This window comes from Mesoplodon bidens (genome assembly GCF_964165515.1).
Source record: "Mesoplodon bidens genome assembly, chromosome: 11".
Taxonomy (NCBI): Eukaryota; Metazoa; Chordata; class Mammalia; order Artiodactyla; family Ziphiidae; genus Mesoplodon; species Mesoplodon bidens.
This window is the reverse complement of record NC_138167.1, coordinates 76,375,690-76,519,868: the sequence shown is the minus strand read 5'-3', so window position 1 is coordinate 76,519,868 and position 144,179 is coordinate 76,375,690. Positions and strand designations below refer to the sequence as shown.

At 43.6% G+C, this 144,179-nt stretch overlaps 2 protein-coding genes and 1 long non-coding RNA gene across 3 annotated transcripts in view; 1 reads left to right on the top strand and 2 right to left on the bottom strand.

Annotated features, from left to right (window-relative positions):
* Window positions 1-28,863: 28,863 nt before the first annotated feature.
* Window positions 28,864-46,640, bottom strand: LOC308625376. The gene is made up of 3 exons (XR_014017089.1): window positions 46,556-46,640; window positions 30,565-30,697; window positions 28,864-29,294 (listed from the first exon to the last, which is right to left on the bottom strand). It is a non-coding gene; the product is annotated as an uncharacterized lncRNA (long non-coding RNA).
* Window positions 46,641-54,239: 7,599 nt separating this feature from the next.
* PAH (phenylalanine hydroxylase) lies at window positions 54,240-124,238 on the bottom strand. Its single transcript, XM_081249745.1, has 13 exons — window positions 124,112-124,238; window positions 116,548-116,655; window positions 105,298-105,481; window positions 89,611-89,699; window positions 77,692-77,759; window positions 70,366-70,562; window positions 68,107-68,242; window positions 66,973-67,042; window positions 63,382-63,438; window positions 60,929-61,024; window positions 60,309-60,442; window positions 57,221-57,336; window positions 54,240-55,163 (listed from the first exon to the last, which is right to left on the bottom strand). Exons 1-13 carry the CDS (start codon window positions 124,169-124,171, stop codon window positions 55,120-55,122), a joined length of 1,359 nt encoding a protein of 452 aa, XP_081105871.1. The 5' UTR covers window positions 124,172-124,238; the 3' UTR covers window positions 54,240-55,119.
* A 19,408-nt stretch (window positions 124,239-143,646) lies between these two features.
* Window positions 143,647-144,179, top strand: part of ASCL1 (achaete-scute family bHLH transcription factor 1) — a gene marked incomplete at both ends in the record, with an annotated part of 675 nt that continues 142 nt past the window's right edge. The window contains one exon of the mRNA XM_081248773.1: window positions 143,647-144,179. This exon is cut by the window's right edge and continues 142 nt beyond it. Within this exon, the coding sequence (XP_081104899.1) occupies window positions 143,647-144,179 (533 nt within the window).

The following is a 144,179-nucleotide window of genomic DNA, read 5'->3' as shown; positions in this document are numbered from 1 at the left end:
GACCCACCTCCTAGAGAAATGGAAATAAAAACAAAGATAAACAAATGGGACCTAATGAAACTTCAAAGCTTTTGCACAGCAAAGGAAACCATAAACAAGACCAAAAGACAACCCTCAGAATGGGAGAAAATATTTGCAAATGAAGCAACTGACAAAGGATTAATCTCCAAAATTTATAAACAGCTCATGCAGCTCAATAGCAAAAAAACAAACAACCCAATCCAAAAATGGGCAGAAGACTTAAATAGGCATTTCTCCAAAGAAGATATACAGACTGCCAACAAACACATGAAAGAATGCTCAACATCATTAATCATTAGAGAAATGCAAATCAAAACTACAATGAGATATCATCTCACACCAGTCAGAATGGCCATCATCAAGAAATCTAGAAACAATAAATGCTGGAGAGGGTGTGGAAAAAAGGGAACACTCTTACACTGCTGGTGGGAATGTGAATTGGTACAGCCACTATGGAGAACAGTATGGAGGTTCCTTAAAAAACTAAAAATAGAACTACCATATGACCCAGCAATCCCACTACTAGGCATATACCCTGAGAAAACCATAATTCCAAAAGAGACATGTACCAAAATGTTCATTGCAGCTCTATTCACAATAGCCCGGAGCTGGAAACAACCTAAGTGTCCATCATCGGACGAATGGATAAAGAAGATGTGGCACATATATACAATGGAATATTACTCAGCCATAAAAAGAAACGAAACTGAGCTATTTGTAATGAGGTGGATAGACCTAGAGTCTGTCATACAGAGTGAAGTAAGTCAGAAAGAGAAAGACAAATACCGTATGCTAACACATATATACGGAATTAAAAAAAAAAAAAGTCATGAAGGACCTAGGGGCAAAACGGGAATAAAGACACAGACCTACTTGAGAATGGACTTGAGGATATGGGGAAGGGGAAGGGTAAGCTGTGACAAAGTGAAAGAGAGGCATGGACATATATACACTACCAAACGTAAGGTAGATAGATAGTGGGAAGCAGCCACAGAGCACAGGGAGATCAGCTCGGTGCTTTGTGACCGCCTGGAGGGGTGGGATGGGGAGGGTGGGAGGGAGGGAGATGCATGAGGGAAGGGATGTGGGAACAGATGTATATGTATGACTGATTCACTTTGTTATAAAGCAGAAACTAATTAAAAAATTAAAAAAAAATAATAATAAAATAAAAAAAAAAAAAAGAAAAATGGAGCTGGAGGAATCAGGCTCCCTGACTTCAGATTATACTACAAATCTATAGTAATCAAGACAGTATGGTACTGGCACAAAAACAGAAAGATAGATCAATGGAACAGGATAGAAAGCCCAGAGATAAACCCACGCACATATGGTCACCTTATCTTTGATAAAGGAGGCAAGAATGTACAGTGGAGAAAGGACAGCCTCTTCAAAAGTGGATCTGGGAAAACTGGACAGGTACATGTAAAAGTATGAGATTAGATCACTCCCTAACACCATACACAAAAATAGACTCAAAATGGATTAAAGACCTGAATGTAAGGCCAGACACTATCAAACTCTTGGATGAAAACATAGGCAGAACACTCTATGATATAAATCACAGCAAGATCCTTTTTGACCCACCTCCTAGAGAAATGGAAATAAAAACAAAAATAAACAAATGAGACCTAATGAAACTTCAAAGCTTTTGCACAGCAAAGGAGACCATAAACAAGACCAAAAGACAACCCTCAGAATGGGAGAAAATATTTGCAAATGAAGCAACTGACAAAGGATTAATCTCCAAAATTTACAAGCAGCTCATGCAGCTCAATAACAAAAAAACAAACAACCCAACCTAAAAATGGGCAGAAGACCTAAATAGACATTTCTCCAAAGAAGATATACATACTGCCTACAAACACATGAAAGAATGCTCAACATTATTAATCATTAAAGAAATGCAAATCAAAACTACAATGAGATATCATTTCACACTGGTCAGAATGGCCATCATCAAAAAATCTAGAAACAATAAGTGCTGGAAAGGGTGTGGAGAAAAGGGAACACTCTTGCACTGCTGGTGGGAATGTGAATTGGTACAGCCACTATGGAGAACAGTATGGAGGTTCCTTAAAAAACTACAAATAGAACTAACATATGACCCAGCAATCCCACTACTGGGCATATACCCTAAGAAAACCATAATTCAAGAAGAGTCATGTACCAAAATGTTCATTGCAGCTCTATTTACAATAGCCCGGAGACGGAAACAACCTAGTGTCCATCATCGGATGAATGGATGAAGAAGATGTGGCACGTATTTACAGTAAAATATTACTCAGCCATAAAAAGAAATGAAATTGAGCTATTTGTAATGAGGTGGATGGACCTAGAGTCTGTCATACAGAGTGAAGTAAGTCAGAAAGAGAAAGACAAATACCGTATGCTAACACATATATATGGAATTTAAGAAAAAAATGTCATGAAGAACCTAGGGGTAAGACAGGAATAAAGACGCAGACCTACTAGCGAATAGACTTGAGGATATGGGGAGGGGGAAGGGTAAGCTGTGAGAAAGCGAGAGAGTAGCATGGACATATATACACTACCAAACATAAAATAGATAGCTAGTGGGAAGCAGCCGCGTAGCACAGGGATATCAGCTCAGTGCTATGTGACCACCTAGACGGGTGGGATAGGGAGGGAGACGCTAGAGGGAAGAGATGTGGGAACATATGTATATGTATAACTGATTCACTTTGTTATAAAGCAGAAACTAACACACCATAGTAAAGCAATTATACTCCAATAAAGATGTTAAAAAAAAAGCTATGAGAAGGCTAAAATATGCAGAAAACAACTATTAGAATCAGAAAATCATTTAAATAAAAATATTTTTACTACTAAAGAATCTAGTGGCTAGAAGTGCTATAGCCATATCATGATTATTCAAAGTTATAACATTATTTTGATTCATGTCACTTCTAACTCTCTGTAACAAAGAATCAGAGTTAAATAACAATATATTTTTTGTAATAGATGAAAAAAAAAAGCTGCATCAAGGTGCCCCCAAATTATACATATGTGAATAAAAATTATATTTCTACCCTCAGGTTTCAGCTTCCCGTCAAAATTTAACATTAACATTTTGCCCTTTAAATATCTATATTGAATAAACACAGCATCTCTAGAAGAACTTTTATGGTAAAAAAAATAAATTATTATTTGCACAGCACATATCAGATCTGAAAAATCCTCCAGTTCTTCTGTTAACTTTTATTTATTGAAACCGTATGTGATTCAACATGTCTTTCTGCTTTATCCTAAAGGGGAAAATAATCACATATCCTTGGTGTACAATTTTCTTGTGAAAGAAGAGATTGGTTCTTTTTTTTTAAGCCATAGCTATTTAAATAAGATAATCTGAGCTAAACATTGCCCCAGAGGTAAGGATGCTGATAATGATATACACAAGAGAGTATTGCTTTAAATCTGCTTGTTTTTTTTAGGGATTTCATGGTGTGTCTCCCTACTTGCACATACTATGCTAGTTTAGAAATTTAGATTCTCTAATGATATACCACTCTTTCTATGCGTATATGTAATATCTTCTTTGTTTTTCCAAAACTTGCCTTTGATTCATTCTGAAAGGCAAGCAAATCTTTCACAATTATGTGCTTTTTCCTTCCTATTTTTACGGTTACAGTCTTTTCAAAATGTTGACATTTTAAATCTCTCCATGCTCTAAATTAAAATTAAAAATTTTGCCCCCAAAAAAAAAAAAAAAAAAAAAGAAACTAGAATTGACTAGGCTTTGATCTGAATAAAATTTGTTTTTACAATTCCCATCTTGAAATAAAATTTAAACTTCTGCTTGGTGTGTTGAGAGGAGCCAAATAATAAACTGAAAATGAAATTGTTGTCCCTCCGCACAGTCCAGCAACCACATAGGAGTGTGATTTGCCTGGACCAAGAGGTGATGATGGGCCTGACAGTGTGATGGGCTGAATATTGGATCATGCTCAGCCTAGTATGTTTCTCTAGAAATTACTTCCTGGAAATAGAATTACCTCACTGTACTAAACTCTTGAATTTGCCTTTGTTTGAACATCTATAACATAAGGGTGGGTAGATATGTGGATGAACTAGATGACAGGTGAACTTTGAGATTCATTGAAGCCCTATAATCATTATATTCAATTTTAACCAAAGTGACTCAAAGTCAGCTTTTCAGAATTCTAGTTATTAGGAGAAAAATCTATGCTTTCTTTCACTGTACATTGTCTTATGCCTCATACAATATTCCATACTTAGGGATCACAATGTATTACCTTATTAAAGGCCCCAAGAAGTTTTGCAGTAAGTAAACTGCTTAAACAGCTGCTGCCCAAACTTATTTATCATGGAATCTTTTCTTTTCCTGTAAGAAATCCCTAGCCTAGTTTTACCAAATTTATTAGCAAGACAATAAAGAATGAAAAGAATAATTACCGGTGAGAACTGGGCAAATTTCTTATCTACTAACATGAGAATATGATCCAGTAATTCATGACAACAGTCCCTAGAGGAGAAAAACAAGAGGTGATAAATATGATTTTTAATCAACTAGAAAAGGCTATATATAGGGGTATCTATGGAAAAAAAACTAAACATGATTTACATTTTGACATTCAGGAATGATTCTAGAGCAGTTCACCTGCTGGCTTGTTAAAATAATGTTATCTCAGAAAGTCCAGCTATTCAGAAGATAAATTCCTACATGACACAACTATTGCAAGTAGGTTCAAATATCGTAAAGGATTCATGGCAGAAACACTAAAGTCACATAAATTCCCTGTAACATCAACAACCCCCATTTGCATAATCACGTTGTCAATAAAATCCTTTCTTATACATTATCCTATTTGAGTCACTCCATTATTCTGGTTTTTATCTCCAGTTTATAGATAAGGACACGAAAACTCAGAGAAGCTAAGTGTAGTGGATGTTGCAGTGTGCCACCCAGATTCCCCTTAGCACCAAGACACCCCCTTCCTCCTGCCAAAATGCAGGCTGCTGATGGGTCAACACTGAGTCCCTCCCCAGGAAAGGGAGTTGTCTTGCACAAAGGCAGATCTGCCTCCCAGGATAGCCCACATCTACTGACTTGTCAAGAAAAGGGTACAAAGCTTCATCCCCTTGCCTTGATTCGGGACATCCCTGAAGGGCTAGCCCAGATTCACAGTTTCTGAACCTACTGTAACAACTTCATCACAGTTCCTGAGCCTCTGTTGCCTCTTCCCAGTTCTCCTTCTCTCATTTCTCTTAGGTGTGGATCCCCAGGGCCTCCCCAGTTAACATCCTGCATGCAAATCTCCACCTCAGAGCCTGGTTCCTGGGATACCCAACCTAACGACTCTAACTTGACTAAGGTCACCCTACTAGCAAATAACAGAACCATAACATGAATGCAAATTCCATGCTCTGTCAGCACACCAATATGCCACTTGGCAGGTGGGCCTATGAATGGATGTGACCTCTACACTCACATCCCCTGCCATTAGGCACCGCATTTGCTAGCTTCAGTCACACTGGCCTCCTTTGCCTTCCTTGAACCCACCAAACCCAATCCCATCAGAGCTTTGTGCTACCTCTTCCCTCTGTCTGGAAATTTCTTCCCCCAGATCATTATATGACTGGCTCTTTCTTGTCTTTCAGGGCTCAGCTACAGGGTCATCCCCTCAAAGGTGCCTACCCTGACCATCCAATATAAGGTAATCCTTTTGTTCTAGTCTTTCTTCTCTAGCACACTGTTCTGCTATATGTCCATATTAGCACTTAATTCTCTGACATTAGCTTATGCATTTACTTGTGTATTATCTTCTCCCTCAAGGCTTGGCCTCCAGAAAAATGTAATTCCCATGATAGCAGGAACTTTATGAATATTCTCAGTACTTTGAACAGTAGTTCTCAAAGCGTGGTCCATGAACCACCAATGAAACTGTTTTCATAATGATACTTAGACATTACATGTCTTTTTCATTATGTCAACATTTTGCAATGATTATATGAAAACAGTGGTGGGTAAAGCTGCTGACTCCCTAGCATGAATCAAGCAGTGGCATCAAGCTGTACAACTACTCATTGTGTTCCTCACTTTAATGTCCTTAGAGGGGGGAAAAAAGCCAGTTTCATTAAAGAACGTCCTTGATGAAGCAATAAAAATTATTGTTTCAAAATTGTGACCCTTGAGTACACATCCTTTTAATATTTTATGTGATGGAAAGAAAGCAACCATGAAGTATTCCCCTTGAGTGACAAAGAAACTTTGTGTTGAAGAAAAGCATTTGTGTGCTTGTTTGGTATGAGCTATACTAGCTGCAGTTTTCATGAAACACCATTGTTACTTGAAAGAACGACCAACAGTCAAACTATGGTTATTTATATCTGGGTATCCGACAGACATTTTCTCAAAAATGAATTAAAATGCCACTGCAAGGAAAACAGCTGACAGTATAGTTGCCCATGATAAAATTCAAAATTTCAAGTGAAAATTAGAATTTTGGAAAACTTGCATCTGTCATCATCATTTTGGCAGCTTCCCACTACTTAAAGATTTTTTTCTGATGAAATTGGTGATATTAACAAATATGTGATTTTAAAAAATATAGCATATATAGTGTGATGCAATGTATCAACTTTTAGACTACCTGAATAACTCAGGAAACTATCATTTTCATAGTGAACAATGCATGAAGTTACAAAATTACGCATGGTAAGAGGAACCATTCTGAGTGCAAGATAGACCAATGGATTTTAACGTAATAGAGTATGAAAAATTAATTGATATGGTTTCAAAATCCTCATTGCTGCTAACTTTTAAGAACTCACTACTAATTAAATTTTATTTTAGCATCAAAGATTATCCACAGTTATCCAAAAAGGCTATCAAATCACTTTCCCTTTTCTAGTTAAGTAAGTATATGAGAAACAGATTTTTTTTTTTTGCGGTGCACGGGACTCTCACTGCTGTGGCCTCTCCCGTTGCGGAGCACAGGCTCCAGACGCGCAGGCTCAGCAGTCATGGTTCACGGGCCCAGCCGCTCCGTGGCATGCGGGATCTTCCCGGACCGCGGCACAAACCCGTGTCCTCTGCATCAGCAAGCGGACTCCCAACCACTGCGCCACCAGGGAAGCCCGAGAAACAGATTTTTTAAATATACTTTAACCAAAACACATATCACAACAGATTGAATGCAGAGTGCAAAGACAGAACTGTCAGACAAAGGCAGATACTAAAGAAATTCACAAAAATGTGAACCAATGTCACTTGTTTTTTCTCCATTCTTTTTTTTTCTTTTTTTATTGGGGTATAGTTGTTTTGCAATGTTGTGCTAGTTTCTACTGTACAGCAAAGTGAGTCAGCTATATGTATACATATATCCCCTCTTTTGTGGATTTCCTTCCCATTTAAGTCACCACAGAGCACAGAGTAGAGTTCCCTGTACTATACAGCAGGTTCTCATTAGTTATCTATGTTATACATATTGGTGTATATATGTCAATCCCAATCTCCCAATTCATCCCACTCCCCCTATCCCCCCTTGGTGTCCATACGTTTGTTCTCTGCATCTGGGTCTCTATTTCTGCCTTGAAAACAAGTTCATCTGTACCATTTTTCTAGATTCCGCATATATGTGTTAATATATGATATTTGTCTTTTTCTTTCTGACATGCTTCACTCTGTATGACAGTCTCTAGGTCCATCCACATCTGTACAAATGACCCAGTTTTGTTCCTTTCTACGGCTGCATAATATTCCATTGTATATATGTACCACATCTTCTTTATGCATTCATCTGTTGATGGGCATTTAGGTTGCATCCATGTCTTGGCTATTGTAAATAGTGCTGCTGTGAACATAGGGGTGCACGTATCTTTTTGAATTATGGTTTTCTCCAGATATATGCCTAGTAGTGGGATTGCTGGGGCATATGGTAGTTCTCTTTTTAGTTTTTTAAGGAACCTCCGTAGTGTTCTCCATAGTGGCTGTATCAATTTACATTCCCACCAAAGGAGCAAGAGGGTTCCCTTTGAAACAGTTTCACTTTTCTCACTAGTTTTTTTTTATTGTTTTGAAAAATGGAGCTCTTTTATAAAATTTATCAGTTATTTTTATTAATATGTAATGCAATTATTGACTTAAAATCAATCAATCAATTTTTTAAATGTCTTAGTCTTAATTTAGAAATTGATAAATATTGATAGATACTACCCACATAAACAAAATCTCTTTGGGGTCTTCAAAATTTTTTAAGAGTGTAAGGGGATCCTGAGACCAAAATGTTTGAGAACTTTTGGTCTAGAATTAGTGCTTTCATAGATTCGGCATTCAAAAACTATTTATTGAATGTTCCAATATTTATAAAAGGAAACAGGTAATTTAAAAAAATACACTTTCAGTTGGGTTATAGATCATGTCTCTGCACAATGCAAAAATAGAATATTGTATCCACCTGAGTGAGCAAGTACACTTTCCCCGTGGCTCAAAGTACGTAGCTGTCAAGAAAGAGAATATCCATCCCAAGTTTGATGGTCTTGAAAGGAAATCTCCATTTCCTACAGACTGCCAAAATCAAAGGTTTTTTAGGACGCCGGAAGTCTGTCGGCTTAAAATTAGTTCTCATAGACCTTGCCTTGCTTAGTAGTGTTCTTTACCTGTAGCCAAGGAACATTTATGAAAGAGAAGAATCCAGCACAGTCCCAGACAGTTAATGAGTTCATCTATGCTCTACCCATCAGGCTGTCTAAAGACATGGCAGCCAATGCTGTTTGAACAGGAAATCTGCTTTGGAAGCCCTGACACTTAAAGTTTCTCTTTAATGGATATGGATCAAATCAAGTTCATAGTCAGGAGCACCAAGCTGCCCCTCTTCCTCAAGCTCCCCTCTCAAGCCAGGGCATTATAACCAAAGAGAAGCAAAAAATACTAGGATTATCAACTGAGATGGGAACCCTTTGGTAGTGCCAATGTTATGAAAGCTAAAATTAAGAGGCACTGAAGTGAGCGTTCTCAATATTGAAACTCAAAGATGACAATGGGATTCTCTGCCCAACATTTTCTGGAGCTGACCCCGGGATTTTCAACAGTTTTAAAGAAGGCTCATTCTATGGCTTGCCAGATTTTGAGCAGTAGTCCTGACCGGCCTTCATCAGGAAAGTAGAGGAGGTTCACCTCAAATTTTGGAAAAAGAAGATTGCTTATATCTGAATTACAACAACTTCCTGATTAAGTAGAACCAAAGCAACAAGACCTTTCCATTAGACAGACACTTTTTGTCCTACTTTAAAAAAAAGTGAAGTGATAAGACAAGCAAGTGACATAAATAATTTCATAAGGAGAAAGGACTACTTACAAAGAGTATCTGGGGTCCAACATCCTTTCGGCTCAGTCTTTACTGTACTTTCAGTGTTCAGTGCAGTTGATATGATTAATAACGACTATGGTTCAAAACGATGATTCAGAGGCATCAGAAATTCAGGCACTCACCAACTCTTCATGAATCTTAGAAAGTTAATAGACACAATTTATTACTGAAACCTTTGCATCATGTCTTGAGATAACTGGGAAGGCTATGAATAGTTTGTACTACTACTCACAGGCTACAAATTACTGTGACACATTTCCCGGGACTGATACGGTCACATCATAGGCACTACCAGTTAATAGTTTGTTACTAAATAGTAGCTGAAATATTGAAGGTGGATACAAGATCATCTTTATCATAATAAAACAGCCATCCCTGGACAGGCTGAACATCAGTTCCCCTCCCTGTTCTTGCTTCACTCTCTTCAGTTACTGTATTATCAGTACAAGTGGTTCATGTTTATTGTTTGTCTCTCTCCATGAGAAAGGAAACTCCAGGCATGGAGGGTCCTGGTCTCATTCCCTGTGGTTTCCCTGCACCTAGAACAGAGCCTGCTGCATTGTTAGGGCTAATAACTGGTGCTGAATAAATGAGTCTTGAACATTCCTCAAGTGCTTGCATGTTCAATCATAGGTGACAAGTTCCAGTCTCTCTCTGCCTCTCTCTGTCTGTATCTGTCTTTCTTTTTCTCCCTCTCCTTCTCTTTCTCTCTATTTCTATTCTCACTCTCTTCTCCTTGTATTCTGCTGTTTGTTCAGAGCCTAATCAGGTACCTGGCACATAATAGGAGTGTCTCAGATATTGAATTGTCTTTGTTTGTTCAGGCTGCTATAACAGAATACCATAGACTCAGTGACCTATAAACAACAGAAATTTATTTCTTACAGTTCTAGAGGCTGGGAAGTTCAAGATCAAGATGCTGGCTGATTCTGTGTCTGAGGAAGCCCTGCTTTCTGGTTCATCGGTGGCACCTTCTCATCTTCTCATGTGTCCTCACATGGTAGGAGGAACTTCTTTTATAAGGACAGTAATCCTATTCTTGAGGATGCTGCCTTCATGACCTAATCACCTCCCAAAGGGCCCATCCTCTAAAACCATCAACTTGAGGGTTTGGATTTCAACACATGAATTTTGGGGGAACACAAACATTCAGACAATAGCAATGATGAAGGAATAAATGAATAAATTGTAGGAATCTTTTCTAATTGCAGTAAAGGTTTTGTCTGGTTTTAAGCATTAGCAAGTGGATGGAGAAAGGAGCTTTTCTGTCATCCTTGGAAAAGTTTCCCAGAGAGTACCCCTTGCTTTGCCCATGCTTGGGGCCAGGGATGATATTCAAAATATTTAACAACTGCTCTGGTGGCATCCACCCATTAGTTTTGACATCAGTGGTAGACCGGATCGGGTTACTGGGCCAGGTATTAACTCTCCAGTGGCTGGCTTCCAGAATGTTCTGGGGCACCAGGAGAGTGGTTGGATCATAAGGGATCATGTAGGAAGCTTATAGCAGCGGTTCAGACTATTTAAATATTTTATCAACCACTCCATCTCCACCCTGGCTCTATCCTGAATCACAGCCCTGCCTGGTGCCCCTGTAAGGTGGTGGCCCTTCCTAGGAGTGTTCATAGAACAGGCTTGAGGGCTCAGCCCTGGAGGGATGCACATCACACAGCAGGCAGGGGCCAGAGTGAGCATGCTTGGCACTTATGGTTCAGAGAGTGTACTGAGAACTAGGGGTGTCTGATGACCGAACTGTGAGGCTGGCAAGGAAGCCCTGACCTGACAGCAGTCCTCAGTGGGCTGCAGCTAAAAGTCTGTTTTGTCTGTACGTAGAGAAGAGAATGAGCTGCACCTCTGACACGAATCCCAGGCCACTGGGACACGCCCAGATTCACCGGGACAGCCCGTCTGTAAGGGTGGATTTGGAGGCCCGGGGAGGAGAAAGTGTTTACCCAGCTACTGAGTGACAGAGCTCTGTCTAGAATCCAGGTTCCAGATCTAATTCAGGGGCCCTTTCTCCTGTCCACCCAGAGCATGGAGATAGGAACATGGGCTTGGCAACCAGCTAGCCCTTAGTCAGCATTCTGATTGTACTGTGTGGTAACCATGTGTCACTCTGTATGCCATTTTTTCTCTCTGAGCCTCAGTTTCTCTCTGGAAAATGGGAGCAGTTGCATCTGCTTCACATAATGCTTGGAAAGCACTCAGCACAGTTCCTGGCACGTTGTAAGGACTCAGCAGATGTTCATCATCACTTACATGACTGCTCTTATTATCTCCTTCCTGACTCTGGAATATTTTGGTTGGCTTACTCCAAATTTGCGTACTGAATGCTGAATTTATTGGGTGAGAGCTCAGACCCAAATCTTTGCCTCTCAATCCTCTGTGCACTCTTTCTATCCCAGCCACATGTAGCTCTGCCACTGAATTTCTGAAAGGACAGCTGACCTGCCCAGGGTTACCCACCGTTAACCCTGGGTTAACAGTCTCCAAACCCTGAACCTAGTGCTTGGAGAAAGGGCTGCTCCTTTTAGCAGTCTTCTGATGAGCTAGGACGTTCACCAGAGACGCCCTCTCTGCCAGTCTTACAGATGATCCTATTAGGAGTCTGAGGGTCCCCCCCTTGCTTTGTTGACACACAGGATGGAAAATGCCATTGAATTGTGATGATTCTGAGCCTGCAGTGCCAAAGAGGGTTACTCTGAACTTAAACTATAACCATTCTACCCAACTGTTGCCAAGTTGGGTGTGTAGACGGGATCCCAGATGCAGTGATGCTAGGAGGGTAGCTGCAAACACTGCTTATCAAGCCCTGCCACCAGCTGCTTCCTTATCCTTATTTCTTTAGCCTCAAAGTAAAGAAAAAAAGAAAAAGAAAAAAAAGGTGTCTAGTTAGCTAAGGGCATTTGCTCACTGGGTTTTAGTTAACTAAGAGGCTTACCATCATTCACACTAGGCAAACCACCCCTTTGTCTCCTTTATTTAAATCAGTCTGAAAGAAGGAAAAAGAGTCTACTTTTTCCACTTGATTTTCCCTATGTGTGTTGACTTGACTTTCGATGGTCTGTGAACCCCACCCACTGTATCTGTACCCAAGGCTCCAGGTGAGAGATTCTTGAGTTAATCTAAAACATTGGCATTTTTGGACACCAGCTAACAAGAAGGTGAACGTTCCCATTGTTGAGTTATGCAATTTTCCATATTGCTGGCACAGGCTGGTCCCACTTGTCAGAGAGGATCTATGTGGACTGATAGTTTATGAAAGAGGCTAGGAGGAGAGAGGGACGAGGCCAAGTGGCAAGAGGGTCAGCAGGAGGGCAAGGAAGGCTTAAGAATATAGCTCACAGACAGGACCGACAAAAGCCCTTGGCTGGGGATGGCAGCTATGTGAGCACAGAGTTCACCCTTGGCCTAAGTAAACCTTCACAAGGGCCTAAATACAACTTTTTCACTTAAAACACTTCAGCAGTAATGACTTCCAGCTGTGTGACAGAGCAAAGCCCCAAGTCTGAATAGTTTCCCTAGAAAGAAACAATTGTGTCTGCTCCTGCCTCTTTAACTCTTTCATCCCCACCCGGAGGGAGACACACCCCAAGTCTGTTCTCTGGTCCCTCGCAGGTCGACTGGGCTGGGCAGCTTTGGTGGCCTTTGCGTGGTGGGCTTGGAGCAGGGTTCTGGGTCTCCCCTATCCCAATCACATCCCTACAGCCATCCTCTCCGTCGTGCTGTAAACTGGAGTCCTGCCTGTTGCCTGTTTTAGTAAATAGAGTCTTACTGGGACACAGCCACGTCTATTCACTTATGTACTGTCTACGTTTGCTTTCTTGAAGCATTAGAGTTGAGTAGTTGTGACACAGATACTATGGCCCTCTAAGTTAGGTTCCTGGATCCAATCCTAACGTGTGTGTGTGTGTGTGTGTGTGTGTGTGTGCAAGGGTAGGCTTCCCCACACCAACAAGCAGTTGTCAGACACCAGCAGGGCGTCTGAGAATTCAACTCAGGTCCGACAGTGTCCACCTGGATGTAGAATCAGATTCCACAGGTAAAGGGTTCAGTCCCACAAGACTGCCCTCCACTTTAGACACCAAACATAAGCCCAGGTTACAAGTTGGAGGTTCCAACAACCCCCTCCAACTCAGGAGGCCACTTGCAAGTCCACGTTATTACCTGTACTTTTGACCGAAGGCTATAGATCCGAGGTTCCCATGACACCCTCCTTGGTTCGATTAATTTGCTAGAATGGCTCACAGAACTCAGGAAACCTCTTTATTCACTAGATTACCAACTTATTATGAAGGATATTAAAAGATATGAATCAACAGCCAGATGCAGAGATACATAGGGCAACATCCCGAACAAAGGGACTTCTGTCCTCGTGGAGCTTAGGGCCCCGTGTGGTGGAACATGGAAGTTCTCCAAGCCCCCTCCTTTTTGGGTTTTTATGGAGGCCTCATTAAGTAGGCATGATTGATTAATTCATTTGCCTTAAGTCCAACCTCCAGTTCCTCTTCTCCCCCCAGAAATCAGGGGGTTGGACTGAAAATTCCAACCCTTTATTCAAGTTGGTTCCCTTGGCAACCAGCCTCCATCTTCAGGTACTTGGCCAAAGTCATCTTCATTAACATAAACCCAGCAGTGGTGGAAAGGGGCTAGTTATGAATAACAAGACGCCTGTGTTACCTTTATGGCTCTGAAGCATTTTCAGGAGCTGAGGACAGGAGACCAAACATCATAACAAAAGATGCTCCCATTATTCTTATAGCTTAGGAAATTCCAACGGTTTTGTGACGTGTGAGCCAATAACTGTGGATGAAGACCAAATATATATATATTTCTTACAAATCACAATATTGCATCTGCAAAGCCTAAAATATTTATCACCTGGTCCTTTACAAAAAAAGTTTGTGGAGCCCTGATTAAATATAATGTAAGGTTACTTGAGGCTTGCCTATCTGTATCAATATCAAAGCTTTGGTCTTGTTTCCCCATTGAAACAAGAGATCATAGAGTTCAATCCATTTTAGATAAGAAACTGATGTTCCCAAAGTAAAGGGACTCTTCAGGGTTGGGTAATGGTAGAATTGGGTTTAGTATTGAGTTCTCCTCCCCACTCCCCTGACTCCCAGGCTGGTACCCTTTTCACCACATGGGCTGCTAACCCAAACAGCAAATGGACCAAAGGGATAGCTCTTTGCTTTCCATGATCAACAGCAAAATACCCACTCTGGACTGGTTTTCAGAGGGACAATTTCTTAAGATCTTTTTGCTACGTTTTGCATGGGAATACTCTAGTGTTTGGTAAAATATGTTTTGTTGCTCATTGTACCTGTGCAATGATCTGGTGTTTTAATATTTGAGTATTTGTATCTGATGGTCGAACAATTGTTGAACCCGGGATAGAGCCAAAAAAATGTGCTCTCTGTTCGTTTGATCAAAGCCTATGAACACTGGCAAGAACCTGCATAGTGATTTTAATGGACTATTATAACAGGTACAGAGTAAGTTGTTTTTCAGCTAAATTTTAATTTGATTTTTCTCTAATAATCTCTCAAGGATAAATTTTGACTCTGACCAAATAAACCAAAAGTTCTGAGAGCAAGTAACAGATTTTTTGAAATTTATGCATTCCTTCCAGCTTTTTTGGAACTTAAATAACAAAATAACCCAATAGAGTAAACTCACAATCAACTGGACTCAATCTAAACCAGAGCCCTCAAATAACTGAAATTTAGTTTTTGGGTCACCTTTTTCCATCACTCAACATTTAGGGAAAAAGAGCTTCATAGCAACAAAACAAGAGATGGAAATTTAGTTTAAAATTTGACAAAGCACCTTCTGGGAAATGTCTCTGGAGTCAGTACAGACATAGAATGGGAAGATGAGTAATTTCCTGGGGTCCTCACAGTTTGTTAGGTATATGCCCCTTGGGAGACTGGGCTGTGGATTCTGGAAAGCAGCCACAAGAAAAGGGGAAGTCACCAGCTGGAGCTAAAGAAAAGATAAGGCTCATGTTCTTACAACCAGTCCTGAGTCAGACCACCCGAGTCATGAAGGGTCCCCTTAACTCATATCCACGGACTTCTGCAGCCTCGTGTCTCACCACCTTCAACCCCAGCACTGAACAATTGCCAAACTGGGTTCTCCTAAAACCCCCATGGTGTCTCTCTCAAGTGTGAGCTCTGTAGCGGAATTCTCTGGGTTCAAATGCTAGGTCTGTTCTTTATCAGCTGTGTAACCTGGAGCAAGTTACTTAATCCCTCTGTGCCTTCCTTTCCTTATTTGTTAAAAGAGAATAATAATAGTGCTTGCCTGCTACGGTTGTTCTGAGGTTATATGAGCTAATACGTGTCAGGTATTGAGGACACAGCCTATTACCTGCAGGGACTCACACATGCTGTTCCTTCCACCTGGAACACCCTCAGGCCGCCTGGGTAGGAAAATGACATTCACTGACTCTCCCCACGTTGTCTGTTCGCATGTGAGGCTAGGTTACATTTCCTGCCACTGGGTTTCTGTAAAACACTCCACTACTATAGGGTATTTTGGGTACCTGTCTGAGTCTCCATTAGGCTGAGTTCCCCAAGAGCAGGAACTTGGTCTTAAGCAACCCAGTGTCAGGCACAGTGTCCAGCACAGGCTATCCTCCCAAGTCTAGTATTTAAATGAATGCATAAGGCATGAATGAATGAACTATGAGTAAATCAATAAGGACACAAATGAAAGGCACATTTCTTTTCCATATCTTCCATCCTTCTGGACCCTAGATTGTGTACATGATAACCATGCACCTACCCAGCTTTGAGTGAATGAGATTAAAAAAAAAAAAGTTCCAATAAACAAATGGGACCTAATGAAACTTCAAAGCTTTTGCACAGCAAAGGAAACCATAAACCAAAAGACAACCCTCAGAATGGGAGAAAATATTTGCAAATGAAGCAACTGACAAAGGATTAATCTCCAAAATTTACAAGCAGCTCATGCAGCTCAATAACAAAATAACAAACAACCCAATCCAAAAATGGGCAGAAGACCTAAATAGACATTTCTCCAAAGAAGATATACAGACTGCCAACAAACACATGAAAGGATGCTCAACATCATTAATCATTAGAGAAATGCAAATCAAAACTACAATGAGATATCATCTCACACCAGTCAGAATGGCCATCAGCAAAAAATCTAGAAACAATAAATGCTGGAGAGGGTGTGGAGAAAAGGGAACACTCTTGCACTGCTGGTGGGAATGTGAATTGGTACAGCCACTATGGAGAACGGTATGGAGGTTCCTTAAAAAACTACAAATAGAACTACCATATGACCCAGCAATCCCACTACTGGGCATATACCCTGAGAAAACCATAATTCCAGAAGAGTCATGTACCACAATGTTCATTGCAGCTCTATTTACAATAGCCAGGACATGGAAGCAACCTAAGTGTCCATCGACAGATGAATGGATAAAGAAGATGTGGCACACATATACAATGGAATATTACTCAGCCGTAAAAAGAAACGAAATTGAGCTATTTGTAATGAGGTGGATGGACCTAGAGTCTGTCATACAGAGTGAAGTAAGTCAGAAAGAGAAAGACAAATACCGTATGCTAACATATATATGGAATTTAAGAAAACAAAATGTCATGAAGAACCTAGGGGTAAGACAGGAATAAAGACACAGACCTACTAGAGAATGGACTTGAAGATATGGGGAAGGGGAAGGGTAAGCTGGGACAAAGTGAGAGAGTGGCATGGACATATATACACTACCAAACATAAAATAGATAGCTAGTGGGAAGCAGCCGCATGGCACAGGGAGATCAGCTTGATGCTTTGTGACCACCTAGAGGGGTGGGATAGGGAGGGTGGGAGGGAGGGAGACGCAAGAGGGAAGAGATATGGGAACATATGTATATGTATAACTGATTCACTTTGTTATAAAGCAGAAACTAACACACCATTGTAAAGCAATTATACTCCAATAAAGATGTAAAAAAAAAAAATTTCCTTCCTCAAAAAACCCCACTTCCAGCTCTCAGAAAATTGTCAGAATGCACTGATTTTTTAGAGCAAGACATTTTACTGTCATCTTCCAGAAAGCTTTCATGATGAATACAGACATCTACAGTGCCTAATCGTGGGAATGGTACCACCTGGGGTTGTGCAGTGTCCAACCCACACAGAGATGGTGGCCGCGACTGCTTCCTAAGCAGGAAACCTGACTGATGGATTTAGAAATGAGTGTTTCCCTCTAAAACTCAGAAATCAGACCACCCTGTGAACCAGGATGGGTATTTTGGTATGAAAGACTGCAAGTCTGTCTAATGCCACATAGGCACCCACCATGGCCTCAGTCCTTTTACTCAGTTCATCCATCTTCCTCATTCAGCCTTACTCAGGAACTTCTGTAAGCTTTTCTTCCCAGCAGTGATATATGGAGTTAAAAGAGCATGAACTGGAAGCCAAGAGACTTAGGTTTTCTTTCCAGCTCTACAGCCAATCAGTTGGGTGATCTTGGGCAAATCTCTTAACTGATCTGAGTCTTAGTTCCCTCCTTTGAAAATAAATAATAAAATAATTTGAAGACCCCCAAGACTCTCTGCAGAGGTTAAGTGCTATCATCATCTTCTTCATCATTAGTGATTATTACTATTGCTCAATAATAGTATCGTTGTTTGGTAATAATAACAATAATAGTACTAATAATAAATCCACCCTGATCACCACATTTGAAATTGATTCTGATATTTCATAAATTAGACGAGATCACACATTAATGCAGTAATCAGTTAACAGGGGTTTAATGATCTGATAATTCCACCCTCATCTCAGAACAGAGAGCAAGAACCTTGGAAGAAGTGACACTTGATAAGTGTGGATTAGTGAGAAAGAGATTAGGAACATGTGATGCCTCCAGAAGGGTTTAAAACAGGGTAAGAGGAAGTCATGGGATGCTTAAAAAGAAGTGGCAATCTTGTCCTCCCAAAAGCCTCATCTCAAAGTTTGGCACAAGGACTGCTCTGAACACAGGATTCAGAGCCCTGGAGTGGTTTCTAATGGATAGCTCACAATTATACTGTGTACTATAATTTACACACTTGTTTGTGAACCAAACACTATAGTGACCCCATTGGCCTCACAGAGTCAGTTCTAACTCTGGTTAAGGGAGAGAGGATCAGGTGGGAATTGTCTAGACAGAACTTTTCCCCTTAAGATAGAAAGTTCTAGACTGTTGTGATACTGCCGTACTTTGGGGTTCAGGACAATGTTGCAACCTTACAGTTAAGATGCTTTGATGTCAAGGTACTAGAATGTCAGGACTGGGGACATAGACAATGTAGTCCAACAACATTCCCCCTAGAGATGAGGACCCTGAGGTAACTTGTCTAAAGCCATGCATCAAATCAGTGTAAGAGGCATAACCCCAACCAAGTTACCCTAAATTTATTAATATCAACAAGCCACGTCACTCCAAATTCCTACACACTGATGAAGTGCTATAAACAGTTCCTGATGAACACCTGCAGGCTCTACCAAGGGAGGTTTTCTGGATTCCCATATCAAGTTGTTCCACTTGTAGCCACCACAGGTCCTGAGGAACCCCAGTTTCCCCCTAAGATTTGTCACTTCACACCCATAATAGAGCATTATAGACTGACATACATGGGGGAGGCAGAAAAACTCAGACAATGAACTTGATGGACTGAATGACATTGGAAGTACTCCTGTGTCAGGGTCTCTAGAACTGCTGCAAAGGGTGGGACCAGGCACAGAATTCCAGCCATTGATGGCCCTCTTTCCCATCTCTCTTCCTCACTTGTTCTTTGAGAAAAGAATACACCACTGAGCAGCTGTTCCCTCTACCACCTAGGTTGGCACATATACCTGCAAACAGGAGCTCACCACACTGCTACGTATGATTTACAGTCTGCCAGCCAGATGGACTGGCAGATGTGGAAGGTGGAAGAGAGATGGAAGCCATCATTTTCTTCTGGAAGGATCAGCATGTGATGCTAAGCACAGGAGGGTTTGCAGCGGTCTCCTGACATTTATATGCCTCAGGTCTGTGGAAGGAACTGGTTTCCAAGCTCTGGACAGCTTCCAAAGTTCTATGGCTGTTGGAACCACAGCTTAAAAGCTAGTGACAGTCTTCCTGACTCTTGCCCCATTCGCCTTTCCAATGGTTTTGAAAGTATTTATTGCCCTGTGTTAAATTCCTTTTTGCTTGACAAACATCAAGCGATTTTAATTTCTTGGCTGAACTCTGCCTGGTAAAACGAGCATATCACTCACCAGTGTGTGATGCTGGGCAAGTGACTTCCACATTCTGGGCTTCAGCTTCCAGGCTGTAAAATGACAGGTTTGGAGGGGATGACTTCTCAGTTTCCTTCTGGTTTTAATATCAGTAAAACTCCATGAAACTGTAAGTCCTCTCTCATAGGTTTGTGAGCAAGGAAGGAGGAGAAAAGAAGGGAAGCTTGACTTTTAAGAACCTAGATACATCCTACGGCTCGGGGATGTGGTCCTCTGAGTAGCCACAGAATTTCTCCAGTAGCTGAAAGGCATCCAGGTACTGCTTACATGCATAGGTTTGATAGAGGCTACTTAATTTCTGGTTGACCTCTCTCTTGTAAAGAATACTGGCTGCATTATAACTCTTTTACAAAAGTTGAGCTCACCTCACCCAGAATTCCAAGAAAAGCTTGTGCATCTGCCATATCTAAGTGGAGACTCATTTGCCCCCTTCCACTACCAAATCTCAACCTCCTCTCTCATCTTCCAGCCTGAGTAAGAGAAGCATTCATTTGTGTTAAGACATTATCCCATTCAAGCTATTCTTTAGAAAGTTGGGTGCCTCTAGGAGGGTATTTGTGGTGGATGTGATCAGCCATTTCTCCAGAGTTAGGGTGGCCAGTGCGGTCAGTGGCCCACCCACATTCCTTCAGCTTTACCACTTCACTGTGCTCCAGTTACTTCCAACTATAGACATCAGCATTGCTTTGTCTGAGTGCTTTCTCCAAAGCCAAGGAAGGCCAATCTGCTCACGTGCAAGGAAGCCTGGAAGTGCCAGAGAATTAACACCTCTCAGCCAGCAACCAACAAGATGGTGAACAAATACCACACTCTCTTGCTTCCTGGTGGAATAACTTGTAGTAAGGTGACATATTTCCTGTGCCATTTTTCATAGTTTTCACATAAGACTAAAGTCCATTTGTCCATAAAGGTAACTGGCTTAATAATGCACCCTTCATTGGCTGTCTTTTCTTCCAGCCTCTCTTCCCAAATAAACCATATGCACTTGAATCCTTGCCTCAAGCCCTGCTTCTGAGGGAACTCAGCTAAGGCATTTAGTTCATCAATATGCCAGCCAGTTACATCCAGGGGACTGAGACAGTGGACATTTTTATAGGTAGAGAGGGAAAGTATATTCTGGAGTTAGGATTGAAGAACAACCTGTGTCAAGAGTTATGGCAAGCAGCATGGAAGCCCTGAGGGACCAAAGAAAAGCCTGTGAGAGCAGGAAGCAGGTTGAAGAACATGGGATACCTCTTCAGTGTCATCACAAATAAAGCTTGGACATGTAACAAGGGCTCAAAAGTGTTTGTAGTCTTGTTGAGTATCTTCATTTTCTTTGGTACTAGCCCTGGGGATCAAATTATTCATTTGTTCTTTCATTCATTGATTCAGTTACATATTCACTCATTCAACAATCAAAATCATTTCTTAGATACTTATGTTGTGCTAGGGACTGTGCTTGGTGCTGGAATGGAAAAATGAATAGAGCACAGCCCCTGACTTCAAGGTGCTTCTGGTCAAAAGGCTGTAAATGGAAGCCCCTACTAGAACCAAGGATACCTCCCCATTCAGACTTGCTTGGCTGGATCCTTTGTCAAAGGTTTTTGCTTGGCTCTGGAAGATGCGGGCTGCACACTATTTTGCTCATTCAGGGCAAACAAGCAATAATGTAATGGCAGTAAGCCTCATAAAATGGTTATTTCTATTCCCGGACTGCTCCAGAATTCCATCTAATTTATAAACATTGTTTTATGAAAAATTGAGATCATTCTTGGAAGTGACCAGGGAGAGTGACCTTTGCTTGTTTTGGTGCAGTGTTTGTGTGTGAATGTGTACATGGTTGTTGTTGCTAAGGGTGCAATGGCCAGCCTGGGGTAATGGCTGTCTTTCCATTCTGCACATTTCCTTAGTCAGGGAGAGTGTAACTGACATCTCCCCCACACATCCATTTCTCCCCGGAAAGAAAGAAATGGCAGCAGCAGCCTAACTAAGTGCCTGGAAGAGGCTGACCTCCCTCCCACAGTACCATGAGGACAAATTCCATCAGTGCCTCCAGAAGCTTTCAGACCCAAACATCTTTGGGCACAGCCTGCAGGTGGTTTTTCAGGGGCTCTTTATCTAACCTTTTATGGGAGTCAGGTATTAAGACCAAGCTCTGTCTCTAGGGATTTGCATCAAATTCCAGAACTCAGAGCTGGTAGAAACTTAGGGTGGTGTGCCTTATGTGGGGGGATTCAGGTGAAGTTTAGAGATGACTAATCCCAGGAACAATGAGACATAGGAAGGGACAGCACTGAGGTAGAACCACCTTACAGCTCTGTCACTTACCTTGCTGTGTGGCTCGGGATACATCACTTAACCTCTCTGAACCTCAGGTTTCTCAAATGTTGGTAGAAATACCTGTCTCATACTGTATGAACTAATTCAGCAAATATTTATAATGTGTGTAAAATACTCAGCAGCCTCTGCCAGGTATTTTATGTTCTTTCTTTCCTCAGATATCTGCCTCTAGATCATCCCCTGCCTTCATTGAAGTTTCTGCTCAAATGTTGCCTCAGTCAAGAAGTCTTTCCTCCCCCCCACCGCCACCTCTCCTTTATTTCCTATCCCCTGCCCTGCTTCCCTTTTCTTCATAGCACTTATCATTACCTGAAATTATGTCATATCAATATATAGCGTTTTCTTAATCAGTTTGGTCTTATTTTCTGTCTCCCTGAACTAGAATGTATGTCCTGTGAAGGCAAAGACTGCTTTGTTCATCGTTGTATCCCCAATGCCCACAATGATACTAAGCACGTAATGGTTGCTCAACATATACTAGTTAAATCAACAGTTATTATGTGTTACTATTACTCCCAGTATATAACCCAGAGTGTGTATTCTGGACTAACTCAGTAATGGGGAAGCCCAGATTAACCCTACATGTTCATAAAAATGCCCCCATCAGAATTTGCCAGACTTGATTAGCCTTGCAATTGGAAGAATGCATATTTTCCCTTAATATCCACAAAAGTCACTGTTTTTTCTGTGGTGGCATCCTACCTCCTTCTTCCCACCAGTCAGCCACCACAGTTTGTTCTAGCCCTGGGGCTGTTTTGGAAGTGAATCTTTGGACTCTGGTGTCATTTTTTTTTCTTTTCATGGGCCGGTGGCACAGCAGAGGGGAAGCTTCCTGCTGCTGCTCCTCTGAAAGCCCTTGGAGGAGGTTGCAGTGGGCTGCACAGCTCCCTGGGGGCTTTGCTGGAGCCATCACACCCATGAAGTAATGGATGTGACCCTCTCACATAGCCAGAGCACATACGAATTAATTTAGAGAGAAAATTTCGAGAAAAGGTTGATGTAACTGGCCCCAGGGGTCCCTGGGTGGGGTCGTGTGGAGAAGACAGCCATTTCACTGGTCTGGCATGGTCTAGCTCTGAATTAAACAAAAATTGACCGGTAGGAAGACAGAGACACAAGCAGCAAAGAAATGTCGATGCAGATGGTAGCCCACCACTCTCTAAGGCCGTTGGTGTTTCCTATAGGGGCTATGCTGAACTAGAGGTTAAAATAAGAAAATGGAAATCCAGAAAGGTGAAGTAGCCTACCCAAGGTCACACAGCTTATTACTGGCAGAAATGGGATTAAATACTTGTTTACCTTGTTCTGAGCTAGACTGTAAGCAAATTTAAGTCAAGGACTGTGTCTGTCTTGGTCATCATGGATTCCTCAGCACCTAGGACAGTGCCTGGTACTTACACATTTGGAACATTCCATACATTTGTATGGAATTCACTAGTTTGAACTAATGTATTTAGGGAAAAACAGTCAGAAAGGCAGAGACCAAAAGGGTGAGTGGCTTATCCCTGAACCTTCCAGCATTTTCATCTCGGCCCACAATTCCCCTCCATGACAGTTGTCCCCTGGTATTTTTACCAGCAGGTCCAAGGCTCTTCTTCCAAGAGAGCTTTGAAATACTTGGTCCAATGTCACAGTTGAAGAAAGAATCTAAGCATTATTGTTTCTCCATTTTAGGGTCATTTAAAAGAAAAAAAACAACCCCACTTTTAGACTTTTTTGTCCACGTTATAACAGCAAGTCAACTGAATACAATTCATCAACTCACTGGAAACAAATTGGCTCAATGAACTGACCAGAGCTGACTAGTTAAATAGCTCTGTCCCTGGAAATGTAAAATGATACATTTTGTGTGGGACAAAATGCAGATTCCTGGGTTTGAACCCTAGAGGCTCTAATTCAGTAGAGCCTATGAATATGCATTTTAACATGTATCCCGATGAATAGGATGTAGATGACACTGGGTGCAAAAGCCCTCATGCAGGACTCAGAGATGAAAGTTCTAGTTGGGGACATGCCTCTGTGTAGCTATGGGAACTTGTCCAATTCACTTGATCTCCCTAGATATGACATCCTTATCTGGACAACCAGCACATAATTCAGGGCTTGCAAACTAGCAACTTGGTGACTCAAGATGACAAACAGAAAAGTTTGGTATTGCCATCTCTTCTGGAGTTCTAGGTATTCTTACTCTTTTAGGCCTGTCAAATCTATCAAGCATGTTAAAATCAACCATGATCCATATCCCAAATTAAATATAATTTAAATTAGCTACAAAATAGTTGAATTGCAGTTGATTGGTTGGTATGTTACACTTTGTAAGTTTTGGAGTCAAAGCTTTTTTCTTTTTAGGTCTCAAACATGTTTATAGGCTCTAAAAAAATCTTAGGTCCTAGGTACTATGTATGCCTTTAGTAGCACCTACTAGACAAAACACCCCTAATTTTGTTTGGCCAATAGATTTTAACAGGCAACAAATCTAGCCAGGAGCTAGCTTAATAGGAATACAAGCAGTTTAGCCTCAGGGGTCTTACGCACTGTCTGTTTACAAGTGTTCGTATTGTCTACTTAGCCCTGGGATTTTTGCATATTATCTTTCAGGAGAAAGATTTTAAGATGGCTTTCCAGCCCCAACTCTTATTATGTTATAAATTGTAACTTCCCTGCCTATGAAGCATAGGTCTTGCACATCAAATTGACTAGTATATCTGAGGTAAACAGGTGGCTCTATTCTATCATTTAAGATTATCCATTTGTGATACAGAGTACATGTTTGGCTAGATCCAAGCCTTAACCTCTCTATTAACTTGCCTCAAAATGCCAAGGCAACTGACATATAGAGCAATAAATTCTCTAACCCTGCATGGTGGAGCCATCAAAAGGTTATACAAAAAATACATTCATGATAATTTTAGAAACTCTCTTCACAGAGTGTAAAGTCAATATGTATGAATAAATGAAGAAAGAAGGAAGGAAAGAAAGAGGAAGAAAGAAAGAAAGAAAGAAAGAAAGAAAGAAAGAAAGAAAGAAAGAAAGAAAGAAAGAAAGAAAGAAAGGAAGAAAAAGAAAGAAAGGAAGGAAGGGAGGGAGGAAAAAAGAAAAGAAGGAAATGGGGTTCACCAAGTTGAAATTTTCTGGGGTGTATAATTAACCCTTGGAAAGGGATCATCACTTGAAAAGTAGGGAAAAAGATAAAACACATTTTGTAAATAGACTCTCACTTTCTGGTTTAGATTAGTTTCCTCCCACAAGGGTACCAGTGTTAAGCATACATGTCTGAGTTCTGGACACCTTAGTTTCTGAACAATCTGGACAATGCTTTCACAAGGTTGTTTTCTCATTGATGAACCTTAATGATAACACCAAGCCTCATCCAGCTAGAGTCTAAGTTTCATGAAGGCAGGAACCATTTCTATCTTGTTTAGTACTGCATCTCCAGGATCTTGCCAAGAAGAAGCTTGCAATAAATATTTATCAAATGAATGAACGCAAGTTGCTTTTACAATTTTTATAGTACTACCAAGTGGCAATAAAGAAAATAAATAGAATTTATGCCTACTAGAAAATCTGAAAATAACATTACCACAAGAGACAGGTATGTGACTCTGGCTAAATCAAGTTAGCATTGGCTCTATAAATCTGGGGTCTGGACAGAAATAATGAAAAATTTATTGGTTATTCAGGTTAATTTTGGTCATCATGAGCAATGATAGTATATGACTATCACTGCTCATGCCTTGGGCATGGGCTACATCACATTATGCCAATTCCAATTCAGTAGCTACTTGTTACACGTGCAGATGTCAAACTTTTCCCATCATCCTAGAAAGTTCTATTGTACAGTATTGCTATAAGGAAATGTCTCTTTTTTAAAGTCTTTTCTGAATTTGTTACAATATTGCTTCTGTTTTATGCTTTGGTTCTTTGGCTGCAAGGCATGTGGGATCTTAGCTCCATGACCAGGGATCAAACCCTCACTCCCTGCATTGGAAGGTGAAGTCTTAACCACTGGATCACCAGGGAAGTCCCTGTCTCTTGTTTTTGTCAAATAATCTTCTGGTTCATGTTGTTGGAACAGATTTAATTATCTGTATCTCAATTTCTGTGTCAAATACAGTATGGAAAAATGTTTGGTGCCATGATTAATCTATGGATAGATGAAATGCTGTTTGGTAAAGTGAACTTTGTAGTATATTAATATATATTGTACTTGTTAGAAGCAAAAGATGAGTTTTTAAAAATTCAAAATTGCCATGAAGCTGATATTGAATATTAACACAAAGCTGCAAGATAGATATCCCATATAATGAACATTCTTTTGGTTTGACAGTTTATTTCAAGTATATTTGATATTGTCATTGCAGTGATTAGAACTAAGAAAAAGATAATCTGTTTATGAAAGTAGGTAATCTGTTTATTCAGACACAGTATTAAAATACAAGCAAAAGAATAGATAATATTTTTAAAACAACCTTAGAAAGGAATTTAAAATTGTACCTCAAAGTAGATATATATATATATATTTCATCTCTCACCAATAGTCTTATTCTTCAAATATATTTTAACCTTTTAAAACTCAGTCTCAATTCTATCTTTTTCTTTTTTCACAGCAGTGGAAGGATTTTATCCTTTAGAAAAGCATTTCCGGGCTTCTCTGGTGGCGCAGTGGTTGAGAGTCCGCCTGCCAATGCAGGGGACACGGGTTCGTGCCCCGGTCTGGGAAGATCCCACATGCCGCGGAGCACCTAGGCCCGTGAGCCATGGCCGCTGAGCCTGTGAGTCCAAAGCCTGTGCTCCACAATGGGAGAGGCCAGAACAGTGAGAGGCCCGCGTACCGCAAAAAAAAAAAAAAAAAAGAAAAGCATTTCCAAAATAATGGTACACAGATCACTTTAGATGGAACACAATTATTTCTTCAGTTTTAAATTTACATATTAGAAAAAGATAATTATTCCTTCAAAACTATGAATTCTCAGATAATGAGCTTTTTAAAAAATTAATACAAAAGTATAGGACAATTTATGGAAAATACTGGATAAATAATAGTAGTGATATCCTGATAGGAAAAAAATCATGAAGTTAGTATGTATATAAATGACTAAGGTTTAGGAAATACTGCTTAAAGTAACTACCAGTCTTATCTGGTAGACTATCCCTTAGATGTGTTGACTGAAATAAAAACACACAACGTAAGGGTTGTGGGTTTTGGTTTCATTCAGGAACCTTACTGAGGATGATAGCCTGGGAAACAATCTCTGAGTAGCTCTGAGGAGACTGCCCCAAGAGGTAGGGGGAAGAAACCAGTATATATATGCTTTTTAGCTTGGGAGCATATGCAGGCAAGCAAACATCTGGGTAAAAGATTACTGCTAGTCACAAAGATGTCTCAGTTAATGACTTTAGAGTGTTTGTATGTGTGGGAAGATGCAAGAATCTGAGTTCATTAAAATTCTTCACGAGATATACATCTATCCATCTAAGGGGCCTATTCTTACAAATCACAGAGTGCCTCACCCTGTTTTTTGTCCTGAATTCCTTTCAGGGTGTATTGTCGTTCTGGAACTGCGGTGGCTAATGACTTAATCTTTGTAGAACAGGATGATGGGCAACATTCTTTATTTTACAGTCCTCCCTTTTGGTCATAAATTTGACCAAGGTGTGGGAAGCATTTCATGACCAATTTGTCTCACAGTCTCATAGTGCTGTGAAGGCTAATTCCTAAGTCAGGTGAGGGTTTCTTTGATAGGCCACTCAATGTGCTATGACTGGACTGGACCTTGTTAATGGTAGCCATAAGAGTCTCTGGACCACTGGCCTTACCAGTCTGTTATGGTCCAGGAAATGATTCTCCCTTGTTGCTTCTTCCCACATCTAGAGCTACACTATTACAATAATTTTAATCTTATATGGAACTATATATTTGGCCAAACATTTTGAGTCTCTTAGTCATCATTATTTTTGTCAGAGACTCAGTTATGCATTAGGTAATACAAGAAACAACAATCTTATAAAATAGGCAGAATACAGTATATAACATAGCTAGTAGCGTAAATTAGGTCATAAGTAAGAATTGAAGCCAAGAATTTCCATTAGATGCAGCCAAGTATATCCCCGGTTGTCTGATCCAGTCTGTTCCGTACCCATTGCTATTTTTAAGGGTAATGATATACTGGAATTGTTCATAAGGGATCTAGCCCAGTTTCCTAGCGTTATTAGGCTGATTATCCTTAGTATGATCTAATTGCCCTAACATAAGGGGATCTTTAAACTTAAATGACTGTAGCCTGTATGTATCCATCCCATAGTTGAGGGAGAGTCCCTCATAATAAATGGGTAGTTATGATTTTTTTTTTTTTTTTTGCAGTACGTGGGCCTCTCACTGCTGTGGCCTCTCCCGTCGTGGAGCACAGGCTCCGGAAGCGCAGGCTCAGCGGCCATGGCTCACGGGCCCAGCCGCTCCACGGCATGTGGGATCCTCCCGGACTGGGGCACGAACCTGCATCCCCTGCGTCGGCAGGTGGACTCCCAACCACTGCGCCACCAGGGAAGCCCTGGTTATGATTTTTGACTGAAACTTAGCTCATCGCTCTGATTTAGCCTGAGTAACTTTTAAAGAAAATTCATATTTATGGCCAGAGTCATAGCAAGTATGATTGACTGGCCAAGTGAGGGGATCTCATCTAATAATATTAATAGTATCCTGAATAGACCTATAACTTCTTTCTTCGAAACTAATTTTCTAAGGACCATCTAATCAGAGCCTTGGAGAGGAGAAATCCACCGAGGTAAACCAGAAGTACTAGATGTAGATAATTGACCATAAACCCAACAATTGGATTAATTTTTATGCTCTGCATAGGGTCGTGCCCATGATAGAAAAGCATTTGATTCATAGGCAAAATGTCCAAGAAATCAAGAAAGTACTATAAATAATCATATGGGTCAGGTCCAGCACCTTGGGATAGCTGTCTACTTCTATGTCATCTTCTGGTCCTGGCATGGGTGTCATTTCTCCTCTGTTTGAGCATTATTTTAAGGTGAATTTGAGGTCAGCAGTCCTCTCTATAGACCAGTCCAGTGCTGGGTCCCCTTTAATGTGGGAAATATGAATCCAAGAGCCAATTTCCTTCTGGTTTTTTTCCCCCCCGCTGCACATAAGCTAGTTAAGAGTACATGATAAGGGCCCTTCCATCTAGGTTGGAGGGAGTCCTTTAAATGATGTCTTTTCCAATACACAATTTCCTGGTTGCAGGTCATACGGCATCTTATCTTCATCCAAAGATAAATTACCTTAAATAAAAAATAGATAAGCTTCAAAAACAAGCTTAGAATGTGTTTTTCCTAATTCAATTAAGCTTTACAATAATGCAACATAGTTACAAGGAGCCACCTAGGAAGTGAGTTTAGGCAGTAAACACCAAAATGCAAAGTCAATTAACAACATTAGAACTTAATATCCACTGAAACATTTTTTTTCCTCTAAAATTAACCCTCATTTTTATCAAATAGAGCTGAATTAAGACAAAGTTTTCCGCAAAATAAGCCTGGTTTCAATAAACTTGGTTTGACTATTTACGTAAGTGTAATTGATCATAGGCTCTTTTCAATTGGCTTTACTGGAACTTTTCATAAGGAATCTCAGACTGAACTTTAAAAGGCCTCTCAAGGCAAAGAAAGCCACGCCAAATACTTGACTTCAGATTTTGCCTGCAGTACCTACAGATTTGGGTGAATTCCCCTCTTCTTGAGGTCCCCAAAATATTTTGAGGTTCTTGCATTTGCCAGGAAGTAACTTCCTTTATTCACCTTGTAAGGATGCTGGGAACCCTGTGAGCAAGGTATCAGGTCATTTTTCCAAGGGGCTTTATGGCTCCATAAAGTCCACCTTAGTTCTTGAAAGCTATCTGGTCATATTTGATTTTGTGTATATTCTCAAACATATCATTCCAATCAAAGCCACGGTGACATACCAATGTTCCCAATTATGGCTAAGAAGAACAGATTCTTATTGAACTTATGCAAATAACTATATTACTATGAAAATAAGAATTCTCACTAAGAGTTTCCAGTTCTGGAGGGATCAGGTAGAGAGAAAAAGATAAAGGTTTCAATTCTGTTTACAGAAGTATAATTTGCCAAATTGTTGTAAGCTATAATTAGTTTAAGGGGAAATGTTTTCTATATCTGGAAAACAAAGATGAAAAGCAAGTAATATTTTAGACAAAAAGTCATAAAATTATCGTTCAGCCTTACATAACTAATTCTTGTTGATCTTCTGATAACAGTTTTATGAAGCCATCAGAGCTTTCATTATAACTCTGTAATTTCTTATCCAGTTCAGTGGTATGATCTGAAAGTTATCAGAAACCTGTACTTGTCAAAAAGTCCTTTCTATGAATCTTCTAGAAGAGAGGCATTTTTATTAAAATAATAACAGCCTATAAATGACCAAAGACTTTCTCAGTGTCCTTCAACTATGTCAAGTACCTCTTTATCCACCCCAGAATAAAACTCAGGATCGTCAACCAAAATGGGAGATCTGAGAACAAGAGAGACTTACTGAGTCGTCTGGACTTGCCGAGGAGGCAGATGGGCATAAGGGGCCCTTAGCGGTAGTATGGCTTTGGATCCTCATAGCGTCCAGGAGAAGGAAAGAAGTCTGCTCTGGTCCCTTCGTGGTCATCAAAAGCTGTCTATTGAAAGGAAAGCGCACAATGTAAGAGCTGTGGGTTTTGGTTTTATTTAGGGATCTTACTGAGGACTATAGCCTGAAAAACAGCCTCTCAATAGCTCTGAGGGAACTGCCCCCAACAGGTAGGGGAGAAGTCAGTATATATATGATTTTTGACTAGGGAATACATGTAGTTAAGCATGAATCTCAGTAAAATATTACTGTTAGTCACAAGGTACAGATATCTCAGTTAATGATTTTAGAGTGTTTCTATGTTTCTGTGGAAGATGCAAGAATCTGGGTTCATTAAAATTCTTCCTGAGATATACATCAGCTCTCTAAGGGGCCTGTTTTTCCAAAGCACAGAGTGCCTCATCCTGTTTTTTGTCCTGAATTCCTTTCAGGGTGAACTGTTCGTCAACGACTGCAGTGGCTAATGATTTGATACTTGTATAACTGGATGGTGAGCAACATTTTTTGTCTTACAGATGTTTTAACTTTGTTCTAAAATGGCCTGTGTTCGTCAGAGGTGCCACTCTTATTCCAGCTCTAATGCTCCAACATTATCTAGAATCTCGGTCTTAGTTCTGGATTCCCATGAAGAGGTGAGTATTTCCTCATTTTCCCAGAACATTCCACACTCTGTTTAGCTTCTGTGCTGAAGCCTGTGGCTTTCTAGTTTCACCTCTCTACTTTCTATTTTTCTTCCCAAGAAAATTCAATTCTGACTGGTATTTGATATACTTTAAATACATACTTTAGTCTTGGTTTAGTGACATTAGCTTTGAGAATAGAGATTAACATGATAGGAGCCTTCCCATCAAATCAGAATTCAACTGAATGTTAACCATTCAGTTACATAATGGGCCTGTGGATTTATATTTAGGTTAAATTTTAAAGAGGATTTATATTTAGGTTTTAGGTTAAATTTTAAAGAGGGATGGCATTTGTCATCACATTATGGAAGCATTTCTCACAGTGTGTTCTGTTAAACACCAGTCCTCTATGTTGACCAGCAGGAAGAAAAGAGTTCCAAAGCCAAATAAATGTAGGAAACAGTGACTATTAAATTCTTCCTCTTGGAGTCTCACATTGCAAACATTATAGTGTAATGGTCAAATATGCAAGTTCTGTAGCTAGATGGCCTGTGTTTGAAACTCAGCTACCACGTAGGAGCTCTGTTCCTCTGTTTCTTCATTTGTACAATGGAGACTTGTATTAGTGCCTGATCATAGGATGGCTGTGAGGATTAAATATATCAGTGTAAGTAAAGCACTTCGCACAGTGCCAGGCACAATGTGAACATGCCCTGGTGACAAAAGTCTTTTAAAGTTTCTGAGAGGTCTTGCAGGGAAGACACCTTTTAACTTTACTTAAACCAGAGTTACCTAAACTTATTTGGCTATGGAACCCTTTCTTCAAGGATAAGTCTTCAGACTGAATACTTATTGGGTCAGTCATTTGGGAAACACTTCTTGAAAGGCTTGTGTTTGAAAGCCAGGAGCTCAGAAAGCCAGTCGTTTCCTTCAAGGTGCTTTTCTATGTAAGGATATGCTGCCCCCAGGTGGACAGAAAGGTCTTGGCCAGAAACTTGGAGCTGAAAGAGCCAAGCTCTCCACCGGTGCAGTTAAGAGAAAGTGAAACACACAAACAAATGTTTTTTTTTATAAGACATATCTTAAAATAATTTGAAAAAGAGTTCTTTATTAAAATACTGAGAGTAAAATAGATATTACCAGGCAGAGGGAACACTAAAGGGCTAAGGCTGTAAGACACCTCCCATGAAAAGATACTGTTTTCATTTTTATATGCCCTGATTGGACCACTCCAGGCAGGCACAACGTAGGTGATCAACAAATGTTTGCAGAATAAGTGATTGCCTGGTTGATTTCTCTCAACGAGGGGCAGAAAATTCAACTGAGTTGTGTCTCTCCGATCTGCTCTGTAGGGACCTTAAGCAACTGCTGCAGATCTATATAAAATGTCAGATAATATGGCTTGGAATCTTTTTCTCTGGGATGATTCACTACACACTAATGAAGGGAAATAAGCTAATAGCATTTAAACAAAGGTATCAACTAGAATTAAAATTCAAAGGTGATGAACAGTTAACTAGCAAATTCAACTAACCAGAAGAGCGAGCTCTAAAAACTTACAAGCCTGTAATTAAGTTTTTCCTGAAAGAGCTATATGAGAAAGTGGATGATGGGACCAGTGGTTCTCAACAGGAGCACATCGAAGACGTTCCCACTTTCCAAGTTCTTAAAATCCTTCTTGTTCTCTTTCTCCTCCTCTTCCCACCCTTCCTCCTCCTTCCCTTCTCCTTCTCCTTTTCCCTCCCCACCTCCTTCCCCTTCCTTCCCCCTCCTTCCTCCTCCTTCTCCCTCCTCCTCTTCTTCCTCTTCTTCTACATAAGTTTTTTTGGGGGGGGCCTCTCACTGTTGTGGCCTCTCCCGTTGCGGAGCACAGGCTCCGGACGCGCAGGCTCAGCGGCCACGGCTCACGGGCCCAGCTGCTCCTCGGCATGTGGGATCTTCCCGGACCGGGGCACGAACCCGTGTCCCCTGCATCGGCAGGCGGACTCTCAACCACTGCGCCACCAGGGAAGCCCCCTACATAAGTTCTTTTCTTGAGCACAGTTGGGAATATAGACATAAATGCAGTGATCTAAATGCCAACCCTAGAGAGGGCTAGGATGACTGAGAGAAAACTTGGGCATTGTTTCATTAGGGACCTTTTGTTACAAGCCACACTAAATGACTTTGACTGGGTTAAGCAGAAATAAGAGACTTGTCAGAAACATCCTGGATTGCTGAGCAGCCAATGTGTAGAAGGAATGGAAGCAGAAAAGCTCCAGATTCTTCAGCAGCATAAATTCACGGACATTCTGTCATGAACCATTAACAGTAGTCCTTTTTAAGGACAGTTTCTGTGTCTGTTTCCCACCTCAAATTCTAGAAAGAGAAGAGCTAATTATCCAAACTGAGATCACATGTGCACTGAATATTTTCTGTTTTCTCCTCCAGATCCATTCTCTAATCTTCTCCATCCTGTCTTGTGCCCCAGGGAAGTCAACCTGTATGTACTGAATCAAGGATCTCTTGTCTTCTGACTTCCATTTGGGTTCAGCTGATGGAAAGCACTGCAGGAGACTGGAGGGAGGTAGGCGAGTAATTGCGGGTATTTGTTCTCCCAGCTCCCTCCATGCTGGGCCATGAGGCCTGGCTACCTCTCTGTACTCAAAGTCATAACTCCTGGCAGATGTCTTTCCTTTTATGCCTAGGGCCAAGGTACTGCCTATCCTTTTTCAATTTCCTTATACCTTGCCCACACTGTCTAGTGTATCTAGTCCCAATATTAAACTCTTCCCCATTTACCCAGTTTGAGTATCTCTTCTGTTTCCTGCTGGGACCTGATAGATACCAGAGACCTACCACAGAATCCACCAGGTAATTACTTAACCTCTCTGGGCTACAGTCTCATCAGCTGAAAGACTGGATCAGTACCTCACAGGGCTTTGGGTTAATTAACCCGATAATTATTAACCCTTCAATGAGTTAATAATACATGTAAAGCTTGGCACATAAAAACTCTCAATAAAACTAGGCTATTATTATTATTTTGTCTTTGCAGTGAGGTTATTTAAAATATATATATATGTAAGTGTGATTAAAAATGTTACCTTTTTGAGAACTTTTGCACAAGCACTTTTCAAAATCAGGAAAAATGTATGTGCTGCCAAGTGTCTATACTTGGGGCAGGGGAAAGTGGGATCACAATGGCTTGGAGCCCTGCCCAGTGGTAGGTAAGTAGCAGGTTCTCAGCAGTTATGCACTGATTCATATTCATATCTTAGAGATGGGCTGCAAGCAGCCAATCCACCCACTAATCACCCTCCACTGCTGAATGCCACGAGAGTGGGTCTTCAGAAGAGCACCACCAGCAGACACTGCCCCTTCTTCTCCATGGAGCAACACTACGTGCTGGCCCATCCTACAAGATAAAAAATATTCCCATGAGGAAAATAATTCTCTTTCCAGGAAAAGCTCTGGACCCAGGAACACTGCCTGGGTGGTTTGCTTACTCTCTGTAGCCCAAAGCCTTAATGTATGCTCTTAGCTTCTGTACTCCAGATCTGTGTTATCCTAGAAAGGAAGAGACTAGCTGAGAGAGCTCCATCCTTGGGACATGGTTCCATTCGTTCTAGAAGAAGAAGTTACAGCAGTCCTAGTGTTGAGGAGTGTCATTCAAGAGAGGCAGCATGGCCCAGTTGACAAAGGATGAGCTACAAAGCCAGAAAGACCTGAGTTCAAATCCTAATTCAGTTGATTCATAGCTGGATAATCTTGGGAAAGTTACTCACCCTCTCTGGGCCAAAGGATCCTCATCAGCAAAATGGGGGATACTTTCTATTTTTGTAGGATTCTTGTGAGGATTAAGTGAGAAAAGATGTAAAGTGCCTAACATGGTGCCTGGCACATTAAATAAATAGTGACTACCATTGGCTGGAATAATAGTCGTTTTCTACTTGTTAATGTCCTTGCCTTTCATGGTAAGTGACCCCCCAAAGCAACTCGTAGACCCTTAGACTTTGAGTTGGAAGGGTCAACTACTTTAACATCCCCACCTTCCCAAGCCCATTCCATAGAGAACTCCAGAAAGCCAATTGGACAGAATGTGGGGATACTTCTGAGACATCCAGTTGGCTTAAATCTGGACACATTAATAATAGTCTGCATTTACTGAGCGTCACTCTGTGCCAGGCACTGCACTAAAACCTTCATAAACATGAAGTTATTTCTAAGTTAATCCTCAAAACAGTCTATGTTGTAATTCCTACTATTGCCCCTCCCCTATTTTACAGATTATGAAACTAAGGTTCAAAAGTGTTAAATGACTTTCCCAAAGTCACATAAGCCCATGAGTGGACTCAGAATTTGACCCAGGCAGCCTGATCTCAGAGCCCCCGCTCCCAACCCTTATATTGTAAGGCCTTAATACCTGGCTGCAAGACACAGCAAGGCACAACCACATTCCAGGATAGCTATTTGGATTGAACTGATGAATTAACCAGCAAAGCAAGTGATCTGATTGATTTGGGCATGCTGCATCTACCAGAGATATAAGTATAATCACTCAGAGAGCTTTTCAAAAAGTACCAATTCCTGGACCTCACTGAAAGATTCTTATTTAATTGCTCTAGGGAGGAGTCTGGGTGTAGAAAACAATTAAAGCTCCCCAAGTAGTTTTAATGTGCAGCTAGTGTTGAGAACCACTGGTGTAGACTCTCCTTGCCCTTGATGGGCACTTGATGTTGCCACTTAGTCTTGGAGTCCCTTAGGGATGGTCTGTTTATCTTCACATTTAGTTCCCAATTAATCCTCATACATTAGGCAATAATACATTGTGTAAATTCTGACTTACGATACCGCTTTGCCTAGAAACATGAGACTTTCCAAGGAGAATATTTTTCTGTATTACTAAGTGTAGTCAAGTTTTCTTTGGAAAATGGCAACATCCAAATCCTTTCCTACTAATCATGTATTACAAAAAAATTGCTTTGAAACATTGCAAGGCAGCCAACACCATTCAGTAAATTACACCATGTAACTGGCTTAGGCCTCATTAGGCTTGCCCTCTTTGGCTTTATCAAGGGAACAGCCACTTCTCTTTGCAATCCCTTATGGGAATGGATTTCTTCACTTTTCTTTGAAAGGTCAGTACATCCCCCTTTCCTGTATCCCTCATCAAGTAGTGGCAGCTCAGTCTTTTGTTATCTTCTTGTGCAGCTCCCTTGGGGATGCACTTTACTTACAAATAAGAGATGTTTGCAATTTTAGATAATCTATATTTGAAAAAGAAAGAGAACAATGTTATTTTTTAAAGATTTTTTTTGATATTGACCATTTTTAACATCTTTATTGGATATGTTACAATACTGCTTCTGTTTTATGTTTTGGTTTTTTGGCCATGAGGCATGTGGAATCTTAGCTCCCCTACCAGGGATTGAACCTGCACCCCCTGCATTGAAAGGCAAAGTCTTAACTGCTGGACCGCCAGGGAAGTCCCCAGAACAATGTTATTTTGAACAAGGGTACTTCTGGTGAATCCTGTTAGTTATCTATCCAGCATTTCCTTCCTTCTTTCCTACGAGGACATGGTTTTGTTTAGGTATCATTCCCCTCCCTTGAGCAGTCTGAGTGTGCTCAGTATTCCTTCGTGCTCACTATTCCAATTGCTCCCCCAACTGCATTTTATCCTTCTCCACTCTGATCTAGGGCCTGGGCGCCTGACCTGGTGATGGGCATGCATTGATGGCATTAATGGCTCCCGGCACTGTGGCTTTCAGCAACTGGAAGACGAGTAAGGTTGGGGTATTTATTCTGTTGGCTTCATCCACGGCTAAGTAGTTGCAGGTAGACAGCATTCCTTTATAAAAAAGATCCTCTTGGATAGCCCTCTCCATCCAATTCTCTGTGTGTATGCTCTAATAAGAGCTCCCTACTCCTCAGGCTGAGGGGCAGTAGTGGCTCTCTGTAGTTGCTAGCCCCTGGGCACTGCACCATCCCTTGCTGAGTTCCTTCAACTTTGCCCACAACTTCATAAGCAGTCACTTTATTAAATTTTCCTCATTTACCTAGTTTTAATATGTCATCTGCTTCCTGCTGGGACCCTGACTAAGAAATCACGTGACTCACATCTCCAGTTTCAGGGGCTGGATCCTGATTAGTCTAATCTAGTCACAGTATCCCATTTGCCAGCAATCAGTTCAGACAACCAGGATTAAGGCAGTCACTGCATGGTACTCCCTTAACCAATGTTTTTGATCCGGAGATGGGCACCTATCTTACGTAGGCCAATCAGATGGAAGGTGTTTCTTATTCTGTCCAGGCTGCTGTAAGAAAACACCACAGACTGGGTAGCTTATAAACAACAGAATTGTATTCCTCACAGTTCTGGAGGCTGGGAAGCCCAAGATCAAGGCCCCAGAGTTCTAGTGAGAGGGTTCTGTGCAAGCCCTCCTTCTGGTTCATAGCTGGCATTTTCTAGCTGTTTCCTCCCATAGTGGAAGGTGAGATGGATCTCTGTGGGGTCTCTTTTATAGGGACACTAATCCCATTCATGAGGGCTCCACCCTCATGACCCAAGCACCTCCCAAGGGCCCCATCTCCTCATACTATCATCTCTGGGGGTGAGGGTTTCAACATACAAATTTTGGGGGGACACAAACATTCAGACCATTGCGGAAGGGAAGAACAAGTCTTCAGCTTCTTTCAGTAACCATCCTGTGAGCGTGAAGGATGTCATTGTAAAGACAAAGCATACTCATAGGGCAAAGCCAAAGTCATGTCACTGGAGCCCCAATTGTCACATCTGTGGGCTTACAGTTATGGGAAATTATAAATCCTCTTACAGGTTAAGCCAGTTTTAGTCCGTTTTGCTTTGTAATTTGCTGCTGAAAGCACCACAACCAATATAGGTTTTTTTTAACCAATATAGTTTTAACAGTATTTCTTTTATTTGTGTAGCAGCCATAGGGCCCATTTGATTTTACATGTCAGTAAACATGTGAATGATTATAATAATAGTAATAACTAAGGTAATATGTACTAATAATAGCTATGTGCCAGGGTTATTCAAAGCACTCTATCTATAAATATTAATTTGGTTAATCATCACAGCAACTCTATTTGGTAGGTACTATTGTTGATCCTATTATGCTTTTTAGGATTATGCTTTTAAATGACAGACAGAAGGCACAGAGGTATAAAATACATACTTCAAGTCACCCAGCTGGTAAGTGGCAAAGCTGGATTTGAACTCAGGTAGTCAGATCCTGGGGTCTGTGTTCTTTATCACTATATTCCAGCACACTGTGGATTAGGGACAGTAGGTTTTATGCCCATATTTCAAATGGGGAAACTATGGTTCAGAGAGCCAAAGAGCTAGTTACGAGAAGACTCAAGACTCACATTAGATCTAGTGCTATTTCCACTATGCGGCCTTTCCCTCCCAGTGAATTTTCCATTCAGGGTCTTTCTAATAATTTATGGAACAATCAATGCAAGTAAGAGTTCTCTACCCTTCTAAACTGTCCTCAAGTGGAACTGGGAAGGGACTCCCTCTAGGGGCCACTAAATATAAGACAGCCTACAGATAACACACACAGTCTTTATTCAAACTTTTATCTCACACACTCCCTAAAAGAATTCTTTAAAACCATATACCCCATATATATATATATATATATATATATATATATATATATATATATATATATATTTTTTTTTTTTTTTTTTTTTTTTTTTTTTTTTTGCGGTATGCAGGCCTCTCACTGTTGTGGTCTCTCCCGTTGCGGAGCACAGGCTCCGGACACGCAGGGTCAGCGGCCGTGGCTCACGGGCCCAGCCGCTCCGTGGCATGTGGGATCTTCCCTGACCGGGGCACAAACCCATGTCCCCTGCATCAGCAGGCAGACTCTCAACCACTGCGCCACCAGGGAAGCCCCCCTTATATATTTTGAAGTTATTATTTTATCATATGTTGCAAAGAATGTAATTCCTGGTGTATTAAAATATTGACATTTAAAATAAAACTGTAGACCATACTTCTATAGGTATCCAATGAAATCTGAATTCCACTGCAATTTGGTACTCATCATAATCCATTCAAAATATGTGAATAAACACTTTGCTCATAGTTAGAAAATTTATATCTTTCTATTTTTTAAAAAAGTCATATTTCCATTCCATATTGCATGCAGAATTTTATCCTAATGCAGTATACTTCATTTCTTAAAGCATTTTATTGATCTTTGCAATAAAAATATGAATATAAATTAAAAGTAAGTATGTTTTTTAAAAAATTTCCTGCAACTATAAGATCCTAAGGGTTAAAATATTTCTTTTGGATTGAGTAAAATGTACGAATGTTAATACACAATTTATAAATAGTTAAAATCTACAAAAGTTCATTTTAATTGGAAATGCATTTATTAATTAGATAAATGAGGGGTTTTTTTCTACCTCTATTAGTTCACATAGAGCTAGTTTATTTATTGTAGAATGAGTCAGGAACCAGTATTGATTCTATTTGTGTGTTTTAAAAAATTTTATAGTTGTAGGTACTGAGAAACCTTATTGATTAAGTAGGCAAATGAGAATATAAGGCTTATTATGGTAATGTCCCTCAACTATCTGAACACCTTCAGATTATTTGCCAAAAGTATAGAGTGATCTATCATCAGAAATTATTTTAATGAACAATCAGATGTTTATTTTCTTCATAGCCCTTATCACACAAAATATTGGGTTGGCCAAAAGGTTCGTTCAGGTTTTTTCCATAAGATGGTACGGAAAAAACTTGAACGAATTTTTTGGCCAACCCAATAATTGCATTCTTTATTTTATGTCTCCCCTCCTGCCTCCTTACCCATATATCAGGATGCAGACGTCACAAAAGCAGGAAACTTGTTTGCATTCTTTGGAATAATGTCTGGCACATAATACGTAGTTAACAAATATTTTTTGAACAAATGACTGAGGCAACCTGGTCCCTAAGGGGAGGCAATCCTAGTGATTCTGTTAGGACAGGGGATGAGGGAAGATTGGATGTATAGGTGACTGGGTTCTCCGTGAGCTCAACTGTTGAAGCTTCTTTCTTCTCCATAAGCAACCTCTTTGAAGTACACTGTTGTTTCAGTAAAACAGAGATTCTCTTCCCATCCTCAAATGTGAAGCAGGGGCAGCTCTCTGATTCTCCCATACCTCTGGCCTCAGGTACCTTGGCAGCCCTCCCCTGTCCGCTCCTCAGTAGGTCTTCTTGATAGATCTCCCAGTAGACTGAATGGCCATCTATGGTGTCCTTGGGTAATTTTAGGGTGTCTGGTATGTCCACCAAACTTTGCTCATTTCCCTACTGTGTGCCACAGCTTCTAGAAGGCTCCAATGGTACCTTAACTTACATTCCCTTGCCGTTTGAAGGTCTACAAGTTGCATTGTCATATTTGAGTTTTATTCTTACCCTGGCTTTGTGAGGTGGACAGGACTGGTTTTATCATCCTTAATTTAAAGATTAGGAAACTGAAGCCCAGGGAGGTAGAGAAATATGCTCAATATCATATCATTAAAAGATGGCTGAGTATGGGTTTGAATGCCTAGTCTAGAAGTAGTATAGATTTAAATTTAAATCTAGCCTGCTTTAGCAATTTACTAATGTGACTACAGTACTAGGAAAGTAACTTAGCTTCTCTGAACTTCAGTTGAGGAAATTAATGTATTTACAGCTTTACCACTCACAAGTACATTGTCTTCCCTGCCATGAGAAGGTATTATATTTATCCCAATTTTAAAGATGAAAAACTGAGGCACAGCATAGAAGAGTAGTATAGCCTCAAATAGTATGGGCTTTGGAGTCAAGCCACCTGAGCTCAAGTCCTGTCTTTGTCACTAACTAGCTAAGTCACCTTGGGCAAGTTACTTAAAACCTGCCTGGCACAAGGTAAAAGTCAATATATGTCAAATAATATTATTAGGCAACTTGTCCAAGGCCACAAACAAACAATGGCAGTGCTAGGGTTCAAAGCTAGTCAGTCTGATTCCAGAGATTATGCTTTGAACCATGACACTATGTTATCTTTAGAGCCAGAAATTTGGAAGGAGATAGGAAGGTAAATATGAGAGAGAGAAAGAAAAGTTTCATGGGGTGTGTGTTTGAGAGTTATTAAGTACAGGAGAGAGAAAGGAGAGAAATTTGTGGAGTATCAGGGTATTTTGCTGTAAGGAAAGAAATGGTTTCCTTTAGATGCCCTTTCCAAAGATTCCAGTAAGGAATTAAATTGCTCAACAGTGCTTCTTTGCCACCAGTATGATGTTTCTTTAGAAAGCAATACTGTGATAAGATAGGCCATAAGGCAGTGCAGCTTTACTTGGGTTAAAATTTCTGAAAGCATTCCAGCAGTTCACTCTGAATAGGGCCTCAAATGTGAGGCTTTGGAGATAAAGGGGAAGAAATTACTAGGGCAGATGCCAGTGTGTGTTCCACCAGCAGCAATGGGACCTGCATATTATGGATACTCATTCTATCCTGGGAAATGATCAACCGGCCAATCAAGATTTCTACCCGGTAAGCGTATCGAGGCAGAAGCCATGCTCCTTCTCTGTTCCTGTGTACTTCCATCTCAGTGCCACACTAATGAAACCCACCCTTCCCTCTGGCAAACTGCACCCAAGGAGCCCTGCCTCCCCTTCCAAGGTAGCGAGGTCCCTGCCCACATTCTTGGCCTGGAGAAGAGAGATGGTCTCCTTTTTTCAGCTGGTGTTAGGTGTTGTCTATGGCCACTTGCTGGGTGAAAATGAATAGGCTCTGCGCTGGCCTGTAGCCTTAATACCTTCCATCAACAAGCTCTACCTTTCGCCTGTAGTTCCAACAGCAACACCAGCACCAGCACCAACAATCATATCTAACACGTGCTGAACAAATGACTCCATTTGCTTGCTGAAGCCAAATATGTGTGCTGTAGAAGTGTTACCTCCCTTTATCTCAGAGGAATGCTGTGCTGCAGGATGTCTATGGTCTCCTTCCCATGTCCAGATTCTGTAAATTTATTGTATACTATACGGTCCTTTATGGTTCTTCTACAAGATGTTTTTGTTATTATTATTAATAGTTAAAACAAGGGCTAACATTTCTTAGACACTATATGCCATTGTGTTAAGTACTTAATATGTATTAGCATATTTAATTGCTAAAAAAAACCTGTGAGGTATGTATGTATGTATGATTATCCTCAATTTGCAAATGAGGAAAACCAAAGTTTAGCAAGATTAAATAAATTTCTCAAGGTTACACAGCTGTGAAAGAGCCAGGATGAAATCTCAGCCTGTCTGACTTCAGGCTACCAACTCTACTATGTGGAATTTTTCCTTCCCAGGTACTCATGAACAAGAGAGTTCAATTTCCCTTTATCTGTATGTCTGGGGTTAGAGTTTGTGCAGTACATATACATTGGCCTAAATCCACGTTCACATTTCCAGCCTTATTATTAGGAAAGATAGGGGTCTGCCTACATGACAGATTCCTGCATGACAGGGACAATGATTGTATTTATTCTCAGTGCAGATGAGAAGCTGCCTGGAGTCCCATTTTAGAACTTTGGAGAGTGTAAATTGTAAGCTCTGGAATGAATTTCAGACAAACAGGGTGATAGTGGTCCAAACTGTGTCCATGCTTGGTTGCCAGATGGTGGCGGTTGTCGAGAGCTTATATTTTCCTTGGAATCCAAGCAAATTTAAGAAAGAGAAATGAAAACATCTGAGTAAAGCAAGAGCAATTACGTCATAGAATAAGGTTTAAGGATGGTGATTGTGGAAGAAAATATAGAAGCTCATATGAGCAACACATGGCACCACCATAGTCATCACTGAAACATTATATTCCTCTCTTACTTTGGGTTCTCCCAGAAGAAGAACCCGAGAAAAGGATTCTAGTGCAAATAGTTTATTTAGGAACTGAAGATAGAAAATTAGGAAAGAGAGATGGGGAAGGAAAGGCAATAATTAAAGGGAGTGTTATCGAGCAGCTCTTACTGTGGGCAACTGAGCTTAACCTCACTGAAGAAACTCTGAGAGCCAGTGTATATATACATTTAAAAAAATCCTCGGGGCTTCTCTCGTGGCGCAGTGGTTGAGAGTCCGCCTGCCAATGCAGGGGACGCAGGTTCGTGCCCCGGTTCGGGAAGATCCCACATGCCGCGAAGTGGCTGGGCCCGTGAGCCATGGCCACTGAGCCTGCGCGTCCAGAGCCTGTGCTCCGCAACGGGAGAGGCCACAACAGTGAGAGGCCCGCGTACCGCAAAAAAAAGAATACAGGTGGATTCTCCCATGATCCTAAAAGGAGTCACAGAGTATAAGAACTGAAAGGGATCCTAAATCACCAACATTCTCATTGAATAGATGAGGAAAATGCTCAAGACCACACAAACATGCAGTGACAAGCCAGTGATCAAATTTCACAGTCTGGACTCCCAGGTCCACTCCATAATCCTATATTCAGGTATGAGCCCACATGGTCTTCAAAGTCCAACTATCAGGTTTGATTGAGAAAGCAACCCCATGTCTTCAGGGAGGAAAAGGAATCTCATTCACAAAGCAAGAATCATCAGATGGGGCTTCCCTGGTGGCACAGTGGTTGAGAATCCAACTGCCGATGCAGGGGACACGGGTTCGTGCCCCGGTCCGGGAAGATCCCACATGCGTGGAGCGGCTGGGCCCGTGAGCCATGGCCGCTGAGCCTGCGCGTCCAGAGCCTGTTCTCCACGACGGGAGAGGCCACAGCAGTGAGAGGCCCACGTACCGCAAAAAAAAAAAAGAAAAAAACTTTCAGGAAAAAAAGTGCAGGAGCTGGCAGCTGGGAGTCAGCCTTCCTGCACTGAAGTGGATAGGGCACAGGGATATGGGTGGATCACTGACAGTGTCTAAGCAATTTTGCTTTTAGAGGGCAAGAGAAACGGAGTAGCTAACACTTCTTAATGATTAGCCTCAATTATCACAGCCACTGTATAAAGTGGGCACTATTATTGTTGTCATTTTGTAATTAACGAAAGGTACAGAGAGGTAACATAATTGCTCGTATGTAAATAGCTGGTAAATGGTAAAGCCAGGAGTTGAATCCAGTGGGTCTGACTCTAAAACCCATTATCTTATTGCATCTAAGTAGGCAGACTGTAGCTTCAGGCTCCTTAATCAATTCCCATTTCTCTAGCTCCATCCCTCTTGGTTATGCTGGGTATTTTTATCCAGGAAAAAAAAAATCCAACAGTTTTCTATTGCCCCTTGATTAGCATTTTTCTAGGCAGGGTTATTGATAATTAATGCTGCCACTTAGCACTCTCCTAAGCTCTTTAGAGGTTTACCCATGAGGCATTTCCTGTTGTATTCCCATCTTACTGATGAGGAAACAGAAGCACAAGGTGGTAATAATTTGTTTGAGGCCATATATTCAGTGAATGGGAAAACCCAAGTTTCAAACTGACTTGATTCCCTTGCTTAATCACTAGGTTCTGCTGTCTTCTTAGTCAGAAAGATTTACAAGAACAAAATTTTGAGTAGGCTGTGGCACTTGGCAATTCCAGGAACTACCTTTAAAAAGAGACAAAGTTAGTGAGTATAGCCAATCCAAGAAAATGTTATCTCTACTCAGTTTTGATTCAGAAAGTATGAACAAGGAAATACAATGATATGCCTCTGGGCGAACTTGTGTATTTCTGAGCTCTTGTTTTAAGGCATCAATATATAGGCTGACACTGAACTTAGAAATGTCATATTCATGTAAATTTCCAGCTGGGACAAAGCACCCTTAGCCTTGGGAGCAGGTTTGGATTCTAGACCACAGAACTTTGTTTCCAAGGACTAAAAGGGAGAGATGTATCAGTAATTGACATCTTCATGTACTTGTTTTTTCTCATTTCAGTGGTATTTGTTTTTACAGAAAATATTGAAATAAAGAAAACAAAATCAACTGAAAAGTTGAAATTTTGTCTTTAATTGCACCATTTTTTTTCTTTTCTTAAAACCACTATATAAGGTAAAGAATGAGAGCAGTCTCTGACCCCCTATCCCAGCCTCAGAAGTAACCACTGTCAACATTCTGGTGCTCACGAGTCTTTTTTTTTTCCTCTGTGATCATAAAAATATACCTATAAACTAAGTACATACATGTACACCATTGACAGCTTTTTTTAAAAAAAAAAAATGTGATCACGCTTTTTTTTTCACTTAACCATACCTCCTAGACTTCCCTGATAGTATTAACAGATTTACCTCATTTTATTTTGAGCCCCTGCACAATGCCCCAGTATATAGATTATAATTTATCTAAACAATCTGTTATTGATGGACATTTGGCTTGTTTCAAAATACTTATTAATACAAAAAGTGCTACAGAAATCATCTTGGTGTATTTTTTTACATTGCCCAATTCAGGGTTTTTTTTAGAGCATTTAGCACTTGCCTGAAGGTGTCAGATGGTTGGGATTTCCAACCCCCTTGAACCACCCAGATAAAGCTTAACTGAATATTTTCTTTTCAGAGTCCTAGACTCCCTTCCACAAATACTTCCTGCTTCTGATTCTAGTTTAGATGCCCACAACCAGTAGCAATAATTTAAATTATAAATCCCTAAAGGCAAGAGTGTGTCTGCATTCCCATTCTGACACCCAACCGGGAAGAAAATCCAGTGGGCATCTTCCCTCCTCCCTTGTCTCTTCCCGCCCCCCTCAACCTCGTCATAGGTCCAGCCTTCCACCCTGACCACTGTCTCCTGGGCCAGCCCTGAGTACTTTTGGGGTTCACAGAGATCAAAACCTTAGAAGATGCTGCCCAGTTGAATTGAAATATGCCTCCCGTGTGCTTCCTGCCACCCACCGACCCCCCCACACACAAAGAAAGCTCCAGCTCCTTGAACAAAGGTTATATCTGTGGAAAGCTTCTTCAGTCTTGGATGAACAGGAAGCCTTTTTCTCCTTGAGCTCTGCCCCTACACTTAGAATGGAAGCCAGCAGAGAAGGCCAACCTGAAGCAGAAGGGTCTCACGTTCTCTTCCCACCTTCCAACAAAAGGCAAGAACCCCCAGACCTCAACCCCAGCTGGGCCCTGGTAACCAGACCTCCCTCTCAGTTCTTTCTACAGGACCTGGGGATCCTGGGATCTGGAAAGAGAGGAGGTGGGCGTGAGGCAATCACCCAGTGGTTGGCGAAATGGGGACACTGGGACGAAAGACTAATATGGGTGAGGGAATTCCACACCTGGCCACCCCTCCCCCACAAAGAGCCGTGTTAAGAGGGATGGGGTGTGGATGGGGAAAACGGAGGGACTGAGCTTACCTGGGAAAGCTCAGCTGGGAAATCTCAGCTCCACTGCACAGAGAGGCTTCCAGCACATCTCTCTCCCTTCCCTCTCTTTGAAGGGAAGGGGTACCTTGACGACTTGGGCAGCCTTTGACAAGGCAGCCGCCCTCGGGGAGGAAAGCAAGGTCACCTCCGCCCTGTCGTCTCCTGGGTCCTGCGGCCGCCTTTCCCCCTCTGTCATCTCCCTGGGTGCTGCCTCTCGGGCGCGGAAGCTGAACTCCCAGCGCTGCACACCTCGGCACTCATGGGGCGCCCCTTCTTGGCTCTCCGGCTCTGACCGTTCATAGGGCGCTTAGCTCAAGGCGGGACTCCAGGCTCCCAGAAGTTACCGGCGATGGCGGGGAGAGCAGAGCAAGACAGGGCCGATTCCGGAGCCACAGTCCTCCCGGGTGGGACTGGAGATTGCCCCGGGCTGGGAGGACAGAAGGACCTGGAGGCGGCAGCTCTCCGTGGTCCTGCCCGACGTCAACGCGCGGATACTTAAGGCCAACAGCAGCCCGCCCATCTTCCGCTAAAACGGATCGAGTCCGGGGCTGTGGTACCGGAAATGGTTTTAATGAACCCGCTTGCAGGCGGGCTAATTGAAGTCTGCGTGCCGCGTTTCCGCACCCTCCCAACCGTGTGTCAATTGCCAGGGCGAATCTGAAAGTTTCTTTGCACTTCCCCCTCAGTGCTATCTCCCCTTGTGAACTAAAACGATGTGGACGCTTCCCACACTCTCACCCTGCTTCCTCCTCGAAGCAATTCCGCCTCGGGCACCCTTACCTGCCCTGCCTCTCGGTGCAGGCGGAAAAGCGGAAGGTGAGGGCTGCGTAGCCACGTGGTCGTTTCCTGCTTTACTCGTGATCCCCAAGCCGCCAGCCTGGTCCTGGAAGCTGCAGGGCGGAATGAGTCTGGGACCGGCTTAAAACCCACAGCCCTGGTGTGTGTGTCGGGGGATGCAACTTGAATTTCACCAAATAGAAACTGGATCTTTGGATCGGTGAGGTTTGAACCCCTTAAAAATGGAGCGCTGTGTTTCGGTTCCGTCCGAGCTGAATCTGAGCCAGGACTAAAACACGGGAAGTGCTCCCTTTTATGGAGCACTTCCCGTGTTTTATGTGGAAATATACCAGCTAAACCAACTTCCGCGTTGCCCTCGCAGTAATCATTTTAATGCGCCTGGTCCCGGGCTGAGCTGGAAGTAGACAGGCAAATAAATACTTGTTGAATAAAACGCAAAAAGTGTAATACATTGCATTTTAAAGCTTTGTATATTAGTTGATTCTCTCTTCCCTCTGTCAAAGTATACAGCCGATGGCAGATTTTGGAGACATTTATTCTACGATCCTTTTATGAGGATGCTTTCTTACAACGTCCGCATCTTTGAGGGACTAATTCATTCTCTTCTATTTTGCAAGAATTGTTATTTCCATTTGGCCCTCTACATTGGCTGTTTCTTGGGTCGGCTTTGGAGCAAAATGTTCAGAGCGGGAGATGGCTTGACCATAGTACCAACTACTTTTATTTTAAAAATTGGTCTCTACTTCCTGCCCCTGGAAAGACAAAAAGCCTGCCAACTCTCATGTCCCAAGGCGACCTTAAAATTGGGCAGCAAAGTGAAGGTAGGTTTTCTTGTGTTGGTTCCTCAGTAAAACAACATATCTAGAGAATGATGATTTTCAAGACAATTTCGTTTATGTTAACCATTTCACAGAATGAGCACAACATGATATTCCCAGCAGAAAAGAGTGGCATTAGCAGCAGAGTGAATGCTGGCTTTTTGGAGGTTACGGTTTAAAAGAGTGCTGGTAATGCCATAGGTCCAGAAGGAAAAAGAGAACACACAATGGTGTGGGAATGTCAGAAATGGGATTAAAGGAGTGAAGGTCTATTGCGAGCTTTAAACAGGAAATTTCCATCTCAATCTCCAAAGTTATCTTTTTCAAGATATAGCTTTAGCTTCAAGTTGATGCACATTTTATTATTTTATTGCTCACAGCTTTAATGTATATAATATATACAGCTGGATTGTGTTGAAAGGTTTAAATTCTGCTTTAGTCAAACTCCTTTCTCAAGTGTAAGCCAAAGAGTCTTTATGTAGGGCACCTCCACAATCATCCATCTCTTTGGAATGATGGGTCAATTGGGATCATGTTGCTGGACCCAAACAACCATAATAATAATAACCAGTCCTTATGGGAGTTCATTTGTGCTTTATGCCAACATAATAAACATTTAAAATTGTTAGAATGTTACTGAAAGTGGTTGAGAGGCATCTATAAACAAAATATGTTATTTGATTTTTGTGACAATCTTATAAGGTAGGCATTTCTCTTCCCCATTTTACAGAGGAGGAAATTGAGACTCAGGGAGATTAAGAATCTGTCCAAGTAGGTTCAACTTGATGGAAAAACTGGCACTTGAATTGAGGTTGCCAGAGCAGTGCTACTGAAAGATGCTACATCTTCCGGTCTCAAATAGTATCATGTGGGAGTGCACCACTAACGAAAACACGATACCCAACTTTCATTTGTATAAAGTGTAAAACACGACGTTGTCACCAAGGGGACCACATCACACTTGTCCACTTTGCCTTTCCAATATTCAGCCAAATTTTTTTTTTTTTTTTTTTTTGCGGTACGCGGGCCTCTCACTGCTGTGGCCTCTCCCGTTGCGGAGCACAGGCTCCGGATGCGCAGGCTCAGCGGCCATGGCTCATGGGCCCAGCCACTCTGCGGCATGTGGGATCTTCCCGGACCAGGGCACGAACCCGTGTCCCCTGCCTCGGCAGGCGGTCTCTCAACCACTGCACCACCAGGGAAGCCCCAGCCAAAATTTATTCAGATTCTGTAGTGAGCAAGACTATCATCAGAGTCATGCCTCTTGATCTTTGTATTTACTCCTTCTAGACTCTTTACCCCTCCTTACTTTTGCTCAGTAAAAGGATAGACTTCGGGCTTTTCCATCCTCTTCCAGGCCAGTAATTTCCATTCTGGGTGTGGGTACTGTCCGCGGTGCTGAGAAACGCGGCTTAGGGAGGCGCGGATAGTCTGTTCCTCTCCCTCCGCTCCAGCCTCAGGCACGTTCTAGCTCTCTTACCTGGCACTTCGCTGTCATAAAACCGCTCTTTTATAATCCCAGCCTGCCCTTTGCGCTGGGAAGCGATTTTTTCTCCCTTTCGCCAGGACATTCTGGGAATGGAAAGTTTGGGAAAGGTTCTGTTTCCTCCTTCCTCACTCGGAAATGATTTTTTTTTTTTTTTTGCCAATTTTAGATAGTTAATTTTTATTCTGTTTAAGGGGCAAAATTCTTGCCCATAAATATAGTTCCACAAAGATCATCTATTTCTTTTTTTTTTAAACATCTTTGCTGGAGTATAATTGCTTTACAATGATGTGTTCGTTTCTGCTGGAAATTTGATTTTTTGTTAGGCCAAGGAAACAGAGCTCATTGGGCTCCACAGCTTTAGGCCTGGTGGCGTGAGGAGTATTTGGACACTGGAGGAGATTGAAAACCTTTCTGTGCGAACAGTTACCCTTTGCAAGTAATGCTGTTGTTCCAGGCTGATTCTCTACTTCTGGATGGTGCCAATGGCTGGAGGCTCTCTAAGAAACAGATTTAAAACATGTTCTCCTCCAAATATGTTCTCTGTGCCTTCGTTGGCAGAGACCTTAACTCAGCCCCAACTCATCTTTTATAAAATCTCTTAGAGATCAAAGGAATGATGTGTGTGTGTGTGTGTGTGTGTGTGTGTGTGTGTGTGTGTGATAGGATGAGTGACTTTTCAAAGAAACCCAAGGGCTTCCCTGGTGGCGCAGTGGTTGAGAGTCCGCCTGCCGATGCAGGGGACGCGGGTTCGTGCCCCGGTCCGGGAAGATCCCATATTCCGCGGAGCGGCTGGGCCCGTGAGCCATGGCCGCTGAGCCTGCGCGTCCGGAGCCTGTGCTCCGCACAGGAGAGGCCACAACAGTGAGAGGCCCGCGTACCGCAAGAAAAAACAAAAAATAGGCAGTTCAAAGAAACCCAAGGGCCGCAATTTTGAAAACAGAGACATAAGGGAGAAACTCAAAAACACAAAGGAATATACATTCCTGATCACTTCTTTCGAAGTCCAAACTCCACTCTCCCCTGACAGCTCACAAGGAATAGTGGAAATCAGCCTTTTGCCAGCACTCTCTCCATTTGAAATGTGATTGCAGAAAAGGACAGGATGCAGCTGACATTTCTTTGAGAACCTTTAGGAATAAAGAGGCCTCAGAGAAGACTAAGTTTATTTCTTCTTTAATAGATATTCCTTAATTTGCTTCTGGGAAGAATAAACCATAGGCATCCAAAGTATGCACTAATTTTAATAACCTCCATGAAAGAGACTGATCCACTTACACTCATTGGGCATCACCCACCTCCTAAGAATGATCTGAGGAAAAATACAGACTGCAGTTCAAGCGAATCACCATTCACCTTTCATCCATTTCGACAAACCTGAAAATGAGCAGGTATTATGTTTCCTGCAGTATCATCTCCTTCTTCTGGAAGACTTAAGTCCATCTCTCAGAGAAGCACATCTTCTCTTTATTTTTCATAAATGTTCTATTAGTTAGAGATTGTTGTCATAAAAGAAACAATGTGCAAGAAATATACAAAGCAAATATTGTTAAAGAGTACCCTGGGGCTTCCCTGGTGGCGCAGTGGTTGAGAGTCCGCCTGTCGATGCAGGGGACACGGGTTTATGCCCCGGTCCAGGAGGATCCCATATGCCGAGGAGTGGCTGGGCCCGTGAGCCATGGCCGCTGAGCCTGCGCGTCCGGAGCCTGTGCTCCACAACGGGAGAGACCACAACAGTGAGAGGCCCCGCGTACCGCAAAAAAAAAAAGAAGAGTGCCCGGAACAATTATGAATAATGTTATAGAGGAGAGTTGTATATACCCTGGAGGTCTAGAATCCATCTTCTCTACAATTGCTTATCACTCTGAACTTATTCTTTAAAGCAGCGGTCCCCAAACTTTTTGGCACCGGGACCGGTTTCGTGGAAGACAATTTTTCCACGGGGAGGGGGAAGCGGGGGCGGGGAGGGGGGAGGGTTCAGGCAGTAATGCAAGTGATGGGGAGCGATGTGGGGCAGCAGATGAAGCTTCGCCCGCTTGCCCACCGCTCACCTCCTGCTGTGCGGCTCGGTTCCTAACAGGCCGAGCACTGGTATCGGTCCACGGCCCGGGGGTGGGGACTCCTGCTTTAAAGGAATTGTGCTTACTACAGGTGAGAAGGTAAATTGTGTCTTGAAGCTAGCCAAGTTGCAAGATTATAAATGAGGAGAAAATTCAAGGCACAGAAACTACTAGGTTCATTTATAGCATGTATCAAACCTACCACTGTTTATAGTTTTTGAAACTGAATGGGAAAGCTATTAAAAAGCAGTGACTGTGTGTGTAGGTGCAGACTCCATTGAGAAGAGAAAGGTTTGATCACATTTCTTTCTTTTTCTTTTGAAAAGTCCATTTTTTACTAAGCTTTATTCTTTTGTCTCCTCTGTGCTTTTTTGCAATTATTAGGCAAGTCACTCATTGCTTTCTGACCATTTCAGCCCCACTGTGGATAACTAAGAAGTTTCACTGATGCAATTTTGTCCCCTTTATTAATTGACATTTATTAAGCACTACCATATGTCAGTTGTTGAAGCAGTATAAATACAAACTATCTAGCCATAACCTAGCCTATACAAGGGATAATATCTTTCTTTAAAAAAAAATCATAGCTTAGACTAAGATGCAAAACTTTCAATAGCTTTTAAAAGGGAAAGTTGCAAGTTTAGTTGTTTCTCAATTTTTTCTTGCAAAATAGTTTATTTGTGAGAGACAATCTTCACTACACTCCCTGTGATTCAACTCAGAAATTTTTTAAAAAGATTTTGAGCACCTACCATGTGCTACATGCTAAGGCTTTCAGAGGTGAAGAAGATAATCAACGCTGTTGTTTTTATGAAGCTGATATTTTAGTGGTAGATTCTTTGAAGCACAACTAAATGATATATCTTAGAAATCTAGAATTAAAATTTAGTTTCCTCCTGTCAAAAACTCATTGAACACTAATGCTACGCAGTTTTAATATTCTTCCATATATTTCTTTTGTTTGGACACACCAAGATTAGCTGTCAATAAATCATTAATATTGTTTCTTTTAAAACTGCTCGTTTGCTATGTATTAAATAGATAGTAATACTAACACATGGAAATATATTGAATTCCATCACTATAGCTTTTATATCCAGATAAAAAGTACTGAGTAACACATGAAAATTTCAGAGACTATATCTTCCATTCAGTGTGTAATTTCTTCCTGCCAAAATTACAACCTAAACCTAAGCTTTGACTTAGAACATACTAAATTATCTTCAGTAGGACTAAAACTCACTATAAAATAAAATATCCAGTCTAAAATACTATATAATATTTCAGTTCCAGAGTCAAGAAATTTTCTAATTTTCATTTAATGTAAAGAAACATTTATCAAAATAGTCCCTTTGCAGAGTGTTTGGGCACTAAAGGAACACCAGAGAAAAAGCCCACTTCCACTTTTAGAATCAGTGCTTGTCAGTGGGTTCTTCAAAGACATGAGGAAATAACATACAGACAAGAAAATCCCAGCTTCAAAGCAATGCAACCTCAGACACATTCAGACCAAATTGCTCTTTCCATCCTGCTGGCATACTTAGGCAGGTATTATTACACCCTATTAATACATTAGGGACAGTTGTTTAAAGACACATGTTAGCATGTGAAATGTATTTCAAGGCTGGAAGGGATCTTGAGTCATCCAGTTTAACGCCTCATTGTTAAACTGAGGTCCAAAGAGGGAAAGTGACTTATGCAAGGTGACCTAATTGGCAAGTGGCAGAACTGACCACCAGAAGTCAGGTTTTCTCAAACTTGATGTACCCAGTAGATTTGACTGAGCATAAAAGAATCGCTTGGAGTACTTAAAAACACAGGTCTCTGTGTCCCATCCCCAGATATTCTACTTGGGGAAGCTGGGATGGCACCTAGGATTTACTGTTGATGATGATACAACAGGTCTGAGAATCACACTTGAAGAAGTATTACAAAAATCCTTTAACTATTTCCAAAATAATATGGTAGAGTGGCATGAAAATTTAAAGCAAAGTTTTTAAGGCATTGTTACTCTCCCCACTGTTTCTCATATTCGTGTGTTCATGTAAAGTGCACAACCAATAAAAGTAAACATCTGTTGACTTGACTTGGATTATCACAATGAGCCCCTGCGATGGGTTGGAAATCTGAGAATCTGATCATTCTTTCAACACAAGTTTATCCAGATAATATATTTCTAAGGGCAATGAGAGGACTATTTCATTTCAAGAAATATTTGAAACTACAAAATTGTGTAACCCCTAAAATTGTTAAAACATAATTAAAATTCTCACATCTGTTGAAGATTTGATGTTTAATAGTGCATTCCTCTATTCATTTAATGAATATTTACTGAATATCTACCAGCCAGGCTTTTAATTAACATCTATTGCATCTTAAGGGTCTTCAAAATGTCTCCAAAAACAGACTTGACAATCAAGTGGAGAATGACACTGCACGTTGCAGGAGTTAGATGGGGAGTTCTACTACTCTCCACAGCAGCATTTATGATTACAATAAAGCATACAGAAATATTTTGATTTTACACTTTGAACTTTAATATTTATAACTATTTTAATAGGCTCCTGAATTAAAGAAAATCTCCACAGGCAAAATAACAAAGCAGTAATTAGAATCATAGTTCCCTGAAATAGAAAATGATCTTTGCAACAGGAATAAAGAGGCAGACATAGAGAATGGACTTGAGGACATGGGGAAGGGGAAGGGGAAGCTGGGACGAAGTGAGAGAGCAGCATGGACATATATACACTACCAAATGTAAAATGGATAGCTAGTGGGAAGCAGCCGCGTAGCACAGGGAGATCAACTCCGTGCTTTGTGACCACCTAGAAGGGTGGGATAGGGAGGGTAGGAGGGAGGCTCAAGAGGGAGGGTATATGGGGATATATGTATACATATAGCTGATTCACTTTGTTACACAGCAGCAACTAGCACAACATTGTAAAGTAATTATACTCCAATAAAGGTGTTAATTCAATTCTAACAGACTTGTGTTTCACAATGAGTGATATATACTCCTTTAGGAATTCTCTAGAGCAAATAACCAAGGTATTTAGGAAGGTTGAATGAAGCAGGTCCCGAATTTTCATTAACTCTGATGAAATGTGACAGGTTATTGATTTTTAACTCAACTGAGAGTATGGGATTATCATCTCTAAATCAAAGGTGACCCCAAAAGATCTACCATATTATGCTTTTGGGTATGTATTAACATGCTGTCATTTCAGATTATTTTGATTTATTTGTTGATCCTCCATCTTGTTCTAGAAAGGATTCAAGGCTGTTATTTTGAATTAAGGTTTGCTTTTCAGACTTTTTCAGATGAAATGAAAGAATTAGTTGGATTTCCATCAACAGATTCTCAAGCTGATGGATCAGGTTCAGTGCATGGCTTCACTTTAATTTCTGGAGGGCACTGCAAAGGATTCCAACTTCACCTACAAAGAAAAGCAAAGGAGCCACTCATACCATGAACAAACACCCTTCAAGCGTCCACAGTGTGTAAAACACTAGGCGATCAGTGGGGTGTGTGGATATACTAGGTACCACCGCAACCTTCAAGGAGCTGGCAGCTTAGTTAGGATGATAGGATTTGGGCTGTTATAGGCGATTCCAAGTTGTAGGAAGCACTAGAGCTATTAATGTAATTAGTTTCCCTTTTCCATAGGCTGTTTCTCAGGGAAAGAGTTAATCGTTTTCTCCCTAGGAAATCGCTAGCTGTTCTGTTTCTCTTTTACACGACCAACCATAGAGGCTTGCAAGGAGCTAAGCCACAGAACCTAAGCCACACAAACCCGCTGTGTCAGAATCACCTGGGGCCTTATTACAAATACAAACTCCTGAGTCATATCACACATTCAGTGAATTTAGTCTGGGGATATGACTCAGGACTATTAATTTCTAACTAGCTCTCCAAGTGATTCTAAGGGACACTAGGTTTGAGAAGGCATGGTCTAAGCAGGTAAGTCAGCCTAGATTGCCAGACCACTGGACTAAGGAAGGTACAATGGAGTTGCTTCCATTCATGACATGTTCTCACATGCCAAGGGGCCACAGGGACATAGACTCTTCATAGAAGTGGAAGGGGCCTTGGAGACAGACCCGCCTCACTCCTTCCTATATCCTGAGGAAAGTATAGAGTGGTGATGGGGCCTTATATTAGGTCACATAGCTCTAAGGACCCTTCAGTTCCTAAATTTGTTGTTCTGTGATTTTAAAAATTTCCTTATAAACAATAGCCTATGGAGTTATTTTTGCTTCCTCAGGGGAAATGAGAAAGAGAGAGAAAACAGCTATGGCCTGACCCTTCTATCTCACACCCCAGCCCCCAGAGCCCCTGGCTGGCCTCTTTGGTGAGCAGATCTGTTCCAGCCGAGTGTCCAAATGGTGTCTGTGGGGGAGAATCAGCCTTGGGCTTTTTCAAGATGGCTGATTGCAGGGGGCCATACCTAAGGAGGAATGACTATCATGGGCTAGCTCTATGTATTAGAAGTGGCCTCAGGCAACATAAGAGGGGTATGAGAGGGATACTTCAAGCCCACCTGCCCTTTTGGCCTTTGTTAGCATTGTTTGAGATAGAAACCTCCACTTGGCCTAGAGCTCCTCCCTTTAGGCTTGATCCTTTGGTGGTTTTACCCATTTATTCAATAGCTCTTGAGTACCTAATATGATTTTTAGGAATAGGGCTAACTGCTAGGGGTCTGACAGCAAACCTGACATGGCCCTCGGCTCAGGTCTAGTTGGGGAGACAAGTAAACAATTACCAAATTATAAAAAATATAATGATAAATGCTCTGAGGGAGGGATCTGTGGGAATGCCAAGATGTAGGAGGGCCACCCAAACCAGTCGTCCTATCAGAAGAGATATCTATGAACGATTCAAAGATGAACTGGGGTTGGGGCCGCTAAATGAGAGTGGTAAGGAGACTATTTTAAACAAGAACTGTATGGGCGAAGGCCAGGGCCCAGGGGAAAGCATGGTGGGTGTTGCTGGAGGGGAGTTTGAAGGCTAGAAAAAAATTGGGCGATGAACAAATAACACTGTGATTTTTTAAGAGCAGCTATGATAACATCCTCATTGTCCAGGAAGAATAAAAGGTCAATAGATGAGCTACTCTATGGTTGATAAAGTAGATAGAACCTATTCCTTAGGGGTTGGTATTCCAGGCAGAGCAAGATCCAGTGGACACTTAGAGAGAAAGAGGTGAAGATGCAAAGGAGAAAGAAGAATGTGGCAGCGACAAGCCAGAGTGGAAAAGTGGTGTGATGGTAGGAGGTGGGGTGGAATCTAGGAAGGTCAAAGGAGAAAGGACACGCAAGGCAATTCTGGCCTTTTTGCCAAGTTTTTGTCTTTCAGTAAATCAGTGGCTTCCCTGGAGATGCTCTTCTTCTTAGTTAAATATTTAATATATCTCTTATTGTTCCCATGGTGAAGGTAAGAAGACACAATCCTCTATTTATGGGAGAATGGCCTCAAAGGGTGTAAATTACTTACTATTGATGGAGTCAGCCAAAATCTTAAGTTGTTCGGTATTGTCCAAGACCTCAATCCTCTGGGCGTATGGGTCATAACGAACTGAGAAGGGCCGTGGGATTATAGCAGCAAAGTTCCTGAAACCAAACCCATAGATCCAAGTGAAGGGTACCGTTTGGGGAAAAATAATTTTAAAAGATTTTTCCATTGCATTTCACATGGCTCTTGGTAGCACTGAAACCTCACTAGAACAGGGGCTTTAGAACCAGGCTGAGAAGTGAAATGGAACTTTAGTGAGGTCCTCTTAGGAAGCCTTTGTGTGCAGTAGGTATGTCTTATGTGTATATACAAACACACTTTTGCACCTACCTCCAAAAAGTCAGAAGTAGACTACCATAAAAGCACACAATATAATAAGGTCAAAATTTTTATCATGAAATAAAATAAGAAGAGTAAGTAAAATCCAGCCAAAAAGTGTTATAGAAAAAAAATGGATCAAGAGCCTCCTATGTCCCAAGAACTATAGCAAGTCCTAACTGTGCTATACTCTTCACAACTAATATCACTAACTTAGTCTTCATAAAAACCTTAGGAGGAAGGTACCATTACTATTCCCATTTTGCAGATGAGGAAACTGAGGCTTGGGGAAGCTAAGTGACTACCGAGGTCATGCAGGCAATACATTAGAAGCTGGGGAAGGACACAGGTAGCCTGACTCTGGCCTGGGCCCTTCACGTCCATGCCTCCCTGATGCATCATTCCTGGGTCTGGGAGGAATGCACCATGAGGGCTTTATGAAACATAGGAAGCAACATCATTAAGAAGATATTCCCAAATGGCTTATAAAATGCAAAGACATCACAAATGATATTTCTAATTGGCTTCTGGTGAGAATAGAGGCTGCCGTACTGAGAAGACAGTTATAAGAAGACTGCTGGGCTTCAATCCTGCCTTTGCCAATCGCAGCCCTTTGTGGCACAGGCAAGGGGCTCCTGTGCACCTCGGTTGCTTTATTCTTCCATAAAATTGGAACCTGAGCACTATGTGAGTGTTAGCTATTATCTTTTTTTAGTGACTGGGGATGCATGAAGAATAAATGGTTAAGTATCTCTCTCCCTCTCTTCTTTGAAAAGAGTTTTCTCAGCCCAGATGGTGACACAAACCAGGTAGTACATACCTGTGACTTTCCTGCTCTTCACCTCTTCCCTCTTATTCCCATAGTGCACCTCATTTTTGCTTTGGAGAATCTACTTCTGCTCCACTGGAGCTACATCAACTGGGCTGTCAGTCTCAGGCCCAGTCCTCATCTGGCCAAGGAGTGGGTGTGTGACCAAACTCAGCCTCATCTCTGCTAGAACTAAATCTCGAAACTGAAAATGGTTGGCACTGGTTTCTTTTAGCTGGGATGCTCTGAGGGTATCCCAGAGATGCTCAGATCCCTTCCTTTTTGGAACCTTGTTCTTTAGAACTCTCGTTGGCTCTTCGAGCCACCTCTCAGCAGATGGGAGCTTTTGTGGGTGTCTCCTCTGGGTCCTGGACACTAGCAGGTGGAACTTCAAAGACCTGAGAAGCCCATGTGCTGGCAAGGCCTTCCCTGCTGGCCTGGGGCTGATCACTTCCTGGGTTAGGGAGTCGTCTCCAGAAGGGCCTGTACACGTGGGATCCCAGTGTGACACAGCGGTTAAGAGTACTGGCTCTAAGCCCCACTGCCTGGGTCCAAACCCTGGGCCAGCCACTTACTAGCTGCATGACTTGGGTGAGTTACTTACCCTTTCTATGTTTCTGCACCCCCATCTGCAAACTTTGTAGCCCTATTTGATGATTAAGGGAATTAATACCTGAAAAGCACTTAGAACAGTGTTTGGTTCAAAATAGGTGCTAGGCATCTTACCTGTTACTACAATTACCTAGGTGGAATCATTCATGAATCCACTAAAATCCATAACCCTAAAGGGGCCCCAGGAATGGCAGAGTGGAACCTTTAGGGATAGAGGAAGACTAGGCTCCCAGTAAGGGTAGAAGTTTAGGAGAAAACTGGAAAAGAATGGCAGGAAGGACTTGAGGGCCCTGGAGACAGTGGGTAAAGGGAGTCATTTGGGGCCAAACAAAGCGCATTTGTGGGCTAGCATTTTGCCTTTGCTTACCTAAGCCCAGTGCATTGAAAGCTGACATGCCCAGCTTCATAGGATCCCCGAGGCCTATATGTCTTATGCTTATTATCCATCACTGATAAGGTATAAAAAAACTGGTAAAAAATGGTATCAGGGCTGCCCTGTGCTGGTAGACCCTCTGCCTGGCCTACCTCCTGCTGGGAGCACAGTGGCTCAAGCAGGTTGATGGCGGGGCCATCGTCGCGGAGGGCTGAGAGTCTTAGAGTCCTGGTACCACTCCATCAGCCTCTTGCTGAACTGCCTCTGAGACTGGCACGTTCGCTAATTCCTTACTGAGGGCCTACTATGTGTCAGGCGCTGTGCTAGGGTCAGGGAAAGAGCAGGAAAGAGAGAGGACCAAAATCCCTATCCTCGTGGACCTTAAATAATACAAGAGTTTAGACATTAATAAGTGCTAAGGAGAAAAATAAATCACAGAAGGGGATAAGGAGTGCTGGCGGGAAAGGGCTGGGTCGTGACTGTAAATAAGCTGGTTAGAGAAAGACACACAGAGAAGGTTAAATGCCAGTGAAGATTGGAAGGAGGGGAGGGGGCGAGTTATGCAAGTATCTGGGAGAATAAAGCGACAGGGACTTCTCCAGGTTAGAAGACTTCTAGCGCTGCTCGGTGGGGGGACCTCTGTGGCCGCCCTGTACACAGGAGAGTTCAGGTGTGGACTGGGTGGCGGCAATAAGCAAGGATCGGCTGGCAGCCTTGTCTGCAGGGCTCAGCACAGTTCAGCCAATAAGCTATGAAATAGGGTCCCGCAAAGGAAACAACTTCTCTCAACAGAGAGTGGAAAGAGACAAAGGTGGGGAGGCTGGGGAGATAACGCGGTCTGATGCACGCCCTTGCTGTAGTCATTGGAGTCCACTCTCCAGGCCACCCACAGGTCAGTGGCACTAGGACAAATCAGGAGGGTCCCAAGGGCTGTTGACCCACCTTGGTCATCACCTCACCTCACTTTCTCCTTGGCATCATTAAAACTCTCAGCCACGTAATACAGGGGCTGGAACTCCGTGATTGTGTACTGCTGAAGAGCGGTCTTCTCCAGTTCCAGAGGAAGGAGCTTCGGCTTGCCTGACAAGCAATACTGCAGGTCCCAGATGGAAAGTTTTCATGGTTAAATCAGGGCTGGTGGTCCCTGCCGCATCCCAGAGGCCATTGGTGCATCCCCTCCCATCTCATCCTGATTCCTTCCACACCCCAGCCCAAATGCAATAAACTAAATTATTATGCATATACTAGATAACCTTTATAACTCATCTAAAGCCAGCAGTCAAGATAGAAAGGAGTATTTTACCCCAACCACATATTCTGGCATGTGTTTGCATATATCCCAATGTACAGTTCAACCTTGGGCTCAGGAGGCCCCTCTGCACTGGAGACCTGTGTACTACCTCTAACACCCACAGTCATGACCAAATCACAGCCACTAAGAGATCAATCGCTTGAGGAGAAGCCCACAGGTTGAATTTCAAAGTGAATACAAATGGGTTTCAACAGCACAAAGAGAAAAAGAATGGTCTGCTGCACCCACCACTTTCAGATCCATCCTTGGTTTCTGTTAGGGTCATACCTGTAATTCACCAAAGGATGACAGGAGCCCAGCACCATATGCCTTTATGGAGTCTCCTTGCTTGCAGAGCCCAAACTCCACAGTAAACCAGTAAATCTGAAATGGAATGTCAAGTTGAGAGCATACCTTAAGGAAGGGAAAGGCAACAGATGACCCAGGGCCAAGGACAGGACTGCCCAGGTGGGAGATTGTGCAGGTCTGTTCTCTGAATCAGCATGACCTGAGGTCATGGTTTTGTGCCCTATGTCTTACCCTATCCAGTTACCTGTTGAATCAAGAGTTGGCTGAATGCAAAATGTGATGGGATGCAGTGGAGGAGTACTGAGGAAGCCCCCAGAGGATACTCCCAGCAAGCAACCCTCTCTATGACAGGAACTCCTCCACCCCTTTTGCCTTCTTCTCCATGGCATCAACTAGAGTGAGATGCTCCCCTAAGTTGGTTGGAGTTACCAGACAATCCCATCAGGCTCCACAGGGGGAGGTAGGGGATTGGGTCATGATAGAATCAGTGAGGGGGCATCTTATCATCTATGTGGCTGAACCACACTGACTCCATTTTGTCAGCTCCATCTAAGCCTGCAGTCCTAACCCCTCCCCTTTCTGCAAGACTGAGCTTTAGCCTATTCACAAGGAATGCACCAGACAAGTTCCTCATCTACGTTTACCCTTGCCTTCATCTGATATAAAAACTTCACCTGATATAAAAAATTTTACTGACGCAGATGGTTAATGGCTCACGAGGAATAACGGTCATGAGACGCCCTGAGGGGATGAAAAAACCCTGGCTCCTGACGGAGCAGACATGCTTCTCCCTTAGTCAGATTCTATCTTTAGCTTTGGCCCCTTTAAATCCCCCTGTACCCTTCTCGTGGCGCAGAGTGTGGCTGCAAATGCCTTTGGATCGTTGTCCACCTGGCCCTGCCTTTGTGTTAGTTACCCACAATAAACTTCATCATTGCATTTTATGGAGTTTCCTGCTTCCTTTTTTGGCCTCAAAGTTCCTTCTCAGTTCGGAGGTTATTATTTAATATCCCTACCATCCAACAATCTGTATTAAAACCCTGTCAGTCACTGCACTTATCCTCCCCAAAAACCAAATCCTTTTCTTTCAATAGCTCCCAGTGCAACGTGCCCTAGATAAATGGCCTGGGCAATAAGGTCCTGGAATTCTGGCACCACCCTACTGAATAGAGCCAAGAGAAAGCCAAGGCCCAGTTACTGCTAGAGATCGTCACAGTCTTGGAGAATTAGGTGTGGGTTTCTAGTTAAGTCCGTTTATTGCACTAGAGAATGCTAAACCTGTGAAGGCTGTCAGAACTTAGTCTGGCCTCTGCACATACAGATGAGGAGTCTTTAGCCCAGAGAGGTCAAGCTACATGCATACAGTGGCACAGCATCTCAACGGCAGAGCAAGGACCCCAAGACTGTTTCCAGCTCAGTATATCAATAATAAGATTTTTTTTTGGAGAAGCTATGTTGGTAATGAGTACTTTTATCATTGTTACAGCAAGTAACATGATGCTGTGCATTTGAGTTTCTTTTTTTCTTACAAGTGAGAGATTCTATCAAGCTCTGCAGTTTTCTTTGGAAGTTGCTTTTTGTATCACTACAGCATCTGGCATTTAAAAACTCACATTCACACAAATTTAACTCTTCAGACCCTCAAGACCCTCATGATATACTTTTGAGATGGGCAGAATATAAACGATTGTATCTATTTTTAGAGATGAGGAAGCAAAAGCCACTTGCCCAGGGTCTCAGAGCAGCTGGTCAGTGAGAAAGAATCTGGGAGTTTTGGGCCTTCTGATAAACTGAATTCATAAACTTCTAAACTGATACATCTTCATGATATATTTGCATTCATCTGCGGTCCCTAATTCCATTATAAAGTATTATTTCTCATCTTCCCAGCTGAGCACATTATAAGAAATGTGGCTTAGAGGCTGGGGAGGGATGCACGCAAGTTGGAAAGGGGTCTGTAGGAAGGAAAGCCCTGCTGTGCAGAGTCACTGCCTCCATGGCTTCCATGTGATGAGTCATCACATCCACTGGGGAAGGAAGTGTTCAGTTAGAAGGGGAAAGCCCACTCCCTTTTCTACCTTGTGTCTGAGAAAGGAAAGATCTTAATGCTGGCTCCAGTGTAAAGGTAGAAAGTAAATATTCCCTCTTCAAAGCTGTGAATCCAGACTACTTCCCACCTACTTAAAGGAGTTCTCAAGGACTATCATTATAGCCTGTTGGTGTTTTCAAGACACTGTTTAAAATTAAATGTCTGCATACAGTTGATTTCACAATTGAACCATTAAGAAGTCAAAATGTGAAATGTCACTTGCACAAATGTAACCCAGGGCATTCTGATTTTTTTTCTGCAAATGACCTGGCTTTCAGGGAAGGAGCAAAGCTTCAAAGACCTGAGGCCCTGCCACCATCTACCAGGAAGAGAGAGAACTTACTGTTGCGAGTTTCTCAATGTACTCGTCCGGGGCACCCAGAGAGGCGAGGCCGATTTCCTGTAATCGTGGAGAAACAAAGTCACTGGCATGGCTGGGGTCTGCCTATCTTCAACCTTTACCCTCGGGTCCAGCCTCGTACTTGACCACAGGAAAGGGATGGGTGGTTAGATGCCTTCGGAAGGGCCCAGAGAGACTCTCATTGTTCTGTCAAATCTTCCTTGACCACATTTCATAAAATCACAGATCTCTAGAATGGGGGAAGCCTTTATCCATCACTTGGTCCTTTGTATTCACTTTGCAAAAGAGAAAACGGAGGCACAGAGAAGGGAGACGACCTGCTCAAGGTCATGCGATAGGTGGCATCTAAAATTTCATGTCCTGATTATTCTTCCATAGTCCAAGTGGAACATTCCTGGAGCACTAGATGAGACTTAATCATGTACCCTGAAGACACCACAGGAGACTTGCAGAGAAGTGCTTGACATCTGTCCAGGTATATATACAGCTGGAGAGTCTGAGATGTCATGGACCACCTCTCATCACAGCTCCAAATCCAGGATCCCCTAGTGGTCTCAGTCTCTTTTATAGCATTTGCTCCAGCCTACCTTGTATCAGACATACCGTATATATACAAATATATATGTTTCTTTCCTACTATATGCATTTATTCATTCCAAAAATATTTATCGAATGCCTTCTATGTGGCAGGCAGTGTACCAAATGATAAAGAACCTTGACCTTGTAAATAGTGTCTAAGTGGATAGCAAAAGACAGTAATAATAAGCCTATACATAGGTATGTTACAAGGTGGCAAGTTCTTTGGAAAGAAGAAACAAAAGGAGGAAGGGACAAGGGGGATCCAGAGTACCAGGAAAGCGGAGGTGGGGTGGGGAGGCTGGGATTTTAAATAAGCTTCCAGGGTAAGCATCATTGGGAAGGTGATATCTGAGCAAAGACTTGATGGAAGAGAGATTGTTGGCACTGCTGATATTTGAGGGAAGAGCATTGTGTAGGCCAAGTGTACAGCCCGTGAAAAAGCTCGTGAAGGAGGGGCAATGTTGGTTGGTCCAAATAATGAGGAAGGACCACTGTGGCTAGAGCAGAGTAAGGGGTAGGGGTGGTAGGTGACAGCAAAGAGGGATCTGCAGCTCAATCATGTAGGAATCCCTTGGCTGTTTTAGGGCTTAGGATTCTCATCTCAACAAAATGGGGAGCCAAGGCAGGGTTTTGAACAGAAGGGTGGCAAGATCTGATTTGTGCCATCAAAGATTCACTCTGACTGCTGTGTGAGAACTGACTGTAGGGGGTCAAGTGTAGAGGCCTAAAGACCAGTTAGGAGGCTACTGCAGTCACCAGCATGAGAACCGATAGGGCTGAGATGAAATTGGTAGCAGTGGACGTGATGGGCAATGGTCAGATTCTACATATTTTGGAGGTAAAACACAGAATTTTATGCAAGATTGATTGTGGGGTATGTCCGAGAGGAGTCAATAATGCTTTAGGTTTGAGCAACTGGAAGGATGGAGTTGCCATGAACTAATTCAGGGAGAGCTGTGGGTGGAGAAGGTTTGAGTGGGAAGATCAGGAATTCCACTTTGGACAGGATGAATAGAGATGTCCATCGGACATCCAAGCAGAGATATTGAGTAGTTGGTTGGATATGTAAGTCTCAGTTTTGGGATTGAAGTCTGGGCTAGATATATAAATGTGTTCATCATCAGAGTGGAGATGGTACTTAAAGCCATGAGATTGGATGGTACTTAAAGCAGACGGAGAGAAGGACCAAGGACCGGGCCCACTTGGAAGCAAGAGACTACATGGTCTTCATCTCTGTATCCCTCCCTGGCCAAGCCCATTACATGCAAAGAAAATGCTGTCTGATTTAGAGTGAACCAAATTCAGACACTGACTTAGCCTGGCTCCACTCTCCTGCCCCTTCCCCATCTGTGTTCCATCCACCCAGCTCAGACATGCCACAGTCCAGAATCGAACAGAAGTCATAGACAAATGCAAGGTTGAAAGAGTGCCCTGTTCTCATAGTCACCATTCTTTGTGAGTCCAGATCTTGCCTAAAACAAGTGGCCCAAAGTGCTTCATCCCCACTCCATCCTGCACTTGAGTGTCCTGCTTTTAGATCAAAAAGGAATATGCTCAGGGAACTCAAAATGCCTCCCTGCCTTGGAACTGTCCAGGTCAAAGTTGGAACCGTGAACACTGATGTCCCAGTAGCTGACTCTGGTAATTGTCCTGTCTTCTGTGGGGAGTCCCCAAAATGGAACCGGCTTGGGGAGAATGGCCACTTAGCCTCTGACTGGGCAGAATAACCTCTGGTGATAAGAATTAAAAGTTCTTATTCCCCGAGGAAAAAACTGATCTTCCTTTGGCCATATGAACAAATCCTGGTTTGAAAGCTATCCCAAGCAACCAATGACATCTTAGCAGCAGCAGCCACACTTCTGAAAGTCAGCTGGTCGGCAAATAGCCTCAGTCCCATGGTGACACTTCCACAGTTAAAGTTCACCTAATTTCTAAACACTCCCACTTCTAAAAGTCCAACAATCTCTGAACTTCACAATCCCCCAAAACCCACATAAAAGCAATCATTGTCTTTGTTTAGAGAGGCGGTGTCTAACAAGTGCAGTTTTCCCTTGGTTAGCAAGCAGTTAATTCTGCTTTCTGTTTGTTAGTTTGTTTCAGCTACTCAGTGGTAGCCTCTTCATTCAAGAGTGCAAATAGGTATTTCTTTCTGCTGAGGGGAAATGCTTGTGAAATTCACACACACGTGGCCCAGCCTTTGCTCATGGGTCATTCCATTTGATCCTTATTCTTCCTTGTGAGGAAGAAGACTGTCAGGAAGGGCTTTTATTGATCCACATCTCTGTGACCCAGGCACAGGGTGGCCTGGCAACGTGCCCCCCAGCAGCACCATTCAACTCTCCCCTGATCGCAGCTACCCAGTCATGGTTTAAGGCTGCCTCTCAGTGCAAGGAGAGAATTACTAGGATCCTTTCACTCATCCAAAAAGCATTTTCGAGCCTGCTCACCACTGTGCTAGATGAATCAAAGCCTAGCCTGATGCTTTGAGATGGTGACGAGGCAACTGGCTCTTTATTTTTTGTCAGCTATGAGTCAGGCGATTGGCATTGGATTCTTGTCAAATGCCATCTTACTTAATTAAGGCATATACAAAACTGACTGCCTGACAGGGTAGAAAGTGGCAAAGGCCCTAAAGAGGATGGGAAAAAATGCCCGGAGAACTTGGAAGATGGTAAGGTTACTTCTGCATGGGGATCAGGGAGGTTTTCACGGATGAAAAGGCTCTTAACTACACCTGGTAGGACAAGTGAGATTAGCTAAGTCAATAACACACAATTCAGAGGATGACTGAGCCACCAATTCCATGCTGTGGTCCCTGGGATTGGCAATTGGCCAGCTCCATGGGACCACATACCCATCTGTGATGGGATCACAGAACTGTACCTGGTTTCTACCCTTGCAGAGGACATGAAGGCCCCCCCATGGATTCAATTTATCTTGAGCAGTCCAGGTCTCACCCCTGTAAGTAGAGGGCTAGAGAGATCCGTTCCTCACCTGCGAAAACTGGGCAAAGCTGCGATCTGAAAACAAGGGTACATGTCCCAACAGCTCATGGCAGATGTCACTGAAAAACAGAAAGCACAGAGCTTGGAGGGGAGGAGGGTTTTAAGCCATGACAGACTCAGTCTTTCTACATGAGGAATGGGTGGAAGAAAGGAAGCAACTCATTCGGTCTTACAAACTCATTCCTAAGAATAAGTGGTGTGTAAAGCTTGGGATCAGTTGAGACAAGGTACAAGAGAAAAGGGAGAAGGTGAAAGAAAAGTAAGGGACAGGGCAGGGCACGGAAGCCAGGGGTTCTTAGGTGTACGCCCAGTGGGATGCAGAACAAAAGAGGCGATATTCCTATGAGCATCCTCCCATACACCTCAGCGAGCTGTGGATCACAGACACTTCCCATCCCAAGTCTTCTCGTTGGTATTGACATGCCGGGGCAGATACAATATGCTCAGTTAGTTATTCTTCATGGGAACTAAATAATAATAGTGATAATAATAATAATAACAGAGTCCTCTCTTATTCTGGAGAGGGCAGCCATTGGTCAGAGAAGAAAACTTAACATTTATTTAACACTTTCGGCACCAGGTTTATTAGGAACAGGTCTTTTCTGATTTATAGTAATGAACTTTGAGGGCTGGGAAAGATCATTTGGGGCATCCTGCTGGCTTTTCATATCAATTGCTTAAGTTCTATCTGACTAAGAAGATGGCTAAAAGCCTGGTGGCCAGTCATTCACTACCTCCAGCCAAGACACAATCTAGGCAAAGAGAGATTAGAATCATCTAGGTGTGACAGGAATGAGGAGGTGTTGAGACAGCCTGGCCTTCACTTGTTCCTGTTCCCCTTGGGCACTTCACAGCTCTGACTTCTACCGTCTCTTTGGAATCTGAATGTGAGCTCTCATTCTCTCATTCAGAGGAGATCTGAACCTTTGAGTCACAAGATACCTAAATCTCCAATCAGTACGATCTATTCAGACGGAGAAAATCCCCAGAAGAGATGAGTTTCCCTTGTCGTACTGTCGTCATCCAGGCAACTGGTCCCATGGACCAGCCCACAGTGTACCTGGAGCAGGGAGAGATGGTACTCACTGTGGCTGGCAACTGACAGCAGAAGGACGATACTCACGGTTCAGGTGTATACATGGGCTTGGACCCATGTCTGATGTACTGAGTGCAGTGGAAGACACGAAAGGCCAGGCCACCCAAGAAATCCCGAGAGGAAAGCAGGCCAGCCACAGGTCGGAGGCGGAAACCAGTACAAGCTGGGAAGCAAAGGAGAAAGAAAATTGAAAACCCATTACAGGGAGCCAAAAGGGCCTGAAGACCTTTAGGGAGGGAACCAGTACACTCAACTGTCCAGGAGCATGGGTGTTGATGCCAAGCAGACTTGGCTTCAAATCTATGCCCCAGTACTTTCTAGCTGGGTAATCTGAGTCAAATAGTTTCACTTCTCTGAGCCTCAGTTTTCTCATCTGCAAAATGTGGGTAGATACTTCTTAGGGTTATTCTGAGAATCAGAAGAGCTAATAAATAGAAAATACTTAAAAGCCTAGCACATTGGAAACATCCAATACATTTAGCTTTCATTATTGTTTGTTAGGGTGGAACGCTTATTCCCTACTTCTCATGTTTCCAGAGTGGGGAGGGAATTTTCACTCTACTTCCCAAGATGGAAGAGTATGAAAGGAGCACTTCTAGCTTTTCTATATGTGCTTCACACAGGACACCCCATGAGGAACAGTGACTTCTCTGATTGAAGGGTTTGAGAAGAGGAAATGAATATTCTCAATTTAACCCTCTCTGCCCTTTCTCTCTTCACTGTCCACACAGGAGCTCATTCTGGTCTGCTCTTGGCCAGGCAATGGACTACACACTGCACCAATGAATTGGCAAGTAAGTTTACCTAATCCAGGGGTGAAATGTTAGGAAATCCATTTTGGCTGCCCATCTATACCACATTCTCTAAGTAGCTTCTATCAGTAATACAGCTGACATTTTGATCACCCATCTCTCTGGTTCCTATATCTGTCTCTCAATTTGTTCCAAATCTGGAAGGAGAATAGTAATGACAGTGATCATGGTAATAACAGCTAACACTATATAATACCTACCACATGTCAGACACAGTTCTAAGTACTTTATATATACTAATTAATCCTCATCCTAACTCTAGGAGGTAGATGCTCTTATTATCTCCACTTTATAGATGGGGAAGCTGAGGCATACAGAGGTTAAGGCTCCTGCCCAAGGTCATAGCTACCAGCAGTCTGGCTTCAGAGTCTGTTACCTTAATTGCTACTCTATACCTCCCCAACTGCTAGTATGACTGCTGTATTCTTCTTGTTATTGGCCATAGCAACATGGGTAATTAGTCAAAGAATGTCTTTAAGACCCTTTTGTCCCTCTGCTTATGTGCCTTAGACCCACAGGCTGAAGTTCATTCTGCTTGGGCCCCCGCTCCTCTCTTTATCTGAGAAGTAAAGACTCTAAGCAGAAGGGATTCAAAAGGTCATCTAGCCACCCCCTCTCCCAATCTATCCTAGCTACCCTCCCTGCCACGTAGCTTCCCTGGCTTTTTGCCCCAGAGCTGGCCATAGCATCTCTGCATAGTTCAGAGGCACAGAAAACTCTTTCTATAACCCTGTGGTCTATACCCCCACTTTCCCTCATTTTACCTGGCACATAATAGGCGTTTAATATGTTTTGTCTGTTTATTTTGATTTTGCTGAGTCAACTCCACCTGGCAGAAAGGAAAACACTTATCTCCCCTGGAAATGATGGGCAGGTCAACCCAGTCACGAATGTACCCAGTGAGTTACTCAGATTCCAATGAAGCCCGAATTCAATGAGCACCTACTGTAACACTAGGTAACACTATGCTTTCACATTCAATATCTTATTTCATTCTCACAATTTCCCTAGGAGAAAGGCTCAAAGGCTGACAGTCTCCATTTGACAGATGACTAAACTGAGGTAGTTTCTCCCAACTAGAGAGGATCAAAGTGAGATTCCAGATACCAGATGCATAGACTTAGAGCTCAGGTATCTCGGCACAAATCTCATTTTCTTACACAAACACACACTGCAGCCAGCTCGTAACGTAGCAGGAGCTGCAAGAAGAACCCTGACGAGGCCCCTTGGGCTTTGAGCATTAAAAAATCCTTTCAGGAATATGGATATGGCAAAATCCACACCTGATGCCTTTTCTTGGATGACAGTGGACTAACAGTGGGGGCTGGAGGGGAGGCAGAGGCCAGCTGTGAAATCCCAGTTTTCCTGGGACAATCAACCTGCCTGCATCAGCATGAACACACTCACTTCCATTTACTTTTCTTCCCCTCCCCATCCTCCCCACACCAACCTTTTGACCCTGATGTGGACTTACTCTGCAGAAATTGAGAAACCTCTTCGAGCTGGGGAATGTTATCTTCGCGGAAGCCACAGTACTTTTCCAGAAGTGGGAAAATGTGGTTGTGCTCGTAGCAAGCGTGGGTTTTGTACAAGGACTTCAGGGTCCTGAACACTATCCCCCATGTTTTCTTTTCTTCCTCCGTGTATTCCACTCGAGGGATGGGCTGCCCACTAGGATACAGACATGAAATATTTGTCTGCATCAGGACAGGTGCAAGAGTAGAGGATGAAGGAGCCTTAGCAGAGGGAGACGGGTTCAGAGTCTGTGAGCTGCCGCCCCCGACCACAGTGGATTTCATATTTCATAAGTTATTTGAAAGGGGAAAATTCCATTTCTTGATACAGCAAACATTCATGTGACTTGGTTAAGCAAGGATACAAGCTCTCACCTCGTCCACTGCACCAAGGATTTCCTCTCACTTTGGGAAACCACTTGGCTTTTCTGCTCTCCTATCTCCTATTCTTTACCCAGTGTGGAAATGCACTTACCTGCGGGAGCCTGTAATATAAATGTGTAAAGTAGCAGGTATAGATAATAGGAGGGTGGAGGCTGAGTCAAGTGAAGAATACACCCTCTTTCTAAACAAAGGCATCCAAGTTCAAGCAAACTAAAGCAATTCTACCTGTTGGCTAAAGTGGATTTAATATGTGAACCATGAGTTTGAGATCCCTTGTTTAATGGGCATGTACTTGCTGGATTTGATATTTCTGCCCCTAGGAAGTTGTAAAGGTACATAAATGCATGCTACGTACAAGATCTGCTCACCTAGCATCTTCCACTATGACATAACAAAAGTACAGGGAGCTTATTAAAGTATGTATGTTGGACCTGCCCCTCAGATCCGGAACCTGTGGGGAAGGGGAGGGCCCAGGCATCTGGATTCCAATAAGCTCCCAGGTGACACACTATGATTTGAAAGTCATTAGTTCGATAGGTCCTTTTGAAAACCATCTAAGAGTGAGCTGTGTTCTGAACAGTGAAAACAAATGAAAACCAAACAAAGCCTGACTTCAAAGACCCGTGACTGTTCTCTGGGCTACAGGCCTGTTTCCTAACAGGATACACGGTGTCTGGGACAAGGCGAGACTGTTTACCTTAGAATTATGGATCATCTTCAGGCTACAAACTAGGTCCCTCCTGCCCTTTCAGAGTTGTCGCTCTTCCAAGGACATTAAAGCAAAGTCATTGTTATGTTCCACGGAAAGATGGGCAGGGATTAGGGAAAAAAGACCGACTGTTGCTTAAGAATTGAAAGCAAGACAAGCCCAGAGGGTTCTACAATGGCGTAGGGACTGTGAAAAGAACATCAGGAAAGCCCCTGCCTATGGATGCACCATTGTTTCAGGGCTAAGTGCCGATGCAGGGAAAGAACAGGCTTTGGAAACTGACAGAGATGGGTTCACTGCTTCGCTCAGCCATTGCCTAGCTGAATGGCCTCAAGCAATTTAGTAAACCTCTCTGAGCCTAGTCTGCACAGCCGTTAGGTGGGCTAATACCAACTAACTCTTTGGAGGGTATGGAGGAGAGTTAACTGAAATGCTATGTATACAATAAAGATGTTAAAAAATAAAAAAAAATTTTTTTAATTAAAAAAAAGAAATGCTATGTATAAAGTATGTAACACTGGTGCTGACAATAATACCGTTGGATAGTTGGTAATTATCATGATAATGGATTCTCATTTAGAAAGAAAGGTATCTGCTATTTCTGCAACAAATTTTCAAGAGTTAGTAACATCCTAGGCACTGAGCTGTCCCCCTGGTTGACATTTACCATGCCAGGGGTTCAATATCCATTCCCATTCTTCCAGTAAAGCACCCTTCTCCCATCTCAGTCTGCAGGTTCAGGTAAGAGGAGACTCCACCACTCCTACCTTCAGAGGTGGGCATGTGACCAGGCCCAGTCAATTAGAATGTCTCATTTCCCTGGCCACAGTGACTGGCTGAGAGATGGGCTCATGTCCTGATGAGAGCCAATGAGACTCAATGAGAGAACTTTTGTTGATTCTGTTGAAAAGAGACAGAATCTCTGGTTGGGCTGTGGTGTCAGCCTGGCGGTGCTGGGGTCCACCTCCAAGAGACATGAGGCCAGTGCCTCTGAGCAAGGCCACTACAGAGGACACCAGAGTCAGAGGGAGGGAGAGAGAATGAGACACTGAGTTCCAGACCCACCTGTGCCTCAACTACTTCCCTTAAACTTTTCACTTACAGGAGCCAAGAAAAGCCTCCTTTTTTTTTGAGTTGACTTGCAGCTGAAAGATATAAATCCCTACAGTCCATTTAGCGTATTCTTACATAAAATTTTAAAGCCTAACCCCCACCCCAGTAACATAATCCAAACCTGCTGCAGCTGCCTTCTAGGTGGTTCTAGGCACAATTCCCAGCTCCATCTCTGACTTACCACTTTGAATCTTTACTATCATATGGTCTCTTAGGTTCATGCATTCATTTATTCATTCAACAAATATTTATTGAACACTCATGATGCTCTGGGAATATAGCAGTGAACAAAACAGTCAAAAATCCCTACCACTTACAATGGAATGTTACTCAGCACTAAAAAAGAAGGAAATCCTGCTGCATGCAAACACATGGATGAACTTTGAGGATATTATGCTAAGTGAAACTAGCCAGTCACTAAAGGACAAATACTGCGTGATTCCACTTACATGAGGTACATAAAAGAGTCAAACACACAGAAGCAGAGAGTTGAATGGAGGTTGCCAGAGGCTGTGGGGAGGGAAAAACAGAAGGTTGTGGTTCAACGGGTATTAAATTTCAGTTATGCAAGATGATTAATTTCTAGAGATTTGCTGTACAATATTGTCTATAGTTAATATTATTGTATTGTATGCTTAAATTTTTGTTAAGAAACTAGATCTCATTTTAAATATTTTTACAACAAAAAAGAAACATCCCTGCCCTGTGGAGCCCACATTTCTAGTTGGGGGGGAGACAGAAAATCCACACAATTCTGTTAGATGGTGAAAAGTGTAAGGGAGAAAAAGAAGAGCAAAGGTCCCTATGGGGAGTGTTAGGGAGGGGTTTCAGTCTTACATGGGACATTGGAGAAGACCTGGCTGAGAAGGTGCCATTTGAATAAAGACCCAAGGAGGTGGGGGTTCACTCTGGAGCCCTCCTTTCACCTGCATTTGCCTGTTTGAGGTTCTGACTCAGACTTCCTGCAGATTCAGCCTGACAGCACCCATCGTTACAGTCTGAGGCAGTGACAGCTCTGTGCTCTTTACATGCCTCCTGGGGCAGCTCATCCCAACCTAGACGTGAGTGGCCCAGGGGCCCCTGCTTTCCTGGGAAGAGGCAGGAGAATCTGAGCTGTAACTCTGCAGCTTCCCAGCTGTGTCAGACCTTGGGCAAGTTATTGCCACTCTCTGATATCTATATCTATATCTATATCTATATCTATATCTATATCTATATCTGTACCTGTTTCTGTATCTGTACCTATTTTTTTTTCAAAATAAAGATAATCAGACCTACCTAGTAACATTGTAGTGATAATCAAGTAAGCAGTGTGTGAAATGCTGCCTGGATATAGTAAATACTTCAGAATTTAGTTTTATACACACACACACACACACACACACACACACACACACCCCTGCTTCCATGGTCTACTTAGGAATTGAACTCAGCACCTTTTTTTCCATCTTCTCCTTCTACCAAGAAACCTGAGGTTCTACAAGATCCTCAGCCTTTGAATATATTGTCAATTATTTTTATAAAACTATGATCTCATTAAGTAAAATAAACTAAGATATTTTGGGAAGAGTATCAATTTGGCTTGAAATAAAAGGATTTCTAGTTCAGCCAATTAGGATCCCTCTTCCAAAAAAAAAAACAAAACATGTTTTAAGGAGAAGACACTACTTTTGAATTATTCCACCAACCAAAGATGGCATTCAAGGTACTCCAGCACCTGGCATAGGCTTCCTCACTCAGTCTTATTTTACACCAAGTCCCCACACATGGAATTATTACCAGGACAAATAATTTGGTGCCCCCAAAACACAACAGTAATCAGTGCCTCTTCAAAGTGATGTTTTAAGACTTTTGTTAAATATTCTTCTGGAGGAGAGTCAAAGCATCACATGGTAGATGGGCCTAGAAGAGGGTGGAAAACAGGAGCAGGGTTTAGCTGCTTCCTTACTGTCTCCAGTAATTCAGCTCTGGCCCCAAATATATACTGATACATCTACTAATAAAACAAAATCCCACTTTTCTAACCAGACCTGCCCTCTCATCCACTACCCTCATTCTCTTCAGCTGATAAGCTCCTACTCAATCTTCAATTCTCAGTCTAAATATCACTTCCTCTAACCAATTCCCCTGGTCTACATTAAAGTTCCTAATTATGTGGCCTCATGACACTTGTGTTTTGACTTTAGTAGTCATACCTGTTGCATTTATTGTTCTTTTTGTTATTGCCTGTCTTTCTCAATGATCCCCCAGAAGACACAGAGTCTGTTGGTGTTGCTCTTGGCATGGGTCCTGGAACACAGTAAACACATGGTATCAACTGATCCTGTGATTCTAGGACTCAAGGGGCAGGAGTCTGAGCCCCATGTGGTAGGATGACTGGGAAGGCATTAGAGACCAGAATGCGGGGCTGTTGGCATGTAGGGTGGCACAGCCCAAGGAAGAGGGTCAAAGCTGAGTCCGGAAAGGCATGCCAATTTCTGGGGTGGGAGGAGGAGGCCAGAGGAGACTGAGAAGAAGTCTCAAAGAGGAAGGAGGGAAAGCAGCAGAGAGCCGAGTAGAGCTGATTCTCCTTATTGGCGGCAGTTCTGTTCCACAAAGTCACCATGAACTCTGAGTGAGCACTGAACCATAGCTCCTGTGGGAAATGCAGGACACAACTGATAATCCCTTCCTTGTCTTGTGTGTGCTTCTGGTTAAAGACGCCTTGGTTAACGTATATGTTGATAGATTCACACTGAACTCACAGCCAACAGCACTACAACAACTCAGGCCTGAAGGAAGCGTATCTAACACATTCTCCCCATTAAGCACGTCAGAGCCGTCCTGTACTTAAGAACACTAGCCAGCACTTCAGCACTACGCTGGAGGGCCATTTTTTTTTTTTTTTTGATTTGTACAAGGCTTTATTAGCTGTTTTTTTTTTTTTGCTTTATAACAAATTTAATCAGTTATACATATACATATGTTTCCATATCCCCTCCCTTTTGCGTCTCCCTCCCACCCTCCCTATCCCACCCCTCCAGGCGGTCACAAAGCACCGAGCTGATCTCCCTGTGCTATGCGGCTGCTTCCCACTAGCTATCTATCTTATGTTTGGTAGTGTATATATGTCCATGCCGCTCTTTCACTTTGTCACAGCTTACCCTTCCCCCTTGGAGGGCCATTTTAAACAGCAAAATTACCGACAAAACGAACAAAAATTCAACAAATGTGGCAGGGGACTCACATTTTTCCCCGCTCTGTGCATGTCTGGGAATGAGTGTGAAAGTGCCCCGAGTTTGGGGGTCTCAAATAAATTTAAGTGAGTAATCTTCAAAGAATGAGAATCAATTGTACCAGATACGGAGATAAAAGACAATTGCAAAGAAGGAAGGGGTAGTAAATAGCATCAAAAGTTCAAGAGAGATGAGCTGAGATGAGGCTGGAAACAGGCTTTGAATTGGAGGACTCGTTCAGTCCCTAATGAGATATGTGACCTTGAGTACCTCACTTAACCATTTGGGATTCATTTATACAAGGTGGAAAACTGACTGGAAGATCTCTTGGTATTCCTCTGAGTACCAGCCATCTATGAATAGTTTTCAAAAACCAGTTTAACTTATCTGATGACCACCCAGAATCATGAGGCATTCAACCAATTCCATACTTCTTCATCAGGTGTAACATTTTTATGGAAAGGAGGTGGATTTGAGTTTTTCCCTTCAAATCCCAACAGCCAAGAAGGAGAGAATGTATCTCATAAGCAGCTCCTGGATTATGTGGAGAAGTGTGGTCTCCTGACTCAGAGATCCCCAGACACTCAGGGAAGTGGTTGAGAACAACTTTGCAGTTAAACAAGTCTGCATTCAAAACCAGACTATGCCACCTACTAGTTCTATAACTTTGGCAAGTTACTTAATCTTTTTTAAGCTTTAGTTTTTCCACCTGAAAAATGGGGAGTTATTATTAAAACTAAATGAAATAATGTAAACTAAGCATTTAGCAAAGCCCCAGACACAGCAAGGAGATGATAAATATGACCTATTATTACTGACTATCTCAAGAAGGACTCTTGTCTGTACCTGATTTAATGGTGTTGACCTGTCCATGCTGGGGCCACGGTGGGGACAGGGGAGAGAGGTCACCATGTTCTGTGATTACTGCTTGCCACAAGCCAAGGTCCAGCTGGGTCTAGATATGACCAAGGTCTGCACTATTCTGGAGCTTTCTATTACCAGGACTCATTCAGAGAAAGGAATTTTCTCATTTTCTCTGGAAGTCTTTCCCTGTGGAAGGTAGGCTTTTATTCAGTATACAGCATCTCCTTTATCTCCTCATATTCCAGCAAAGCTGTTAGAATACCATCACCTCAGTGTTCTGAACAACCTGTTCCTTTCTTCCTGGGCATGTCTTTTCTCACACTCTTAACTCAGGAATGGAGCTCAGGTCCCAAAACACTGAGTTTCTCATGGGAGCATTTCTGTAGTTTCCAAGGACTCAAAATATCAAAGTGGTTCTCTTCCCAAATGACATATTTGATATATGCATTTTCCTTTGACTGAAATCTGGTAGAGGAGCACAGAACCCCAGATAGAAAAACATAAACTCACCCTAAAATTGCCCTTCACATCTGGGTCACATCAGATAAAAGTAGAACCCTGAGGCTTGGCTCTCCTGAAAGCTCCAATGATTCACTATTTCAGTAAAGCAGCCAACTCCTTCTTGAACGTAAATGATTCTCTTTTGCCAGCCTCCGGTTCAATGTGGAGAATACCAGAGGCTGTTTTATTCAGGACTGAGGCCTTTTATAGTTACTTCAGACATCCCTGCGTAATCACACAACAAAGCCTGGGAGAGAGCTGGGCCCTGGCACAGAGGGTAATTTTGTTTTGTGTTGCGGTCGATTTTTTTAAATGTGTATTATTCAAGGGAGGGTTTAAACACACACACACACACACACACACACACACACACACACACGGGAGGATTCTCTACACCACACCGGTAGTTTCCCTTTGGGCGAGGGAGAGGCAGGCTAGGAGTTGTTCTTCTCATGCCCCCCACCCCCTGCTCCACCTCCCACCATGAAGAGCAGACTTACTGTCGATAGCTGTAGGCAATGTCAGCAAATTGCTTCCGTCTTGCTCGGTACACAGGATCTTTAAAGCCCTAGGAAGAAAGGAGATACTTGATTTTTCCAGGCTTTCCTGGGAGAGACCTGGCATATCTGTGCATGTTTTGAATGGGGGTCCTTGAGCTCTGACGGTGCATCTCTCCTTCCCCTGATTATACTCTGAAAATGAAGTCTCAGTTAAACTGAGGGTAAGCTCTCCCACTAAATATCATGAGTGACGCATTACTAGCAATGCTTTCAACTCAGTGTGAGCCTCTGCCTTGGGATTCCAAAGTGCAAACAGTGTCCAGGTTTTAAAGATATCTCATCTACAGCATCCTAACTTGTAAACTTGCTAAACTCGGCAGAGTTATTAGGATGAATGTCTATGAAGAAGATATACAATAGCCGCTAAATTCCTGACCAATAGTATGTGTCTAGCACTGCCTCCTAACTTCTTGAGAGACAAACAGGTACATGCTTACTGCTATGGCAATTTAGAAAAAAATGCCATTTATTGAGTGTCTATTATGTACTACTCTATGCGTGCTACCAACTTATTTTCTTTATAACTCTCACAACAAATGTGTAAGGTAGACCAGTATGATTATCCCTTTCCTTCCAGAATAAACACTGGCTCAGAGAAGTGCAGTCCGGCGAAGTTGAAGCCAGGATTTGAATCACCCAGTTCTTGCTCTTTTCACTTCACTTCAGTAAATGTCAACCTTTACAACTTGGCAGGGGCTCAACTCACTGCGATTCTGCCTCAGTACATAGAAAGGATGATAATTTCTCCTCTGAGGCTGAACTGCAGGCAGCCTTCCCTCAGCAATTTTCAAGCAGCACACTTCTGGGTGAAGAGAGGCCAAGTGTGTCTTTCAGTGTTGGGGGTGTGGGGGGAGGTCACATCCCTGAGATGGACATGATCCCAATTGGTTAAAAGGACATTTTCCTTATATTTTCTTCTTAGAGTTTTATTGTTTCAGGTCTTACATTTAAGTCTTTAATGCATTTCAAATTCATTTTTGTGAGTGGTGTAAGATAGGGGTCTAATTTCATTCTTTTGCATGTTAATATCCAGTTTTCCCAACATCATTTACTGAAGAGACTATTCTTTTCCCCATTGAGTATTCTTAGCTCCCTTGTCAAATATTAGTTGACTGTATGTGCATGAGTTCATATCTAGGCTCTTGATCCTGTTCTATTAGTCTGTCTGCTTTTATGCCAGTACCATGCTGTTTTGATTATTATAGCTTTGTAATATAGCTTGAAATTAGGACATGTGATTCCTCCAGCTTTGTTCTTCTTTCTCTAGATTGCTCCTTGACCTTGGTCTAGGGAATGAATTTTTGGATATGACACCAAAAGCACAAGGAACAAAAGCAAAAGTAAATAAGTGAGACTCTATCAAACAAAAAAGTTTCTGCACAACAAAAGAAACAACTAACAAAATGAAAAGGCAACCTAGAAAATGGGAGAAAATATTTGCAAACCATACATCAGATAAGGAGTTAATATCCAAAGTATATAAGGAACTCATACAACTCAATAGAAAAAAAATCAAATAATCTGATTTAGAAATAGGCAGAGGAGACATACAAATGGCCAACAGGTACATGAAAAGATGCCCAACATCACTAATCATCAGTAAAATGCAAATCAAAATCACAATGAGTTATCATCTCATACTTGTTAGAATACCTATTATCAAGAAGACGAGAGATAAGTGTTGGCAAGAATGTGGAGAAAAGGAAACCTTTGTGCACTATTGGTGGGTATGTAAACTGGTACAGCTACTTTGGAAAACAATATGGAGGTTCCTCAAAAAATTAAAAATAGAACTACCATACGATCTGGCAATATCACTTCTAGGTATATATCCAAAGGAAATAAACTCACTTCCTTGGAGAGATATCTGCACCTCCATTTCACTGCAGCCTCATTCAAATAGTCAAGACATAATAAACAACCTAAGTGTTCACTGACAGATAAATGGCTAAAGAAAACGTGGTATATACAAACAATGGGATATTATTCATCCATAAAAAAGAAGGGAAACCTTCTGACAACACGTATGGAACTTGAGGACATTTTACTAAGTGAAATAAGTCAGACAGAGAAAGACAAATACTGTATGATCTCACTTATATGTGGAATCCAAAAAAGCCAAACTCATAGACAGAGAGTAGATTGGTGGTTGCCAGAGGATGGAGAGTGGGATAAACAGGGAGATGTTGGTTAAGGGGTCAAACCTCCAGCTATAAGATGAATAAGTTCTGGATCTAATGTACAGCACGACAATTATAGTTAACAATAGTGTTTTATATACTTGAAAATTGCTGAGAATAAATCTTAAATGTTTTTACCACAGGAAAAAAATGGTAATTATGAGAAGTGATAGAGTTGTCAACTGACCTTCTTATGGTAATCACTTCACAATATATACATGTATTAAATCAGCACCAAGCTTACATGATGTTGTGTCAATTATATTTCAATAAAGCTAGAAAAAAGGTCATTTTCCCCCCAAAATTGATTGTGATCTGAGTTTTAGTAAGACAAGACACTGGTGTCACCACTATAGAACTTTGCTTTGTCCCCTCCAAGCATTTACCAATAAACCATGCCGTCCATCACTTTAGCTTGAAATTTCTCTGTCCCACCATCCCTCCAAACCAAGACATTAGTGAATCAAAAACAAAGGCTAATGTCGTGGAGAGTAATATGTAAAGACTTTTTTTAAAGGATAAGTACTCCCTGACTTTCAGATATTGTTTTTTGTTTTGTTTGATTAGTTGGTTGGTTATTTTTTTTTTGTTTTTTTAAAATCCAGCTCTACCAGTAATTCCAAAAAACCAGGGTTCATGTATATAATGCAATTTCACCTGAGAATCCATGGCATAGAGTCTGGCATACAGAAAGAACTACAAACACTTGCTGAAAGAGGAAAGGAAGAAAAGCATAAGGGGGAGGGAGGGATAAACAAAGGGAGGGAGGGAGGGAAGAAAGGAGCTCCCTATTTTGTTTCCCAGGATATATATTTTGAGAAACAGAGAAATCTAAATGTTTCACACTGGAAAAGTAAAGTAAAATTACCATACTGTTTAGTTTTTTGTTCTAAAACTAAATCTCAGATAAATTAAGTGATTACTCAATTCAGAAAAGATTCCAGGACATGGTCATTACAAAGTATAACTATCGTGTTTTCTCTTAAGCACTGAATGGTTTTGAATAAACAAGCTTAGGAATCTGAAAAATTAAAACTCTATGCTGGGCCCTGTTCTACTGGGTGAAGGTAAGTTGCTGTGGGATGATACAGTAAGAAGATTGGGCACTATCATTTGATTTCCAAGCAGCTCTAACACACCCTTTTAGGAACCTGTCTACTGGGCTAAATGAAGAACACATCTCCACACTTAGGACTCAAAATATAACGTTAATGTTTGTCCATCATTAATGCTTGACCTTTACAGTCATCCTCACCTACAAGTCTTATTTAACAGTCATGGCCTTCTCTAGCCCCTAAGTACAAAGCATAGACTTTTGCGCTTCTGAGGTGCCTTGGAGAATATCTATATTTGTATTTTGATCCAGATATGAAGAAAGTGAAGCCCGTAGAGCCAATTGCCCAGGGGCCCTAAACTGCAGAACCTGTACCTCCACGTGGGTTTTCTGGTCCTAGCCAGGTGGTAAGCTGAGGTTTGAGGGTTGAGACAGGTAACCAGGGAGACAAGCGAAGAATTCCCTTAACCAGTGGATTTCCACTTCATTATACTGTCTCCAGAATGGGATGCCCGTGGCAATTTCTCTTCCCATTTATCTTTAATCTTCAATGTACTTTGTCTAGGCAGTTTAAAGACTTTTCCATCAGTGAAAAAAAAAAGCTGACTCTAAAATTATATATCCAGTAGGTATCAACTACGTCAGAGGGATTATATAAATAGTATAAAAATGAAATGATGGAATAAATACAACCATATCCAACAAAAGGTATGAAAATGGGAACTGCTTTATTCTTCTGTAGTATTTAGGCTTTTGAATTTTTCTCCTGTGAGTGTGGATTTCTTTTTCCTTTTTACAGTTTGAGTTTATTTTATTGTTTCACTTTTATTTATTTGAAGTATAATTGATTTATCATATCATGTTAGTTTCAGGTATACAGCACAGGGATTGTTCTGCATACATATACATATATATCTTTTTCAGTCTTCTCCCTTACAGGTTATTACAAAATATTGATTATAGTTCCCTGTGCTACACAGTAGGTCCTTGTTGGTTATCTATTCAATATATAGTAGTGTGTAGATGTTAATCCCCACCTCCTAATGCATCCCTACCCCAGATTCATACACTGAGCTACACCAACGCGTCCAAATATAATATAATACAAAGGTTTTCCAGATGGGAAGGTTTCTAACCGTGGTCCTCTGCCAGCTCAAGTTTCTAAGAAGTCCATTATCAGCCTGCGAAGCGACACTGCCAACTAGGCGGCTCTCAGTTAGCAGCAAAAGTCTGGAGTCCATCTCTCAGAGACTTGGTCTTGCCTCCTCTGGGCTGCCAGGTGACCACAGGGCTCTGCAGACATGTGGAATACCCTCTGAATTAAGCTACAGTTGGTGATGACTAATCATCCTGTCTCAATTTAGACTAATAGCAGCAATTTCAGTAGCACTGCATGTAATTTATTTATAATCACCCTGTCTCAATTAAGCTAATAGCAGCAATTTTGGGTGCACTGCATGTAACCAAGTATGTTTTGACAGGAAAATATATTGCTGGTGGAGGAGTGGTGAGGGGGAGGGGGAAGAGAGGAGGAGTGGATGGGAGAAAGGGGAAAGAATTCTACAGGGTGCGAAGTTGTAACATCACCTGCGGTCCACATGCAATCACTTTCCTAAATCTCAGCATTTTTGTTACTTGTGGTGTTGAAGTCTGTGCTTTTGCTTCAGTGGGGATTTTGGGGAGACAGTAACCATATGGAAAAGTCTTCCGAGTGAGTATTCTTCTAGACTGAGATCTTTATCATTTCTTGATATCATGGCGGAGATTAAACCTCAGAAACGCCATCTTTAGACTACTGAAGTTGAACACGCTGGGTTGGATTACTCACTCATTCAGTCCCTAGGAGCATGGCCTGACGTTGGTTAGTTCACCTCTTAGAGCCCTAGTTTCTTCATCAGTGAAATGAAACTAGTAATGGTAGTTACCTCACAGTGTCGGGTGGATTAGATTAGGTAATGTAAGCAGGGTATCAAGTAAAATTCCGAGTGCAAAGGAGACAGTGAAAAAATGATGCATTTGTGCAAAATGGTGGGAAATCCACAAGCTGAGAAGTCTGGCTCAGAATATGAAAAGGATGTACTCTGGAATGGTTCACTCAGTCCCGTCACCCATCCCTGGGCTTTTAAAAGAGCATCTGCCGAATTCTTACCTTGCTATTTATATTGCATCTAGGGCAATAGTGAGAGGCTTTCTGCATTCTATCAGTCCCACACCTACTGGAGGAAGGATGGTACACAGGAGACAAGAAGTTCAAAGTCGTATTTTTTAACTACCTGCCATCGCCATGCTGTAGACACTCACCAAAGACTTGCAAGTCAATAGACAAGGACAGTGCTGACCACAACCCCTCCTCTTGCCCACTCTGCATTGCTGGCCATGGTCACCACCAATAAGGCCAAGAAGACTATTCTGGAAAAGATTCGGATACCTGACTTCCCAAGTCAGTAATCTGGGAATTGTTTTACCTCTCTCCTCTTCACATTTGATAATTTTTGTCCATTTTTCCTTCCAAATATCTTGAGTTTATCCTTTTTACTTTAATCTCACTGCTACACTTTGATTCAGGCCCCCATCATTTCTCTCCTGGACTACTACAACTACTTTCCAAGTGGCTTTTCTTTGTCTGTTCCTCATAACCCCCTCCCACACTTCAGCCCAAGGAGACTTAACAACATACAAACCTGGTAGGGTCTCTCCCTGCTCTACAAACTTTCAATGGCTTCTTACCACTTTTAAGATAAAGTCCAAAATCCTTAACATTGTCCATAAGGTTGTACGTGATCTGGCCCTGCCTACGTTTCCAACTACAATTGCCTGTATACTATGTCTCCAAATTTATCCAAATCAGTCTTATTTGAATTCTTTGAACACACTATGCTTTTTCCCATGTTAAGGCCTTCACACATGCTGTTCCCTCTGACTGGAACACTCTTCCACACTCTCTCAGACAAACAAGCTACTACTTTGTCTTTCCAACTTGATTTCAGCTTTTAGGAACCTACCTTGATTGTCCTGAAGTTTATTGGTTTCTCTCTACAATAGGTTCCCTCGGCAAACTGAGTGTTTCTCCTTTCAATCATTATATTTGTTAATAATTACTAAACTCAGGAATCTGTTTATCTTACTTATCACTGGATTTTCAGGGCAAAGCGTACTTAGCATACTCCTGAGTAGGAGCTGTTAAGAAAAATTATGCAAAACTTAGGCAAAAAAAAAATTACTGTGTGCCTTTTCAAAGTCCTATTAGATCACTGTCTAAAAAGCTCACTGCATGCTCTAGGGGCAGGTATATTTGTTTGATGTGCAACTGACTACTTAGTAAGGCCCAGACTCTTCAAAGTTAGATGTTGACTTATAGAAGATTGGTAAGTTTCAAAACATTTATTTTATGATCGAGTTGCAAATGACTTCCGTCCAATAGAAAACACTCATGGTGACGGCTTATTGTTTTATAGGACGTTAATCACGTGTATTCACCTTTTCAGTCTCATTCCGGCGTCCTACTTTTCAATGACCGTATATATGCTTTGGTCTCTTGTATCTTCCTTTGCACCATCTTTGTCATTTTGTTGTTTCCCTTACTAACTGAGTCAATGGATTTTTGACAGATGTTCACTATCTACCTGTATCTCTTTAAAAATTATGCTTTGACAGAGCAGCTTAGTAGAAGTGCAAGAAGTCTTTGATGAGGGACTTCCCCGCTGGTCCAGCGGTTAAGACTCCATGCTCCCCATGAAGGGGACCTCGGTTCGATCCCTGGTCAGGGAAGTAGATCCCACATGCATACCTCAACTAAGAGCCCTTGTGCCACAGCTAAGACTCAGCAAAGGCAAATAAATAAATAAATATATATATATATATATATATATATTTTGTTTGTTTGTTTGTTTTAAAAAAGGAAGTCTTTGATGATTCAACTAGCTGACTAATCCTTAGAACAGACTTTGACAGGGTCCTCGGGTGGAGAAGGATGGATGGGCAAAGGAAGAGGGAAGGAGAGAAGTACTGGAAAGACTTCCCTGCTCTTGGGGATGAGTGGGGCTCTTTTTGGAGAGCAGGGAAAATCAATATCCACAGCTTGAAAGATTGAAAAGCAGTTTGAGAGATTTAGATCAAGAAGTAGAAAGAGACACAGAAAAGCAGTTGTATTAGCTAATATTTTCTCCACCCGAAAGCCTCCCCTTGTGCAGATCTTCAGCTTAGACACAGGTGCAGGTGCCAGGGAAACTGGAGGAGGGAGCTCTGGGGTTTGGGTCTGTGTGGCAGAGGTTCCTCGTGCTCCCCAAGATCTGAGCCCCCTTACTTTCAGAGAACATTGCTAAACCACTGTTCCCAGCAGGAGGTAGCAGCCCTGTGACTGAGCTGCAGTCGGTGGAATTCGAGTGAAGGTATGTGAGTCACCTTGAATCCTGGATCATAAAAACCTCCCAGGCGGGGCTTCCCTGGTGGCGCAGTGGTTGAGAGTCCGCCTGCCGATGCAGGGGACACAGGTTCGTGCCCTGGTCCGGGAAGATCCCACATGCCGCGGAGCGGCTGGGCCCGTGAGCCACGGCCGCGGAGCCTGTGCTCCACAACAGGAGACACCACAACAGTGAGAGGTCCGCGTACCACAAAAAAAACCAAAAAAACAAAAAAACTCCCAGGCGTAATTTTTACTTTTTCTTCTCCCATGCCTGGGAGAATGGAGACAGCTTCCAGGACCCGGATGAGGGTGCTGCCATGAGATGGAAGGAGACTTGGTCTCTGCCAAGACTGCATGAAGAATTTCCCTATTGACCAACACTGGAAATGAACTTTTATTGGGTTAATCCGTAGAGATTTGGGGGTTGTTTGATAAACAGTTGGCCCTACTGACCTTGTTACTAGAGGGCTCACCTCAGACCTCCCTCTTTCCCAAAGTCCTCCTTAACCATTCCAGTCCCAAAACTGGACTGAACCTTAGAACTGATGATAGTGTATGCTATCTGACTCATTAAACCTGGTGTTTAATCATGTACTTTGTGTGTTATGATTTAACCAAATATTACCCAAGCTGTGTTTCATGGAACACTTACCATTTAAGATAATATTGCATGGTATTCCATGAAAAAGGGGTTCCATGGGTAAATAAATTTAAGGGGCATTGGTTGAATGGGTTTCATTTTTACAGGATTTTCCAAAGCCTCTAATGAGATAATGGGACTTGTAAATGCTTAAAATGAGGCTCTAGAATGCAGCCTTTCTCCCTTTGATCATGAATTTCTTTTCAAAGACTACAATTTGAGAAGCATGCTCATGACCCTTGTAGAAGTCCTATGAGGTAGTGAATTTATTTTGATCTGATACTCTGTGTTCAAAGTATAAAACACAGTGCACACAGTTCTGCAGCATCAGTGTGAAAAGCTTGGCCCGGGGAAAGAAGTAGGGGGAAGGCTTTACGGAAACCTAGATATATGAGTTGGGCCTTAAAAGATGAAGAGAGGTTTGCCAGCAGGGAAAGAAGTGAGAGGATAAGGAAAAGTGTCTCGGGGAAGGGAAATGACATGAACAGGAGCACAGAGGCTGGGAGATGGTCAGAGAAAGGAGAGTCCGTTTTAGAAATGGGAATCCCGCAGACCCGCTTGGATTCCGCCTGCCAAGCTGTATCCCAGTCCCCTCCGGCATCCCTTGGGAAGAGTGGGCACCCCTCCCTGCTCTACCCCGAGACTGAAGGCCCCTGGAGGGTAGGAACCATATCTGATTAATCATTTCAACCCCCTTTCCTCTATGCGGCTTGGGACACAGTTCACATACACGTGAGTCCACACAGCCCTCTTCGTCTGAGATTTCTCCTCTGAAAATGAGAAAATACAATCCTTCCAGGATGGTTATAACGTTTAAATTTGGAAAATGTGGATAAAACATTTAGCACAGTGCCTGACATACAGTCCACGCTTAAGAAACGCTAGCTGTGAATGTCATTTGTTTAATAAATGTTTGTGGAAGGAGGAAGGGAAGGAGGGAAGGCGGGAGACTGCTGGCAGAAGAAAGGTCAGCTACCCCGTTTCACGGTCCCGCTTCACTAGCGAGCTGAAAGGCAAAGGCCCTTTACCCTGCATTTCAGGAACAACCTTCCTTGGCCTCATTTCTCAAAGTGGCTCTTTTGGAGGCCTTGAAGTGAGTTGCTGGGTCAAATGTCAGCACATGCTGACAGGGCAGGGGGTCAGGGGAAGATCATCCTGAACACCAGGGGGCCAGGAGGAACAGAGGGTTCTTTCGGGGAGAACACCCAAGCCACTCCTCACGGCGAGGCCAGGCCCCGTGAGGCCCAGAGGCTGCAGGGAAGCACCCTGGAGGGTTTACTCTTGACATTGGCCCGTAAGTTCCCGGGGTCTGATGAGAAGCCACAGGAAGGAACAGAGAGAGCCTGGCCTCCTCGTCAGGGGGACTGTGTACCTGATAAATTATAGTTTTATGATAAAATGCATGCCATGGAGAGGCCAGGGAGCCAAAGACATGGGCTGGATCTGTAAAGACAATGAATTCCAGGGGAGTTTTAAGCCCAGCCCCGACTGCCTCTGAGGAGACACGAAGATAAAGAGAGGGAACAGGCCATATCTGAGGACTGGCCTCTTCCCCCACTGTTCCACATGAGCCAGGCACATGGCCAACAGAAGGGACATGAGACAGGGGAGGAGGAGGCAGCTGGGGAAGAGAAGAAAATACCCCGATGGGGCCCATACCAGGTACAGGGTCAAGGGTGGCCAGCTTTTCTTAGAAACAGTATTTTTAGAGATGCTTTGCTCCCAGGGCAGAGCGGCCCGACACCGACTCGTCAAAGGGGATGTAAAGCTTCTCCTTGTACGACATTTGCCATCCCCAGGGCTCCATGGGACTGGGTTGCATCCTACCCAGGAAGACGAGACCGGCATCCAAACGCTCTGACTTTACCTCTAGTTTTTGCAGGGAGAGGGTATTTCAATAATAAAGATGAGGAGCCTGAAATCCAATTTCTATCCTTAGATTAAGTAACTTCACAAGTAAGAATCAAAGAAGCTCTGGGAGTTCACACACACAGGCAGGAAGATTCACTGCCAAATTATCATAACAGTGAAAGACTGAAAACCTCCTACAAGCTTGCTGTTGGGGGCTGGTCAGTAAGTTATGGCACTGCATTTAAAACATATATATTCATGTCTGTCTAAATAAAGAAATAAAATATTGATTATTTTTGGACAGTGTAATAGGTGATTTTTGTTTTTTCTGTTCTGAAGCCTAGGAGCAGGGGGGGAATTCACCTTTGCTTCTGTTTATAAAACACTTTCTCAGTGTAAAAAAATGCAGAATAGCACCAAGAGAAAAAAGAGAAATAAAAAATAAATAAGATAAAAAAAGAGATGATGGATGATCTTCATTTTCTTCCTCATGCTTTTCTGTATTTTGGAGTCTACTCTAAGGGGTTTATGATTTGAACTGGAACAACAACTGTTCATATTTTAAAAGGCCAGCCTACCCCCGAAATAGCTTGCTCTTTGTCTCTGTGAAGGGGCCTGAATTTTTCTGCCACTGGCTAGACTTTTGTCCTCAGGCACTGTGAGCACTGAGGTAAGAGTCAAAGGATCCAAAGTTCAGCATGGGACCTTAGAACAGTTATTTACTCATGTTGGGCCTTAATGAATCTGTCTGTAAAATGGGAACATCTGCTTTGCTTACTGAAAAGAGCCCTTGTGAAGAGCAAGTTCACAACCTGCTCAACTGTAAAGACCACATAAATGGAAGAAGAAAACGGAGTCCTGATGAAATGCAGAGGCTCCCAGCAAATTACAGTAACCATCGCTTTTGTGAAGGAAAACAGCTTCCATATCATTTAAAGATTGAGGAACCATTTGCCTGGGCAGAGAATAAAAGACCGTCAACATGATGGTGGCATCTCTCACCTATGGGCTGCTCCTCCCTGGAACCCTCCGCCCTAGAAAAGGGAATGATTAGGATCCCTGACACCGGTCCTTCACTTAGAAATATTAAAGGACACAGGACACAGTTCGAGTTCTCTGTCAAATACATCAGATCTTTTAAATTCTGACCACAACCCACCGCCCAGGCTCATCTTCTGACACTCTCACGCTCACACCTAACACGCCAGCCAGCCATTCCCCAAATATTCCAGATACTTTCAGAACGCTGAGCCTTTGCATATGCTGTACCCTCAGCTCATAAAGCCTCTCAGTTCCTTTATTGGACTAGCATCTTGTTCTCAGGCTTTGAAATCCAGTTCCAGTGTCACCACTCCCTACAGCTCCACTGTACCTGGCAGAGTTGTTAGTAGTTTAGTGTTTCCCAAACGCTTGATTTAAACCTCTGGAGTTGGACCAAGTCAGAAATAAAGATGATTTACATATGTGTGTGTGTTTGTGTGTGTGTGTGTATACACATCACTGACATACATATATGATACATAAACAAGAGTTTCTGGATGTGGATAATGATCTGTGTTTGCTTCAACAATAGTAACCATGATAACGATGATGCTGAAGATGTCTAAGTAGACACTCAATAAATGTTTGTTGTACAAGCAAACAAAGACACATTGCTCCAAAGGAAGGGAGGGAAGTCTGGTGCGGGAGGGGAGGTACTAATAGAATCTCATCAGAGGGGCCATGGACTCACGGGGTGGTCTGCATCCAGTTCCGCTCCATAGCTGAGAATCTGATTGGCAAATTTGTCGAGCTCTTGAATGGTTCTTGGGAACCAGGGCACTGCAACACAGAAAGGGCAAAGTCCTGAGCAGCAGATTGGCAGGACACGGCCAAAGGCCTCACCGAGATCAGAAGCTTGGGACCAGCTCCAATTAAAGTCCATGGTGGTGGCAAGTGGGGTCTCAGATAACCCCCGAAAGTCAAATCTTATTTTCCTTGGAAACTAATTTTATTTACTTACTTGCTTATTCAACTTTACTGAATAAGTAAAGTTATTTGCTTATTCAACTTTACTGAGTAATCAACAAAAATTTAAGGTATTTTAAGCATATACCGTGGGGATTTGATAGACATATACATGGTGAAAGGATTCTCCCCATTCACATGCATCACCTCACATATTTATCTTTTGTTGGGGGAGGATTCTACTCTCTTTGCAAATTTCATTGATGCAATACAGTGTTATCGACTATAGTCATTATGTTTTACATTAGATCCTCAGACCTTAGTCATCTTATAGCTGAAAGTTTGTACCCTTTTACCAACCCCTCCCTATTTCCCGACCCTTAAGCCCCTGGCAACCAGTTATCTCCTCTCTGTTTCTATGAGTTTACCTTTTTACTTTTTGAAGATTCCACCTAGATGTGATACCATGTAGTATTTAACTTTTTTTTTTCTGTCTGCCTTATTTCACTTAGCACCTTGGAAACTAATTTGAAAACACATTCCTAAACATACTCTCTTTCCTGGAAATTTTCTCTGAATTATCTCAGAATTCACCTCCTTTCCACCTATCATGGCATAATGGAGTGGTTTTTGATGGTTTACTGTAGCAGCAGAATATTTCATGTAATATGTGTTTCAGGTATATTCCAGAATATAAATTAGGTAAAACAGAGCTGTTCTACTGTAAGCACAGATGAGCCTGTGAGCTCTCTTCTCGTGACCCCATCTTCCTATCATGAGTCTCCCTCCCAAGGGCCCACAGGGACTCCGGCAAAACCGTTTGATGCCAAAGCCAATTTGAAAGCCACTGGTGACACAGAATGAATGCAGTCCGGCAGTTTGACGATGACCTTGCAGCACCTAAAACTCTGTGGGCTTGTTCTGAAGCAGCAGCATAGGTGGGAGAGAAGATGGGGTCTGCGTTGTGTGACCCACAGTGACTGGGTCCTGCAGAGGGACCTCAGGGCAAAGCGCAGGTGGTAGCTCCTAAATGTATGTGGCCTTCAAGAAAGAAGACACACTGGGAGGGGAACCATCCTAAGAATGAACAGACGAGGACATTTTGAACTTAAGTTCCAAGAAGTCAGGAACCAGGCAGGAGCGCACTGTAGTTCTAGGTGCATGGAGGGAAAGGAGGGAGGAAAGTTTAGGGGAAAAGATGCTGAATTTACAGCCAGTTAGGTCTGGCTTAGAATCTAGGCCCCAGCTGCCTATTCATCTTCTCTGTGTCTCAGTCCCAACTCCATAAAACTGAGAATAGCAGCAACAGCAATAGAAAGCATCCCAAACATTTTTTGAGACCTTACCATGTGCCAGGTACTGTGCTTAGCATTTTTGGTGAAATATCTCCTTTAATCTGGGGATTGTTGGGGGGTGTAAATGAGAATGTAGGTAAAGGGTGCAGCCGAGTGGCCCACAAAACCTAGCTTTCCATCTCTTGCACGTTATTTCTGATTCTGACCCTGCTCCGTGGGGGCAGGAAAGAATATGTATGCCATCTAGTGGCCAGAGTGGGGAACTGTCTTCCATGGTCTACCATAACGGCATCAGACAAGCATCAGCTGCATTCCACCAAAAGAAGATGTTTATCTGAATAGCAGTAATAACGGTCCATTTAGAGCCTCGCTTCCATAGATCTGAGATGCTAAGCTTTCTACTTCCTATGTTAATAATAAAAACTAACACTGAGTATCATTGTAAATACTTTACTTAGTATTTGTACTATTGGTGGGTACTGTTGGTCTCCCCATGTTAAAAATGAGAAAACTGAGATACAGAGAGGTTAAGTGACACACCCAAATACACACACTGCTAGGAAACAGTGGATTCAGGATTGAAACTCGGGCTTGGATGACTCTGTGGTCTCAAGTCTGGACCGCAAAATCTGTCCTGCCAGGTATGGGGGTGGGGAGCACAGTGGTTGTGAGGGCTGGAGCCTGACGGCCTGATTGTCTTTAGAGTTTCCCACCTGAAGGCTTCCATGCCCCTAAAACCAGCCCACTTCTCAAGGTGGGCTCCCTATAATAGTAGCAATGGGAACAGACATAGTTAAGTCCAGCTAATGCTTTTATAGCTCTTGCTGTGTGCCAGGCACTGTCCTAAACACTTTACATACCGTACCTCATCCAATTCTCCTAACAGGCCCATGAGGTAGGAGTTATTATTATCCCCATTGTACAGAAGAGGAAACTGAGGAACAGGGAGGGTAAGTCTCTTTATGGACCTCTGCGGTCCCAAAGGCTAGACTTTGGAGTCTGGGATGACTCAGCACCATGTTCTGCTCACTTAGCATGGGACCTGACTCCCCACTTTGTCACCTGAATTCTCCTCAAGCTTTTCTTTCCTTGAATCCAGTGCCTTCTCTTGCACAATGGACCTCTGTTGTCAGCAATGAAAATGGGGTCTATTCCCTACCCAAGTTTGGAAGGGCTTGAGGAAGGACATCCTATGGCAGTCAGCCAGGACTCGGCATTTCCTCCAAGACCCTTCCTGGTTCTCTAGCATGTTGTCTCCCTGTCACCTCACTTCCAAGGCAGCCCGTCCCCGCTCGTTCATAGTCTCTCTTTTGCCTAAAAATTATCCATAATTCTGGCAATAACAGCTGCCCCCAGCCCTTTCCTGTGGCACCCCTTTCTGACTTGGAGGGGCGGGGCGGCCATTAGCCTTGCCAAAGGCATTTCCATGATTATGTACTGAGCATCCACTACTACCAGGCACTGGACGTTGAGAGGTGAATACAGTGGAGTCTTCATGCCTGTGGTGCTTATATTCTAGTGAGGGTGACAAAGAATAAACAATAAATAAATTTAAATATATAACAATGCTGGGAAATTCCTGAAGAAGAACAAAGCAGTGCAAGGAGATGGGGACACTATTTTATATAACATCCTGTGGCTCCAGACCCCAGGGTGAGGGTCCTAGAGACATGACACGACCTTGCCATGGCTCAAGGGGACTGTAATAGTCAGAGCCTGTGCCTAGATCTGTCCCAGATCTGGTTCCCTATTTGCCTCAGGGAGACACAGATTGGTCACGGTTAAGGGCCTGCATAACAGAGCCACACAGCCTAGGCTTGAATGCCGTTTCTATACTTACCCTCTGTGGCATCCAGGACAAATTATTCCTCTTTGTGCCTCAGTCTTCCCATAAGTAAAGTGGGGATAATAAAGTATACTTTATAGAAACAACATAAGTTTAAAAGAGTTAATATGTGTGATTTGTTGAGAACAGTGTCTGGTACATAGTGAATACAGACTCATGTTGGAAATATTGTGGGTTCGGCTCCAGACCACCGCAGTAAAGAGAATAGCACAATAAAGTGAGTCACGTGAATTTTGTGGTTTCCCAGTACATATAAGAGTTATGTTTACATTATACTGTAGTCTATTAAGTGTGCAATAGCGTTATGTATGAAAAAGCAATGTACATACCTTAAATAAAAAATACGTTATTGCTAAAAAATGCTAACCATCATCTGAGCCTTCAGTGAGTCACAGTAGTGATAGCAAAGATCACTGATCTCAGAGCACCATAACAAATACAATCATGAAAAAGTTTGAAATATTGTGAGAATTACCAAACTGGGACACAGAGACAGGAAGTGAGCCAATGCTGTTGGGAAAATGGCACCAATAGACTTGCTTGACACAGGGCAGCCACTAACCTTCCATTTGTAAGAAACACAGAATCTGTGAAGCACAGTAAACCAAAGCACAATAGAAGAGGCACTTCTGTACTAGTATTATTCAGCTGCAAGCTCCAGGGATTTTTTTTTCCTTTTACTCTGCTGTTAATATAGTGCACGGAGCTGAGTAGAAAGCCTTTCAGCAAGGCCAGGAGGTCAACCACTTATTCTGTTGTGTAACTGAGCGCGTATTTTATCACTCAGAGCCTTAGTTTCTTTAGCCACGAAATGGATTAAAACTGTCATTCCCTATTATTGCCACCATTGCATACATTAAATGCTACAGGAAATGGGACACATCTTAGCAGAGTGACCGGCCCCCACAGTAAGTGCTCAGTCGGTGTTTACAATTAGGATGGGAAAAAGTTTAATGATGATGATGATGAAGAAAAAGGAGGAGGAAGAAGAGGAGGAAGGAAGGGAGACTGGAGTTAGAAGCTCCTTTTCAATCTGGCTCTGATGTTACCAGGATTCCTGATCTTGGGTCTCAGTTTCTCCCTGTATAAAATTCGAGCTGGGGGATTCACTAGCCGCTGCAGTCCCTTTTGGGTTTCATATTCCAACTACGGAGGGCTGAGGCTGGCCAGAGGACACATGAAAATATATTGATACTTCCAGTCAATTAATGTGTCGGCCTTGCTTGTTTCTGGAAGTAGAGCCACTGCATTTCTTCAGCATCCAAAATGCATGGCCCCCACCATTTCCCTTTCTCTCACCCAAGAAACAGGGCTCTCTATTCCAGAGAGAAGCTTTGTTGTCCCCGCCTTGGTTCACAGCTGGGTGTGCTGGCCGGCTCCCAACTGAACGCCAGAGGGCAGCAGAACCAGCATATTTTCAGCTTTGGCTGACTGTTTTTTTTTTTTTTTTCTTCTCTCCTCCAAAGGGAAAACACTTTGTAGTTGGGCCACATGGCTTGGTTCAGACCTCTTGGTGGAAAAAAATATCAGAGAACTTGAGAGGGCTGCAAAGACTCAAAGGATTCAAGTCTTGGCAAAGAGAAGGCAAAGGTCGAAGCAGCTAGGACCTAGTCAGGGAGACTGTCAGGGACCCCCAGGGGAGGGGGCACTGCGAGGCCATGGGGTGCTCACCCAAGTCAAGGGGCCTTCGGTGGCTTCTGGGCCCCATCATCATCCAGAAAAGACCCAGAACAGAGCAGGCTAGAGAAGTGGCAAAGCTTTGTGGCTAGTCACACAGACTCTGGAGCCAGACTGCCTGGGTCCAAATCTCACCTCTGCTACTTTGAGATGTTGAGACTTTGTGCAAATTACTTAACCCCTTTGTTCCCCAGGTTCCTATCTGTAAAATGGCTATAATAAGAGTATGTACTTCAGAGTGTGTGAGGATTAAATGAGCTAAGGCAGGACTAGGACAGTGCTTGGCACAGATACTCACATTATGAGCATTTGGTATTATTATCACTATCGTGATCATTAGTATCATTAGAGAAAGCCAGGTAATAAGGGGGGATGGGCCTGGTACACACTTTCTCCAGGCAGCAGCCCAGTCCTACCTTTGAATCGGTTCCCCCATCCCCTCCCCAGACCTCACACGAGGTTAAGGTGTCGTCTCCCGGAGGCCCCTGGGTACAGCCTCTGCAGTAGAAAAGAGGACCCAGGATGGGCTTGACGATTAAGAGAAGTAGTTCACCAGCTATCAGCCCGGGAAGCAGGGACGAGCAGGGCTTAAGGAAATGAGACCCAGGAGAGGCAAGTTCTGGGTGATGGGGGGTCGGGGGGGACCAAGGTCCTGCCATGGCTTACCGCCTGGGGAAGAGGCCCAGCTGAGCAGGGCTGGGAAGCAAAACAGGGTGCGGACCGCAAGTGCTCTCCTGACTGCAGAGAACCGACTGGAAGCCGGTAGGTCTGCGTTCAAGTTTCAGCTTTCCTACCCATCCCTCCCACAGAGAAAGTTCCTTGATTCCTGAGTCTCTGGCTTCTCATCTGTGAGACAGGTGCGGCAGCCAAGCGCTCACCTACTCTTTGGTTAGGATGAGAAGCCTCTGACCCCCAGTAGGTAGACCTGTGTCATCATTACACTTGAACCTCTCAAAAAAAAAGTCCCAGGGACACTTGTCTGGTTAAGTAAGCCTCCGCAGGTCACTGGTGGCAGGGCCAGGGCTCATACTTGTGTCTGCATCCTCAACACCTGGGCTCTTCCAATTTCCCCAGCCCCAAAGTTACAGTTACCTTTTTTTCCTTTAAAGTTACATTTTTTGTGAGCTTCCTATACATCAGATGCTGCACTAAGCACTTTGCTTCCATTGTCTGTTTTCATTCTCAGAGTAACCCTAGTGGGGTAGACACGATTATTTCCGCTTTACTGATGAGCAAACTGAGGCTCAGAGAGATGAAGCGACCTGTTCAAGATCACAGCACCGGCTGGGCGGGAATCCGAACTCTGTAGCTTGTGCACAGAACTTGTGCGCTGAGCTGTGCTAGGCTGGTTTAGAAAAAGGGGCAGGTGAGCGGCCCTTGACTTCAGATTTCTGTTCTCCTGCCTGGAGGGGGGAAGGAGATGACACACTAACACAGGAATTTAGAGGGGCTTGAAGAAAATCCCTAGACAGCCCCGGGTCCTCACCACCTTCCATCCCCAGCCCCCCTGGCTTTAGGGGCGGTAACTATTTAACACCTAAGTCCTTGGTTCCTCAAAGACACCTTCGCATTTTCTTTCTCTTCTTCAGTGACACTCACAGGCCCTTCCCCTCCCACCCAGTCTCACTCACAAAGCCGGGAATCGAGACTGACCCCAGCGACCCAGGCCTCTGTTTTGAAAAGTTAAATCAGATTAGCTCATTAATGACCTTTGCAAATACATCCGCGGTGGGCTGGCCCCTGTGAGCCCCTCCACAGCCTTGCGGGCTGCGGGGCTCCGCAGTTAATGAATGGCTCGGGCAGGCTGGGGCAACAGAGGCCCTCTGTGAAGAAAGAAACATCCGGGGTGGGGGCGGGGTGCGGATCATTAATAAATATTGATTTGGCTCCAAGGGAAGCAGCCCGAGGGAGAGCTGGCCCTGGACACCCACGTCGTGGTCTCATTAAGTCGGGGTCAACTGCTCAGCCTGGGCGCCGAGGAGCGGCTGGCTCAGGGGTGCTCCTGAGCAAAAGCCTTCCGCAGCCCCCAGGCCTGGCTGGAGCCTGCTTCCCGGCCAGCGGGTCAGAACTGGCCCATTAAATTTATAGCAGTTCAAGGTGCAGCCTGGGTCCTATCTAACCCCCTCCCTCCACCAGCCCCAGGGTGTCGCCAACAAGGCACCCAGGCTTGCCCCAGACTTCTGTCTCCAGGCTGTCTCAGGGAGAGCCATAAATCCTCGGCTTCCTAGGCCCAAAATAGAAGGGTGTTTTGCACCCCTTTCTCCCAGGCTCCTGGATGTCCCCTCCGAAGCCTCCGACGGCCTCCAGCTGGGCAGAGAAGCCTTTGCTGTGCTGATCACAACAGATGAAGACTTCTGAGGGGGTTAGTTTTCTCTTTTAAGGAGCTTCCATTTTCTTTTTTGAAGAAAGAAAGCCCTTCAGGAAGGTCTTGGCAAGAACAGGTGAGCCAAACGCTGGCCGACGGAGCCAGGCTGGTCCCTGCCTCCTGGATGGAGCGGAGGCGTGGTCGGGCAGGGCCCACTTTTATCACTGACAGCCCAGGCAAAGCCTCTGATCTCTCCGTCCGCGTATCAAAATGAGAATGAGAACCAGATGAATAAAAGGAACCTCGCAGGAAGTAAAGAGTGAAATGGTGTGGAAATGAATAAATGGATGGAATGAGTGAGAGATACAAGGGAAATAATGAATAAAGCAAAGGGCATTGATTCCAATCACCAATCTAACCTGGAACCATCCTCCTAATAGCCTTTTTAAGATGTCACTTATCTTATAAACTTACCTATTGGCAGGTTGTCCACCATATTCCCAAATACTGAATTCTGTTTTCTGAGCGCTCACATTGCCCTGAGATCTGATTACTGGCTACTTACAGCTGGAGTTACAGTCAACCGCCATTGGATCAAACAGAATGCATCTAAAGCCTTTTCCATATGTCTGTCCCCCTCCAGGAGCCCCTCCTTGGCCCTGCTCCCCCTCTCCCCACCATGCCCAAGAATGACTTCAGTGTATCTCCTAGGTGCTCCTGACACACGCCCACTTCCCTGTCCCTGCATAGACATGGCCAAACAGCAACTACCTCCTACACCATAAGTCATGTGAGTCAAGGCACCACGTGTGTTGTTTTCCCTACTGCATCCCTCATGTGGCTGCCACTGAATGGATGCTCAATACATATGAGTTTCATGAATGAATGATCAACCGAATTAGGGCATAAATGTGAATGAAAGAGAAGAAGGTGGTAAAGCAGACTCTAGTTTTTGAGCAGGAGTAGTAAGAGAAAAGGGAAGAAAACCCCAATCGTCAGGATTTTAATAAGGAAGAGCCACGTAATTCATAAAATACTAAGGAAAAAGAGAATTCTAGGGGGAAAATGGCGTCAAATGCTACAAATATTTCAAAGAGGATGAAAACAAGAAAGAGGTTATTGCTTTTGGGAATGGATGTTGTCAGAGTGGTAAGGAAGAAGGAAGAAGAGAAGGAAAAAAAGGGAGGGGGGAAAGAGAAGGAGGGAGGGAAAAAGCAGGAAATCTGAATGTGAAGCTGTTTCCTAGACCAGTGCTATTTCCAATATAACACATGGCCAAGTGCATAATGACAAGCATCTAAACCATGTTCACAGGAAGTCATCTTTGGGAATGAGATACCATTCCCAGGGCCCCTCACATCATCCCACAGAGGAAGTTATCTCCCTGGCTGCCAGGTGAGGCTGGCCCCAGTGAGGGGGTGACTGCCGCCAACTCCCTCTATTTTATTAGCCTGGCCAGTGTCCACCCCATGGAGCTGGTGGTGGCAAACAGTCTGACATTAAGCTGAGGTTATGGATCATAAAGCTCCCCCCTTCTTTTTTTTTTTTTTCTTTTTTTTTTGCGGTACGCGGGCCTCTCACTGTTGTGGCCTCTCCCGTTGCGGAGCACAGGCTCCGGCTGCGCAGGCCCAGCGGCCATGGCTCACGGGCCCAGCCGCTCCGCGGCATATGGGATCCTCCCAGACCGGGGCACGAACCCGTATCCCCTGCATCGGCAGGCGGACTCTCAACCACTGCGCCACCAGGGAGGCCCAAAGCTCCCCCCTTATTGAGGCTTAAGGAGGAATAAGATCAAGGGCCTATTCAACTCAAGCAAGTTCAACTCAATCCATCAAACACCCTAACACACAGAGTGTCTTGCACGAAGACCCCCATGAGCCCTAGAAAGTGGCCAAGTGGGTCTTAGGTCTATTTCACAGATGAGGAAGGAGAGGTAAAGAGGTCTTCCAGCTGGTAGGGAGTCAGATGGGATTCAAACCTAGCTGGTAGTGTACAGAATAGGAATCCAAATCCTGGCTCTCAGCTCTAAACTAATTGCTCTTTTTTTTTTTTTTTTTTTTTTTTTTTTTTTTTTTTTTATTTTGCTGTACGCGGGCCTCTCACTACTGTGGCCTCTCCCGTTGCGGAGCACAGGCTCCGGACACACAGGCTCCGCGGCCATGGCTCGCGGGCCCAGCCGCTGCGCGGCATGTGGGATCTTCCGGGATAGGGGCACGAACCCGTGTCCCCTGCATCGGCAGGCGGACTCTCAACCACTGCGCCACCAGGGAAGCCCTAATTGCTCTTTTTGACTTGCTATGATAGTCCCTCAATCCAGCATGAACGGCAACTTGACATTCAGTTAAAAATCATTTCAAATTCCTTTATTACCCCTTCAGTTGAGGGAGCACACCTGTCACAGACAGAAAAGGGGTTCTCAGTCTACTTATTCACAATCCAAAAAGCACATCACGGTGGCCTTTCTTTACCAAAGATCAGGAGTTTGGGGATTCTGGCTTTGCCTCAACCGTAAGATTCACCGGGCATCCTTAGAAAAGACTCAGGAACAAGTTTACTGACCATTTTGCATGGATCCTTTATGCCAGGCACATTGTGCAGAGTATATCACAGAATCCACACAACCGTACTGGCACGCAGATACCTTCCTTTTACAGACGAGAAAAGCTAGGCCTACAGAGGGCCAGCAACTTGGCCAAAACAACTACAGCCCTGGAACTGAACTGGAACAGTGAAGACTGCAAAATCCACACCACGGTGCAAGTGTACCACTATCTCACTTCCTAATGTAGAGAATGAGAATCACGTTATCTGTTGCCCCAGCTATCTGAGTGGACTGTTGCAAAGCTTCAGTGAGACAAGCTAAGGGGAAAATCATTTGCATTTGGCATGCAAATAAGGACTTCCTGTTAGAATGAAAGCCTGCTTATAATCTTATGATCTTCCTCAGCTCGAAGCCCTGCGACCTGGCAAACAGACTGGCTCCAAACACAGCATTTACTCGGGATCTTCCCTTGCCAGCGAATAGAGCTGCCTCTGACAGATTGCGAAGGAGCAAGCCCTGGACCAGCTTCCAGCTGCAGGGTTGATGCCACCTTCCCCTCAATGGGCTTATCCTCTCAGCTTCGGGTCTGCTTGTCTCGATGAGGCAGAGTGGAAACAAAAGTCCCATCCTCAGCTGCCAGAGGACTTCCGGCAACATCAACACAGGCAGCAAGCATCCCGGTAGACTGGAAAAGGCTGTCAATCAATCCTGTGTGTCTTTACAAACATGCAGACCCTGGGACTCCTGCAGGCGCAGGGCCACGAACAGCTACAGCCCCGAGGCACACTTGGGGCTGAGTGAAACGCATGGGAGGAGGTTTGGAAGTGAGGAGGGGGACAAAGGAAAGATGATGGAAACAGAACAGAGGAACAGAGGGAGAGAGAGAGGAAAAGCAGGCACAGGTGACGGAAATGGGGAAAACCCCCGACCATCTGGCCCTCCTCCTGCCCTAAGCAGCTTCTCTCTACAGGGTCTCAAGTCTTTGGGAACAATGACCCTTTTGAAAATCTTCTCTCCTAAAAAATATGCATGCAGGTGCACATGTACCAGTTTGCCCCAAATCCCAGGGGCTTTTCAGACTCCTCCGAGGAGCCCTATCCTTCCTCCTCCCACGATGGATCTGAAACTTCAGCCTTATCATGGCACTGCCTTTCACGGCAGCAATGTTGAAGCAGAAAAGGGAAAAACTCAAGAGGGCTGGGAGGGGAGAGGGGCATATAGGAGGGAAGGAATAAATATAAGGATGTTACTTTGTCTTCTCACAATTAAATCTTTGTCTTCTCCACTTAAATCATTGCTTCAGGAATTAATCCAAATAAGAAGACACAGAAAATCATAAGAGCCCCTAGGCTAGATATAGGTAGTAGATAGATGAATAAATAAATAAATAGCCTTTCTACTCCCCACAGAAAATTACAGTTGTCCTGGCAGTCTGGACTCTCTTTGTTTCCACAGCAAGACCCTTACAATCACCACAGCATGAACAAAATCTACTCAGTGGCCAACTGCTCTTGGAAAAATAATGCCAAACAGATACATTTCTCAAAAGGTGATGATCCTACACCTCTGTCTAGCCAAGTCATTTTGTCCATCTGCTTCTCCTGGCTGCAATCTGGCTCCATGTAGGAATTTTCCATCCCCCCCCACCCCCCGCTCAATGTAATGTCATGCAGAAGACTCAAAGGGAAAGGTAAAAGGATTAGTAGATTGATCGATGGAAGATATTAACGCTCTTTCATGTTGGGTTGAAGGATTTGAGGTCATCAGGAGAGAGGGTAGCAGGAGAATAGACCTCAAGTATTCAAAAGACTCTCTGGATTAAAATCCTATTAAACTCCCATCAGCTTCTCTAGGAGGCATTTTAGAAGGTTGGGGTTTCTTTAACATGTCACCATAATTAGCCTTCCCTTAAGCTGTCTTGGGTGGGGAACTTTAGCAATTAAGAAACTGAAAACTTTCATTTTCTAGCGCCCACACGGCCTTTTGAACGGTTTGAAAACTAGAATGGAAAGTGGTTTAGCCTAATTGATTTGAGGGGTTCAGATCTCTCCCCTTCAACCTGCTGTCAGACTCGCCCCTGAGATCTGAGCCCCTCAATAGAAAGGGCATTTTGTCGAGTGAAAGAATCAAAGGTTCGGATCTATGATGATGCTTTTCTTCTTCTAATCATCCTCCCGTGGAGTTCGACAGAAAGAACAACTCTGCAAAGGAATGATTGTTTCCCCTAAAAAGGTCTGTTTCTGGGCCCAGATTCCAGTTCACAGAAACTACCCCAGAAACCCAAAGGGCCTGTATCTCTCAGCAGGTGCAAAGCTGGGCTGTTTCAGCATCACTGCATCGACAGCAGCTGGTCCGTTACGTGGACATGAAGGTCAGGAAACCGTGTCAGGGAGTGGCAGCCCATATGGGACAGGGTGAACAACCATCCAAAGGAATAAGGGTCGAGAAACACGTGTTGTTTTAAAGGGTTAGTCTGAGCAGTTTTTTCCTCACTAGGTAACGTATCAATCCAACGTTAAACATCAACGCCCTGCCATTTTGAGCCCCGCCAGGGAATCAAACCTGTGCCACGTTCCACCTCGGATGAGCCCCACCCTGATGACGTGGCGCCTCTGGGTCAGAACGCTGGCTTCTTCACTTTCACACTTGCTGGGTCCTCAGAGTCAAAAGTGGAGAAGAGGTCCAATTCCACCAGCCGTGTCTCCATCACAGCACCCGCCCCTCTTTTGTATTCACCTGGCTGTCCCGTCATCCTCGCCAGCCTATGAGCTCACGAAGGACAGGCCGTGCTGACTCTCTCTCCTTCCGGCTCCTAGCACGGTGCCAGGCACAGAGCAGTGTTAGACATCCGCTTGCCCACAACTGCACAGAATTCACTCTGTGCCTTAAGGCAAGTCACGGCCTCCATTTTTTATGATGAAAAATTAAGGAGTCTGTTGGGCTGCCTGACCTGTGAGGTTATTTTCTAGTTCCCGGAATCTCTGAAAACGTAGTTGTGTACAGGCTGGCTTTTCATGGCTCCCGTGCTCAGGTCATAATTTATAATAACAAGGACGATAATGCTAAGAATAGAGAACTTCTGTTAAGCCCTTAAACATGCTCGGTGCTGTTCTCAATGCTCCACTGGTGTTATTTCATTAATCCTGCGAGGCAGAGACTCGTACTCTCATCTGATACAGTGATAGACTGTGGTGATCAGTGATTTGCCCAAAGTCACACCAAGTGTGTATCCTGGTTCCGGAGTCTGGGCTCCTAACGGTTCTTTCACCTCTTATTTCTGAGCCTCCCGTTCAGGCTGCCAGCCCTTCAGCTGATCTCTATGCATCTTCCCTGTCTCCCCAGGGGGCTGCCTGCCTGCCTGTCAGTTGCTTTGATTTCCTACCCCAGGGCCCCAGCTGGCCTGGCCTCTACCTGCTCTAAGCAGAGGCAGAACTTGACCCACGATTCGGCAGGCCCTTTGCCCCGAGGGCCTGTGGCTCCTGTTGGGAGCAGGTGGCCAGAAAAGCAAGAGAAGGCGGACATCAGGGCAGCAGCTCACTTGGGAGGTGGAAGAGGAAGGAAGGCAGACAGGGTTAATGTGAGGAGGAATTCCAAGTACCCGCCCCCAGGGACCAGAGACCGTGCGCATCGCTGTCCACCCTTGGCAAAGGCAGAAGCCCAGGATGGACTTCTTCGTCTTGGTTACAGCCACAGGAGGACACGAGCAGGAAGAGAGAAGGCCTCCTAGGATGGCCTCGGAGGTGTCTTTTGGAAAATGTTTCAATGGCCTATGCAAAGAGGTGGGTCTTGTCTCATTTTAAAGCATCTCTGCCTATTAACATACTATTTTCAGGTACGGAGCCTGAAGTCCTCTTGAGCTAGTCTTCAATGTTTTGGCAAGAAAAAAAGCTTTTGATTTTACAGTAGAAAAAAAATGTTTGATTATATAGGAAAAAAGTAGTTCATCTCAGCAATCACACTTCTAAGTATTTAATTAAATGAGTCAAAAACTTATGTCCACAGAAAAACCTGCACATGAATGTTTAACAGCCTTACCCATGGATAAACAAGATGTGGTACATCTATACAATGGAACATAATTCAGTAATTACAAAAAATGAGCTATCGAGTCACAAAAAGGCATGGAGGAACCTTGCTAAATGTAAAAATAAAACAGCCTAAAAAGGATATATTCTCTATGATTCCATATTCATAATGCATGACATCCTGGAAAAGTCAAAATCATGGATACAATAAAAGATGAGTGGTTGCCAGGGGGGAGGGGATAAGGAGGGAGGGCTGAACAGGGGGAGCACAGGACATTTTTAGGGCATTGCAGCCATTCTGCATGAGACGTAATGGTGGATACATGACATTATGCATTTACCAAAACCAACAGAACTACACGATACAAAGCATGATCGCTAATGTATAGCCTCTAGTTAATAATAATGTATTAGCATGGCTCATCAATTTAACAACCATCACATACTCTCATTTATCCAGCTGGGCACTGTTCTAAGCACTGACTATGGAAGATCTCATTTAATCCTCACAAAAGCCCTATGAAAAATTGAGGTCAGAGCTGTTAAAGAGACTTGTCAAGGGTCTCAAAGCCAATAAGTGGACAAAGTAGGACGTGAACTGAAGCCTGTCCAACCCCAAGCCCATACTCCTAATTCCTACACTCTACTGCCTTACTCCCCTCCAGGGCACATCAATTACATTCTGTAATAGGGAAGAACAAATCTGACTCCATATTAGAGCTGTTTCTTTTACTTTAACTTTTGTACTCTGTTGCTTGTGCTTAGTCATGATGGCTTTGCTCGTTTTGTAAAACAATGTTGCCTATAGCCTGAAATTTACAGGATAGCCTATTCTCAGGGCTCCAACCTTTAAGAGTTCATACATACAGGGATAACTAGTTGCAGAACAGAGAATAGTATTTGTTTTGTTGGAGGTTTATAGGAATATCATGACCTGACCTATGTGGACACCTGCAAGAACAAAGGATTCCTGCACCAAGAAGTTTGCAACAAACAAACCCTTTCGCCTTTTTAGTATCAAAGAAGGCCTGAACGCTTTGATAAGGTAAGATGGTTCTTTGAGACACTAGTCTGCTATAAAGTCGTTATTCCTTGCCCTAACAACTCGTCTCCTGATTTATTGGCCTGACATGACCCGAGCAGAACAAGTCTGGACTCAGTAGCAATTTCAGCAAGTAAATAAGGGGTCAGAGCAAGCCTTGACAACTGCTCTGTTTAGCCATTCACTCACAAGCATTTGCTGAGAGCTGTGTATTAAGCACTGTACTAGACTCTGAGGATATTAACATAGGTAAGAGACTCTCCCTGCCCACCAGGAGCTTGTAATCTAGTGGAAGAGACAGAGAGACAGTGAAAGACCTAAGAACAAGGAGTCAAGGAGCTCCAGCTCCAGAACTGACAGGTCATGAGAAGGACTTGGGGAGAGGCTATGAGATGACATGGAGATAACTAAAGAATTTGTCTTGAAATTATATTTATATAGAAAGCACCCTGGATACCCTAATCATCCTACCTCTAGAAATTAGGAAATTGAGAGCAGAATAATCCATGAATGAAAAATATATGAAAATTGCAGCAGAAGACAACTAATATAAGAAACAGCTATCTTGAGGTAGGGGGAAAAGAACACTTATTAAATGTCTAAATATGCCAGGTACTCGTCTGAGTCCCTAACCTATATCCTCTCACTTAATCCTGGTCTTCCAGGGTAGAGATTATTTTTGCCATTATTTTATGATGAGAATGTAGGGTCATCTGTGTTGCAAAATTTCTCTCTCTTACCTGTGTCTTTCTTCTTATCCCTGGAAAGCTCATGCACAGTGGCACCAATGTCATGCCTCAAGATTCTGATGATGTTTGCCAGAGTGGGCATGCTGCGTTTATCCAGATAGGTGAAAAATTCATACTCATCTTTCTTTAAACGTGAAGGTCTTGATTCAATGTGGGTCAGGTTTATATCATTCTCCTAGAAAATAGGTGAAAGGGAGTATATGAAGGAGGCAGTCACTGGAATTGACACAGACCAAACACTCAAAACCAGAGCAAAACACAACGAAAGGAGGAGAGATGAGGAAGAGGAGTTCTTCTTTTTTTTTTTTTTTGTCTTTTTTTTTTTAAATATAAGAATAGAAGGGCTTCCCTGGTGGCGCAGTGGTTGAGAGTCCGCCTGCTGATGCAGGGGACACGGGTTTGTGCCCCCGGTCCGGGAAGATCCCACATGCCACGGAGCGGCTGGGCCCGTGAGCCATGGCCGCTGAGCCTTCGCGTCCGGAGCCTGTGCTCCGCAATGGGAGAGGCCACAACAGTGAGAGGCCCACGTACCACAAAAAAAAAAAAAAAAAAAGAATAGAAGAAAGTCTTTAACACTGCAAAAGTTGTTTACCTTTTCTTCTGCAAAACCAAATAACTAATCACAAGAGGTGGGGGAGATAGTTCAAATGCCACAGAATTTAATCACGTGTAAATCTGCTCAAGGCTTAGAGTTGCAAACATAAGATTTCATTGGGTCAGTGGTTGCCAAAAATATTTACACAGGAAAACCTCCTTTCCTGAATGACATCTCACAGAATCTCAGTAATAGTACCTCAATAAATAAATCAATAAATACAAGCAACATTGTTCTGCTTGAATAGAGTCCACAGGAGTCAGGCTTCTTGGGTTTAAATCAAAGTTCTTAATTATATTGACTACGAGACCTTATAAAATGTACTTTCACATTTCTAACCGTCAGTTTCTCCACCTGTAATTTGGTGGTACTATGGTACCTGCTTCATAAATTTGTTGGAAACACTGGATGAGATGATACAAACACATTGCCAGGTACTTAGTAAATGCTCAGTTAAAATTGTCCAGTATAATACCATTCATATTTTTATATAATTACTTTTCATTCAAGTTATGCCACAAATGTATATGTAGCACCTACTAGGTACTGATCACTCTGCAAGGTGGTTGGGATATATCAGTGAACAAAACAGACAAAGATATTTTCCTTTACAAAGCTTCCATTCAGGTTGTGAAGAGACAAACAACAAACATAAAAGACAACCGATTTGTGTATTATTTTATAATGATTATAATGATTAAGGCTGAGGGAAAAATACAAAGCAGAGCAGGATGAAGGGAACGGGCAGTCCTGGGATGGAATGAGGGAGATTTTTGCAGTATTTAATAGAGTGGACACATGAGGCCTCATTGAGAAGGGAAGGCTCATGTACAGGCATTCATTAAATGCCACAAAAATAATACTCACTTAATAAAATTTCTCACCTTCAATGTCTTTAGCTGGTGGTACTTTAGTTATTATGGGGTTTGTCACTTAAGAACTATTTACTTAAATTGCTCCTCAAATTTGAATGTGTGGTACTCATCTGCTACTTATTCAAAAGTCTGATTTCATTGACAGTACTGTTCTTTGTGAAGAAAACCAAGCCTCTTTACTTTATTAAAATAAAAAAAGGGGGTTGCCCCAAACGTTGAAATGGACAAAATGTACCCAGAAAAAATGTTTAACTTGAATAACTCTATAGTTTCAAAGAAATGAAATTCATTGACCTTGTAGTTCAAGAAGTGTATCTTTTTTCTTGATGGTTAGTGGCATATGGTTGAAGAGCACAGGGATAATTACAATAACAATATCTTTTTGCATTTGAATATCACTTTACAGTTTAGAATTCTTTTCTGTGACCTTCCCAACAGACCTCTGAAGAGGTTAAGGAACATGTAAAAAATGAAATCAGAGATAAAGATGCTTTGTTAAAAGTGGCTGGAGAGGGAGGCCCTTTTCCTCTAATCTCAGACATTGGTCTCCTAACCACACAGCCTTTCCTGCCAGAGATAACGGTGAGCATCCCTCAAACATCAGCTGTTATCATTGTTATTGCTATTATGCCAACCCCCCCGCCCCAAATGAAACCTCTGTGTATAGTAAACACAGTAATAAGCATTCCTACGCAGGCACCCTTCCTGCTCTTTCTTCCTCATAATTTTCAGGGGTACATGATGGAGCTATTATTTATGGGCACCAGCTGCAGAGAACACAGCCCCTGACCAGGTCACCCAATGTGGGAGTCCCGACTAGAGAGAGAGAATGTGGAGGAGAGAAGGCCAGAGAGATAGCGGTGGCTCTAAAGCTTTTTATGCAAACAGAGGTGACCTCCTAAACGCAGCCAAGAGCCATGTCACCCTTCTTGGCTCAGGATGATAGAGAATGCTTAAGCTCCACCCACTATTTACCTAAGTTGAAACTTCAAATGAAGAGATAACCAATGTCTGCCTTGTGTAGAGCAGAGAAAACAGCAGAGGCAAGAACCAGGAGTGCACACACCGTCGGCATGGTTATTTGCGAGACAGTATGGGAGGGCGGGTGGCTAGGAGGTGAGAAAGGGTGTAGAGTGAAAACAAGGCTGGCAGGCAGACTACAGGCTGATAATGTTCCCCACCCGTACCCCACCGCTCGCAATGTGATAGCACTTGCAGAGAGAAGCCTCTCACTTTGGGAATAGCCGTAAGACAAGGTATGCCCCATGGCTCAGTCTTTATAATTCTGGAGACCTAACTAATGGGAAAATTTGTTACCTAAATTTGTAAGCTGACTAAATTCCCATAATAGGGGAATGGTTAGGTGGACTGCAGTGTAATCATTCAGTGGAGATTATGTAACTATTAGAAAGAAACCAACACAACATGCATAAAATACAGCGCCAGTAAGCACGCCAAGATACGAGTGATGGTCTCTAGATGACGGACCTAGGGCTGATTTTTGTCTCCTTTCTATTTTCTTTTTTATCACAGTTCAACTTTTCTAAAAACAACATTTATTACTTTTATAATGAAAATTTAACTTTCTCTCTTAAATGGTTATAATGACAGCCACTTGGGAAAATACGATGGATATACATATGTGATCATTAAAATATGTTTCAAAAAATTATGCCCAGGCCAAGGAAAAAAAAGGCTAGAATGAAATGCATCGTGGTGAGTTATGACGAGATTATACGTATCTTCTATTTATTTGCCAAATGTCTTATAATATTATGCATATAATGAAAATTAAATTATATCTTTTAAGTGAGTGAAATTTCTGGCTAAGAATATCCAGCCAAATTTTTTAAACGATTTCTTTCCCATCTGAATCAATTTGTTAACAATTAACTCCCTAGCTTGGCATGCAATTTCCTTAGTGGAGTTTTTCCAGTTTAATAGTGTGGATCCTTAGATAGGTACCAATAATTTTGGTGGTTGCTAACAGAGGCTTTAGAAATGAACCTCCAAACCTGATTATGATCTTAGTTACCTTTTAGTAAATGAATTTTTATTTTTAAACAAGGGCTCTATGCAGGTTAAAAATTGACCCCTACACACTCAGCACGTCTTGGGGGAGGGATAAAGAAAGAATTCTTTGTGTTAATACACGTGGACATCTTAGCAGAGGCAAGAAATGTTTAGAGTTAAACATTCCAAAGACAATTTCACAATTTGTCCAGTAGTTAATTTCTGCGTACAAGATGGCTGAGCAACAACTTGATTACTCAGGACCCTTGAACAGACAGTGTGGGGATCAGAGAAAAGCAAAGTGGAATGAACAGTCTATTTGAACAAGGATTGACCAGATCCATGAGGAAATCTTTCTAAAAGGGGATTCGTCACAAGTGGATAAAGCTATAGATACACAGAATGAATATGATGAATTGTGAAAAACAGATTCATGCTTCTGGACCTTTTCTTGACCTCCAGCTTAGGGCCCCTTCCTCTCCTCCTCCATTTCATTCCTCGAGGAAAGAAGAATGGTAGAGCAAAAAGCATGTGAGCTTTGGAAGTAATCTGAGTTCAAATTCTGTTCTGCTGTTCACTACCTTTGGATACTTTAGTTGGCCATTCTCAACTTTTGTTTGTCTGTGTTTAAAATAAAAATCATAATATTACCTGGCAGCTTAATGAGAATTAAAAAGAGGGAAAGTACCTAGCACAATTGTGGCTTCGTTCACAGATACTCAGTAAGAATCATTATACACTACCTTTCTCAACCTGGTGTAGAGACACATTTCCCTGGGAATTGAAACACATTAAGCTGATGAGTCATTTTACCCTTTCATATTTGCTTTACCTTAAACTTTTCTCAGCTTTTTCCCTGAGAGCATGTTTTAGAAAGGAGAAGGAAATGCTGAGCATATTGTTAGATGAGACTAGACTGGAAAGGGGGAGCTTCTCGGACCCCCTACATGCTGTTGCCTTGGCATAAGTGCAAATGAAGTTATGTCCTGGCCTGTTTCAGAGCTTTCCGGGGGCAACATCAAAGACAGTCACAAACGATGTCCCACGTCATTGGTCTCAAGTAAACGGACAGGAGGCTTTCATAACTCAGCCGATCCAACACCTTCCTTGTACCAAACACTGTCCTAGGTGCTGGGCTACAACAGCAAACAAACCCGGAAAAACCTGGGGACTTCCCTGGTGATCCAGTGGTTAAGATTCCATGCTCCCAATGCAGAGGGTGAGAGTTCAATCCCTGGTCGGGGAACTAAGATCTCACATGATGCATGGCGTGGCAAAAAAAAAGAAAAATAAAAACAAACAAAACAAAAACAAAAAAGCAGGAAAAATTGCTGCCCTCCTGAAGCTTACATTCTTGAAGGAAAAGACAAACAATGACTATGATAAACAAGTAAAATATACTTCCTTCAGATGGAACAGACAAAAATTAGCAGGAAAGAGAGACAGAATATTCCAGGGGTTCAATGGAAGTGCCATTTAAACAATGGGGTCAGGAAGTCCTCAAAAAATAAACAGGTGACATGTAAGCATAGACCTGAAGTCAGTGAGGGAGTAGGTCATGAGGGAACAGCAAGTGCAACGGTCCTGGGGTCAGACATTGTGCAATATGACTGAGGACCATCAACGAGGCCAGTGTGACAGGGGCAGGGTGAGCACGGGGCAGAAGGCAATAGGACATGAGGCAGAGAAGTAACCAAGAATGACCTATCAGCCGTCATCTTAACTTTGATTTTCACTTGGAGTGATATTAAGAAGCTAAGAGAGGTAATAGGGCAGAGAGAGAGAGACATCCTTTGACTCATGTTTTCAAAGGAGCAGTCTGGCAGCTATTTTAAGAATAGACTGGGGACTTCCCTGGCGGTCCAGTGGTTAGGACTCTGCGCTTCCACTGCAGGGGTCATGGGTTGGATGCCTGGTCAGAGAACTAAGATCTCAGAAGCTGCATGGTGCAGTCAAAAAAAAAAAAGAAGGAGAAGAAAGAAAGAAGAAGAAAAGAAGAAGAAGAAAGAAGAAAGAAGAAGAAGGAGAAGGAGAAGGAGAAGGAGAAGAAGAAAAAGAAGAAGAAGAAGAAGAAGAAGAAGGAGAAGGAGAAGGAGAAGGAGAAGGAGAAGGAGAAGGAGAAGGAGAAGGAGAAGGAGAAGGAGAAGGAGAAGGAGAAGGAGAAGGAGAAGGAGAAGGAGAAGGAGAAGGAGAAGGAGAAGGAGAAGGAGAAGGAGAAGGAGAAGAAGAAGGAGAAGGAGAAGGAAGGAGAAGAATGAGGAGGAGAAGGAGGAGAAGAAGGAGGAGGAGGAGGAGGAGGAGAAGAAGATACTTTAGATCTCTGTATATCTGCCTGTTTGCTTGTTCCCTCCCCTGGCCAATTCATGGGAAAACGATTAGCGGAGTGCTGGCAGGGGAAGGGAGACCTCTTCTTTGCAACTTCCCCCAGGAGCCTGCTTCTAATTTTATAGCCCATTACTAAGCCACTCGCAGTAAAGGCTCTCAGGAGACTACTGTTCTAAGAAGGCGCGGGATGTGAGCACGTAGAGGCTAAAAATATAGAGAGGTATGGAAAATGCAGAGAATTGAGAGATCAGTCTGCTGAGGACAGTGGGATGTTTGTGGGTTGGCAGATAGAGGGTTGGGTATGTTTCTCATCGTTTGGCCCCAATTCACTAAACCATCTGCTTCACTGTCCCTACCACCCACCCAATACATGTAAACACTATACATCTGTATCTTCATTATAATAATCAAGCCTATTGTGTTGCATTCTGATGTTGTTACTAGCTGAAGTCTAATAGACCACAAGCCCATTGGAAGGCAACATCATCCCTTAATGGGATGATGACTTTGGTGTTGATCATCTAAGGAAAAGACCGCAGTGCTCATTAAGCATGGAGGTGACTGCAGGAGTACTTAGCAAGGGACTCACAGGGAGCAGGTGATTCTCCCATATGGCATGTTTCTCCTCCATTGCCAATCTTGGAGGAGCTGGAATGTTTTTTTTTTTATTATCTTGGCCATACTGTGTAGCTTGCGGGATCTCAGTCCCCCCCCAGGGATTGAACCTGGGCCACGGCAGTGAAAGCCCAAATCTTAATCCCTAGACAACCAGGGAATCCTTGGAATAGATTTTTATCTTCTGTCTTTATTAAGGAAAGGTAAGTTTATTTATACCATAATTTTTGCTTTGATTCTGCCCTGCCTTTTATTAGCTGTTTTGATAGTAATAATGCTTGAAATCAATGGCTTCCAGCACCCTTCTACAGTAGAGATGTTTCCTTCAAGTGATTTGAAATATGCTTCCTATAATTTCTATGCTTTGGCCTTTTGCCATTGAAGTAATAAAAAATAACTAATATTCTTCTTCCACAATGGCCCTTCAAATATGTGAATGAACCTATTGTTTCCTCACCCCATCTTCCCTCTTCAAGCCAATTAAACTTAATCCTTTTTTTAAAAAAAATAATTAAATAATTTATTTATTATTTATTTATTTTGGCTGTGCCAGTCTTACTTGAGGCATGCGGGCTTCTTAGTTGCGGCATGCGTGCAGGATCTCGTTCCCCGACCAGGGATCAAACTTGGGCCCCCTGCATTGGGAGTGTGGCGTCTTACCCACTGGACAACCAGGGAAGTCCCATTAATCCTTTAACTATTTCTCATAGAGCTAAGAATTTAAGAGTCTCTGATGCTCCACGACTCTCCAAAATTATGGTGCATAGAAATAATGAGAGCAAACATTTATTGAGCTCTTACTATGTGCCAGATACTATAATAAGTACTTTGCATGTATTAATTCATTTAATTTTCACAACAGCCCTATAAAGCAAGCTTATTATTACCTTCATTTTAAAAATGAGGAAACTAAGCCACCAAGAGGATAAATAACTTTCCTAAGGCGACCCAGCTCATAGGTGGCACAACTGGTTTTTCAACCGAAACAGTTTTGTTCCAGACAATATAGTCTTAATCCCAATGCTGTTCTACTCCTCAGGGTCCCAGACCTAGGTTATAACTGATAGTCTGGAGCTCCTAACTCTAAAATAGCATAAGTTCAGTGGAACACGAGTGCCTGCAAAATGGTAATAGGTCTTTCTTGAACAAGGTTCCATGACCAAAAATGTTTGGGAAATTCTGAGTAAGATAGCATTGAATAGGTTTCCACTCTGCAGGGCTTTCCATAGTCTTTAATATTTTCACAGGCATGATGGCTCTCCAAAATCTAGACGCAGAATTTTCCAGCCATCTTTTCCCCTGTAACTCTCTAGTAAAACATCTACTAACTTGTGGCATTCAATAGAATATTGCTTAGGCAACACTGCCCAAAAGTGTAGTTTAGATTTTTCCTGTTTCTTTTTCTTTCTTTTTTTGCCATTTATTACCTTTGATTTCATTTTATATGGTCTAGAAGTTTAGTGTCAACTACACAATTTAAAGGGTTTGTCTGTAATTTTATCTAGCACTTACCTCTCCATCTCGTTCAAGATACCATGAAAGACATGAAGTACACAAATACACCGTGGCCACCATAATCCCTTGGTTCTATTAAGCTACTCTGCTTTTCTTTAACGGGGCTGCCCTGACTCTTGGTCATTGCCATTTGCTATAAATGTTCACAAAATATACAACTAATTCATTCTAAGTTTGGGGTTGGTTTTTTTTTTACGTTTTTGGGAAAAAAGTTTTTAAGTCAAGGCTTTTGACTGTCTCTAGTCATCTTTCTCCTCTTCACATGTTCTCAGAGATTTCTGATAGGTTTCATAGAACACATGTAGAAAGAGTAAAGGAATAGATATCGTATGAGCATCATCTGTGGGCTCAGTCATACCATGCATTTCACATAGCACATAAAGTCTCATGGCCCCAGGGAGGTATGGATCATTAGCCTTACTTTATAGATGAGTAAACAAAGGCACACATGTTAAACAACCTGTCAAGGTCATGAACTCTGGGCTTCAACCATCCCACATACAGTCCATGCTCCTTGGGTGCATTCATCCTAGTAATTTAGTTACTTGTGGCTTATTTATTAGGTTGAGAACATCCTGTTAATTTACTATTATTTAATTTATTAACCCTGACTAAGGCCTGACCTCTTAAGACGAAAATGATGATGAACTGTATAACACAAAGACTAGAATGTGACATTCCTGTATTTTACAGATATAGTCTTTCTTACAACCAGCTTGTCATTCAGACAACACTCTGTCTCTCTTTTCTACACTCATTTCTTGATCTCATTCAGGCAGACATTTTCTTCCTCCTTTTGGATAACCAAGTTTAATTTCTTTAAAGTAGACTATTTTTTTAGATCAATTTTAGATTTACAGAAAAAATTGAGAGGATAGTACAGAGAATCCCCAATATCCAGTTTCCCCTAATATTAATGTCTTGTATTAGTATGGAACAAGTGTTACAATTAATGAACCAATGTTGATACCTTACCACAAACTAAAGACCATACTTTATTTGAATTTCTTTAGTTTATATCTCATGTCGTTTTTCTGCTCTACAGTCCCACTCAGGACACTACATTATGTTTAGTTGTCATAGCCCTTTAGGTTCCTTTTCACTGTGACAACTTCTCAGACACTTCTTGTTTTTGATGACCTTGACAGTTTTGAAGAGTACTGTCAAGTATTTTGTATTCTGTCCCTTAATTGGAATTTGCCTGATGTTTTCCTCATGGTTAGACTGGGGTTATGGGTTTGGGGGAGGAAGGCCACAGAGGTAAAGGGCCATTTCATCAAGTCACTCTTCATGGCCCAGACCTAGGGAGTGGGGAGTTATGCTCTCCTTCTTTGACTCCAGAGGATCTACTTAAATTATTTGGCATTCCTCTGTCTGGGAGATTTGTCTCTTCTCCATCTATTTATGTATGTAGTCACCAGGTAGAATTTAATTAAAGTACTAGGGGTAAAAAATTACTTGCTTCAAAAATATTCCTTCTTAAAATCCAGGGCAAAAGTGTTGTTCTTTGTTTGTTTGTTTTTAAAGACCTTTTTAAAAAAATTAATTTATTTAATTTTGGCTGCATTGGGTCTTTATTGCTGCACACAGGCTTTCTCTAGTTGCGGCGAGCGGGGGCTACTCTTCGTTGCGGTGCATGGGCGTCTCATTGCGGTGGCTTCTCTTGCTGCGGAGCACGGGCTCTAGGTGTGCGGGCTTCAGTAGTTGTGGCTCGTGCGCTCTAGAGCGCAGGCTTAGCAGTTGTGGCACGTGGGTTTAGTTGCTCCGCGGCATGCGGGATCTTCCCGGACGCGGGCTCGAACCCATGTCCCCTGCATTGGCAGGCGGATTCTTAACCACTGCGCCACCATGGAAGCCCCCAAAAGTGTTTTTGAAAAGTCTAATTTCCTTTGCTCATATTTAAATTAAATTTCATTCTTAATTGAACATTTAATATATATATTGAAACTGAGTCTGCCAGCAGTCCCACTACTGGGCATATACCCTGAGAAAACCATAATTCAAAAAGAGTCATGTACCACAATGTTCATTTCAGCACTATTTACAATAGTCAGGATGTGGAAGCAACCTAAGTGTCCATCGACAGATGAAGGGATAAAGAAGATGTGGCACACATATACAATGGAATATTACTCAGCCATAAAAAGAAATGAAACTGAGTTATTTGTAGTGAGGTGGATGGACCTAGAGTCTGTCATACAGAGTGAAGTAAGTCAGAAAGAGAAAAACAAATACCATATGCTAACACATATATATGGAATCCAAAAAAAAAAAAAAACGGTACTGATGAACCTAGGGGCAGGACAGGAATAAAGACGCAGACGTAGAGAATGGACTTGAGGACATGGGGAGGGTGAAGGGTAAGCTGGGATGAAGTGAGAGAGTGGCATGGACATATATACACTACCAAAGGTAAAATAGATAGGTAGTGGGAAGCAGCTGCATGGCACAGGGAGATCAGCTCAGTGCTTTGCGACCGCCTGGTGGGGAGATAAGGAGGGTGGGAGGGAGACACAAGAGGGAGGGGATATGGGGATATACGTATGCATATATCTGATTCACTTTGTTATACAGCAGAAACTAACACAACACTGTAAAGCAATTATACTCTAATAAAGATGTTCAAAGAAAAACAAACAAACAAACAAAAACTGAGTCTGACACAAAGATGACTCACACAAGGCTCCTTGCCTGAAGAAACTATCCTCGGGGTCAGACAGAAATGTATACATTTCACAAGGCAAATAAGTGCTGCAGTTAAAAGTTAAAGAGTGCTTCGCGAACACTGAGAGGATAGTACAGGTGTCCTTCTGTACCCATGCAGAAACAGTTCCAGGACCCCATGGGTACCAAAATCCTGGGATGCTCAAGACCCTTATAGAAAATGGTAATAGTGGTACAATGAATACAGTCTGCCCTCCCTACCAATGGGTTGCATACCTGCGGATTCAGCCAAACCCAGATCGAAATTTTGGTTGAATCCAAGGGATGTAGGGCTTGCAAACATGAAGGCTTGACTGTAATTAATTCAAGGAAAGTTTGATGAAAGAAGAGTGAGTCCAACACTGGCTTCCTGGTGTGTAGCCAGTGATTTTGAATGATCCTAATTATGAAATGGAGAAGCCTTAGCTCAGAGAGAATGAAAGACTTAACTAAGTTCACACAGATGGGTCATGTATGAGCCTAAGCTGAAAATCAAGTCTTCCAATTCCAGATCCTATGTCCTTTTTACTACATCAAACTAGAGATAACACAGAAGTCTGCTATGCTGTTATTCAAGGCAGAAATGAATAAAGCACTTACCTCAAATAAACGTAAGACTTTGGCCAGCGCACCAACTTCTTCTTTGAGTGAGAAGATCAGTGATATGGCACCATTTTGATTGGAGTTGTCTTCAATATAGCTTGTTTCCTACAGGATTAAATGCATTTGGGTAAAATGTTTTTCACAGCTCAGCAATTCATTCCTGTGAAACCTCCAAGGAAGAGGCGAGCATGAACTTTCTCTTCTAGTTAGCCTTGGAATACAATGAGCTACATATATTCTATACAGAAGTATATGTGTGGTGGAAAATAAGTAAATCAAGGGAAGTAAAATGTTCAGTGGTGCTCTTAGATCAGATTTCAATTTTAGAAAGCTCTAATTATTCACAAATGTCACCAGTTACACTATAGATTCACTACCTTTTTAATGAGCACCTACCAAGTGCTAGGTACAGTTAGGGCTCTGAGAGAAATAAAGATGAATAAGAGAATGCCCCATTCATCAGAAGTTCAAATTCTGACTTAGTAGAAACATACACAACAAACGAGATAAATTTTAAAAGATCTTAGAGGTGGTATAATACGGTGCAATAATTGTTCCAAGAAAACATTGAGAAATACAGGGTGGAAAATACTAAAAATAGAACACACACAGGCTTTTGAGTCCAAAGACATGGGTTGGAATCCTCTCTCTTCCATTTACCAACCAGAACACTTTGGGATAGCTTAGGCTTCTTAACTTCCTCATGTGTGAAAGCAGGCTAATCTGTAATCATGACAAACCCTGTCAAAACAGTATTTAGATGATGAAAAAGATAAAGCTAAAATAGTTTAAATATAATATTAAGAGAAATATGTAAAAATGATGGAAATATTAAGAATACCCACGAATGACTTCTTGGCCTTTGGCAAAGATGTCACGGGAACATTAAACTTGTTCTCAGATGCTGGGATCTGAGACACCAATTGTTGAAAAAGAGTCACTAAGTACATAAGAGCACATATATAACTTATTGGAAGATGGATGCCTTAAAACAGCAAAGAATGTCAAGGACCGCGCAACTTTCTACATGCATGTGACAGCAAATTAAGGTGGGACTAGGGTTGCCATTCCAGAAAGGGTTTGCCAAAATCTTTTAAAATTTTAAAGTTAAGTGTTAAATTAAGTTTTACAATAATACATAGAGTTCCATGCGTGCTTTCAAATAAACAGCATATACCTAAAACTGGGGAAAAAAACAACCCCATGCAGAACAATTACTCTCTTGTAAGCAAGTTAATGAAATTAGTGGAATGGCTGTTACATCATCTCCATGAGAAGGCTGTGCTGGGCAGGGTCTCAGTGACTTGGCATCATAAGCCCTGTATGAACACGGATGACCCTCAGGATGAAATTCTTTTAATTCAGATTTTCCCAGAACCTCACCTGAAACAGAGGTGCAGGGGAAGAACCAGAATTATCAGCAAGTGTGATTAGAGGAAGCCTTACATGAATTGCAAAACTGAACTGTTATATATCCTTATATGGACCATGATATTATCTTTCTAAATTTTTTTAATCTACCATACACTAAAAGCCCGTATAATGTCCCAGGTATTATAATAAGCACTTGATTTGGATTATCTCATTTAATTTTGATAACAAACTAGAAAGTAGGTTTTATTATTTTCCAGGTGCCCCTTTTATTGATGACAAAATGAAGGTTTAGAGAAGTTAAGTAACTTGTCCAGAGTTGGACGGTTAGCAGTGGAACCCATGCCACAGGATCCCAGCATGCTGTCCATGAATCACAGCTTCCTGCAGGCTCTGCTCTACCTTCCGTCTCTAGTAAACCCTGCCAGAGACACGCAAAGCAGTCGCTGATGTCAGTCTTCTTCCTAGGAGAGGACACTGAGCCTTCAGTTCTTTCCAGTTTCCTTGAAATGACAAAAGATTTCCATTTCTAGTTCACTTGGCAACATTCTCCTCTCCTGTGGGCCTCCAAGAAAGGGAGCATATTTCTGACACACCTCAACGGATGTCACCTATGACTGGGGCAATTCAGATGTGAATGCACCATGCTCGAAACTCTGTCATCCACCACTTTCCCACTCCTGTGTGTGTCCAGCCAATCACCAAGTCCAGTCTGACCTTCTCCAGAAATGATTCTCGGGGTCAGGTCCTTCTTTGCTTCCCACTGCCACCATGATAATCCAGCTTTTAGTGATCTGCAGTGATTGAGCCCTCCTAGCAGAATTTTGCTCGTGTCTTTATTCTACTCAGAATTCTTTAGGGGCTCCCCATGGCCAACAGGATACAAGACCTCTTTCTGATATTCAAAAGTCCCCTTAGTACCCCACCTCCTGAGCTTCACCCACAGAAAGCTCCCCTCCAGAAAACTGGTTCCTCCTTTTGCCCTTTCAATTCCTCATTAGAGTAAATGCACTGCATCCCTCCCTCTCTCCCTTTCAAATACATCATCTTTCCTCAAAAGCCCTCTTGGGTCTCACTTCTCTCAGAAAACCTATGTACTCCTCAGCCAAGGTGAACAATCCCTCCTTGATCTGTTTGTTCCATTTGGCCTCTGATACCCACATGGGACTTGGTAATTGACTCAAAGAGGTGGATTTGTCTTAAGAGTTCATCTAGTTCCACACTCTCATTTTTCAGATGGGGAAACTATGGGCCACCTGAGATCATCACACAGGCAGTGGGTGGCAGATTAAGAACTCAGGCTCCTGCTATGAAAAACAGTACGGAGTTTCCTCAAAAAACTAAAAATAGAATTGCCATATGATCCAGCAATCCCACTGCTGGGCATATATCCAGACAAAACTCTAATTCGAAAAGATACATGCACTCCAATGTTCATAGCAGCACTATTCACAATAGCCAAGACAGGGAAACACCCTAAATGTGCATCAACAGATGAATGGATAAAGAAGATGTGGTACATATGTACAATGGAATATTACTCAGCCATTAAAAAGAATGAAATAATGCCATTTGCAGCAACATGGATGGGAGCTAGAGAGTGTCATATTAAGTGAAGAAATTCAGACAGGGAAAGAGAAATATCATATGATAACGCTTATATGTGGAATCTAAAAAAAAAAAGAACTTATTTCAGACTCACAGACTTAGAGAATGAACTTATGGTTGCCAGTGGGGGAATTGTGAGGGGAAGGGATAGTTAGGGAGTTTGGGATTGACGTGTACACACTGCTGTATTTAAAATGGATAACCAACAAGGACCTACAGTATAGCACAGGGAACTCTGCTCAATACTCTGTAACAACCTAATTAGGAAAAGAATTCGGAAAAGAATAGATACTTGTATATGTCTAACTGAATCACTTTGTTGTACACCTGAAACTAACACAACATTGTTAATCAACTATAGTCCCATATAAAATAAAAAGTGAAATAAAAAAGAAGTGTTATGATGGAGGAAAAAAAAGAAGATGTAGTATATGTATACAATGGAATACTACTCAGCCATGAAAAGAATGAAATAATGCCATTTGCAGCAACATGGATGGATCTAGAGATTATCATACTAAGTGAAGTAAGTCAGACAGAAAAAGACAAATACCATATGATATCACTTGTATGTGGAATCTAAAATATGACATAAATGAACTTCCAAGAAATAGAAATAGACTCACAGACATAGAGAACAGACTTGTGGTTGCCAAGGGGGAGAGGGGGGTGGGGGAGGGATGGATTGAGAGTTTGGGATTGACAGATGCAAACCATTATATATGGAATGGACAAACAATGTCTTACTGTGTAGCACAGGGAACTATATTCAGTATCCTGTAATAAACCATAATGGGAAAGAATATATATGTACATGTATGGCTGAATCACTTTGCTGTGCAGCAGGAACTAGCACAACATTGTGAATCAACTATACTTCAATAAAATTAATTAATTAACAAAAAGAGAACCCAGGCTCCTAAATGTCATTCATTCTATACAATTCCCTCTGCTATGGACACAATGTCCATATTAAAGCCTCTGTTTCTTGCATAGTAAGGGCTGTACTCTGGTCCAATCACCAGAAGGTTACTCAACACCACTCCTAACAGCCTATACCTTACCCACGTCTGTCCCCTTTCACTTTCGTCATTCTCCCATATACTTTCTAGATCAGGGTTTCTAGGTGGGGGTTCCTTGGGTATCCACTCCAAAATCACCTCGTGATTCCTTGTTTGAGTGCAGATTCCTGGGCCCCACCCAAACCTACCAAATCAGAATTTTGGTGTAGGATCTTAGAATCTGCATTTTCAAAAGCATCGCAGAGGACTCTTAACCATGGAAGATTTTGAAACCACTGATAAATATATAGCCTATTTTTTTAAATTATGCCTTTTCTCATCTGTGTCTGCAAATTCACATTTACCATAAGGCACTACTCTTTATTGTTATTCATATTGAAAGTAGAGCCGGCCATGACTGAATGCCCACCATGTGCCCGGAGCCATATCTGGTACTTTTTACAGTTAATAAACATCACCATTGGTAGAAACTAGCACTGGCAGAAAAAAAAGAGTTTACATATAATAGCTTATTCAGTCCTCACAATCGCCCCATGAGATGGGTGCTGTTATTTTGAAAATAAAGGAATAGACTCAGCAAGATTAAGTGGCTTGTCCAAGGACACTCAGCTAATGAGTGGCAGAGTCTGTATGTGAACCCAGGTCCAACAACTGCAAAATCCTTAATCCACCTCCCAGTGACCCAACTGGGACAATAGCTCCCCTTTTCAAAGCTTGAGGGACTTGAAAACGAAAGGAAGCTCATGGAATTTTGTGAAATGGTGTGGCCTTGAGTGGATTCTGATTCCAGCATTGTTATGCGGATCAGCATGAGATCTTGGACAAACCTCTTCCAGAACATGTTTATAATGGCTCATAATCTATACTTTGTTTCCAATAGACATATGAGTTGACTTTGAAAGACATGTACACTCAGGATGCATAAAGGTAGAGAAAAGAAGCTCCAAAACTAGAAAAGAAGGAAGAGGACAGGGAGAAAAAACTTTACTAGCAACCAAGAAGGAAAGGATTTTGATCACCGAGCAACACCCTTAACAATAGAAATACATTCTCTTCGGCTGTGTCTAATAAACACATTCTGTTATCTTTGGAAAAGAGCAGTTTTCACAATTACCAACAATTAATCTGCAGCAAGGATATTCCAGTGGCACTGACTTTCAATCGTGGTGCTTTTTGGGGTCATGGGAGGAGGTGTGTATTCACATGTGTGATTATACATACACACATCTACAGTGTAAGACACCCAAAACCAAGATGCAGACATCCTGCCTTGGACATACTCTGCCTCTGTATTCCAGAATTTATCTACAGGAGGAAGCAGTGTGGGGGAGGAGTACACAGGGTGCTGGAGTCACATCTGGGTTTGAACTCTGGCTTTGTGCCATTCAGAGCTGTGATTTCTGAGTTCCCTTAATCTTTTAATCCATCGCCCTGTTCTATGTTCTTTACAGCACTTATCTCTACATGAAAGTATATGTTCATTTGGTTAATTTTTTTTATTGTCTGTCTCCTCCACAAGAATGTAATTTTCATCAGGGCAGAGGTTCTACTGTGCCTGGCTCAGAGTAGGTGCTCAGTAAGTCTTTGTGGAGTGGATGAACGAGCTGAACACCTTTCACAGGATTGTTGTGCTTGCAGGTAGAGACCAGCCTTATGTCAGGATTACATCTGGTGTGTTCTGTTCAGCTGGGTTGGAGCTTCAAGAAGGCATAAATGTGTCTTTTTTGCAGATTGTCAGAGCTGGAAGGAGTCCTGAAGACTATTCTAGTTCAAAATCCACCCCCCCCCAACTTTACAGATACCAAACTGAGCCTCTCCACCCCACTTAGGTGACTTCCCAGTACATAGCTTCAGTAAAGCAACACGAGAGCCCACAACTCCTAATTCCAGGTCCGAAATCTTTCCACTGCAAAGCTCCACCAGCCACTGTGCTTGACTCAGTGTGTGTTCCTCCTGCCAAGGTTCTGATACATTTTGTTGAACAAACAAATCATTTCTGGCTAGACACCCCTGGCACTTTCCTATGCTCCAGGAAGTGTGCTAAGACCTTTATAGACATTATTTCACTTGATTTTCATACTAACTCTAGAATGTGGATATTTTTATTCCAGTTTTTCATATGAATAGACCTGAGGATCTGCAAAGTTAAATCCCTTGCTTTCAACACATGGGTGTTACCGAGCGCTCGCTAAACCCTCCTCTTTACCCCCAGTCATCGACAGTGACAATTTGTGGTTCTCCATCTTCTAAGCACTCTACAAATAAAACTTTAGTCCCGGCTTCCCTGGTGGCGCAGTGGTTGAGAGTCCGCCTGCCGATGCAGGGGACGCGGGTTCGTGCCCCAGTCCGGGAAGATCCCACATGCCGCGGAGCGGCTGGGCCCGTGAGCCATGGCCGCTGAGCCTGCGCATCCGGAGCCTGTGCTCCGCAATGGGAGAGACCACAACAGTGAGAGGCCCGCGTACCGCAAAAAAACAAAAAAACAAAAAAAAAAAACTTTAGTCCCCAGAGCTCCCTAACCAGATCGCTGCCCCTAACCTCCTGCCATAGTCACGGGGGCCCCATGGCCAGCAGCACAGAAGCTAAATGATGGCACAGCTGGCCTCTGTTCTGGGATCTGTCTGATGCCCATGTTGTCCCTCTTCAACATGAAGTTCTGTCTCCCAAGCCCTACGTACCATTTTCAAAGGAAGTCTTTCTTTCAGGACTCAGAAAAAGTTAGTCCAAAGTTCTGCAGTCTCTAGTTATACTAAAACATCAATCATCCTCTGCTGTCCAGGCTCCCTGTTCTCTGGATTGTTCTCACTAATCCTACACTGACAGATGCCTTAGACCCACGTTATCTCCCAGGGCTGGGCTTTAAGTCTGGACCCCAGAATCTGGGAGTGTGATCAGTCGATTAAAGAGTGTATTCTGCAGTTGTTCACCTCAACGGAAAGGCAAAAATTCTAGCGAACGGAATACACCCTGGACATTATCCCTGCCACATTTAGGGCTCTCTTACATTCCAAGCCCAAGGCTAACTCTTGTGCATTTTCCTCTCTTTTTAATTTTCTTCTTCCTCAGGTCTGAGTAAGTCTGAGATGTCTTCATACCCCATTTTCTCCCAAAGGTGCAAAAAAGCTACAATTTCTCATAATTTTGCCATTTTGATACCTGGCTGAGAACACTTATAAACATCAAAGCAGAGCAGATCTGGATGGACCCCAACTGCCACTCCAGATGTCAAGGACCAGTTTACAGAAGAAAAAGGAGGCCGCACAGGCAGTGATTTGTCCAAAGACAGGCAACTAGCTGGTGGCAGCTCTGGAAGCCAGATCCCTGACTCCTCCAGCCGTGCTCTTTCCCTGAAAGCCACACAGGACAGATGTCCTCTCACTGGGAAACATTTGTTGAGCACATGTGTTATCTGTCAACTTCCTAGACATTTTCATCATCTTCAAATGAATTCAGCCTTCCTGGTGAGCTCACGGGAGTAGGAAAACCCAACACTCCTCAGATCTCTTTCCACCGGGGGCCAAACTCCCCTCCCTGCGCAGCTAAGGCCCGCCCTGGCTCACCTGTGCAAAGTCGCTGGGTTTCTTGACCGAGCCTCCGTTCTCCAGGACCACGGCTGACATGCTAGCTCCCAGCGCGTGTGGTCTCCGGAGCTCTGGGGCGTCAGTCGCAGGCGGGTTTGCAAACAGTGCAAACAGCACGTGGTGCTGAGGTTTTTAACCTGGCGTTAGGGAGGAGAGATTCCAAGGTGTCTCCGGCCACGCCTACCCGCCACAGTCACGCCCCCGGTGGGCGTTGTCCTGACGCAGGTCACCCCGGCCTGGACCGCTCGGAGGGGAGGGGCAGGGGGAGCGGGCCGGGGAGGGTGTGGCTGGTGACGGGAGTACGGATTTGGCTTGCCTGCCTTGGACGGAGGAAGGCCAACAAGAGAACGCAGGGCCACATATGCCCTGGCGATTAGACAGGTTTGGCACTTCTGGGACTCTCAGAAGCCTGGGCACGGGTTCTCTGCGTCTGATGTAAACCTGTGACAGCCTGATGATACCCATTATAAGAAACAGAGCCAAGATCTTAACTGAGATGGGGGAGGAGGGATTCCTTTCTATACTACCACTAAGGAAACTGCCTTTTTTGTGCTCTGACTTCAGAAAACTACATATAGGTGATGTTGTGAACGCTGGGCACAGTTGCTAAGGAGCAAAGATAATAATAAGAGAAACGACCTGTGTTGAAATGCAGCCATGTGTCCCGGAGCTGTTTACATCACTGCTGGGAGCACCCAGAAGAGGATGGAAGCTCAGTCTTGCCAGGATGTTTTAAGAATGTGGATAAGAGAAAGAATGGGGTGATGCATTTAACACTTAGTACAGTTCATGCCATATAGTTAACACTCCATAACTAGAAGTTATTGCTTAAAAGTATGCAACAACAAATGCTTACTGCGGACCTGTGTTGCATGCCAGGTGGTACTGGGGATACAGCAGTGAATGAAGTGGAGGACCCTGCCTCCTGCCCCCACCCATGCTGCCATTCTGGGAGGGAGACAGAAAACAAACAAATAAATAAGTTTAGGCAGAGCTAAGCCTTCTGAAGAAAATAAAATAGGGAGATGGGCTAGTAGGCAGGAAAATGGCATTCACCTCCGTTTTTTCAGACCCAGAAACTGAGACGAGGCATTCATTGCCACCAGGCAAAACAAAATATAAAAGAGCACAGCAAAGTCAGAAGTTCAGAAAGGATGTGAAAAATATCAAAGGCATCAAGACCTTGAGCGCCTGCCTAATATTTAGCCAGGAGAGGGCAATGGGCTAAGAGAAAACAAGCCAATAATAGAGGTTGCTAGAAATCCGCCCCCTCCCCTCCCATAATTCTTTGACGGAATGACCAAGCACCTGCCAAAAAGGAAAAAAAAATCTCAGATTCAGGATTCAAAACAAACAGATGAACTCCTGATTCCACCACTGATTCACTTTGATCAAGTCCATGCCTCAGTTTCTTTGTCTTTAAAATGGGGCTTTAAGGGTTGTTGTTTAGGATTCTTTGAGCCTGTATGATGTGCCAGGCTTTCTACTGGCTGCTAAGAAGACAGACATATGTTAAGTGTAATTTCTGTCCAAAAGGAGTCCTTGGGTGTGTGATTAATATTCTCTATGGTAAGTTGGAAGATCAGTGTTGTTGAACATGGAAGGGCAAGACCTTGACTTCCACCCTCAGGAGAATCGGTATCCTTTATCTGACTCCAGTGGTTTTCTAGTGAGGTAGACATGAAACGAAGAGTTCTACTCCACCCTAGGATTGCCTTGCAAACATCACGTCATCCCTTGATGTTGCTGGCACACTAAGGAGAGCAATGAATGTGACAGCGCCTGTTGTATCGCCATATAACAGGCATGCAATGAATGGAAACAGCAGTAACAGCTACTTACTTACATGTACATTGTATGTTAGACACTGCCAAGCTCTCCCCATGCATGATTTCATTTCTTCCCTCAGAAACTTGAACCATGCATCCCCACTTTATAAATAAGGAAACTGAGACAGAAAGTTTAGATAAGTAGTTCAAAGTCAAACTACATTTCACCCAATTCCAAGACACTGGCTCATAAATACTCTTCCTTCCCTTTTTAAAATAAGAACAACAGTGACTTTTAGGACAACAAAATAATAGCACTTCTCTTTTCTTTTCACACCTACTAAAAATGGAATTCTTAATTTTCTCTCACATAAAAATGCCCCGGATATGTGTTGGGAGGAGAGCGCAACTAGTTGTCTGCTACTTCAGAGAAAATCACTTAATAGCTTCTTTTAAAAAGTATTCTGGCAAAAAGGGAACATGTATCCATGAAATAAGATAAAAACTCACTTAAGATGAGATTGATGGTGACATGAATTTTGTAGATGATTTTCAAACTATCATTTTAATTGGGATGGAATATAATGTGTTGCTGTTATGAACAAGGGCAGTGCTGAGTCCTAAGAAAATTGATGTAGAAGGAACATCCAAGAATTCAGCCTATAGACCACTGAGATATTGTGAATGGCCAGAAAGAGGTGGGCACCATGTCGCAAGATGTGCAGTTGTGTACCTGGTAAACTTAGGGTTGACCTTCACTGATTTGGAAGTTGAAGATTTCCCAATCACTGCATGTTACCAATCGCTTTTCATTTAACCTCAAAGGTAGAGAGGTAAGTTAATCATAATCTCTGAGTTCATGGCAAAAAATCAAAGCCTCCAAGGCCCCTCTCTTGTTTTATTTATTCATTCTCTTTTATCTTCATTCCCCACTCCCATTCCCTGCCCCCAGAGGCAACATCCTTAACATGTTTTAAGACTTAGCCATGGATTTGTTAAGTGCAGGGAAATATTGGAGTGTGTATGTATTTTTCATGGATATGAGTGATGTTGTGGTATAGATTTACTATAGTATATACATGTACTATAGATTTCATGGTTTCTAACTTTTTTCTTTCCGCTATTTCTTAGGATGTAGCCATGCTGCTGAATGTACTGGTTCTTTGTACTTTTAACTGGAGGAGAGTATTCCACAGTGTGTATCCACCACATTTGATTTCTCCATTCCCCAGTGATGGACACCTAGGCTATCTCTCATTTTCCACCACTCCAAACAATACTGCAGTAAACGTCCTCATCCTTGTCCGCTTATAAACCTGTGTGAGAATTTTTCCGGGATAGAAGGGTAGGGTCCTGAATCATGGGGAACATGCGTTCTTAATTTCACAAAGTACTGCCAGATTGCCCCTTTGAACAGCTTGTACTAGTCCACACTCCCAGAAGTAGGGCAAAAGAGTTCCTGTTGCTGAGTATCCTCAGTATTTGGCTTTTTCCAAGTGTCTGATTCTTTGCCAGTCTACTCAGTGTGAAAAGGTATGTTCTTGCTGTTTTTAATTTGCATCCTTCCTCTAACGAATGAGTTTGAGTACCTCTTTCTACACCGTGGGGATGTTCTTTAAGATGGATTTATCTGTCCAAGCACTACTCTTTCCTTATCAGAATTTAAAGAACAATGCAATGTCTCATTGGAAAAATTTAGGAATCCCACCCTTCCACCCCGCACCCTGCACAGGCAGCTGGCTGTGAGCTTCTTCAGAGCCTCACTTCTATGGTCTGCTTCTTTTTAGTCTAACTTTTCCCACACAGACAACCCAGAAATCTGAAGATTGCTGTCAATCAATGCCCACACAAACTAACAATTAATGTATGAAGAGGTTTTCATCAAAATAAAAATTAAGGCAGGCTATTCTAGGAATTCTTAGCAGAACTTAGACATTTCCTCGGGGTATAATAAAATCAGTGGGTAAACCAAATACACTTGATCAAATTTATTAAATGTACATATATAAAATCTTAAGACTCTGGAGCCATTACTTTAGCATCCTTCTTGGCAATCAGATTGAAGTCACTGTGTTGTCATTCATACACTCATTCATTAAACAAATATTTGTTGAGTATATTCTATGTGTCAGTCACTGTTCTAGACAGTGATGAGAAGGACATTCCATCCTCATTGATTTCACATTCTATTAGGGGACATGACCAGTAGACAGGAAAAGAACAACAACAAAAAAAAAACAAGATACACTCACTACTGATATGGCCAAGAAGAGATCAAGTCTTAAAAAGAGGTATTATAAAAGAGATAAACTGTTTTGAAGAGGCTGATTTAAGTTGGATGCACAAGGAAGACCTGTTCAACAAGGTAATATTTGAAGTGAGAACTGAATTATGAGACAGCTCCACTCCAGATGCAAAGATATGAGGGGACAAGGGTCCCACTGGAGGAAACATCTGCACAAAATCTCTAATACAATGAACAGGGGAATTTTTTTTTTTTTTTTTTTTTTGCAGTACGCGGGCCTCTCACTGTTGTGGCCTCTCCCGCTGTGGAGCACAGGCTCCGGACGCGCAGGCTCAGCGGCCATGGCTCACGGACCCAGCCGCTCCGCGGCACGTGGGATCCTCCCAGACCGGGACACGAACCCGTGTCCCCTGCATCGGCAGGCGGACTCTCAACCACTGTGCCACCAGGGAAGCCCCCCAGGGGAATTTTTTGAGGAACAGACAGAGGCCAGTTGTGGCTGAAGTAGAGAGGAAAGGGGAGAGAGAGGGAAGAGCTGAGTCTGGAGAGGTGGGCAGGACCAGTTCATGTATTTATAACCAGTGGTGTACTAAAGCCAGCTCATATAGCTGTGAGAGAGCTGATTCTTCAGTTTTGTGAGTCTATTGCTAAACACAACCCTGATTATAAACTAAATTATATAAACTTAAAATTAAATAAATTACATTTAAGACAAAGGTTATAAATCCTCAAGATTTAATTATTTCATAAGTATTTTACTAAATTTTATTATCCATGCTCTTAAGGTTATTTACGCCCATTTTATCTGGGCGGTAGAAATACTACATAAGAATATGTTACCACACCTCTCTTCTCAACTTCACACGTACATTGATAGCTTGAAATCTGCCCAAGTGGGAATAGTTACTCCATGGAAATCAGCAAACACTACAAGTCAGGGGTGAAGTCAGTGGGCTGTTAAACATGTACCACCATCCCACCAGCAACAGTGACAGCAGCAACGCCACAAGGAGGACTGGATCGAAGTCAGAGGCCTCAGAGGCAGGACAGCAATGTCGGTCAGGGACTGAAGACACGTTGGGGCAGAGTGGGCTCAGCTACTGGTCAGTAGAGCTATGGCACCAAATCCAAGCAGATAAGGGTAAGATTCGGTTTAAGAAAAGTCCAAGGTCAAAGCCAGGGGAAGCTGCCGCAATAGTGGGGCTTGGCAAGGGCTGGTACGCAGCTGGTCAACGCAAGTACTGCCTCTTCCAAAAAGCACTTCCAGGCTTCCCTGGTGGCGCAGTGGTTGAGAGTCCGCCTGCCGATGTAGGGGACACGGGTTCGTGCCCCGGTCTGGGAAGATCCCACGTGCCGCGGAGCGGCTGGGCCGGTGAGCCGTGGCCACTGGGCCTGTGCGTCCGGAGCCTGTGCTCCGCAACGGGAGAGGCCACGGCAGTGAGAGGCCCACATACCGCCAAAAAAAAAAAAAAAAAAAGCACTTCCTCCAGGTGGGAGGCATCACCCCTCCTTGACTCAGATAGCATCCTGACTTTTCTTCTGTAACTAAACACATAAATTCTCTCGTTGTCTTATTTTCACTATTCTGTCTCCTCCTTCTAGATGAAGAACTCTCAGACTAGAGACCAAATCTTAGTCTTTCTAAATTCCAGGACTAAGCACAGTGTCTGGTGCATAATACTAAGTACTCAATTCACATTAATTTAATCAGAAATGTAGAAAAATATGTACAAAAATGTTCAGGTCAGAAAACTTTGGGGGGGGGAATGAAAACTTCATCAACAGGGGAAATAATTAAATTACATTTCATTCACATAGTAGCCATAAAAATTATTTTTTAAATCATAAACATTGATCATACTTAAAATGCACACAATTCAACCCATGACAGATAAAAGTAAAATATAAAGTTTTGGGCTTCCCTGGTGGCGCAGTGGTTAAGAATCTGCCTGCCAGTGCAGGGGACATGGGATCGAGCCCTGGTCCGGGAACATCCCGCATGCTGCGGAGTGGCTGGGCCCGTGAGCCATGGCCGCTGAGCCTGCACGTCCGGAGCCTGTGCTCCGCAAAGGGAGAGGCCACAACAGTGAGATGCTTGCGTACCGCAAAAAAAATAAATTAATTAAATACATTAAAAAATAAAGTTTTGTATTCCCCATTGTGTAAGTATGCCAGGAAGAATACAAAAACAACAAAAAAGAATGAGAAAGAGGTGTTTTCTTTAGACTGTCTTTGCTGTTATCTCTTCCATTTAAATGTCTATGAAGAAGGAAATTTGCAAAGAAAAAGGTAGCTTGCCTAGAAAACTTGCCCAAAGCCATGTTGCATTTCTAATTAGATGTAAATGAACTATCCTTCAGCTTTATTCTTTCCATCTCATCCTCTCTGGAAAGAGAAAGGGACAAATATTTATTCTGCATTTAAATTTTTATTCAGTACCAGGCATATTGCAAAAGTTGTCTTACTTAATCCATTCTATTATATAACCCAGTAAGAGAGATTTTGAACATTCCCATTGTATGGATGAGGAATCTGAGATATTGTGGTCTTGTAGGATAGGAGGAAAAAGACCTGGCGTGGTGATGTTAGTCTTGAGAAAAATACTCATCATCCTTTCCTGTTTACTCTTGAGCGACAGAATAGCTCTCTGTGGAAGGTGAGGGTGGTATAAACACCCCTGTCCACTCAGAGACCCCTCTTCCCTGCAGAGCCTTGGTAGATTTGACCATTTGAAAGCTAGGGTCTTGGTGGCTGCAGTCATTACTCATTGAGTGATAAATTTGGGAAACACATCTACTGAGGCCCACAGCCTACCAGACCAATGGGATGCTCAGTTTCTTGGTAAAACACATGCATGATCTTAGACATAGATTCTTTTTCTAATTCTTCTGCATCTGTCTCACCAGGGGGAAGCTGGCTGAACTCTAAGGTTGAGGAGACACTTGGAGGACTAGAAGTGAGTGAGATTCATCCATACAACCTAAAAATATATGTTAAGCTTTTGCTGCAATACTGGCACTGTTCTAGATTCAAGGATGTAACTGCCTCCCTGAGTTTATGTTCTTTTTAGGATGCAGGCCTTAATAAAATTACAGGAATAAATTCAAATTTACAGCTGTAACAGAGGACATGAAGGAGATGTACATGATACTGAAAGAGCCTTTCCCCAGGAGGTTTTCTTTTTTTTCTTTTTTTTTCTTTTTTTGCGGTATGCGGGCCTCTCACTGTTGTGGCCTCTCCCGTTGCGAAGCACAGGCTCCGGACACGCAGGCTCAGTGGCCGTGGCTCACGGGCCTAGCCGCTCCACGGCATGTGGGATCTTCCCGGACCGGAGCACGAACCCGTGTCCCCTGCATCGGCAGGGGGACTCTCAACCACTGCGCCACCAGGGAAGCCCCCCGCCCAGGAGGTTTTCTTGATCTCAGAATATGAAGTAGAAAATACCTAGATGAAAGAGGAAGGGAGGAACCTGGAACTGTCTGGAAACTTCCAGGCAGAAGGAGCAGCATATGCAAAAGTGTGTGATGGAAACAGTGGGGAACGCGGTTGAAGATGCAGCTGGAGAGCTAGAGAAAGCCAGACCATGCAGAGCCTTGTAGACCATTTTAAGATTTTTTTTTTTTAAATCTTTAGGCCGAAAGAGTTGCAAAGCCATTGAAGTATGTAATGAGAGGATGTTTCTCTGAGATTTGCATTATCTGGCTGAAGTGTGGAGAGTGGAGGTGGGGTTGGGGGCAGGGCAAGAGCAGTTAAGACGTGATTACATTTGTCCAGGTGAGAAATGGCCATGGTTCCTTGGACTAGAATGGTACTGATGGTAGAGACGAAGAAATTAGGATGCATTTGAGAAAGACTTAGAAGGTATCCATTTAGATATGGTGGGTGAGGGTGAAAAACAAGTCAAAGATGATTCCTAGGCTGCTGAGCCGATGGAGAGAGTGTCATTCTCAGAGATGGCTCCATGCTTGCTCTTGACAGACCCAAGAGGTCCACTGAGTTGGGCTCTCCAGGCTAACCATTGAGAAGATGCCTGTGGAACTGAAACTCATTGGGATATTAAGTTAAAGGTGGAGAACCTAGACCTTCCTTTATGTGTGGTGTTTCTCAAAACAATTTTTCTATTTTGTATTTTACTTTTTGATTTAGAGAGTATTTTCACATACATTATCTGTAAGATACAAATTATTCTTTCCATTTTGAAAATGAGGAAAGAATTAAGTGATTTGTCCAAAGTCACACAGGCTATCTTGAGTCCAAATTCCATGCTCTTGTTCCTTACCTTCAGCCATTCAATCATTTATTCATTCATTCATTCAATATATGTCTACCATTTACTCACAGGCACTGGAGGCAGATTTATTATGGAGCTTATGAAGCTAAAGCATTAGGGTCCTGCACATACATAGACTCTTTCACGGCTCCTGGAGGGCCTCTAGCAATGGTTCATATATAGACATATATTTCTGTAAAATTTTCCAAAGAGAGTTAAACAACAATCAGGTAAGACTGCCATCTCTTTCCACTCTGATGTCCTCTTCATCACACTTTTCATGCCCAGTGGCCCAGACATCATTGAGATCAAGGTAAGGAGAAGTTAAGATGAAGTTACATTTATTGAATAGTTTGCATTTAGTGGATGCATTTTGTCATCTGCAGTCATTTTCATGGATAGCTCTCACTGGTTGTCTAGCTGTAAGAAGGGTTTCAGGAACACTCCTACTGTTCACTGCCCTGGGTCACTGAGTCTTAATGTTCAAGGTCAGAAGCCTTGAGAGTGTGGTCCAAGTGTCCAGTTTCTTCAGCCCCTGGTCAAAACAGTTTCCTTTCCAGAGATCTAATGCACAACAAAGTGACTGTAGTTAACGATACTGTACCATATACGTGGAATTTACTAAGCAGGTGGATCTTATGTGTGCTCACCACATGCGTGTGCGCACACACACACACACACACAGAAAAGAAGAAAAGGAAAATGGTAATTATGTGAGGTGATAAGTATGTTAATTAACTTGATTGTGGTGATGTGAACAGCAAAACATCAAGTTGTACACCTTAAATATATGCAATTTTAATTTGTCAGTTCGTTATACCTCAATAAAGCTGGGGGAAATATCATATGCTTGGGCAACTCCCCCTAAACCCCCAGTTTAAAAAAAAACAGAATTTCTTTCCTTGTTAGGAATATACTTGATAATAAAGCATGAGGATGAGAAGGAATCGATGGAAAGTTAAGATTTCCAAGGTGGAGCTGTTCTGAGTGCAGACAACACCCAAGATATAGCCTCGAAAGAGGGCAGCCAAAGAGGAGTGGAGGTTAAGTTTGTTGGAGTCTCAAAAGTCGAGGAAGCGAGAGGCTCTGTGCTCAGTAGGTTGTTCCAACGGCCCTTTTCTTCCCACTGCAAATTTTTGCCAATTCTTCAGGGCCAGCATCAAAGACCATCCCTTAATAACTTACCAATCCTCTCCACCCCCTTCAGAAGTCAGCAGGACACCCCTTAACCCAAAGAAAGTATATTCATGGAACTAGTGTAACTTCTTTATCAGAAGAGATTAATTCTTCATAGCTCTGAACAATGGAGACTGTGTCTTATCACCTGAAATACCTCTAGAGTACTAGCTCTCCATCTTCAGTGTACAAAAGGACTACTCTATAGCTTGTTAAAAAGGCCAACTAGCCAGATTGTGACTTGGTGGGTCTGGGATGAAGCTTCATAATCTGAACATTAACAGCACGTCTTGTATTTCTAATGTAGGTATTGTGTGGACGTGATACAGACAGCACTGTGCTCTGTGCTTGAACTGAATTCTATGGGATAGAACTAGTAAAATCAACTTGCAATGAATGGAATTACAAGATTTTCACGCAGTCCTCACTGCAGTTCAAGAAATAACCGGCAGGTGGCGAGAGACTCACACAACCCACCAAGGAGGACTTCGAGCTTCCATGGCCGCCAAGTCCCAAACCAAAAACTGCTCAGGCAGTCAAAGGGAATCCTGTGTCCCAAGCAAAGCCACCTTTAGCCAGAGTGGTGAGTTTCTTCTCTTTGCATGTGAATCCTGATGAGCCAATGGCCCATCTCTTACTCTGGCCCCCAGGGCTAAAGTTATGCTGACCCCATAATGCAGCCTCTGGCCCCTAGGAGCCATTATCCTGGCACTAGCAAGGACTGGTCTCCATCATGAAGCGGTATGAGGTCATGTGCCTTCTGAAGGTCCTTGCAGTAAAGATCAGCAAAAGATGTTTGTCTGCTCAAAGAGGGAAGCTGTTGCCAATAGAGGGTCATGTGGTCGTGCCTGTATTGTCTGTGTAGTCAGAGCTGAAGGGGAAGCATTTTACTCAGTCCCCTCATTTTTTAGATGGAGAATTGTGTAGGAGAGACTAAGCAATTTGCCCAAGGGCACAGAGATAGAAAGTTCCAGAACCTGGAGTCTGTCTGACTTCAAGTGGCTTGCCTTTTCACTGCACTTGATACTACAGGTGTTAAGGTGTGTGTGTGTGTGTGTGTGTGTGTGTGTTTACTTCATTAGTGTCTGCTCATGAATTATTGTCATACAGGAGAAGCTGGGGGTGACCCTCTGGTTGGGGAAGAGGAGTTGGATGTGTTTGCATCAACAAGTCCACTTTTTACCTAGATCGTGTACTTACTTGGAGGTAACCTGGAGGATGAGGGAGGGTGAGAGTACACCTAACAGAGCATGAGGAAAGAGGGCCGAGGACTCTCCATTGTTTTTAAACTGTGTTTTAATGGACCTTCTTGTCTTATACTCCTCCTTTTCTGTCTACTAAACTAGAAGCTTACTGAAGGCAGATTGTCTTATTTATCTCTGATTATATTCAATAGTTATTTGACGAATCAGTGAGCAGGTCAACCTTGATCATTTTTGGATCAAAGCAATATTTTCTAACATCCGAGGTGAATAGCGCATACCTCCTGTGATGTATTTCGGTATGCTTATATTTACTTGAGAAATGCCTACACAGTTTTCACTCGGTGCCCAGCACTGTTCTCAGCATTTTACAAATATTAACTCATTTAATTTTGTTTCTGTTGCTGTTTATTTAAGGTTCCATGACAACGAATAACCATGTCTCAGAAATTACCCTCTTCCCCTCCCTCCACCTCCTACCCCAAAAGACTCCGCAAATGCTAGGTCTAGGGAAGGGGGAGCAGGGAGGAAAGAGTTCAACTGTCCCACCTTGGGGGCCCACAGTTGCCCAAGTAGACCCTGGGCCCTGGCAGCGGCCTCTTTCTTGCTAACCTGGTGCGAGCAAACTTTCCCCTTGGCCGGCGGGGGCCAGCGTCCAGGTCTGCACCGAGGTGCAGACAGCTCGAAGCCGCTGGCTGATTTATAGGCCAGAGCATTCCCCGGCCGCGCCGCAAGGAGTCGGGCTGAGCTCGGACTTTGGGGAGGTGATGATGGACACAGGACACGTGGCCACACAATGGGGACACACGACTGACCTCAGTCACTTCGGCAAACTGCCCCTGTTTTCAGGAGGCGGCAGGAGCGTTTCAGGAGCTCCAGCTCCAGGGCCCCGGGCGGCGCCTGCGTTCCTCTCCCCAGCAGGCAGCGCCCCTCGCCCGCCCTGGTGAGCGCAGAGGGCGCCCAAGGGCCTGCTGGGCCCCCGGAGCTCTCAGAGGCCTCTGACCCTCAGCCCCAAAGTCCTTCCCTCAGCATGCGAGCCTTGGTGCGTTCCATATTTTGTAAAGAAAGGCACACGAACCATCTCCACTTGGGGGCTGAGACGGGCCAGGGCGCGCTGGGAGTGAACTTTCCCGGCTGGTCAGATAGGGACACCCGGGGATTTTGCGATGTCACCAGGCGGCCGGGCAGGGCCTGGGTGACAGAGGAAGGGTCAAAAGGGGGTGGAGTGTGCGTGTTGTGTGTGTGGCAGGAGGTGGGGGGCTGTGAGGAGAGGGGATCAGGGGAATGAATAGGGGGTTGGGGACGCCTGCATTTGAGAAGAAGCAATCAAGATAGGGAAAAAATAAACGGATTTTTTTTTCTTCCCTGCTATATGCAAACTGTCACTTCGGGTTAGACTGAGCCTTTATCTGGCTCATTAGCATGAGCTGTGGCTAACGCGCTTAAACCCTCTAATTATTTATCATGCCGTCACGGAGCGGGTCGCCAGCCCGGGGCGCATCGCCACCCCGGGGCGCACTTGCGGGGACCCGGGGCGCAGCGCGCAGTCTGGCTGTGCGCTACCGGGAAAGACCCTCCCCGCCAGGGCCCCGCGGGGCGCTGCTCCACGAGACAGCTTTGCAGAGATGTTGAGGTGTATCAGAAGTGCCCTCTCCCCAAAACTCACCCGCGGGGAGCTGATGCAGCACTCAACTCTCGTCTACACTCGCGCCCCCCCCCCGCCCCGATCTTCTCTATTGCCACCCGAAGCTGGAGCGACAGGGAACAGGATTTTTGCAAAACTGGAAGGCAAACTAGGAGCTGGGTAGTGTGTTGGGTGCACTCTTTAGAACGACCTCTGGGAGAGCCTAAAGGCTGCAGGAGTCCTCCTTCCAACCCTACTCCCCACCGAGTTCCAAGAGAGTTCAGAAAGCCGTGGGGAGGGGGGTGGGAACGCGCTGGGCTGACAGCCGGCCCACTCATGTCCAGGGTCCTATTCAGAAAACAGTTTCAAAATAAGTTAACCTCCATCGGGTTTTTTTTCTCCTTCCCTTTCTAATTGTCCCCCCTTCCCCCGCCGTCCCTCCGTTCTCATCTGTTTTATGTTCCTCTGCGTTCTGCCAACTATTTTATCTTTATTCCTTCTCTTTCTCTCTGGCCATTCATTCCTTTTTGTGTGTGTGGCTTCCCCGGCTGATGTGAGGGCTCGTTACCACCCACTGCACGCTCGCTCCTGTAGCTGAGGTGTTTCTATACAAACTGGAGCGTCCAGTTGTCATATTAATTATTACACTGAGTAATGACTGAAATGGTCAAAATAAGGGGAGAGTCGAGAGCGCTTTTTCTTGCTGCTCAAAGATTCAGCAAAGAAGCCGTGCAACAAAGCACTAATTGGTCCCCAGAAACACTCCGACAAGGCATGGAAGATAGGTTTCATAGAACCCGGCGATTGTGAAGGGGGGAAAGCGCTGAATGGACCCCACGCTCCTTTTCTAAACTCTCTTGCTGAGCAAAAAATGGACCTCTGTTTGAATACTGCCCTGATCCTTGAATACTATACCCAGCAGAGAAAAAATGCACCATTTATTGTAAGTTTTTTTTTTTCTTCTCCAGCTATTCATGGGTTCTCTGTGAAGAATCAGCTGGTTTTGTTTACCGTGAAAGACCTTTACTTTATTTCCTTTCTTGGAGGAGGTGGAGAAGCAGGGGGGGAGGGAAGGAGAGCCATGTGCCTAGACAGAGAGGAGCTGGTCTACTGTAACAAAATAGGGTGTAACAAATCCTACAAAAGTTTCAAATGTATTGATTCTTTGGAGAGCTATATAGATTAACGACTTTCTTTATGCCTATCCGAGGAGGGTATTTAATCATAATGTAAATGGGGCTTTAGAAAAAATAAAGACTTAGCAGCGTTATTTCTCCTTATTTGAAGAACTTCAAAAGGATTTGTGAGGTTGGCTGCAAATTACCCCCTCCCCCTCCCGGACGTCCCCTCCTTCACCAAAAAGCCACGAGAAAATAGTAGTTTGTGCTTTTTTTGTTTTGTTTTTCCAGTTTTGGGGTTTTTTTTTTTCCTCTGTAAGGCGTATGGAAAAAGCAAATAGATTGGTTTGGAGCCTGGATTCCTTACTGCAGGTGCAGGCCTGGCTGCTGTGACCAAGAAGCTCAGCCAGGTCTCTGGTTTGTGTACTTCTGCCCCCGACCGCAACAGCCCATCCCAGGCTGGTCAGACTCAACCCAGGCTGGGCAGCGCCGCTTCCGAACTTACCTTGGGAAGGGTGTATTGGAGACAGCAGACTTCACGGTAATGAACTTCTCATTTCCCCTGAGTAAGACAGTGTCAAGCACAGGCTTGGAGCTGCATACATCCCAGGACAGAGGCCCTGTGTTACAGCTACTGGAGGTGGGTGTCTGCTCTGAATTCCTTGCACGCGCACTTTTCTCAAAGAACCCCGGGTTTATGGGGCTTAACACTCACCAATGTTGAAGGTTGCACCAAAAATCTCCTGTTCAAATCAAGGCTCTAAGGCCTGTGTTCATCTTTGTACTCCCTTTGCCTTTTATTCAGGATCCACTATAAATATAATTGTATTAAATGATTCATTCAGTGGGAAACCTAGTTTCACTTTCAATATGAACTCCCCTCCCTCCAGAGAAAAAGCACCAAAGGCACTTTTAGAAAGAGACGAGGCCTATCTCCTTTCAGCAGAGAGAAGGTGCACAATTATGGAGCCTGAGGGCAGCCTGAGTGCAAAGGTGGCCTGGGCTTCAGCTGCGGGTGGAAAGAAAGTGGCGGGAGATTTGGGGCCTCAGCACCTCAGGTCTGTCGGGCAGCTGATTGCTATGCATCACTAGGAAAGTCATCTCTCCATGTAGATCCTGGTGCTGAATGCAGTTTTAATCTAAGGTATGGTCCAGCTTCAGGATCCCCTAACATAGAAGAGGGGTCTGAAGGTGCAGAAACTGAGGCCTTTATTGTACTGGAGGAGAAAGAGGAACCTCCCCATTTTTCTGGGACATATATATTGTGGGTAATACACACCAAAGGGGGTGAGTGTCCTGCCTCCCCACCACAAGAATGGTAACCCCTGATATGCGTGGAAGAATTTGCAAAGTGAATTCACAAAAAAATAACAGATTTAATTCTCCTGCAGGCCTTGACAGATAAGCAAAGGGAGTGCCACTACTCCATTTATGAATGAAAGCATGGAACCCTCCTTTTGTGAGTTGTTTGCTTCTCCCTCCACTTCTAGATAAATGGGACCTTGAGTGTCCTGGTCAAGAAAAGCCTGGAAATTTGCACAGAGTCAGGCCCACTGGGTGTCAAAGGAGCCACAGACAGCTGGAGGGCAGGGCCACTGGCTCTGCTGAAGCCCTTTCCCTCTGCCAGCCATGAAGCTTGTCTGTATTCCATCTGACATGTTACTGTTTGTGTTTAAAACAAACACTTGGTTTCTATCTCTATCACCCTGATTTGCCAGCAAGCATCACCACCATTCCTCAAAAAGGACAGGAATTACCCATTCCCAGGTTCTGGGACAGTGGGACAGGGTGGCATTTGATCTCCAATGGCTGGAGCAATTAGCACGGGTGGTTCCGGGAAGCTGACAGCCAGGCGTCCGCTTCCCACAAAACCCTTCCTGGGTGGGTTGTGTGAGCAGGGCCTTCCTCCTTGTTTTGGAAAAGGCCATTCCTGTTAATCCCTTTCCATTTGACCTAGTTCTGAGAGCTCCACGTACATCTCTTTGAAATCTCACAACTCTTGGAGGTAGGTGCTATAACCATGGGCCTGTAAGGGATGAGGAAATCGAAACTCAGAGTGTCGGCTATTTGCTCAAACTCCCAGCTCTGAAGTAATAGAGCCTGGATACCAAATTAAGTGCCTCTGCTTTATCCCCCAGTATAAGGTCCGCAGTTCCCTGGGCCTGGGAGAGTATGTGGCAGCTCTCTTAGCTGTGTGAGTGTGTGTGTTGGGGAGGTCAAATGTAGGTCACAGAATCAGAGGCAGGATTCTGATTGGCCCTTGAGCCTCAGCCCTTTGCTCCAAATTGGTGAAACAACCAGAACGCCAATCTCAGTGGAAGACCATGTTAAACTACCCTTGAGGGCTTCCCTGGTGGCGCAGTGGTTGAGAGTCCGCCTGCCGATGCAGGGGACACGGGTTCGTGCCCCGGTCCAGGAAGATCCCACGTGCCGCGGAGCGGCTGGGCCCGTGAGCCATGGCCGCTGGGCCTGCGCGTCCGGAGCCTGCGTTCCACAACGGGAGAGGCCACAACAGTGAGAGGCCCGCGTACCGCAAAAAAACAACCAACCAAACAAACAAAAAACTACCCTTGATAGTGCACAGTCCCCAAGGGCCGAGGCTAAGCCCCTAAGAAAAGATTCTAGACTGCTCTACCTTAGGGTTAGAGAAGGTGGAGAGGACAGCGTCGGGCTGGGAGCACTCTTTGTGTTGAGTGAGAGGAAGAGAAAGCCTGGGTTCCTGGAGGTTCTGCAAAGCATGTAAGGAAATAGGCTGAGGATGTGGGAGTGGGGAGGGTGAGGACGGGATTTTGGCTCGGGGCTGGGGCGGGAAGAATAAGGACAAATGTTCCCTGGCTTTGGCCGGAAGGATCCCAGCGCCCGCTGTCTTTTCTCCTGGGCGGAGGCCAAAGCGTAGGGGCGCTACAATGCGCGGCTTCACTAGTTGGCCCTTCTCTTTGAACGCCCGTTACATGGCGCGCGCGCGCGCGCGCGCGTGTGTGTGTGTGTGTGTGTGTGTGTGTGTGTGGTTGGGAGTAGGCTCTGGCCTTGAAGTCCCTGATAATGAGCATCTCTGTGCACCTGTGGAGCCCGCACTCTAGAAGGAAACTGAGAACACGTTCTGGCCATCAGCAAATTTCCCCCGCTCGCAGATAACGGTTCGAAATGAGCTGGCGGATGCCGCTCTGGCACAGATGGGGAAACCGAGGGCCTTAGAGGTTGTTTAAGGTTACAACGCGAAATGGTGGTAGAGACAGGATTGTGGGCCTTTGTGAAGTGTGGGAGGATAGAGTCTGAATTGGAAGGGATACAGCCTAATGTGAAGGAAGGTGCCCTTTAGATGCGTTGATATTGACGACCCGCCCCGTACGCCACGCACGCCACGCCCCCCCCCCCCAGCCCCTATTCTGCTCAGGAGGGTGGATGCCTCCTAGCGGCCCGCAGCCGGGGCGCACAGCTGGGGCAAACGGATGGCGGAATGTGCCTGAATGCCCGCTATCCTGCCAGGTGGTCTGAGGCTTCCTCCCGTTGGAAAGCGAGTAATGCGACACTGCTTTAGCCTTCATGGCCTCCTATACTTCCTGGAAGAGGTGACAGATGTAATCTGGAGCCCTCTCAGCTCCTTTCCTGGGGTGGGGCAGTGGTGGGGGGAGAGGCCAGAGGTGTAAATCCCACGGAGCTCACCCCTGCCCTTTGGGGTCAGCAGGCCATAGGCTACTGTAGGAGAGGGGGCCGTGTGGGTGGGAAGTTTACAGAACTGATCTCTGTCGGCCCCATTCAGTCCTATGCTTCCTAAACGCATCTGTTTTAAAAGAAGAAACTGAGGCTGAGATGTGATTCACCTCGGGACCCCGACCCCACTGCCCTCACCACCACTATTGTTCCGACAGCACTCATAGCCACTCGCCCATACCAGAGGAGGTTCCCCGGTCACCCACACGATGTTTTAGAGAGAGACCCATCTCCACAAAGGGAAGTTCAATGCGAAGCAATTATCGGGGTAAGTCAACACGAGCATCCGAGCATCCCTGTACCCAGGTCTCTAACCCAAACTGCCTATTTCTAGGGGACAAATCAACCGGATGGTGACACTCTGCTTTTTTCCGGTTGTGTAGACGCCACCTGAGACGCGCCCCAGTCTCCTTCTTCTCCGTCCACCAGAGCGCTACAGAGATGGGACCCGTTTGCTCCGTCCGCTTTCTCCGCAGCGCCGCGTCCCAAGGAGCCCCGAAGCTGGACCAGGCTCTGGCCAGACAGGGCCAGGGCCGAGGGCCCAGGAAGGGCGCCTGGGTGGGCGCCGTCCAAGCGGCCGAGCGACGGCTGCAAGCGCCTCCTCCTCCCTCGCGGCGCCAGCACGCGGCCCGGCCGGGCTCGGCTCCCAGTCGCCTGCCACCGGCCCGCCGGGCACACGCCTGGGGCGGGATGGAGGCTGAGCCAAGGCCGCCGAGATGCCTGCAGCGGCGCCGAACAACCAGCGAAGCTGCTCCGCCCCCACCCCCAAGCTCCATCACCTCCCCCCATCTCCTTTCTCAGATCCACCCTGGGAATACCCCCAAAGAGCTCCCCGCTTTATGCATCCCCCTAGCCGGTCCGGAAATAATCTTTTGGGGGGGAGGCGGGGCGCGGCGGTGATGCTACCGGCAGCTAGGTCATCCTGGAAGAGTATCCCGGCCGTACACACCTGTCTCCCTACAGCTCTGGTTACCACCACCCCTCAAAGGGATCACTTCCCTTCTTCTTGGCCTCCTCCACACTTGCTCAGTTGTAGGGGTCATATCCTAGATTTCACAACTGGATGGGACGTTAGAGACCATCTTACCCAACCTTCTGTTGTTACAGACGAGGAAACTGAGGCTCAGAGTGGATGTCACTTACTAAGGGTCACGGAGCTAGTGAGAGGACGCAATGGAACCAGAACCTAAGTCTTAACAGTACTTTAACAGTCCCACGGAGTCCTCCCCATCTCTCGGAACTTCAGTAGCAAATTTCCTTCCGCTCCCAAGAGCATCGAAAACCCCCAAGAGAGTGACAGTGGGGTAGGAGAAGAAAACAGGAAAAAACGGAGCCTCACTTCCCCCAACTTCCACACCGCCCCGTGTCACATTTTCTGCCCAAACCCTTGCCTGTGATTTTCTCCAAGTTCTCAGGAGAATCCCGGGACACTTCACCCCAAACCTTTCCACCCATACACCCCCAATTTCCAGAGCTATTGGCCCGTCGGCGACGCTGCCCTCCCCCTCCCCCCCCCCTTTCTAGAACCACCCCCGGCTGCCGCCCGCCCTGAGCGCGCCGCCTGTTTATTCAGCCGGGAGTCCGGCACGCGCCAGGCGCACGCACTGCAACAACAAACCCGGCTGAATGGAGAGTTTGCAAGGAACGGGCTCGGGGGACGGGCGGGGGGAGGGGAGGGGAGGAGGGGAGTTTAGGGAGGGGGTGGGAGGAGGAGGTAAGAGGAGGGGGGGCGGGGGGCGCTGCAGCCGCTCGCTGCAGCAGCGGGGAGTGGGGGGCGAGGCGGGGCCAGGGCTGCGCGTGGGGCTGGGTGTCCCATTGAAAAGGCGGCCGCACTCCAGCCGCCCAGCACTCTCTCACTTCTGGCCAGGGAACGTGGAAGGCGCAGCGACGGGGAGCCGGCCAAGGAGGGCGAGTGAAAGAAGGAAATAAGAAAGAAAGGGGGTTAACAAAATAATACAAACAGCCCGAGCCGCGGCTGGAGAGACCGAGACCCGGCGCAAGAGAGCGCAGCCCTAAGGGGAGAGAAACAGAAGACTCAGCAGAGCGCGCTCACCACCGACTTTTGCTTCTTCTGCTGTTTTTTTTTTTTTTTTAAAACAAGAAGGCGCTAGCGGCAGCCTCACACGCGAGCGCCACGCGAGGCTCCCGAAGCCAACCTGCGAAGGGAGGAGGGGAGGGGGGAGGAGGAGAAGCAGTTGCACCTTCCTTGCTCCCACCCTAAGAAGTCTCCCGGGGATTTTGTATTTTTGTAACTTCCCCCGGGCTCCCTCTTCATCTCTCCCCTTCTCTCCCTCTCTGTTCGTGCCCCCCCGGTCCTGTCTGTGTCCCCCCCAGCGCGCGCCCCGCACCTCGCGTTCCCGGATCGCTCCGATCCCGCGACTCCTCGGCGGCCGCTGCGCATGGAGAGCTCTGCCAAGATGGAGAGCGGCGGCGCAGGCCCGCAGCCCTTCCTGCCGCCCGCAGCCTGCTTCTTTGCCACGGCCGCGGCGGCGGCTGCGGCGGCAGCGGCGGCGCAGAGCGCGCAGCAGCCGCCGCCGCCGCAGCCGCAGGCGCCGCAGCTGAGCCCCGCGGCCGACGGCCAGCCCTCAGGGGGCGGTCACAAGTCAGCGCCCAAGCAAGTCAAGCGACAGCGCTCGTCCTCGCCCGAACTGATGCGCTGCAAACGCCGGCTCAACTTCAGCGGCTTCGGCTACAGCCTGCCGCAGCAGCAGCCGGCCGCCGTGGCGCGCCGCAACGAGCGCGAGCGCAACCGCGTCAAGCTGGTCAACCTGGGCTTCGCCACCCTTCGGGAGCACGTCCCCAACGGCGCGGCCAACAAGAAGATGAGCAAGGTGGAGACGCTGCGCTCCGCCGTCGAGTACATCCGCGCGCTGCAGCAGCTGCTGGACGAGCACGACGCGGTGAGCGCCGCCTTCCAGGCGGGCGTCCTGTC

Bases quoted from the DNA above. Each gene is read 5' to 3' on its own strand.
- PAH (XM_081249745.1), bottom strand. From the start codon at position 124,171: ATGTCAGCCGTGGTCCTGGAGAACGGAGGCTCGGTCAAGAAACCCAGC. The intron at 67,043-68,106 runs GTGAGTATCGTC...TCTGTTTTTCAG, and splicing joins CCCATGTATACACCTGAACC to TGACATCTGCCATGAGCTGT. The intron at 57,337-60,308 runs GTGAGGTGATGA...GTTTGGTTTCAG, and splicing joins GATGCCAAGGAGAAAGTGAG to GAACTTTGCTGCTATAATCC.